A 122,953-nucleotide genomic window follows, 5' to 3' on the forward strand; every position below is an offset into this window, starting at 1 on the left:
TAGTTATTCCATAACTGAGGGCAATTGCTGAGGTACAGGGAGGGCAATGCCCTGGGGCATCACCTCCACGAGGGATGCTTGTGCTTGCCCATCATTTAGACCACAGCCTGGGTTTAGGCTGGACCACAGCCCAACAGCCACTTTCCTTCCCCACCTGCCTATTTCTTCCTTGAAGCCTGACTGACCTTAAACTATCTTGAAGACTCCTCTCCAGGAGCCTGACATTTAAAAGTGCACTGACAAAAAATAACTTCTTCTAAAAATATGTGTAACTTATTTACCAGCATGGGGAGAGAATTCAAATTACAACATACATATACATTGCGCTGCTGGATTGGGACTTTTGTGGTAGCACTGCTTTCTCCTCCAGCAAAGCTGCTCCCTGTGGGACTGTGGCATGCAAGGCTCTCCCCAATGTCCAAACCTGGGACTGGCCAAGCAGGAGCAGGGATAAGGAGAGAGGGGATCCCCATGTGTCCCCTCCTGGGGTGCAGGGAGAGCACAGGGCAAGGCTGCAGTCTTGGGGAACCCAAGGAGATGATTTAACATCTCTCAGCCACCAGCAGTCGATGGCAGGAAAAGACAAGCCACCATTTCCTGAGAAGACAGCGTGTGGATCATTCTTTGTCAGATTACATAAATGAATTGGGGGAAAAAAAGGAGGAAAAAAAGAAATCCAAGACTAAACACTGCACAAATCAGTGAACTCAGTACTCAGGAAACCGCTTGTATCTCCATGGGGAAAAGCCTCCTGCACCCCATGTCCTCCCAAGTGAGAGCAAACCCTGCCCAAACAGGCTTGTCACCCCCTTCCTCACTCAAAAGACAGCGTAGCCACAGGGCCATCTCCAGAACGTGAGGCATTCATGTATCTTTAATTATTGTTTCAGCCACACAAATCCATGCTGAATTAAAATTCATGATGGTTCTAGGGTACAAGTCCAAACAATTTGTTCAGTAAACTTTGCTCTAATTGGCATTCTGAAAATTTCCTGTTAATCAAGCCCCTTGGGCTCGCTTTACCAGTGTAGTTGTGCCTGCGAATGTCAGTGCTCAGAGGGTGCACGCATGTACGCCGATTTCAAGGGTCTTTATGAGATATTAACTCCTACACCTTGTCCTCATATTAATTTGCAAGTAATTTTTTAACAACCTTCTGTGGCCCTGTCTTTTATCTCACTGCTTCATTACTCAAGGCAAGCAAGCGAGCGGAAGAGCGTTTGTAAAACCCCAAACCAAATTGCACTCTAAGATCTTAACATGAAATGTCCCCATGGGCACCTGAAATTCCTCCCTGCAGGAGCCGCTCTTCCAGTGGCACTTGACTCCAATTTCCACTGAAATTAGAAGATATTCAGGCCCCCACAGTTAATGTCAGGCATGTGAACGGTGCCTCTGCATGGAGGCTCCAGCCAAACGCACCCAGAAACAGGGTGATGCTTTGGTCCTCATGAGCCGAGGATACGAACATCACCTGAAGAGTCAGGTATAAGCAGAGCTGCTGCTTCATACAATCATAGAATGGTTTGGGTTGGAAGGGACCTTAAAGATCATCTTCTTCAATCCAGTCTCCCCCAGCCTGTGTTTGTGCTTGGAGTTGCCCCGACCCATGGGCAGGACCTTGCTCTTTGACTTGTTGAACTCCATGAGGTTTGCACTGTCTCAATTCTGCAGCCTGTCCAGATCCCTCTGGATCCTAAACCTTCCCTCCAGTGTGTCATTCCACCTGCATGTACATGGAGAACATCAGAAATGACTGCAGGAGATGCCAAGGGCTGGGGGAGTCCTGCCACAGACCCCCTCTTCCCACATACTTTCCAACCTGGACCAATTGGCCAATTCTGGATCTTTTTTCCCCAAGCAACAGCTTCTCCACAGCAATGCCCAGTTAGTCCCACGTGGGACCACCTGGGACCACTGCCAGGAAGATTTTGGGAACTTTCAGTTTTGCAGCCTTATCAGGCTAGTCCTTAACTTACATCCCAAGGGATTTGGGAATAGGAGAAGCTATATATAACCCGAGTGTCTGTTTCCCATCAGCAGAGTAAGACGGAAGAATAGAACTAACAGAATAATGAGCATCTGACAGAGATCAGGGGAGCGGTGGAGAAGCTCAATTGGATGGAAATACACGGTAAGGAAACACATGAGAACTGGCAGTTCCCAGAAGACACCAAAGATGGTGCACAACAGCAAAGTGCTTCTCTGTGAAAGCAGATAAGAAGCATAATTAGATGGCATTACAGCAGCAGCAGGGTCTGGAAGCTGGAAAGAAGTTGTATGGCAAGTCGAAACGGGTACGTGCCTGGAGGGAGAAGAGAGGAACAATACAGGTTCACAGCGTGAGAGCAGCTACGTCTGCATGCACAAGGTTTCGGAGGCAACCAGAAAAGGTCTGCAAATAGATGTAAAATGAGAACAGCAAGATGTGTAGGGATGTAAGCATCTGTGGAAGGAGAACAGACTGAGTGCTCAAAGCAGGAATTTTGCCCTGTCACCCTTGTTTCAGTCTTAATAAAAAGGTTAACTGTGAATGAAACTTAATGAAACAGGCTTTGAAGGGAACTGTGGAGAAGAACCAGCATAAGGGATGAAGTTTAAAGCCACTGGGTTATGTCAAATGTATTCAAATTGAGAGGATCTGATGAAATGCACCTAAGAGCACTGAACCCTTGGTGGGTATCTTCAAGATTTATGAAGGTGTCAAGGTCCCTGGAGGTGAGAGAAGCACCTCTCATATAAGAGAATAGTTTAAAAAATTGAGTAATCAATCTCAATTCCCTGAAAAAGGCTGGAAGAAAGTCTTAAATGAACAACTTGTAAGATGTGATGATTAATAAAATCAAAGAACATGGGTTGTCAAGAACCAGTCATGTCAACCAAATGTGACTTTCTTCTTTGATAAAGCAACAGGCTAGTGGATGATAGGGAAAGCAGGAAACACATGAGTGAGGCGTTTTGGATTTTCCCACAGAGCAACCTCGAACAAGCTGAGAAAACACCCCCTAAAACCAATCAGAGCTCACCTGGCAGCACAACCAGTCCTGAAAAGAAGGAATGAGGGGAGAAGGTTTCTCCAGCCTCCAGTATGGCTCTAGAGGAGGTACTGTCAGCTTTCCTCTCCATACAGCCACTGAGCCACCTTTCTTCAATTTGGCAAACCACAGCTTTGCCCAAGGACAGCTCCTTTCCCAAGGGAAATTGAGACTAAACCTCTGTTACGCTGATTTCCAGCATCTCATGTTGGTTTATCCTTAATCTCCCCATGACATCAGCATCCCCATGCGTATTTAAGCAGAAACATTTTGGTGCAGCTTTATCCCATATTAACCTCAGATACTGGCATTGAGCCGAGAAGATGCTTTTGATGGAGCTTCAGTTTCTCCACCTGGTTTGGAAATGGTGCAGATCTGTACAACCAGCCTGTGAAGCCTGTGTGTGAGCGTGGAGGCTTTGCCTCTCTGCTCCCAGCCCTCCACATGGACGGATGGGCTGACGGATGGGGACCCTTGCAAGCTCCAGACAAGGGACTTTGCGAGCTGTAAGAACGGCTGCTGGAGGGATGCAGGAACAGAAGCTTTTGATACAGTTTCAAACAATGTGTAATTATCAGGTAGCTGAAAATTAGCCCATCTGTGCCTCGGGAAAAGACAATGAGAAGTTATGTGTTACTAATGGCTGAAAAGTGCTGGCAACACAAAACAGGGAATTTTCAGTAAACTTTTCTCTTAAGGTAATGTAATTACACGGTGTAATCCCCAAATCTCCTGACTTTTTGGTGGTTTTTGATAAAGCTTATGAGGTCTTCATCCTCCTTTCTTTTTCTTCTCCTCATTGCAGCAGCACTGTCTCTGGCATTTTGAGCTGTGCCAGCTGTCTGGCTGGGCCACCTAAAGCAGCAGATGTGGGGAACATAAACTGCCTTTACAACAGAATAGCTAACAACATGTATCAGGTTTTTTCTAAAGCAGATTGTAAATACCCACCCTGCCTTTGCCACAGCCTCGCTATCTGAATGCAAAGCACCCAAGCTTGTAATACTACTGGTAGAGTTGGCCAGCCAGAGCCCGGGTCTGTGATCCAGGTCAATGCACACGCAAGCAACAGTGTGGTTCAGATTTAGGAGCCCTTTTGTTTTCTCTGCTTTTGGTCCCTGCTGATCCAGCATGCTTTCTTTAAGTGCCCTGAGGATCCAGTGATAAGGTCTTTGGGCGTTGATGAAGCAAAACCGGAACAGCATAAACCTCATGCAAACAGTCCAGGCAGGGTAAATAGCTCCTGATTTTTTTATTCATACTTTTGTCTGTGGAATAACTGGGAGTAAATTGCTTTTTCCTTTCCCAGTCCAAATTATTCAGAGAATTTTTCTGCTGATTTTTGCTATTCTCCCTTTCGAGAGCGTTTGCTCTTCAAGACGGCCCGCTTAGCACTGAATGGAAAGCAAATGTTGCCTTCACCTTCAGTGAACTTTGAAGCAATTGATTTTCACCAGCAGAAAAGAAGAGCTGAGAAGTGACAGCTCGTGGGCTTTGCAGAGGATGAATTTTGCCATTTCACGACTGCCCGTGCAGGAGGATACAGGCGTCCCAGCAGAAAGATGACAGATGCTCTTTCAACTCATCACCATTCAGCCACCAGCCCTGTCCTCTTTCACACACGGGTTCCTTGGATCGCCAGCTTCTCTGCAGCCGCCCTGCAGATGCTTTAAGCAACCCATAATAGGGAGGGCTCCAAGGGAAATAATTCTTGCTAGCTTTTGTCTGGTAATCTGAGGTCAAGAAAACAAACTGCTTCCTCTCTGTTCTCTCCAGCGCTGTGGCAAGAAATTCAGCCAAGCTCCGGCACCGAGAACAAAAGCAGAGTTGGCACAAACACAGGAGGTTCTTAAATGAGTTTGCCACTAGCCGGAAGGGCTGCAAATTGAAGTGAAGATAAGCCCCTTAGCATTTCCCTTCTTTAATCCAAGCCTCATAAAAGCAGAGATGTGTTTCTAGTCAGTGGGCTTTTACACAGAGGCAGGTATTTCATTTACCCAAAAAACCCCTGGATCGGATAAATTATTAATGTTATTTATAAAGGCAATTCTGCCATTCAGCAACTTCTTTTGGATCCCTACTCTTAATCTCCCTGCTTAGCATAAGATACACTCCAGTTAAAAGGCAAAATCACATTCCCTTACAAGGCCTGCAAAATAATGGAGTGCTGAGGTGCCTGCAAAAAGGGTTGTAGTTTAAATTCCGCTATAAAGACTAATACATTTATCAGTGGAAAACATAAGCCTCTCTTGCTTGTTCCCTCCCTTCGTGCTGGATGGGGCCTCACTGACACGCATCAAGAGCCATCAAAGCTACTCAGCGAGAACGATGGAGATGCAGAACACGCTGCTGCTTACACAGCCTGTTAAGGATGTTTGGTAGATGGGGAAAGCAATATGGTGAGACAGCAAGTAACCCTGTCCTCTCCTATAATGTGTCCTGCTCTGGGACACCCACAGCCATGTAGGGCTTCTGCAGGCTGAGCCCTATGCCCACCCCATGGATCAAGGTATTATCAAGGGCAGCGACACCAGAAGAAATAACCAAGTGTCTCATGGAGGGGACATGTGGACTCCCATGGTCAGGCAATGGAGTCAGGATGCTCTCAGTCCCAAAACAGGTCCTCAGAGACACCAGGAGAGCTGCCACGATGGTGGCATTGCAGATCTCGACCACAGCAAAAACAGCATGGCATGTAATTACAAGGAGCAAGGGAATAAGGACAAGAAACTAACAGTCCTGGTGCACGGCCAGCATCGCCATTTCATAGAATCATGCAATCCAAGACTGGTTTGGGTTGAAGGGACCTTAAAGCTCATCCAGTTCCAAGCCCCTGCCACGGGCAGGGACACCTTCCACTAGAGCAGGTTGCTCCAAGCCCCTGTGTCCAACCTGGCCTTGAACACTGCCAGGGATGGGGCAGCCACAGCTTCTCTGGGCACCTGTGCCAGCGCCTCAGCACCCTCACAGGGAAGAGCTTCTGCCTCAGAGCTCATCTCAATCTCCCCTCTGGCAGGTTAAAGCCATTCCCCTTGGCCTGTCCCTACAGGCCCTTGTCCAAAGCCCCTCTCCAGGTTTCTGGTAGCCCCTTTAGGCACTGGAGCTGCTGTAAGGTCTCCCCTTCAGGAGCCTTCTCTTCTCCAGGGTGAACAATTGCAATTTCAATGCTACAGTGGACATGACGGACCAGCTCCCACAGTGGAGTGCCAGCACTAACAGGTAAAATAGCACCCTTTCTCTCACCAGGGTGGCAATGGGTATTTTGGGATTAAATACCCTCACTGAGGAAGAGGAGATCCAGCATCTCCCAAAACAGACATGCTCAAGCCTCTAGGAGGGGAACAATGGCTCTTTGCTCCCACATCAGGACTATATGTGGAATTAACTAAAACGTATACCCGCTGTGACCTATATACATACTGGTGGTCATCATAGCACAGGTATACACAGCCATAAGCCATCCTCCAAATTTGAGGGCAACACACATGTTGCATGCCAGGGAATGGCAGCACATGGGAACTGCAGGGAGGTTTGGACAGCTTCTCATGAAACGCTTCCTCCACGCAATACGCATGCGCCTTGAAATCCTGTTTCTCAGTGTTTTCCTCTCTAAAGCCTGCCCGACAAACTGCTTAATTGAGCAGCCAGCACCAGCTGATGTTTTGTTTCAGCATGATTTAAAGCAAGGCAAAGGATTTTTGTTTGCTAAACTCCCTCCACCTTTTCACAGTAGGGTTACGACAGCGACGTCTATTTTGCATAGACGGCGTCACCCCTCAGGAAGAAGCACTCGGGATGTTCAGGATCCGTTTTTTCTCCTGGGTTGGGTGCTGGGGATGAGCAGCAGCTCGTGGGTGGCAGCGTAGTTTGTCTTTGATCAGCCATAAGCAGGGAAAGCTCCTGCAGCTGCACTTGAAGCTGGAGATGTCTGAGCTACGGGCACCACCGAGAAGCACGCTTTTATGTCAAAACGACTTATAATAAGATTTTAAATTTGTTCGGGGAGCTGGAATGAAATATTTAAACACAGCATCATAGTAGCATTTTATTCTCAGGAAAATGCTGAAATGCCATTTGCAAATCAGCAATGTTTAAAATTTCGCTTTGAAACAGCAGCATCTTTATGCAACTGGTTTGTTTTTTTCTTTCCAGGAAGAAAGAAATGGAGGGAAAAACAGCTGAGAGATTGGCCATTTCCTCACAAATGAGACATCTGCTTTTCAGTCTGTTCTGGTGAGTCTGTTTGGAGCCATCATTCCCATTTGGAGCAAGAAGAATCAGCCTCCAGAGCAGCCTACGTTGTTGCATCCAGCATTCAAATTTCATTATCTTTGTTTCTTGCGCTGACAACGAGACATTTAGGTTGGAGAACTCCACTGGGTATTAGAGCTGCTCTGAAGGGTTTGCACGATTTGGAATAAATGTCATAAAAGAAATAGCAAGTTCTTGCATAAAAGCACGTCTGTCCTACTTTATTTCTTATTGGGGCAGTTTTTACTTTCTTTAGGTAGAGTTTATTCATTTGCAGTCCTCACTTTCCCTATGTATATATTGTATCTTGCTAAACACAAGAAGCCAGCTTACTTCAGTCCCTCCTCAACACTCTCATAGTTTCATATCAAGGCCAGGTTGGACGGGGCTTGGAGCAACCTGCTCTAGTGGAAGGTGTCCCTGCCCGTGGCAGGGGGTGGGAACTGGAGGAGCTTTAAGGTCCCTTCCAACCTAAACCAGTCTGGGATTCTATGATTCTAGATCCGAGTCCTTGCTGTTCCCAAGCAGCACACATCTCTGGGCACATAGCCCAGAGCCATCCAAGCCCTTTGGTGCCTTGGCCTGGGTGGCATTTGGGCCACACTGAAATTTCATCACTGTAAGTGCCTGAATTTGGAGAAGTGAATTAAACTATTTCCAATGGGAAAAGTAGTTCTTCTGGCATCTGAGAAACCTTAAAGAGTTATTCTATAATAGTGACCAAAATATACTTTAATTCAGTATCTTAGGAAGATCAAGAAGCCCCAAATCTCTTAAGATGATGTCTGATTAAAAAAAAAAAAAACAAAACACCAAACTTCTGATTTGTATACAGCTTGTTCATAGGGGGTTTTAACACAACATTCAAAGAACTGTAAGGATAAAGTGTTGGCAAGCAGCATAAAAAAACCTGCTTAAAAATAACACTGGAAGGTGTCAGAAGTACCTCATTTATCCCAGCCACTAAGGATCCAAAATAGCTGATAGGGTTGAAAAGAGGAGTAGAGTAGGCATAAGAAAAACCCTTTCACACTGAAGGCAGGTCTAACTGGAGAGTGTAGGCTGAAGCATGCCTTGGCCAGTTAAAAGCACAATGATAATGCCAGGCTAGTACAAGATTTTAAGGCACAAAAGGCAGCTTCCTCAGCAGCCAACATGGACAGGACAGAGCTGGGAATTTTCTAGTTCCCCGGCTCTAGGTGGGGCTGCAGTGGTCCTAGGGGTTTCTCTTTGGATCAAGCTGTCCTGTACATACCCAACATTTAGGAAGCCAGTAGATCTCCATCTTGCAAGCACTGTTCTTCTAAATCCTCCCTGAGAGTCGAGCCAGTCTCTCACAAGCTGCAGATGCACTGTGAAATAGGACAAAATCAGCCTCTTTTAGCAATACAGTAATCAGGAGCTCACACTGTCTCCAGCTGATCCCAATTTCTCCATTAGTTCACCAGCTCACTGATGTTTCAGGCCCTGCTTTCTTGCTGATGAAGCTCCCACAGCCATTTCCAGCACCCAAACTTGCATCAGCCTCTTTGCTTCTCTCAGAGCCCACCTGCACCCATGGATCTCCCAAGCGAGTAAATGTGGCTGTGATTTCTTGTGCCCTAAAAGCAGATCCTAATCAATGATGTTCCCATCACACAGCACTTAAATTGTAGCCATGCTTGGAAACCTGCACACAACTGCCAGCTGATGCTTTTGGCCCTGCGCCTGCCTTCCTCACCTGCTTCTTGCTGCTACAAACAGGGAGGCAAAACTCCTGTTATCATTGTGCAGGTGATTAGAGGAAATTGCATTGCTCAAGCACTCAGTGGCTGCAGCCATGCTTCAGCTCTTGACTTGCCTGCTGGGAAGCTGCCAGAGAGAGGGAAGTGTAGGCATAAAATGAATAGCAGAAGAGATTGCAGGTAATTATGTTTCTTAAGCTGTTAACAGGATTGGCCATTTGATAAATGAGAGGATTTGGGAATGTTTTGTCACTGACAAGCCATTGTAAGATCCGAGTGGAAACGGGAGAGTTTCTCTTCCGTAGGATGAACAAGAGGGAAATTCTCCCGGGATGATTACAGACCATGAAATTCATCTGAAACCTGGATGCCAGCACACAGAGGCAAGAGAACAGATACAGGACTGCTTCTGCTGAGAAAAATGAACCAGGTCACTTACACAGAAAATTGATTTGGTTTTGGTGCCCCTCCAGTGTCCCCACAGGCTTTGGTTCATTTATCTTGCCCCTCCAAGCCCTGCATATGCTTGTTGGTGCCACCAAGGCCCCTCAAATCCCTCCGTTTGCTTTTCAGTGCTTGGAATCCCTGGATCTCCCCTCTGGTTCCCCCAACCTCTTGGTTTGCTTTTGTGGTTTCCTAGCTAGCTGGAGATCTGAGAGGGAAACCAGCACTGCTGTTTGTCCCTCTCGAACAGTGCTTCTCAGGGTGGTTTTGGGTACCCCTAGAGCCCCTCTGTTTCTTTTCCAGTGCCCTCAAAGGCCTTGGGGTGCCTTTTGGGGTGCCCCAGAGCTTTCAGTCTGCTTTTTGGTGCTCCTGCCCTAGGAATCTGTGTACTTTGGTGCCCCCAGGAGCCTTCCATGTGCTCCCAGGACTATCAGTCCCACCACATAGCAGCGAGGCAAGGACAGGACCCATGATCTCACAGCCATCAGCATGGGGATGGGAAGCAGGGTCACATCTTTTTAAGCCATTCACCAATGAGTTAGTCTGAAGCTGAAGGGCAGGATGAAACTGGACCTGGTTGAGGGGAGGGCAAGCAGGACCCAGGGACGGGGCATGAGTCTGCTCTCGTGTGAAGGGTTTTGCTCTGCAGCAAGGAGAGGTGGTGTCAGCAAAGTGAATCGCAGAGTTTAGTGTTAAAAACCACCTCAGATGCCAGTGGCTCTCTGCCATGACCCTCTGGAGCCTACATCCTGCCTGGTACAGATCCTGCTGCCAGCCCAGCACTGGAGGTCAGAGAAAGTGGTAAGCAAAGAACAAATAAAACTCCCTTGTGCTGCTTTCAGGAGCTGCCTCCCCCAGTAAGGGATCAGAGCCCAAAGCAGACCCTGGTTGAGTGCAAGAGCAAAGGAGGAGGGAAAGGCTCTCCCAGGTTTCTATCACAGCTTTTCACTTCTTTGCTTTACCTGGATTTTAGCAGATAAAGCCAGGTTATTTGTATTGTTTTGGTTTCCCTGCAGTTATTAGCAAAGAAGGTTGCTGGGAAGAAGCTGGTAGCCCTCACATCTCATTTTCCCAGCTGGAGCTGTTTTTGCCGGGCCTTTCCTGAAATGGAGTAAAGAGCAAGCTGGGCTGAAGGGAATATCTGTGAAGGTAAAGAAACAGCCCCTTATGGCACTTACCCCCTGCAACGAAATGAAGAGTTGCCACACTGAGACAGCCCTTTTAGCTCCACCAGCACAGCAACAAGCCCTTTCTGATGCAGGAGCTGTGGGACAAGCTGAGAGTGAGGAGCAGGGCAAGGTCTGCTCCAGAGATCTGTTACTAGGCATTAAGTAAGCAATGCATTGAATAAACTGAAAGTCACCTTGTCTCAGTTGTGGCTTTGCTCCACTTTTTATTTCCAAGAGGAAAACCAGCCCAGTGTGATGCCAGCATGCTTGATTCCTGCTCAGCACTTGCTGTGGTGCAGCTCCTCAGCAAGGGCTGTGAGGAACTGGCAAACACAGGCCCTTTCCTCCTGTGGCAGCTCCTTAAGGAGTAAATGAAGACAAAATCTAGTTCCTGCTCCTTCAAACAGAGCCTCTGGAAAACAAGATCACTTACTTTTTGCGGTTCGAGATGAAGCCTAAAATGGTGGCCCCAAGCAGCTGATGGAGGGCGCGCAAAAGGTGAAATAGTTATTCTTAGCAATAAGCACTTAGGAAAACAGAGAAATAGCAGGAACAAAAAGTCCAGATGCTTTTCTCTACAGAAAATAGGTCTCAAACCCCTGCTTTCACCCAAGCAGGGTCACGCACATGGATATGTGCACTGGGTTTGTGCAGCAGCCTCCAGCCAAGCCCTGGGCTTCACTTCTCCACACCCAGCAGGAGCTAGAGCTCCAGCCACAGCTGGGCAAGGTAAAAGCTCTGCCAAAGCTCATCCAAAAGCACAGGGCAGCCACAGGAACACAAGTGTCACCTTGAGTGGGTTGCAGTTCGAGCACAGAGATGCTTGCTCGTGCCAGCACATTTAGGTAAGGAGGATGGTTTGCCAACCTGCTCCTGGGGCAGATAGATGAGAAAGACCTCCCAAAGGGCTGACCCACAGTGACAGCCTTTGCCATTTATAAACCCCTTTCCAGCCATGGGAACTAGAATGATCAGAAAAAGCTTTTATCTACAATGAAGAGCATCTGACAAGGGAAGGCTGAGCCGGCTGCACCTTCAGTCCCAGCCAGCCTTATAGGACATGCCCACAGGCAACCCCAGCACCACAAAGACGATCTCAGTCCAAAAGCCAACCACCACGCACTCCAAACAGCCTCAGCTCAGCAGATGACCCCCCCTCCCACAGCCCTCACACCCCTGTAGGTAAGCACCAGGTCTTCTGGGTGTTCCTCTCAAACTCTTCAGCTCAAATTTAACTGTGCTCCTACTTGTTTGACCCACATCAGCCCTTCCCATAGCGAGAGCACGGTCCAGCTCCCGCTTCTGCAGTCCAGCACTCTCTGCTTTCACAGCAGAGCCCCAAAAACAGCGCCAGCCGCCACCTCAGTCATGGGGAGCCCTGCAGAACCACCTGGGATCACTATGCCTCTGGCTAGCAGCAAAGGATCCTCTCCAGGACCCCCTGCCTAGACCTTCTGGGCACAACCAACCCACCAGGACTGGGGTACCCAGATGCCAAAGCCTCCCTGGGGCTTAGCTTTGGTCACTCACCACTCATCCAACATCTCCTCCCAGGCACACATCCTTCCTTGGTCCCCATAGCATGAGGGCTGTGCTCCTTGCCTGGGACTTCTGATGTTTTACTACGGCAAAACAGTATCATCTCTGCTGAAAGAAAAGCTCCTGGCGAGTAAATGAGGGTACAATCAGACCAACATGAGTCTCCAACAGCCCAGATCAGTCTCCTGCCCTGCAAACTCCAACTTAAATGCTGTTAGGGAACTGCTGAGGAAGAGCCCAATTCCCAGCAGCTTCCCAAAATGCCCTACCTGACAGGGAATAGCATGCACCATGTCCCATCTCACAGCACACCTCTTGTGCCCTGCACAGAGCTGCCTGCCCGACATGCACCCTGCCCCACAGACCCAAGGGGCAGGGATCCCAAATCATCCCCACACCGTGACAAGAACAGCATGTACTTTCTGCTCTTCCTCCAGAAGCCATGCTCAGGGAGGCTTTTCATGCAGGGTCACTCCAAGCCCCTGTGTCCAACCTGGCCTTGAACACTGCCAGGGATGGGGCAGCCACAGCTTCTCTGGGCACCCTGTGCCAGCGCCTCAGCACCCTCACAGGGAAGAGCTTCTGCCTCAGAGCTCATCTCAATCTCCCCTCTGGCAGGTTAAAGCCATTCCCCTTGTCCTGTCCCTACAGGCCCTTGTCCAAAGCTCCTCTCCAGGTTTCCTGGAGCCCCTTTAGGCACTGGAGCTGCTCTAAGAGACCTTAGAGGAGACCCCTTCAGGAGCCTTCTCTTCTCCAGGTTCAACAAGTCCAACTCTCTTATCCCGACAGCCCAGGGGAAGAGCTTGTGCCAAGGCAGGGGGATGTCTGCTCCTGGGAATAGAGAAACTGCTCCAGCTCCAAGGGGAGATACTTAAAATTACTGCAGTTTCCAGAGACAGAAAGAAAGAGACCAGCACAGCCACCTGATGTTGTACCTGCTCCGGAGGGGCAGTGAGAACTCAGGGTAGGGCATCGATTGATGTGAGAATAGAAGCAAGGAGGCAAGGCCTTAGAGGTGAGATAGTGCAATGTTAGTGGTTCATTCTTTACAGAGGAGGAGAAGGCAATACAATAAACCTTACTTCTAACAACACATGAAAAGAAATACAAGGACTTCAAAGGCTGCAGGACAGACTTACAGACATCCGTGCTGTTCATTAGTCTGTGCTCTTTCCCTTCAGAAGATTGTTCCCAAAAAAGAAGGTAAAGCACTCACCTGTACTCCCCCTCCAGCTCCAGAGGCACAGCAGCCCTGGCACAACCACAGCAACAAACTGCTCCAGGATGTGGCTGCTGCCTCCAGCCCTCCACTGTGTCCTTCGCCTCCCCTCAACCACAGCATCGCCGGCTCCATCCTGCTGGATAAATCATGTGCTCACTTTCTACTCTTTTATGGCAAAGCAGCTGTAGCATAAAAATGAGCTGAAATTGAAAACCCCCTCTTTTCCCCCCCTCCACATGTAGAGCACCTCAATCAACCTAGTTTGGTCCTGGCAACCTCCAGTCTCTTTCAACTATCCTTGTGGTCCTGTTTAAATATGTGAGTTCCTTTGCTTGGGAAGGGGTTATTCAAGAGTTGCCTTAGTGTCTTTCCGTAGGAAGACCTGTGAGTAACCTTACTAATCTATCTCTATTTTTTTTAAGCTGCTGTCCAGGTTAAGCTCCATGTAGCTATCAGAACCAGACACTAAGATGAAGGAAGGACTGTGTTTCTGCATGCTCACAAAAAGAAAAGGGAGTCATTTATAGTATTTCTTAAATTTCAAATTCCCTTTGGTGCCCCTGAAGCCTTCATGTGGTTTTCAGTACTAACCAGAGCCCTCTGTTTGGCTGTCAGTGCCAAACCCCAGAGGCTTCTGTGTTCATTACCATAGAATCACAGACCAGTTGGGCTGGAAGGCACCTTAAAGCTCCTCCAGTTCCAAGCCCCTGCCACGGGCAGGGACACCTTCCACTAGAGCAGGTTGCTCCAAGCCCCTGTGTCCAACCTGGCCTTGAACACTGCCAGGGATGGGGCAGCCACAGCTTCTCTGGGCACCCTGTGCCAGCGCCTCAGCACCCTCACAGGGAAGAGCTTCTGCCTCAGAGCTCATCTCAATCTCCCCTCTGGCAGGTTAAAGCCATTCCCCTTGTCCTGTCCCTACAGGCCCTTGCCCAAAGCCCCTCTCCAGGTTTCTTGTGGTTTCTAAAACCTGTATCTGAATTTTTCTGAATATTTATGCCCCATGGAAAATGCTGTATTCAGACACGGGGAGGCTCTGTAGGTACCTAGACCAATATCTGGAGTGTTTAATCTCCCCTGACCATATCACAGCAGTATCACACAGAGACGCTTATGGGCACAGCACAGATCAGCCTAGTCAAAATGTCTAACTCTTCCCTCTGTTCTCTCTATTCTGGATTTTGCATATTCTCACTCCTCCATCATAACGATGTGTGCCCATCTGCAAAAAGTGTCTTAAGGCTCCATTGCTTGCGAGCAACCAGAACCCTTGGATGACAGATGAACCAGAAAGCAATAAGGAGGTTTTACATGCCCCAGCAATCGGTGCTGGAAGTAAGAGCAAAGGCTCCCTGCTGGAGGGAGGCTCAGCAAAGGCAGCATGCCTAGTACAGCATCCCTCTTCCAAACACCAGCCCCACTCCTCAGCCAAGACTGGAAAGGACAGGATGGCCAGTATCTTCAGTACCCCAGCACCTGATGGAATAACTGAGACTTCCAAGTTAATCTAGTGGAAAGAGTTTTGAAACAACTTGAAGGAAGCAACATGAATATGCAGCAAATACAGTTGAAACCCGCTGTCTATTGAAATGGCTCATTAATACTGCACAGACAAAGCAAATGACTGATGCTTACTGCAGAGTTACCAGTGAACATATCTGTGCTTGGATTATCGAAGCAGTGCAGAATATGTCACCCCATATGGTTTGCCTGAAGAGGCTGTTTCAGATAATGGTTCTCGTGTTGTTTCCATGGAATTTCAATATTCCCCAGAAGACACTCGCTGGAGCACTCCAGAGCAACCTTGTGTCATTTGGTACTGCATGAACTAGCAGAATGCTGGGTACGTACAATTAAAAGTGGATTACAGAAAAATAATAATGAAGTTCAGACTTGAAAAAAGGAAGCATGCAATGTTTTCACTGGAATCAGGGAAGTAAAACCTAATTCCAACGTCATTCCTTAATGGAAAGTGTCCCTCACAAAATAATTTTATGTACATGGATAAAATTAATTAAAATCATTGGAAGAAAAGCAGCACAAGATTAAGTATCCACAAAATCTGCCGAGGCACCAGGGATCTCTTGGCAGAAAGGATGGAAGGAAAGAACTGGGACTCGTGCTCCATCTGCTAATAATGAAAATGAAGAGATACAGTGGTGCGAGTACAAGAGAAAGGTTCACTAAGGAAAAGCCCTTCAGATTGAAGTGCTGTAACTATAGTTAGAAGAAAAGAAAGCCACTGGGCTTTAAGGTACAAAGAACACCAAAGCCGTCCTATTCAGACAAATCAAAGTGCCATGGACTCTCTCTGCTCACATCTTGTGACCTGTAGTGGGTGCTATGGGAAAACTTTACAGCATAAAATAAATATATATTCTTTTCCTGGATAAATTTCTGGATTGTCAGTTACTAGCCTGTGGTCACTGAAATTTACAGTCCAAAGCAAACACAAGTGAACAGAGGGAGAGAATACAGCACTACAGCAGGGCTTCCCTAGTCCATGTAGGAGTAGCTGCACACATGTATCACTACATGCATGTATTCTGCATGTTTCCCTGCCCATATACTCCGCCCAGGGACAGCACAGTGGTGTGAGGAGGCTGGTGGGAGCAAGAGAGAACAGCTTTGACAAAGAAATGAGGACCTCTGACATACAGTGATGAAGCACAAGGTATACAAGAGTCTGGGGAGCATGGATAGCTTTGGAAAGAGAGAGCAGATTTGCCACCTGAACTTCAGTGATCATGCCCTCTTGTAAGCCCTGTTCTACTGCCTTACCTCCAGCCCTGCTGATGCTGAATCAGGATGCCTCTCCAGATAGAGGGAGCACAGGTAGCCCTGCCAGGACAGAGCTCTTCCTCAGATACCACTGCTGAAGAAGACAGCATTCTGGTATCCTCATCCCCTTCTGTGCCTGGTACCAACAAACTGGTTACTGGTAACAACAGGATGTTGTCATCCTTTATAAAGACCTCAAGTAGACTGGGTTTGAACGCACACACTGTGCTGGTGGTTTCATGTAATACATGCTGCTGCCAGACCTGCACAGGAGGCACCGCGTGGTCCTGGGCTCCATTCCATGTTCTTAACAGATAACACACTTGAATGAGCACCGATCTTTCCACCTCTATCCTCTAGACCTTCCCTGGCCCCACCTGTGCCTGGCCAGCTATTTTTGCTTCTCTTCCTCCCTTCCTTTTAAGCCCTCCCACCTGCCCTGCTTCTGAGGTCTGTCTGCGTGTACCGGCTCCTCTGCTGTGCACTGCAGGTAAAATCTTGCACATGCCTGAAGCCAGGAGTGGTGCTTGTTGTTGGACAAGGTCTCTGTGGAATACATAGCTGAACGCTGGCAAGCCTTAGCTGAACATACATAGATTGAGATGGTGAGAGGCTCAGAACATGTCAGATTTCAAAGGAAAAGAAAAAAATGCACGTCTTTCACCAGGGTTAGTCCTTTCCTAAATTTCAAGCCCTTCATTCAAATATTAAGACTCTAGCTTGTCAAAAGTGGACTATAAGGCATTCCTATTGGGGGTTTTATATAAAAAAATACATATTAATCATTAAACATATACCACAAATATATATGCATTTAAAACATTGCGAAAATGGTATCTTCTCCCTAATCCCTTTGCCATTTTACCTGACACTAAAGAATGTGGAAAATGTCAGACTGAGTCGGACACTCACCATGAAATCTTAAAGCAATTGACTGGCATGGTTGAAGTTTGGTGGTGATATCAGCAAAGAACAACAAAGACAAAAATGTCAAACACTAGTACTACATATAACTAGTTGCAAATCAATAGCCAGGAAAACTCCTGACCTACAAGAACCACGAGCCACAAAGCAAAGCAGCCTCAGAATAAAATCCATGGCTGACAGAGCTTAGCACAAGAAAGTTGTGTTTGCAAAAGAAATCCCAGCCCCGGTGTGGGGTCACTGCTCCGTGCAGACAGGAGAATTGTGAAGGATTACGCAGAAAATGCAGAAGTGTTCAAACAGCCTTTTAGTATTTGGAAAGAAGGATGATTTGCTTTTCATTGCTTGAAGATGATGAAATACTTTCCAGTCTATTAGTAACTGAGAGAGATGTTAGAATCTATCAGCAATGAACATTTTTAAATCGGCAGGCTCAGAAGCTCCAGCATAGTTGACAGAGAAGCTCTCGGGTCCACTAACATTGAATGTTAATAGCAGCAGGTCTGTAAATGCCCAACTTATAGAAATCTATTAAATGAGAAGGGAAGCAAAGGGAATCAATGAACCATCAGAGGAAAGAGCAACTCTGGGTCAAAGCAAGGGAGGGCTTTTTTCCATCTCATCTATCGTTAGGAGAGTCAAGGGTAACATGGAGTCTGCTTCTCTTAACAAACTGGAGGCACCATCTTTCCCAGGCTCATTTAACCTGATGGCTCTGAGGTTCAGAGTTGTCACTCTTTCTTCTTGGTAAGAAAACTTTGACTTCTGTTTTAGCTTGAAACCTTCTGCTGGAATTGAAAATCAAATGCAAAAGGATAAAGAGACATGGACTCAAGCCCTGTTCTCTGTTACTGCCCACATTCAAAGTCAGGCAGTTTTTGAACCAGGACATAGTTATTTGTGCAGCTTTTCCTTAGGTATGTACTTCCCCCAGCAACTGTGCCTGAGAAGCGGCTGACTTGTGGCTGTGAAATGGCCCAAATGGGCACACAGAAGCTCAGGGAGCAGCACTCGGCAGCGCAGGAGCTCTACCTCTCCCAAACCACACAGGCATCCACACCTTTGCTGGCTTCAACTGCCAGCAGGAGATCTACTTTAAACACGCTTGACTCCCTCTTCTTTGTAACAAGTTGCAGTTAGAAGTGAAGTGAATTAAATCTGTGTATACTTTGCATCACTATGTAAGCTAATTCAAACAACTGAATGGGGCTAGAAAGCATTATCAGGTACTAGAAGCCATTACTGCTTCAGAATACTACCAAACCATGTTATACACGCCCAGCTGTGCACAAAACCACGTCTTCAGAACTTACTGATGTTTTCAACCTGCAAAAAAGTGATGCACTAAACAAACCAGCACATAGTGGAAGTTGTAATACACTCTGTTTGATCTCCCATTTAATGTAATGAGGCTTCACTGAAAATAGAAGAGCAAAAAAAAAGATTAATCAAAATCCTATGTGAATTTATTTATGGATCACAAAAAATGTTTCTAGAATATCCAAGACATGGTCGAGGGATAAAGTTAGATGAAGTTAGGATTTATCTCGATTACCTAACCTGGCATTAAAATCCTTTCCACTGATCAGCAAACAGAGGGATAAAAAGATTTCAGAGACATTATGTAGGTCTGGAATAATTCCCAGTACGAGTTCCTATAAGAAGAGGAATTGTGGGAGGAATACAAATATTAATCAGAAGAAAAGGTTCTAAATTGGGAAACTGCTCTGGCAATGAGACAAAAGTCTAAGTCATTAGTGTAACAACCTCTAATCCCTACCAGAGCAGCCGGTCTCATGACAGAGATGGACGTGAAATGGCTTTCTCCATAAATATTTCAGTTTTGATTAATTCTAACATTCTATGTCTGGACGTAACAAATATGTTGTGAAACATATCATGAAAAAACAGACATTTGCCAGAACAATCCAAAACCGTGTAGAAAACTCATTTTCTACGAAATGCAGAAACACATTTTAAAGCTGTTTTCTTCTTAACTCAATGCAGAAAATTCCCCAGTGTCCAACTCTTTAACTTCTCCCCCAAAAAGCAGCCTATCTAATTAAGTGCAGAACCATGCTACCATTTTGACCCTGATTTTCACTGGCAACTCCCTGACAGGCACAAAAACACCTTGTTACATTTTTCCAGGGATAGCAGTTCTGATTTATTAAAAAATAAGTAAATATTTTGTAGGTCAGAGAAGGCAAGAAATGCTAGCAACAGTCCTGCGATCACAGGATTCAAATGCAGCATCAGGCTGTAAGCTCAAAGTCCTGCTGTGGTGACAAGCACTCATGTAAAGCAGATCATCCTATCCAGAGACTGAAGAACATACATATGCATACCAAAGCCCTGAGATTACTCAGAGCACTCTCTTTTTTGCCTGTAATTACAAATCTTTTCCTTTCAGAGGCTGTGCCAGTATAAGAAGCTCCTGTGACAGCCCCACGGTTGCGACAGTACAACTGTGTCGGGGCTACGCACAGAAGTGGCTCAAAGTGGATCCTAGGTAAGAACAGCCCTAGGTTTGGGGAATGCATTTTTTTAGGCAGCCCATTCTCTGCCCCAGTTCCTGGGCAGACTCATCATGATCATGGCCTTTGGTTTTGGTGCTTAATAAAGCAGGAATTTCCTGTAGGAGTGGGATGCTGCTACCATGGACATGAGGCTCAGGCCTTTGGTTTGCTCTGGGAGAGGATGGTACTTCCTCCATCAGCAACAGCAATTCCCACCAGAACTACCATGATTCTTACAGTAAGTTTCACTTGGAGCTAATGAACAGTTCCCAACTTAAAAAAATACATAAATATATCCCCAAAGTACTAATGGATTCTACTGTGCTGCAGCTCAGCATGCTTTACAATAAAAGATGCAAAAGTTGCCATCAGATTTACCCTCATTTAAAGGATTCCACTTCTGATGTTACTATTATTTCTGATGTAATACTGAAGTGTATTTTAAAGACAGCTGCATTAGATTCCAATTCTGCTTTGAAGTAGTGCTACCAATCTCATTAAATCATCATTCTCTGAGTTTGCATGCTGCAGATGAGCAGTATCGCTTTCCAGAGCACTCTGAGTCCTTCTGAGGTCTGTGGAGCCAAATTCATGGCTGCCAAAGCATACAGAAAATACCTGCAACCATTTCAGAGCCAGGTGGAAACACCCTGGGGACAGCCAGCAGAGTAACACACAACAGAAACAAGTATTTTCCTAAAGCACAGAATGAATGATGAAAACACATCCAAACAAAATGGAAAATGAAAACAGGATTGAAAGTGGAAAATTTGGGACCACTATACACAGCTTTATACTACACTATACTTACCTACAGTGGTAGCTACGTTCATAACTCAGTTCTTCCCCATACTGAAGAGCTGGAGATGTTCTCCGGCCTTACTCTCCACAGCCCTGCGTAGCTGCTCCTCTGAGACAACCCATCCAAACTGTCCATGTTTGGGTCGTTACTGAGCATTCAGGTTCCCATCTGCAACCTCAGTAACAACTCAGTAAAGCCAGGGAGTTTGGACAGAACTGGGCTGAATGTGGTTGTTAGCAATTTAAGTCTTCAAAAACCACTAGAGCATTGCTCTAGTAAAGCCTAGAGTTAGCAAGTGAATTCTAGGATGCACATTTCAAGCCGAGGCAGGAGTGTAACCAGCCTGGGAACAGCTGTATTGCTGGTGGCTTCTAGGGTTTTTGTCATTCAGTCACCTCTGAGGTGCTGAAGATCACGAGCTACAAACGCTCCTCCTTATTTCCATGTTGTGGGCATTACTTATGCAAACAGCTACTGTTTTACGGCTATCACCAGTCTCCCTCATTCTCTCTCCTTCCCCCAGAGTCTATGTTGGAATAAACCACACTTTCCGCTCCCAATATCCCAGTTGTGCTTCTCTCTTCATGGTGGCTCAGTGACTGCAAGAAGAGCACCCCACTGGTGGAGTGCACACCAGTTTCTCACTCATGGTCTCCGTTCTGGCCTAGAAATTATCTGTATTGTCCTACTTAGCTGCCTTGGAGTCCTTCCACTGTACTTCTGCCTGGCTCTTGACAGCTGAACGAGCCTTCGTAATATTGTTTGGCAGGACACTGACTTCCCATCAGCCTTCCAGAAATTCTTTATTCCTTTATGCTTTTGACCTAGACAATAGCCTCTGGCTATAAGTTCTACAATTTAATAAGAAGTTCCATGAGAATGTATGACTTTCTGGTTTAGACCTCATGCTTCATAATTTCATGGGGTATCTTAACCTTTCCTGTTCTTAAAAATAATAGCCATCCCCTCTTCATTGTCTCCTAGCTAGCTAGGAGATCTCAAGACCTCTGTCCCATGCCTATCTTTTCTGTCCTGATACGAAAACCATTCTGTTCTCATCCACTTCCTCTGGGTGGAATTCAGATTAAAAAGCTTTGATTTAGTGTTGGAGTTTAGATATCTACCTCACAGATTGACACCTACAGGCAGAAACCTAAATTTAGATGTCTGAGCCAAAAAACTCCCACCCATTCTTTTTAGTTCTATTTTATTCTTTCTGAAGACAGGATGAACAGAACTGCATGTATTAATCAATACGTGGGTTTGCCAAACATTTATACAGTGACATAATCACATAATCATGTTTTTCCTTTTTTCCCTTTCCTCAAAATTTCTCTCATTCGGTTTGAATTTCGTATTGCTATGGTCACTGCATCAGTGTTTTCACAGAGTTATCCTACAGCAACTCTATTTCTGAGTGATAATACTGTAATATTCAAGCTGTAACTGAGTAAGTATAAGATATAATTGAATATGTATATTTGCAGACAAGCTAATTTGCATTTATTAGCATTGACTTTCACATGCCATTTCTGACACAGTCCCTCACTGCCACAAGAACCATCTGCCTCTCTTCTCAGGGTCAGATTTGATACTCTCAGTTAATTTGGTGTCATCCACAAACCTTGTCACTGCAATATTTACCCCCCTTTCCACATCATTTATAAGGATATCAAATAGCACAGGTCTTAAGCCGAACAGTTGCATGACTAAGCTGTAGAGCTCCTTTCACTGGGAAAACTGATCTTTTTTCCTTTTTCTCCCGCTTTTTGTCCCATTTTGTCTCCATCTTATTTACTTACACAGGGACATCTTATTATCTCAGCTTAACTACTTTAAGAGTCTTTGCAGAAAGACTTACTGACATTTGTTTGGAAGTCCGAACACACTTTATGAACTAGATCAGCCTTACCTACAAGCTTGTTGACACCTTCAAAGAATTCAAATAGATTTATGAGACATGGTCTCCTTCTGCAAGAATTGTAATAACTTTTTCCAAATAAATCACATTTATGAAATTGTCTACTGGTTCTCTGCTTTATTATTGTAGTTTTTGCCCACTTATTCAGTTTGGAAGTGAGATTTACTGATCTGTGGGTTTACACATTTGTCCTGGAGTCCTTTTTCTCAAGGCTGAAGACACATTTGCCACTTTCTATCCCTCTTGCAGTGTGGTCAACTTAAATGACACTTTTCATGCTACATTTAGCTTTCTCTTAATCTAGTGTTTGAAGTCTTTCAGAACTCTTGATTGAGTATCGTCTTATCTTGCTGCTTTCTTACTATTCATTTTATTGATTTGTTCCAAAATGTCCTCTGCTGAAACTTCATTTAGGGACAATTCCTCATACTCTCCACTGCTTCACCACTAATGTAGCCCTTCCCAGCCTTCCTCTATAATTTGTTCCCTATTATTACCATTTCCCACCCTTCTGCCAAGTTTCTGAGGCATTTATTATGTCAATAACTTCCTTTAAAATCAGACAGTCTAGTTCACCTCTTTTAGGCTTCAGAGTTGCAGCATTTGTATAGATATATTTCTACAGTTTTTATTGATCTCGTTGCCCATTTTTCACAGGGCCTGCTTAGCTGGGACTTTCATTGCCGAGACCATTCTTTGCTATTTCCTTCCTCAATGTTATTGATTTCAGTTCCTTCCATTTTTCTAAATTACAAGAATTTTCTTATTTCTCTTGAACCATGTGCTGTTGCTTATTTGGTGAGTTTGGAGAGTGAACTATAAAAATACCTCATCGCTTTTGAATGTTAAAACCTAGTTTGCAATCTAGTCTCACATTGATTTATAAAGCTTATCTCTCTTGCAAAAACTAGTTCACTAAGAATCTGCTAGTCTGGTACTGTGACAATTTATAGCACTGTGATGCCACTCTCAAAATGCCTTTCCTACTCATTCCTCTGTGGTCAGTACCCACATCATTCACACCACCAGCTCCCTCTAGCACCAGGAGTGGACACAAAAGCCCAGCAAAGGTCTCAACAGCACTGCAGAAAATGAGATTTCCTCCCATGTTTAATAATACATTTCATTAACACCTCCCAGTATGAGACTTTTGTGATTGCTCATTCATGTTTAATTTTTTATTTTCTCTAATTCCCATATCTTTTTCCTGGCATGCTCCAGGCAGTCAGTTATACCTATTTTTATATTTTGGTATTTGCTGCCTCTTTCATAAATGTGACACACAGCACTTGGTTCTTTCTATTTTATGCTGTTGATTCCTGGATCATTTTCTCCAGTTTCTCAAGATCATCACAATTCTGATCCTGACCTTCCAAGTGCATCTTGGTTTATCTACATATTTTATGTGTGAGTTCTTTGTTAAATCATATAGGTCATTAACCAAAAAACTGAATAGAACTGGGCCCAGGACATACACCAGCAGGACTCCAGTCAAAATAACCTCCTAGTCTGACCATGCACCATTGCCACGCACATTACAGCGATATCATGTACCTTCTAAATGATGAACGTCAAGCTATGAACTGCACAGGGCCTGCCACGACAAGAAATTTGCCTGTGGTCTCCCTCACTGCTTTCTGGATCCAGACTAGAGTCCACAGGGAGGAGGGCTGCCCGCTTGATGGGCTATTTTGAGAACACTGTGGGCCATCTTTGCTGAGAGCACACTTGGTGCCTCTGATCATGGCAGTATATGATCCTGTCTGCACATATGCAATAAATCTCATTGCCCCAGGAAGCACTGGCTTTTCTATGCTTACACAATGCAGTTATGCATTAGAGGAAGGGCTGCAACAGATGGTCTCTCCCTTATACAGAAACAAGGTAAGTATCTCACCCAGCCAGAAATACTGGGCACACTGATCTAGACCATATTTCTTTAGTCTGCTTCTGAGAGAATCATGTGGAACAGTTTCAAAAGCTTTCCTAAAGCAAAATATGTCCCATCTGCTGCCTCCTCTTCATCTACTAGACATTATTTTCTCAAAGAAGGAAATTAGAGTAAGACTGCATGATTAATTCTTGGTAAATCTATGTATTTTTTTTTTTTCTTCTTTTTTCCTTTTTATCTTCTATTTGCTATAAATTGATCATGGTGGGGGGGTTCAGACTTATGGCTGGAAGAGTGGCTTCTAATTCCCCAATTTGTGTTTTTCAAAAAAGTAAATTGTGTTTGCCTTTCTATAATACTTAGTGATCTCACCTGCCTTCTGAGAGTTTCCAGAATAGTCACTAATGCTTCAGTAATTGCTTCAGCTACTGTCTTCATTGCACACATGGCTCTCACAGCACATACCCAGAGCAGGCTGAGGCCAGAGCTTCTAATCTGAAGGAACAAAGAGCGAACAAATATAAGGCACATAAACAGTGTAAAAGGACACAAGGGACCAGACCAAGCTCAGACTGCTTGCTCTCCTGTCACCTCCGAGGAGACTCAGTCTCCTCTCACAGTGGATAGTTCAGCATAGCACAGCATACCATTAACATGGCGAGAAGCTGCCTTACAGCTGAGGAAAAGCAAGCTGACAACTCCAGGAAGGCCATATCTGAAAATACATTTTCAGTTGAGAACTTTTGGTCTACTGTGCTGATGGGAATTTAAATACCAGGAGCACACCGGCAGCCACACAAGTGATGACAGATTTGCTGACTTAAAGGCAGAATATGAAGGGGTCTTTCATAAGACACCTAGGTGGGTGCTCGAAAGTGCAGGGGAGGAGCATGAGGTCCTACTGCATGTCACAGATTTTAAAGGGAAATGCAAGTGAAGAATCCTGGAAGGCAAAGTCAGACTGCTGGTTAAAAGATTTAGCCCCAGGGTACTGTTGACAGTTTCTCTGAAATCCTTCCAGTTATACACACAACTCTAATTAGGCAGAGGGGAAGAAGATGCTATCTGGAGGTGATGGTCTCCATCACAAGTCAAAAGTGAAATCAGACTTTTCACAAGGAAAACATATATGATGTGTTTAATTAAGTGGTAGCTGGGGGAAATCTGTCATGAGCTAAGGCAAACAGATTGCTAAGGGTTGGTAAAACAAAAACACTCTGTGTATCCAGCAAGTTCAGAGAAAAAGCTTAGAACAGCGATAGGAACATTTCAGGGGTGAAAACTTATTATATCAAAATGACATTGGACTAACAAGCTAAACAAAGATGCCCCTCAAATTAAGAGCTATAAATGCATGTATATAAAACTGGGGGTTTTTAATTAGAAAAAAGCTAGATGAAGTAAACCACAGGTAATAAAATCAGACCTTGCCATAGCAGAAAATAGTAAATCCCAGCGACAAACCCAACAGAACCAACAGTATACCATAATATGTGGCCACAAACTACAGAAAAGAGAGTATAAGTTATAGAAGTGAATGATTTTTTTTTTATATCAAAGAAAATGTTCTAAGGAAGCTAGTCAGACTCACATTCTTACTGGAAAAGACAACACACTGAACCTGTCTGGCAGCAAGAATGTAAATATATGAGGAGAGTTATCCCATCAGTCACCAGAGAAAGAAGACTGAGTGCTTCATGTTGAGAGGTGAAATACTAAACATGGGGACCTCTATTATTCATAAATAAATCGATATAATGGCACAAAGGAAAAAAAAGGTTAGGAACCAATTTATAGAAGCTAGTGTGGCTACTTTTCAGAAGTATTAGATCCTGAACATCAAAGAAGCGAGAGACTGCTCCCTACTTAATATTATACAACGTACAAGAGGAGTGAGTTCAAGAAGAGGCAGCCAGTGAACCAACGGAGAATATGGGCTCCTCTTACAGAACAGAAAACTCTATCTCGCAGTGCAATGGTTATGACTTCAGAGCTCTTAATGGGCAAGGAGCTCACCACATATGCTCAAGGTAAAAGTGTGATAAAACAGGGGAAGTGATTAGAAATAAGGAGTCCGCTCAACCTCTAGGTACAGCATCACTGAAACCACTACTATATCTGATTCTGATGTTCACATTTCAAGCTGTTGAAAGATTAGACTGGGGGCAGAAAAGAGCCATAAAATAGTATATGAGGAGAGAAGAACATGTAACTGGGAAACTTAAACAGCTCAATTGTGGGGCGATTCCATAAATGCGTTCACAAGGGGAAAATATCAACCAGCACTTTTTAATCTAGCAGAGACAGAAGAAAAACTAAGGGCTGAAAAATGAAAGTGATTCAAACCAGAAATGAAACACACATTTTTTAACAGCAGTGATGATTAAATTTGAGAACAAACTACCACCTGAAGTGATGGATTTTGCAACTCTTGACATCTGGAACATATGTTTCTGTGAAAAGTTCAAGTTTTCATAAATAAGAATTTTCCCTCTCCCTGAAAAACAATTTTGTCAGAAAACTCTTAGCCACTATTTGGGTTTCTTGTCTACTTTAAAAGGATAGAAGATGAGCCACAGAGAAATAAGCTTTGTACATTGAGAGTTAGTCAAAAAGATAATTAAAAGTATAACGGAATTCCTAGATAAGGAATATGATATGGTGGGAGCTAATTATCACAGTGTCTGTAATGAAAGTTGTGCATCGCTAATGTTTCAGAATCATTTGAACGTATCTTTATAATAATGATCAAAAGGGAACTGCTTGACATAATCTACTTGAACATTCAAAAGCCTTCTGACAGGCTTTTTCAGGCAGGGCCTATTCCTGAAGAATCCTGCATGGACAGATATTATGGATGCTACAGGAAGGCAAAGCACAGACCAACATGCAACGAGTCCACTAACAGCCAGAAAGCTGCCAATATCACAAACAGGTATTTACTACAAGCTTAGGCTTTTCTATGGAGGTGCAAAGTGGCATTATTCCAAGTATAATTTTTGTAATTGCAATCAAGGCACCAAGAACTGTTGCATAAGTGCTTTTAATACACTACCGGAATGAAATATGACAAGTAAGGCACTGACAACTTGTAGAGCATCATTAAACATACCACAATCATTAATAAATATGCCAAGGAAAGCCAGTACATCTGCACGTAATTCGAGCGGAGGACTTGGGCTCCACATTATTATCTTCTTTGAGTAAAACACTTGAGAAGGCTCCAGTTTATCCTGAGTCAATAGAATACGAAGCATCGCTGAGGAGAAAAAAAAACATCCTCTCGGGATTTTTCATCGGACTGAGAATTGTGGCACTCTTCCGTAAATGTCAGGCTTATCAGTGTTGTGAGTAAGCATCAGTTAGCTCTCAAACAAGCTGACTCCCTGCATTTTTCTCAGAACTGTATGTAATATTCTCCTGGCAAGGAACAGCTCTTTTAGGAGACTGCAACACCAATTTGTAAAAGAAGCTTGCCTCAGCTCTGACTCAAAAACTGAAAGAGATCAGGAATAGATTAGATGGCTGTAGGAAGATCTGCTTTTTGACTACAAACCCTGGCTTATTTGGAGTTACAGTGATAGAGGAAATACACATTTCTCCTTTTCAGATCAGAACAGATGCACTAATTGTAAGAAAACTTTCTTCTTCCTACTTGTTTACCTACTTCAAATTACATTAGTAGCTTCAAGTATATTTTTGACTTGCGACTGGTTAATGACATCAATATTTGCAATACATTTTCATCCCTTTCTAAAGATCCTTTCTTTATTTCCACCATCCAGCTTTTCTTTTTATATTCCTAGCTGAGCCCCAGCAGCACCGTGGTGAGATCTTCATTAGCATTCAAATAAAAATTCATTGTTTGCTTGTAGAGTGAGGAGATGAGTTCAACGTTCACTATTCAGTGTTCACCGCTACCATCAAAAGTGTTTACATTCATACCCATGTTTCATTTGCTTTTGACAGCACATAACTAAGCACATGAACTGCACTGGGTCAGATCAAAGGTTCCTTTACTGCAGCATCTGGTTTTCAATACAGATGCCTGGGGAAGGAGTTTAAGAATATACCAGGTATGCAGTGGTTCCTTCCTGGAATATTATTCTGTTTTCTAACAATATGTGTCTTGGGACTTTTTGAGTCACGATCATTGGTTTTACTATTTAACAGGTTATGCTTTAACTTCTCTCCATTAACTTCTCCTGTTACCCCAGAGCACAAGTAAACTTTGAGCATCCGTAATATCCTATGGCAACGGATTTTACAGTTCAATTACAAGTTTTGTAAAGAACCATCAACCAAATTAAATTGATTTCTAGTTGTTGCTTTCGAAGAGACACTAAAGGGGCTTCTCAATTCAGAGAGAAGGCAGTGAGGGGGATATGAGTGAGACTTATAAAATCATGGCCACAGCAACAATAGGTGGACAATGCAGGCTGAAGGACCACTGGGCTCACCCACTGGAGTCTTTCTTACGTTGTTATGACTAGGTCATCCTAGTTGCATCTTCAAGACTGTTTCAAGAGCTCCATCATATTTGTGAAATGTGGTTTCTCACTAGAAAAACTCTCTGATATAGAATCATAGAATCATTTAGGTTGGAAAAGACCTCTAAGATCATCGAGTCCAACCATTAACCCAGCACTGCCAAGCCCACCACTAACCCATGTCACTAAGGGCCTCATCTACACATTTTGTAAATACCTCCAGGGATGGTGACTTCACCACTTCCCTGGGCACCCTGTTCCAATGCTTGACAACCCTTTTAGTGAAGACATTTTCCTAGAATCCAGTCTAAAACGTTGGGGTTTATCCATCCATCATTATTTTCTTACAATTTCTCCTCACTTGCTGAGGACAGACTGCAGTTCTCCACTTCGCTCCTGGGGACCTTCTGTGGGATTGTTATCATATTTACCATCTTCCCTCCCTCCTGCAGGGAGACTGATTTAAGTGACAGGTTACACACTATAGTAGTTCCATAATTGCATATTTGTTTTCCTCCAGAGCTCTTGAATGATTACCATATGGTCTTGGCAATTTCTGACTCTTCATCTTACCAATTAGTCCTAAAATGCATTTTATTGTCATTTAATTTGAGAGAGTTCCTTACACTTGTCCCCATAAGTTTGGCTCTCATGGGAGAATAACCTACCTCAACCACAGTGAGCACCAACACAAAGCTTCAGTTTACTTTCCCACAGCAGTTTCCTCTCTTACAAAAATCCTTGTAGAGACTGGTCATCTGTTGATCAAACCTCTGCAAAAAGTACCTCATTCTGGCAACTCTGAAAACATTTTTACTAGTATTTTTACTATCCTTTTAGTGATTTTGCACCTTAAAATCTTCCCTTACCTGTCCTACAGATTCAGCTTCACAGTTAATGCTTTTTTCCTTTCTTTTTTTTTTTTATTTAAATAGTTTCTTTATTTGCTCAGAAATCCCTAATTTTGAATACTCTCTTCCACTCTGCGGTTAGAATATTGCCTTTTGCTCCCTTGTAGAATTATTTCACTCAGTGATATATTGCTCTGAGATTCAGATAGGGTGTTCTTATCCAGTTTCTCATCTTCTGCCTCCTTATAGCAGCTGCTTTTAATTTCCTTTTAAGAAGCTCACGTACTTCTGAATAGGTCCCATTTTTAAGGTAGGTATTACTGTGAATAGTTGTGGGGGAAAATCAAATACTCTTAAGATACTCTGCCACAAAACTGTCTGAAAAAATATAGGTATTCACCAAGGTGTTTCCAAGCAAGGGAGGCTTTGGAGGGAAGAGTCCATTTAACACCTCCAGCTTGAAGGGGAAGGATAGGGAGGCCCCTGCCACAGCAGTGGATGCTGGGTGAGGTACCACCAAGCTTTCAAAAGGGTCTGTGAGGAGGCTGTAGCAGGTAAAAGACAGGTAGGGAATGTGGAGAAGCAACTCCCAAAGGAGGATTCACATTCAAAAGCAAGAACGTACCTGTGTCAGCAGAATGATGTGAACTAACTCGTTCAGAGAAGGCAACTGGAAAGATCTTGTGTTATTACAGGCTCTCCACACTCACACAGGCGGTGCAGAGCTGTCATATGTGGCCTTTCAGCATGCCAGATCTTTCTGCTGCTAGGCAGGCTCTGGGGATACCATGGGGAGCTTGGGGTGAAAGCCCGCATGCATTTCCCTACACACGGCTCCCACCTCTGCTGCAGTGCTCAGTATCCTTGTGGCTTACAGGAATTAATGACTCATGGATGATGGAGAAGCTGTGTTGCTTTTCTGGGTGGCTGGCATCCAGCTCACCTGGAAAAAAAGCATCTCACCTGAAGAAAAGAGAGACCAGCTCCCATGGGATGCAGCGTAGGCCAAGCACCTCTCTGCCAGGGCAAGCATGCAGGCAGGACAGCTCTCTGGGTGCTATGACACTGGCTGGTGTCACCCCACACTTGGATGTGACAAAGGTTGGTCAACCCCACGACATTTAGGATGCTGGTCCTTGTTAGGACACTGGTCTGTCCAGGCAGCTTTTTGCTCACAGATGTAGGTCTCCCAGCAGAGCAGCACCCTGTCCATGGGGACAGGCTCCCTCCTCACACAGACAAGGTTTACAAGATGAAATACAAACAGAATCTAAAGCAGGCAGCTGGCAGAACCCAGGCAGGCCTGCAGATCCACGACTCACAGAAACAAATCTACCAGATGTTTCAGCCTCACAAGGGAGCCACATGCCTGTCCTACTGCAGGAACTGTGTTTTGCCTCCTGTTGTGTTGGCTTCCTGCAAGAAAGCTGGAAAATGGTGGTGGTTTGAGAGTTACTTTCCCTTCCAAAAAATTGGTGCTCCCATAAGTTTGTGTAGTTAGTGAATATCAACAAGAAATAAATCAGAGCTTGGAGAAATGCTGTTTTCCACTCTTCCTCCAGCGTGGCTTGTTTACACTGCTGAGCTGCAATCTGAAAAATGCCATCTATAATGAATACTAAATAGTGGGAGTCTTTTTCTCAGCAACGTGTTACTAAACCTTATTGCTGTGCAGTAGAATATGCTGGGAGAGAGCGGGGGCTTGGCTGTGTTTCTCTGTTTCATGCAGTCATAGAAACTGTCAAGCTTAGGTGCCTCTGTGATCTCCAAGCAGCATGTCTCCCTACACCCTTTCCTAGCTACCCATTTATTTTTAAAATGTTCCATTGTTACTGTAGCTCAGGCTTTTTCAGCCAATTTTAATGTCATTATTATTTCTGTCTGTTTAAAATGTAGCTACTTACGCAATTTTAATCTTCCCCCCCCACAAATTCATAGTAATACGTTAACAGCTGCCTTGTGGTGGAAGTCACCTAGAGTTAATACTCAAAACTCCTCACTATTAAGAAATGACTCACTGGGTGTTATAAAATCTGTACTGCACTGCCTGGCACCCCATCTTCAGCACACTCACACGTGTCTCTGCTTCATCACCACGAACATTTCGTCCCCTGCCTGTACATGCAAAAACAAAGGATAGCAGAAAGCAAGAATGCTTCCACACACAAATGACTTCTAGAGTAGCTCTACAGCTCCTGAAGCATAAAGGACCAGGAAGTAGAAGGGGATCTATACTGCAGAAGATGGTGATAAAAAGGGATGAAAGAAGGAAGAGTCATAACAGGGCCCCTGCTCACACTTAAAAATTGCTGCAGCCAGCATGGAATAACACATCTGTCTCTATTTAGGACATTTCTGAGTTCACTTATTTGCCAGCAGTTCCATCCTCAATCAGTTCAAGGCACGACCATGACAATAATTCCACATAACAAAATGCACAGTGGAAGTAGTACTGACCCAAAGGCTTGTTAACACACAGCATAGGTAAGAGTGGTATATTTTTGCCCTTTAGAATACTGAATTGAGGGAAAATTTAGGACAGAGGTTTGAGCAACCTGCTCTAGTGGAAGGTGTCCCTGCCCATAACAGGGGGTTGGAACTGGATGAGCTTTAAGGTCCCTTCCAACCCAAACCAGGCTGGGATTCTGTGAAATCAAGGTTTCTGAAAAACAGCAATGCACATTCTTTTTTCCTTGCTTCACACACTGGAGTGTTTGTATAAATATACGTACACTTCCTATACACACAGTATCAAACACTCAGCAGAAGGGCTACAAGACAAAGTCTAATACCTTGTTTTGGCAAGATCAGCCTCACAGTCACACGGGCACAGTGAACAGGAGATACTAAAACTTATCATTCACGCACTTCTCATTGAGCTGTGCAAAGGTCATTCTGTTCTGTGAATAAGCCCGTGTCAACAGTGAGCATATATTAGAGTTCAGAAAACCCTTTGCTGAGGAGATCCAGGCACTCTGGGTTAAAAGGTTATGAAATTTAGTCTAATCTCTATTTCTATTTTCTTAAATGTTCACTACCAATCTATTATGAAGTCAGTGTAGCCCAAAATTAAGGTTTCCCCAACTTCTTTCACATGACCCTGGCCACATTTCTACAAGACTGCTCAGACTTGTAGTTCAAACTGTTCAGAATTCTCTCAAGCTGGCCTGAAATCTCATTTTTAAATTCAGCTGATTTGCATCCTAAGTTCTCAGACTGAAATAAAAGCATTTCTTTTTGTTAAAACATTCCTTCCACCACTCTCCTGAGAACCTGTTGTGTCTCTGTGCTTTATCGCAGGAGTGTCGCGTTTGGTCCAGGGTTTCTGCTGGGGAAAGGTTTGTATCTGTTGCCTTCACAACTGTCCACAAAGTTCTTACACTTCCAAACAACTGGAACCACCAGCAGTCATTTTCAAGCCCAACAGAATAATGAAGATACCGAAAGATTTAACACCCAGGAAAAGAAAAACACCAGAAGAACATGAATGATTTCTAAGCACATAGAAACTAAAGAAATGAGTACTTGTCAACATGAATTCCTCATGAACAAAACAAGCTGACTTAATCTAATTTTGCTCTCCAATGGATGACACTTTGTGGATAAAGCAGCAGCAGCAGATATCACATACCTCAATACCACTGAGGCCCACACAACATTGATGAGTGTAAGAATGCCCTGGCTGAAGTCATGACACAAATCGGGCTGGAATCCACACTCGGAGAGTAGTTTCCAATGGTTCACTGTGAAATGTAAAGGACAAATTGCATGGTTACTCAGCTGTTCGTAAGTTCCATTCAATATTTTATTGATAGCCTGGATGAAGGAATGGTCTGTGTATTTATTAAATCTGCCAAGATTAAATCTGCAAAGAGTGGCTACAAATACATTCAGGATAGCAGTATTACAAATTTTTGACAACTTGGACAAGCTGTCTATAAATACAGGAGTCATCTCAATTGTACAAAGCATAGTGTTTTAACTTAGGCAGGAGTGAAGTGCACAAATAGAGGACAGAAAGCAGGGCAGAAAGCAATCTGGGAAAAAAAATAGATCTGAAGGTTCTGATAGATCAGAAGCTGAACAGGGGTTATTGTCCCGAGCAAAGAGAAAACACTACACAGATGTATTAACAGAAGAATTACCTGCAAGACATCTTGCAGGTCCTTTTGCTGTACTTAGTATTAGTAACGCCTCAGTGCAGAGGAACATCCAGTCTTTGGTACTGCTCCTCAAGAAAGGCTGACAGGCTAAGCAGCAAGAAAAACAATAAATAACAGTTAGAGGCCTGGAAAACATGTCCTGAATCAAGAGACTGAGACCAGGAGGTGCTCAAAAGAGAAGACCATGGAGAGATGCAGTAGCAGGCCTGACAGAGTCGGGATCGGTGTAATAACAGTCCTGGAGCAGATAAAAGTCTGCAACAAAAATGGAAGAGAAAGAAGCCAAGAATGTCATGAGCAGATCTGATTCCGTTATGGAAGAAGGAGATGGAACAAGTGATTACCTGAGATTTCTTCCAGTTTCACTTTGTAATGATTCTGTGCTGATTAGAGTTTGTCTGTACTCAATTTGTCCTGATGTACCCCAGTGACTTCATACAGTAATTGCTCATGCACATTTACATCATTTCTGCATTAACATCATCATTAAGGTTAGTGTTCTACGTTCATCGCGCCATCTTAAGACTATCTGTCTTGCAAATACCTTATCAAAATGCTATTTGCCAAACCAGCTCGACTCACAACTCATTAATCAAAAGCCATTTTAATAATTAGTCCTCAAACAGTAATTCAGTAAAATCTTTGTATCTTGATTTTCTTTTCTAACCGGCGCGATGGGCAAAAGGGTTTCTAATCATCTGGCACCACCACTCTGAGACTCAAGTCTAGATTAGAGCTGCTGGTGCCAGAGTCACCCATTCCACTGCCATAGAAACCACTACAATTTTAGAGAAAATTGTATATATCTTGGACCTCTCAGTTCCAGATCCTTATAGAAGATGGCAGATCACTGATGCTGCCGTTAGCACCCAGTCCAAGCCCTGGCACAAAAGCAGGACCAGCACTACCCACATCCTTTCCAATGTTGGAAGAGATGTACTTAAAACCTTTTCCAGATTATTCATTTCAGTGATTATCCATCATCTTCCCAACATCTCTGTTAGTGCAGTTCAGCCTGTTATCTCCAGCCATCTCTCCAGCAGGCACTGAAAACAGTTTAAGATGCATTGGCCAGGCAGGGCAGCTGGCTAGCATGACTGCTTCTTAGTGAGAACTACTTCTCAGGGTGCCAAGGGAAAGCAGTGAGGCCTTTTCAAATAATTATAATCAATTACCAATATTGATCAGAACCAGCTATAGCTGAGCTTCTGACAGGATCCATCAAATTAAATGGCTGTGCTTCCAGTATTGCTGGAAGGAGAACAAAGATCCTTGTGAAGTCGTGCAGATGTATGAAAATACAGCTCAATTCCACTGGCATACAATCAGATAAATCAACGTTATATAAACCCAGAAATAATATAAGTCACACACCTTGTTAGCTCTGTAGACCCTTACACCATTGTTAAACTCGGTTGTGTAAGAGAGTGGAAACCCAAAAGATTCCAGATTTATCACCTTAATCCATTACATTTCTTCTCAAGAATTCACACTGCTGTCATTTTCTCTCCCATTCTGATTACCTTCTTTGTAACATATTGGCTTTCTTACTTTTACTGAATAATTCCTGGTCTATTATATCTATAATTATACTAATAATTAAGCATGCCTTTTCATCAGCTAGCAGCTAATTACTTCTGTTCCTACCCAGCCTGCTCAGAAAACAGTCAATTCATCTGCATCCATATCACTCTCCCTGTTGCTAAGCAGTCAATGCTAGGCAGCAGTTGCACTGTAGCCAGCATCGTTTGGTTCGCCCTGGCTTTACAGGTACTTTCAGCTACCAAAACAGGCTCTACTAACTGCGGTCTTAGTCCTTTTTTGGTCAGACCTTATCCAAGATTTTGTTATATGCAGACTGAAGTGATGAAGTAGTCAAAGCGCTCGATTCTCTAGCATTATCACTGAGAGGAAATACTTGCATTCACATACTGTCCTGATGGATTTCGTGGTACACTGGATCAATCCTGCATCCATTAATGTGGGAACTGGACACTGTCACTGTGACTCTGCTTTCTCACTCTGGTTCCCACCAGCACAGTGCAGATGGGCTCTGCCCCAATTCACTCCAGCTAGTTAGCACCAAACTGCAGTGATGCAGTGACAAATCAGCCCAGATTGCTTTATTTTCCAATTACCTGTCATTTTCTCTGTTGTCGGTTGGACAAAGCAGCTGATGTTCCAGGGCAGGAATTCCCACTATCTCCAGCCCTGGCAAAGCCACTTCCTTCCCTTTTTCTCTGTTAATGAAATTAGTGACATTAACATCAGCGAAAAGTTAATGGTGAGTCTCTCCAGGCTTCCTAGAGACTGGGCTAGGCCCAAACCCTTAATCCTTTTATCTGATTCATGACTGCATACTCTGAAATGAAGAAATGTTGGCAAATGCAGTGGTTGTGCTTGATTCCAGAGAAAGGGAATTCGAAAATGAGGAAATTTGTTGAAAAAAAAAAAACCCACTCAGAGTGGCAGCCAGAAAGGTAAAATGTTTTCAGATGGCAGGTAGACTATTTTAGGATTCTATATTGGAGGCTCAAAGCAAATGCATATAACCTGTCAAAAAAGACTTGAGAGAAAAACAAAAAGCATAAAACAGCAGAATCAGGGAGGCTGTTGGAAGTTAAAACGTATGCTGCAAAAAGCTAAAGTTGCGTCTGAAAAAGGAAAACTAAAAAGAACATAAATCCTGGCAGACTAAATGTAAAAGCACAATAACATAGACTGAGGAAAGAATTTAGAAGCTATTCGCTAAAGAAATAAAAAAGAAAGGAAGAAATCCTTCTTGAACACATCAAGAGCATGAAGGTTGCAAGAGCTAGGTATGAGAGAAGCACTCAGGAAAGATAATGCCATCGCAAAAGATCCCAAACTCTTCTTTTTACATCTCTGTTCACCTGGAGAACCTCAGAGAAACTCTGAGGCCAGGACCCTGTTTATAAGGCATTCACAACAGGCTTGTCTTAATTTAAGGTTGTTAAGTGTAGATTACAACCAGACAAAATGAATAACAACGTATCAGTGGATGAGATTCATGCAAGATCTTTACAGAATGTTAAATATGAATCATCTGAGCTAATCCCCTTAGTACGTAACCTTTTGCTGAAAATTGCTGTGATTATCAAAGGGCTGGAAGGTAACTAATAACAAATCAGCTTTTAAAAAGAAATCCAGTGGTGATTCAAGAACCCACAGACCACTAAGTCTAATGTCCATATTGGTTGTATTGGCTGAAGCTCTAGTAAAGAACAGAATTACTGAATACATGAATAAAAGCAACATATTAAGGAAAAGTAAATATGACTTTTGTAAAAGGAATCTGAGCCTCCTGAATCTGCTGGAATTCTCTGAAGGAGTCAAAAGCACGTAAATAACAGAGATCCAGCTGAGAAATTTCCCTTGCATTTCCAGCTCACGCCAAGCTTCCAGAAACTTCAGACACTGGAGGTCTCATCAAAGGCTTTTAAATAAACTAAAAAGCCAGGGACTGCAGGTAAGGACCTCACAGAGTTAAATAATACTGGAAAAAGAAGATTAGACTGTAGGATGAGTTTTCACAGTGGAGGATGATCATCAGTGGAGTCCCATGGGGATTAAGGTCCATGGTGTTCAATGTGTTCAGAAATGACCTGGAAAGTAGGTGGAACAGTGAAGAGTTCTGAGAAAACATCAATTAATTAGGATAATACTTACTACAAAACCTTAAAGATCTCATGACACTGAGTAAGCCTCATGATAAGGTGGAAGATAAATTTCAGCCCTGACAGCTATAATCTACCTATCCACGAAAAGCAACACCAACTTTACACACAGAATGATGGGCTCTGAACTGGTTTGCACAATTTAGAAAATGCATCCTGACATTCTAATAGCTAGTTCTATGAATATATCACCTCAGTGCTCAACAGCAGTCAGAAAAAGAAAAGCAAAAGTTCAGAATTCTTAGGAGAGAGAAGTATGACTTTGCCACTCTATGAATTCATGGTGCATCTGCTTCTCGAATACCAAGTGTAGCTCTGGTACTCTCACCTTATAAAGAAAAGGAACTGTAACAGGGAAAAGAAAAAATACATGGCAGAATGACAAATGTAGTGAGCACAAAACTGCTTCCATGTGAAAAACAAAATTAGCTTGCAGAAGTTGAATAGGAAGCAATCACTTGCCATTTGTCTTTGCCAATTGTACTGAGCAGGCCAGGTGCCAGAAAGGGGAGACGGACACCATACAAGAGCTCTGTCGCGTGCCTTTTTGTTCAGCTGCTGCAGCCTTCATATTCTGTCAGACAGGAATTTCAAGGGATGTGTGAGAATTGTGACAACTAGGTTTCATACACAACCCCAGCATGTTCTCAGGAAAAGAAAAAAATATAAGGGGAAAAAGCAAGAATAAAAGACTGCTGTACTTGCAGTACTTTTTGTGCCCATTACTTGCAAATCAGCATTTATTAGAGGTCTCTGCATCCTTCCCCATCTGCCCTTCCCACACTGCAATTTCAATAAATAAAACCCCACTTAGGCAGCATTCACTAACGTCTGACTACAGCAACCCAGCCATGTTGCTTTGCTGGCTTCCACAGGGCTGCATTTAACACAGTTCCTCTCACCTGTCCATGTTCCTTTCATTTTTCAAACTCCTCCGAGCACTGTGGGTTCAGGTTGTTAACTCAGCTCCTTCAAGGACAGCACTACTCTTCATTCAGCTGTGCACTGGCCAGCACCAATTGGTCCCATACCTGATAACAGCCTTAAACTACTGGCAAGCTATTAATAATACACAAGCAATGATTTTAATTGCAACCGGGTGTCTAGAATTTAGGAGTTGTACGAAGAGTTCCTTCTATCTAAAATATTATTGTCCCATTGTGCATTTTGGAGTTTAGCTCTCATTAAAAGTAATAGAGGGAAATAGTGTGTAGCAAACCGAATGTGTTTGTTTTCACAGTTCACCTCCTGCTCCTCTACACTAAACCACACTCTCACTCAGTGACAAGACCACAGCTGTTGCCATGTTTTACTTACCTGCTGAGTGCAATATTTAGCTTGAGGGACACTGAAGTTTTCTGTTTGTTAGTTATCAGGTCAATAACTCTCACCTTATCACTTCAGTTTCCATTCTGTTGATAAAACCTGTCAGCCTTCCTTGAGTGGTTCCTGGCCCTCAGAAGAAATCACATTAAATTGGCACAACCAAGTAAATCTGTAAGGGATGTGCTCCTGATTTACCAAAGGGAAGGGGGAAGGGCTTGAATTTCTCTCCCTCTTCCTTCTTGCCTGGCTCCAATGTCCGAGCGCTTCGAGCTGTGTTGAAAACCTCCCTACGGATTCAGCAGTTGGAGTCAGCTCAGGTCTTTGAATGTGGCCCAGAGGAGATGTCTGTGGAGCCAAAATTGATATGTTTAAGTGCAAGAGACAATAATCATTTCTTCAAGTATAAGCTAAAAATACCCAGAAGAAAGTGGAATTCATAATGGAGATTTTAAAGATCTGTGACATACCAGAGCCTGCACAAGGGTTTTAATGAGAGAGAAGCCAATTTAATTGGTCAGTGTGAGCAGATGTTTTGCTGGGTAAGTGGGCTACCATGTCTCCCATTCCCACTTAATGCCAGGAGCATCACTGCTGTGCTTAATATGGCCACGACAAGCCCATGTCAGAGGAGTGCACTGTCAGAGTCAGGAAGAACCTTGATAATCAACGTCTCCGTGTTGCCAGATCACAGAACTGAGCCACGAGGAGAAAGCACTAAAAAGAGGAAGCAAAGGAACATTTCTAAAGGTAATTGCTTGAGTGACCATCTCTGGTTGTCGTCTGGTTCATTACTATGCTTGGCATGAAGCTAAAGCAGCCCATTAAGTTTTGAAGTCTGTTAATGCTGAATTAACAAGGAGTTGCTGAGTACCACGGTTAAAATCTGCAGCCTCCCCTGTGCAAACACTTCTGGAGTGCATGTCACCACTCATAGGAACCCCAGAAATAACTTCCATGGACCATTCAATTATAGGCAATCACCACTCAGCGCTCCCTCTACTTGTGGCATGGCTCATCAATCAGGTTTTCTGTCACCATGTCTCTTCTCATAGCAGTCACCAGAAGGCCCTGAGCTCCCTCTGAATTCATGTGACATTTACTGTCAGGGGCTGTCAACACCAAGAGATTCTCCCAGGGCCTTTGAGTTCATCGCAAAGCAACAAGATATATCCCCAAAACACACTCCCAGTTCCAGATCTGGATTACATTGACTGACTGAGGGGCTTTGCAGCAGCCAGGGGAGAGTGAAAGGGCGGCTCAAGCTACAGCTTATGCCCAAATACCTTTTTTTTCTTGTTAGAAAAATACAACCCCATTAAGACAGGGTTTAGGCCTATGATTAATTAAGGCTTCTTCAAAAATGCCCCTTATGAACTTATGAAGAGAAATTATGAGATTGCTTACTTGGAAATTTAACCTTCCCATCTTTAGCATTGATCCTGCATTCGATGCCTGTTTCCCAATACAGTGACCTAGTGGAAAAAAATGTATAAAACTTAATAAATTGCAGTTGGCAGTATTGACAAAGTGTGTATATGCACATTTGGGTTTGTATGAACGTATTATAAGAAATCTAATAAAGTAAAACAAACACATTTTCTTTCGTCTGCGAGCTGTGAAACTGGATCATCTGTAATTACAAGTGTTTCAAGTCTACTTCGTCAAAGTCGTACACTGAGTTTTGTAGCCATAAATTCCTGGCTTTAGAAAAAACCTGATGTGTGTCAAAGCTTTCAGGTTCCACTAAGTTACTTTGCTCAAGACACAGAAAATCACAGATGAAAACCCAAGTTACCAAAAGACCACTATGAGACAAGAGGCAACAGCTCCAGCACCCAGGGAACAAAGTTCCAGGGGCTGTTGTGCCTCAAAGCAATAATTAAGAACTTGGAGATACGTTGACTTTGTCTGGACTTTCAGGGGGAATGGCATTAATGGGTGTTTAAACCAGTGAGTAGAAGAGTGCCTTCCACTGCAAGGTTTTTCAGAGCTCTAGAAGGTTACATACATTCTGAAGCCAGTTATGGTTTTTTATAACTTGCTTTCTACAACCAGTCTGGTTTTCTCTTTCCACCAAATAAATGTATTTCTTAAGGAGCACAGTATTTATTTCCCTAAGGCACAAAGTATTTATTTTCCTAAAATTATTGTGTGATAACAGAGTTTCCTCAGCCTCTTCTTACACATTCTGTATGCCAGCCCACTGATCACCATCATCTGAGCCCAACAATCCAGGCAATTTTCCATCCAATTTATAGTCCATTTACCCAATCCATACCCCCCCAGTTTAGTGAGGTGATACTATAGGAGACCATGTCAAAGGCCTTGCTAACAACAAGGTAAACATCACCCACTGCTCTCCCCTTGTTCTCTGAGCCAGTCTCATCACAGAAGGCAATCAGGCTGGTTAGGGATGATTGCCCTTGTCAAATCCACTCTGGCTCTTCCCAATTGCCTTCTTGTCCTTCACACACTTAAAAGTTTCCAGGGGAAGATGTGCCACCACCTCCCAGAGACACAGGCTAAACAGAGTGTTTCAGAGTTGTCCAGTCCTTCTTCTTACCCTTGAGTAATGAATGAGTGCGTGAGGTTTGACACCTTTCAGTCATCACCATCCTCTCCTGATTACTGCAACCTTCCAAAGTGGAGCTGCAATGTCATCAGCCACTTCCCCAGCACCCTTGGGTGCACAGAGCAAAATCCCAACAACAACAGTCATGGACTTACAGAATCATAGAACAGTTTAGGTTGGAAGGGACCTTAAAGCTCATTCAGATCCAACCCCTGCCACGAGCAGGGACACCTTCCACTAGAACAGGTTGCTCCAAGCCCCTGTGTCCAACCTGGCCTTGAACACTGCCAGGGATGGGGCAGCCACAGCTTCTCTGGGCACCCTGTGCCAGCACCTCAGCACCCTCACAGGGAAGGATTTTTCTCCTCAGGGCTGCTCTCAACCCAGTCTCTGCCTGGTCAGAAAAGCTGTAGCAAGGCACTCTGCACCTCAGCAACTCCCCATGGCTTATCGCCTCTTCCTTCTCAATGTCCTTTCCACCCTCTGACTGCAAGCTGCTAGGACACAAACTAGCCAAGCTGGAAAGCCACAAGAAGCAGCCCTTATGCAGAACTTGCTGTCCTCCTGCCTGCACAGCGCAAGTAATTTCTCTCTGTAACATGTACTCCTTCAGTCACATTACTCCATGGCAGCCTAGATCCACGACAAAGATCTCTGATCTTTGCTATCTCAATTTGTCTTGCTCTGGACTATCCTCTTCCCTGTGTCTCAGAGTCCCCCTCCCATCTCATCTGCATTTGGTTCTTCTCCTTCTCCAAAGTAAAAAGACACAAATGTGCAGCAATGGTTCAACAGATGTTGCCCAACTCCTGTGCCATCCTCACAATATGAATCAAACCAGATTATCTCTGCTATTGACTTGCCAGTTGCAGAAAACACAAGAGTTTCACACACCAAACGGCTGGGGACCTGGAAGGAAATTAAGACTAAACAGCATTAAAAATACAGTGATTAGCTGAGAAGATCTTGGATGAACCAATACCAACAAATGCAGTGTTAGTTTTTTGAGCATTAATTACTGATATCAACTTGATGAGCAAGAAAATTAAGGCAAGATTATAGAGTGGAGATGCTGATATTTCTATTTTGCATGTCATTTTCATCACCAAACAAACTGTAGTAGCTTAGCAAATACCAGCCTACTAACACGAGACAATTACAGACACATTTACTAAAAGAGACAACTAAATGACTTTGTAATTAAGGTATTAAGCCAAATCTGGGGTGAAAAGGATAAAGGATTTGTGTCCCATATGACACTACAAAAAAATAAAAGCTATGGGAAACCAAAAGAAATCTGGCAGTTTGAAGCAAGTGCTCAGCCTGATGAAAGAGAACGATTACATATCTCCCGGAAAGCCACACTTGGAGCCAAACTTGCAGCCATTCAAGCATAAAACATGGATAATACTGAACTAGAACTACGAGTTCATAACAGGAATTACCAGCAAAGAGAACACCATATTCTGGAAAGAGAAACCAACTGCCGGAATGACCAAGAATCTCTGTGCTGGTGGAACGAAGAAATGAACAAGCAAGCACATTGTTCAGCTGGAATGAGCACAGGGCCGGCAATAGTCATACTTCTGAAGGAAACCACCAGGGAATGGAGAATATAAAGTCCATCCTTTTCTCATGCTGGCATGCCATGCTCTCGGTTGGGAACTCTGCCATCTCCTGTTGCAACACGGCTGAAACACACAGGCATACAGCAGATAGGAGCCAAGGGAGGCCTCAGTGAGCACGGGCAGTCACAGAGTCAGACCGACCACCACTGAGGAGTGGTGCAGGTTCATGCAGAGCCCAAACTGCAACTGCATCTTAATGCCTATTTTACACATTCCCGTTCACAAATGTTTCCCACTTATACCGATTTCCCAAATGTAATTAATCACATCAGCGATTACAGGAAGATTAACTGACTGAATTCCTGATAAAACCTAAAATTACTTTCTTGCTGTAAGGAATTTGCAGTACACGATTTCTTTTTGTCTAAGTCATAGAATCCCAGACTGGTTTGGGTTGGAAGGGACCTTAAAGCTCATCCAGTTCCAGCCCCCTGTCACGGGCAGGGACACCTTCCACTAGAGCAGGTTGCTCCAAGCCCCTGTGTCCAACCTGGCCTTGAACACTGCCAGGGATGGGGCAGCCACAGCTTCTCTGGGAAAAGTCTGTGCCAGCGCCTCAGCACCCTCACAGGGAAGAACTTCTGCCTAAGAGCTCATCTCAATCTCCCCTCTGGCAGGTTAAAGCCATTCCCCTTGGCCTGTCCCTACAGGCCCTTGTCCAAAGCCCCTCTCCAGGTTTCCTGGAGCCCCTTTAGGCCCTGGAGCTGCTCTAAGGTCTCCCCTTCAGGAGCCTTCTCTTCTCCAGGCTGCCCCAGCCCAGCTCTCTCAGCCTGGCTCCAGAGCAGAGCTGCTCCAGCCCTCGCAGCAGCTCCGGGGCCTCCTCTGGCCTCGCTCCAGCAGCTCCACGTCCCTCTTGTGCTGTTGCCCCAGAGCTGGATCAGGACTGCAGGGGGGTCTCCCCAGAGCACAGCAGAGGGGCAGAATCCCCCCGCCGACCTGCTGCTCATGCTCTGGGGGTGCAGCCCAGCACACGGCGGGGTTCTGGGCTCAAGCACACACTGAAGCCGGGTCATGGGGAGCTTCACTGACCAACACCCTGAGTCCTTCTCCTCAATCCATCACCCGTATCCACCCACTCCGCTGCTGAAAGCTGCTCTGCGGCAGGAAAACGCACCGTTTATCCGGTATTCCCAGGCTCGGGCACACTCCCGCACTCCCCAGCACTGTCTTGGCCCCACGCTGTCAGTCCTCACCCCGGGGCTCTCCTCGGGGCTCCGGACCTGCAGCACAACCGGGTGCCACCCCGCTCCTGCCTTCCAATGGGGACTGATCCCCCCGAGCTACAGGGGCCCCTCCCCAGGACACCCGGACCGGGCGCACCGGGGACCCCGACACACCGGGGCGCCCCCGGCCCCTGCTCGGCCCGCCCGGCGCGCAGGGGCCGCCGCACCGTTCCCGCGCTCCGCCGGGCGCCGCTCTAGCTCGCCTCCACGATGCGGCGCCGCTCTATCCCCACCCGCCGGCCGGGCTGGGGCCGCCGAAGCCGCTCCTCGGCGCTTTGCCCGTGCGGCCCCGCTCGGCCCCGCTGCCCGGTGTTGCGCTGCCCGGTGTTGGGCCGTCGCTGCCCCGCCGGAACGAGCCGATACCCTCATTAGCTCCGTCCTCTCTATGGCCCAAGCCGCTGTCGCTCGGCAACGCGCCCTCTCTATGATCCCGCGGGCGGGATGTGGCGGCTGCTGCTGGGCCGCGGCCTGAGCCGCTCCTGGCCGCCCCCCGCCCGCCCCGCCTGCGCCGCGCCCCCGCCCGACGGCCCCGGCCCGGCCACCGAGCGGTGAGTGCGGCCGGGCCGGACCGCGGCCTTGCCCGCGGCGCGGGCTGCAGCGAGAGCGGGGCGACCCCTGCCCGCAGCGCAGCCGCGGCCTTCACCGTGTCGGTGTTTCCCCGTTGTTGTAGGGCGCCCGGCTGTGAGGATGGACGGCCTCGGGATGGCCGGGAGCGAGGAGGAGGGCGGCAGACCCTGCCCCGCCTGGTGCCCCGCTACTCCGTGCTGGAGGCAGTCACCTGGGTGAGGAGCGGCGGCCCCGGCCGGTGTCCCGGGCTGGGGTGTGAGAGGGGTGGGAGCAGCGGGCACTCCGAAACACAGACAGGCTGCCGAATGGAAACGGGGCAGAGGGAGGGAACGGGGATGTTGTCCTTGACTTGTGTCTGCTTTTCCTCAGGGAGCACTCGGTGCGCTGCTTCTGCAGCTGGTCAGACAGATCTCCTGGCTGAGGTCCCTGCCGGACGCCAGGGGAGGGCGCAGGGCTCTGCGGCTCTCTTCGCTGCCCTCGCAGCGGGCAGGTTAGCAGCTCTCGTGCGAGAAGGGGTTGTGGGAGGGCCCTGCTGCTGGGCAGGGTTTCTGCCTGGTGATACATTAGCTAAGGTTGGAAGAGAAGCTGATAACCAGCTTTCAAGCTCTCAGGGGGGAAGGAATGAGGGCTGGTGTCTGTCAGGGGAATCTCACTATTTCTTAACAATTTGATTCAATCCCAGTTTGATTGAACAATTTGATTCAATCCTGCATGCCCTTACTTTTATTTTCTCTTCTGAGCCTGCTCCATGAAGTTCCCTCCTGCTTGGCTTTGTCATCAAAGCAGAGAAGGATGCTAGGTAGATGATCCATAGTTCAGTGTTGTCTCCTAAAACAGACAATGCTTTTGTGTTCTGTCTTACAGTGGGGACTGAAGCCTCAACCAGCTGTTCCACTGAGCAGCTGGCGTCCTGCTTCCTGCAGAAAGCAAGTCCACAGGTTGTACCAGAGAATGCATCCTCAGGCATCCCCTCAGGGCAAGGAGAGAGCCAGCCCTGGGCAGAAGTAGGTATGTGCAGTGTGCTGCAGGGCAGGATGCTTGTGGCAGAAGGACTTCTGAGTTTTGAGATTTCCCAAGGCAAAGCTAGGAGCCAAAAGGTATATGGCCATTTATTGACACTTGAGGACATAGGTTAGAGTGGAAAGACAGAACTTCAGAGACATGAATCAGGAGTCCAGAGACAGGAGGAAAAAAAGGCAGGGAGGAGTGTGCTGTAACTGCAGGTGACATCAGCTTTACCAGTACTGCTCTGCCTGAGCGACCTGATTACAGCATCCAGCTGCCGTTCTTTTATTATGGACAGATGTCTGCAGCCAGAAGGATTCAGGAGAATACTGCACCATTGATCTGGGAGACCTTGCACGTGATGTGAAACTAGAGGAATTATTCTCTTCCTGGAAGATGAGGATGTATTTCTGAGCGCTTATGCTGTAGATAAGACAGTGGAAGGAGATATCAAAGACGTTCTTCTTAAAATGAGTTTTATAAAAATAGAAAGGTATTCTCAAAAAAAAAAAAAAAAAGAAGTCTTACCCAGGAAAGCAAGTCCTACATATTAAATTTAAAGTCCTATCAAGGAACCACAGATGAGGCCTACAACAGGGCTACTCACTAAGTGAAGAAACACTAATAATGGCTTCGGGAAAACTGTCAGAAGCAGTAAGCCTGCTGGAGCCAGTAGAAAGGGGGACAATATATGATCGTGGTGTAAATGAGGCACATAAAAGAGCCAGCCCACAGATGTTGGCTACATAATGTAAGATGCTGCAGAAGAGGTCAGAGGGGTTCCCCATTCTTGGCTTTCTTCCAGCACTTTGGCTTGCTTCTGTGGTGATTTAAGCTACTGCCCACCACTGCTTATCGAATCCATCGCCTGCCAGAGGTTACCATTCCCATCAGTTGGCAAATGGAGCATTTTGTTTCCATGTTTCCTAATTAGCTCCAGGAAAACAGCCAGGTTAATTTACCTAAACTGCCAATTAGACAGTTTAACCCATCTGCTTTTGCCTGGAGCATATTAAGAAGCACTCAAACACACTGTCTCACTGGCAGATTACTGGACATGGACTTCTGGGAGAAGTGGTGGGGAATAAGTGGAGACGGTGATGCCTTTGGTTGGCACAGCTGAACATTCAGGAGTGAATGTGTGTCTGTCTGACAAACAGTTTCCTACTGAGAGTCAATAGGAAGAGCTTTTAGGCAAACTGATAAATTGAACAGTGACAAGTCACTAAGGCCATGTGCTCTTTGTTCAGATGTTCTTCAGAAGCTGTGAAATCATTGAGCCTCTAATGATGATATGTAATCCAGTGTTTAAATCTGCTATATGGCCAGAAGAATGAACACTGACAAATTGGACACTGGCTTTTAAAAAGGGGGGGTTGTTTGAGGCACAGAACTGCAAAAAAGGTAATTCTAAGTTGATAGAAACTGTGTTGTAGAATAGAAATGTCAGATACCTGGATGAGCGTGCTATATCAAAGAATCAAAGGTCTTGGAAGGATTTAGGAAGCCATTTCTCAGGCCTTCTTGCTCCATTGCAGAGACTTAAGAGAGCTGTAAATCGATTATGAGTTCTTTGAAGAAGTCAAGAGGAATGTGGATCAAGATTAGCCAGCTTTTAGCTTTCCAAAAATCTTTCAGCCAGGACCTAAAATCAAGCTATCTGGAGAAATAAAGCTGATGTGAGGGAAGACGGGGTGGGGGGGCTACGCTTGGGCTAGTAACTACAAGAAATAGTTTTCACAATGGAGAACCGTAACTGGAACAGAACTGGTGAGACCTGTTCTGTTCAGCAGTCCACAGTGATTTGGAAAAAAGGTGGTGAATGAGGTGACAGAAGGAGCAAATGGTATAAAATTATTCAGGACAGTCAAATCTGAAAGGCAGAGCAAAAAATTGCACGAGAACTAAACCCAGGCTAATCCCAAGGTAGGTTAAATTAGGATACGCAGGGGAGTGTAGCTCTAAATACACATATAGAATGAGGAGTGTCAAGTTAATAATTATATTGCAGAGGGAACATTTAAAGACACCATGGATACATTTTTGATAAGGTTAAGTCAATGCTCAGCAGCAGTGAGGCCAATTAAATGTTAATTATGGTAAAGAAAGGAACTGAGGAAAGACAGTATTGTAGGTTTGTGTGAGTCTGTGATGCAGCCACATCTTGAATGCTTAAGGAAAAGACAGTGTCTTATAAACAGTAGCAACAATGGCATAGAAAATGATGACAAGGAGACAATGACATACAAATAGAGTCAGACTCTTCTTAAAAAAGAAGTGCCAGAGGGTGTGCTAGTGCTCTGTGAAACTAAAAGTGTTGAGGGAAGGTGAAATAGGGGCAATATTTTTCATATTACACATATTAATAGGTAACACGGAAACAGTCATCTGGCAAGTCTGAAAAGAGGCAAAAAACAGCACACGTTTGGCCGGTGCACACGTAAATTGTGGAACTCATTGCTCCAGGCCAGAAGTGTAAATGGGTTCCAAGAAATGATTAGGTAAAATTACAGATTCCTATTAGATTTAATTGGTCCAGCCAAAACCTCCTGCTCAGAAGATTGCAGAACAGCTGATTGCTGGAAAGTTCTGCCAGGAGGAGCATGACTTTATAATCCCTGTTCCTTACCCTTTCTGCCCAAGCATCTACAGCTGTCAGTTGTCAAGAGATACTATATGTCAGAAATAATTTGGTTTTGCTCAATACGTAAGTCCTCAGGTTACATTCTCACATTATTCTGTGCATCTATTTGGTGGGAATTTACTGAGGAAAGTCGGGGTGAAGAGATTCAGTAATGTTCACTGAAGATCCTGAAAAAATCCATGGTTGTGAAATGTGAGAAGTGTTGGGAATCTTCCCATGGAAAGTTTTAAAGGGAAGCTTTAAAGTGAAGTCCTTTCTCTCACAGTGTGTTTTGATTTCTGCAGAAAAAGCTGCCTAAGATTTAGGATTTCTTTTTCCTGGTGTTTAGCAACCGAAAGAGAATGAGGCTGGCTAAATCAGAATGCAGCAAGAAGCTGGGGTGAGCAGAAGGGAGGGAAGGACAGACACCTGGCAGATGATGCAGGGGAATCAGCTAGCAAAGTCTTGCCACTAGAGAACAGACCTCCAGAACTGGGAGTGGAGCAGGATGTACCTTTCACTTCTCCAGTTTGCTGTTGCCAGCAATGGCAAAAGGACCTTCTGGAGAGAATTCCGTGTCCTCACCCTTTCTTTCAGTGTTTCAGTTAATTTCCAGGCTTGCTTGTGCGGGTCTACATATACAGTGACAATCTGCTGTTGCTGTCAGCTACTTCATTACCTCAAGTGGCAAAGATCTTTGTGATGGATCCAAACATCCCATCATTGCAGATGAGCTGTTCCAGTTTTAACATAACACAATATGATAGAATCTATTACTTTTAGTGTGAAAAAAAGAGCAAACTTTAGGAAATTCATCTAAAAGTTGCTTTAAATAGCATCCTGGATATGACTATCAGCAAGTCCTTGTCTGTATGAGCATATCCTATTTTATCGATGCAATTCCTGCCTCTCTCAAAGCTTTTTTGCCAGAAGTTAAAGGCACGTAGTGAGCAAACAGGTGATTACAGCCAGTCTCGGTGTTACAGCAGCTGAATGCTGCCCTGGGGAGTTGTATTTTACCCCTGGCAGAACTGTAAAATTCATTATTTCAATTCTGAGATTACAGACATTGCACAAGTGTGTTTTCATTTCAAAGCACAATGAAAACCAATTGGAAACACTAAAATTTTCCGTGAGGCAGAAATCCTGGATTTTGGCCAGCTCTTGTTGTGAATTCCTTCTTGTGAAGTGTTCGGATGTTTTGGGATGAGCAATCTAGACTGGCTATGAGAAGATTATTAATTCCTCATTTGGAGCTAGCTTTGAGCAACATTTGATTAATACAGGATGAACAGTGGGGAAATACAAAATACTAGCTGCTGAATATGTGAGCGTTGGGCATCCAGTACACTGAAAGCTGCAAGATTGCATGGAAGAAAGGATGTGTAGTCATGTGAGATCCTAGCATGTGTTTGAAGAAGTAGAAAGAAAGTTGCACTGAAAATTCCAACTGTGGCATTCCCAGCCTTTGTGTGCTTTGAACATACAGCATTAAGAGTAATTTAATGTGGTCCTGGGGTTGCAATATAGCCATGAATTTGTGCAAGGACTAGTTCCTATGAAGTTATGTTGAAGCTTGAGCATCCCTGGCAGTGTTCAAGGCCAGGTTGGACACAGGGGCTTGGAGCAACCTGCTCTAGTGGAAGGTGTCCCTGCCCGTGGCAGGGGGCTGGAACTGGATGAGCTTTTAGGTCCCTTCCAACCCAAACGAGTCTGGCCTTAGAAGGTGATTCTGTAATCTAAGCTGGTTGTTGCACTCTGCTGAAGTGAGATGAGATTCTTTGCTGTTGGGGAGGGTGGTTTTATTTCTCTTTCCTTCTGAAGGAACCTAAGCATTGTGTTTAGATTGTGTGTCTGGTATTGAGGCAGCTGCTCTGAAATAAGCAAGTGTTAAAGATCACAATATCCATGACGAGGTTTGATTTGAGGCTTGCCCACCCTCAAAGGTGAGTTCTGAGAGAATTCACCAATCTACTCCTTCAGGAGGTGGGACTGGGTGCCAGGATCAGTTGGTCCCTGTGTTTTCTTTTAAATGACTTCATGCTCTTCAGGAGTGGTAACTCTTAATCTGGGGAGATTACTGGGATTAGAGTGAGGAGGAGGTTCCACTGGTAGAGGGACATGAGACAGTTCCACAGGCTGATAGAATTCAGAATTAATTTCTGTTTATTTTTCATGGGGTTTGTCCAAATTACAGCATGTGTTCTCAGTAACTGAGGAATCTCTGATTTAGGAGTAGGTGTCTGTGCCAAAAGTGAAGTTTCTTGAAAGCATGAATGTGCTAATGTTGTTGAAACAAATTCGTGGAATTTGCTATTGTACCTATGGCAAAAGAACACGAATTACATCATGAGGGAGATACCTGAACAAGAGATAATCTTCCAGTGAGAAAGAGCAGATAATTTTATGCCTGGTCTGAAAATAAATGTAAAGCATAACTAATAAATTCACAGATTATATTACTTTTGGTGGAATGCTGAATAGAAATCATGCTTGCCATAGCGACCTTGCTTGTTGGGTGAGTGGGGCTTGTTCAGATAACATACATTTTAATACAGCCAAAGAGGAATTGTTTATCTGGGAATAATGAGGCTGCAGCTGGAACATAGGTCACAGCTTCATGTGCATTGTAAGAGGGTACAGGCACTGCAAGAAGCAACCCTGCCTGTTGCACACTCATTTCTGCCAGCACAAGTGTTTGTGTAGCCACTTAGTGCCAGGAATCAAGGAGTCAGGCCCCTGAAAGGACTGATGGTGTTTTTCTACTCATATTAGCTCCCTGCTCTACAGCCACACAGTTTGAGAGGGAGACATGGGGAGGGCATAGCTGCTTGTGTTAGCAGCACTGGCTTGAAGTGATCCAGGCTTCAGCATCTGGTGTTAGGTACCTGGTGGGATCCAGCTGCTTATGGTGATTCAGGTTAAAAATAATTGGCCTCAGTCAGCCCTCGCCTGTTCGTCCTCTTTGTTGGAGGTCACCATCCTCTTAGAGAAGCTGGTGTAAATGCCTGTGTAATCACTTCCAGCCCAATTCTGTTAAGAGCAAGGTGGCTTAGCTCTTGCTGGAGATGTTTTTGTTAGATAATTCTGGCTCAAATGGGTCAGATAGTGGCTGCACACGTGGTTGTGCCACCATATCTGGGAGGGCAGCGATGAGCGAGTGGGGAACATTGGGGTGATAACCCAGGCCTGCATCCAATGCAGCCAGAATCTGATTATCTCCTTGCAGAAGCAGAACTGTACCTTGGAAGGAAATTACCTGGCAAAGGAGCTAGGGAGGCAAGCACCTACGGGTGTGATGCCCTGGGCAATGGGAATGGGAGCGCAGTTCTGGTAGATGCAGATTAAGCAGGTATGAACGTGAATAAGGAGGTGATTTTACCCTTCCTATGACACTGGGGAGAGGGTCCACACTTCAGTAACAATGTCAAAAATTAAGGAGTAGTGGCAGAAAGTCATAAAATTCATCAACTTGGGCAGAAAGGTACTTCAGTTGAAAGACATGAACAGGGCAGGGTCTGTTTAGAATCCCAGAAAGAATCAAGAGGGATTGATTAGTCATATCAGGGCTTTCAAAAGCAGGATGGGCTTTTTAGTAAAGAGGCAAAAAAAGCCTCGAAAAGCCAGTGCCTGGTAGCAGAAACCAGTTGTATTTTAATTTGAAATGAAGCACGGAGCTTTAAGCAGCGATTACAAGTTGCTGGAATAATCTTTGTGAGGAAGCAGGAGATTTTCTACCTTTTGGTGGCTTCAAATCAAGACGGGGGCCTTCCTGGAGGAGGTGTATTAGCCAGCTGCAGAGTACAGGACTTTAATCATGTGGCACGTGGTTGCTTTGGTACAAAGGTCAAATAGGTTGGTGCTGCTTCTGTTCTTAGTGCCCCTGACTGAGTGGGCGATCAGTCCTCCAGGAAAGAGCTATGGAACAGAGAGGATGGGAAGAGGAGGAAGAGGCAAAGATACAGCATTGCTTAACCCTGCTTTTTTTGTTCTTTTTGTTTGTTTGTCTGTGTTTTAATGTAGGAGAGTTCCACATCCCTGAGAGCTCCAGTTTGGGGCCAGTTCTCCACAGTGCAAAGGTATACTGTCACTTTTCACCCCCTCTGTCTGTACCTGAGGCCCCTTCCCTCCAGGAAGCCATGTCAGTGTGATCCCCAGCACAGCCTGAGCAATCCAAAACACACTTGTGCAATTTTCTGCCTTGTGCAGCTGGAAGCCAGGAGAAAGGGGGATGTGATATGCTGCCTTCTGCTTTAGCCAGAGCAAAGTTCCAGGAACTACAAACTGGCATCCCCATCCTTTAAGTTGTCTGTGTAACAGGGCTGCTAGTAGAGAAAAGCTGAAAGAAAATGGAAAACCCCTTTCCAATAGCACCAGTCTGTTCTTGTGTATTTGCATTTTGATGCTGTCTTTCAGTAGGTGATTACATTTGTTTGCTATTTCAGTTTTTACCAGACAACCCATGACTGGAGAAGGTAGTGTCACTCCGCCTAAAGCTGCAAATCAGGACTGGCTGTTGTCTGTTATAGAGAGGAAAACACTTGGGGCTTGAAGAGGGTGCACCAGCTTGAGAGTCACAAGGCCATAAATTATGTTATTGTTCCTGCTGTGATTAAACCCACTAATTCCTTGCAATTCACAGTCTTGGGTACAGACAATCCTTATTTTACAAATCAGTCAGCTGAGCGATTGCTCAAGGACACAGTGAAGAGAGCAGGGAGCAAATTCGGTATTTAACAGAGTGGCTTCCTCGCTTAGATGTGGCAGTGACTCTGCTCCCACCCCAGGAAGGCATTTGCTTGATATGCTGAGGGGGTGAGCACCGAGCTGCCCATCCTGGGAGGTGCCTCTTCTGCAGGGAAGAGTCTGTAGCTCACTCGTAGGTCGTGGGGCAGGTCTTAAGAGAGGAGGGGAGTTGGTCCGTGTCTTGTCCTCTTGTGAGCAGCTCTGAGTGCTGGGGGAGCAGTAAAGCTGTTGGGTGACAAGGGGCATTTGTGCTGCATGACTTCCCGAGCGTGGAGGCACCTCAGCTCGTGTGCAGTGTGCACTGCTGCCGCTCGATGGCACTGCCTTTGTACGCAAGCTGGGAAGCTAAAGCCAGGCTGATCCTCCTCTCACCTCCCGGAGCTGTGCTGAAGTAGAAAATACTATTCGTTACTGAGAAAGAAAAGACATTGTCTCTGCTGCGCAGGGTTTCATTAGGCATGGACAGTGGTTGGTAAGCTGACAGTGTGGGCTCAGCTTGAATTGTTTAAAGCATATACGGATACATCAGTGCTTGTTTGTGCTGTTGACGTGATGTGGGAGAGTGAACAAGGGTTAACATTATTTTTGAAGGGGGGAGTTAGGAGTGGTATCAGATATTTGCTAAATTCTGACAGGTCTGATGATGTCCAAGAGGCTAAGCCAAGCTCCCTGGCCGGAGCAGAGGTAAGCAGTGTCCATACAGCTTCCCTAACTAGATGGCTGTGTAGGACAGGGAGGGGTTTTTTGTGGACACATGACAGCAGATTACATCACCCTCTTGATAACTATAGTACAGCACCAACGTGTCTGACTGCTTGTTTCTAAGAAAGAATCTCCTACAGGGTTTGTATGGTTTTGCTGTCTTAACAGCTTGCTGCTTTAACTCCTCAGGGTGACCCAGCTCAGCGAGGGCATTTGGAGGAAGCTGCTTTCCAGTTGCAGCAGATTTTCCGGATTGACATTTCCATTGCGTTGAATATTCTCGGTAATGGGGACTTGGATTTGTTGTGTCCTTAAACCACACAGTTCTCTTTTTGGAGGACCTCCAGATTGTTGCAGGTCTTCTGTGAAGGCAGAGATGGCTTATACCCAAGCTGAAGCCTCCTTTCAGCAAAATCAACTGTGCTTTGAGAGATTTATTGCCCTTTGTTCCATCCTGCCACCTGATTTATGTCAGCATATTTAAATCCAGGCTTAGTTGAAGCCTGCACTGTTGTCCTAACATCTGTAGTTGGAAATTAAGCCATCTCTGTCTTTCTTGCAACACAAGATGTCACCTCCTTGTATCCTTTTTTATTGTCTGAGGTCTCAGTCTTCCTGGCAAGCTGAAAAAGCTGTTGCAGAATTGCAACTCTTAAGGAGAGATGAAGGAAGATGCAGTGACCTAAGAAAAAAGGCCCTGCCCTATGTACACATCACTAGCAGCAGCAGTAAAAAGTGAGCTGCTACTGTGCAAGCCATACGTTGTGTTAGCCCGTTATCCTCCTTTGCAGTGAGCTAGAAATATTCCTGAAAAGAAGTGTTGCCATTTTCCTTATGGAAACTTTGGTCCTGTGGTGTGAGGGTTGCTGAGCCAGCTGGACATGGCCAGGAGCGCTTGGCATGGGCAAAGGAAGACCCAGGAGCTGTGGGGGAGGTTGCTGCATGTGAGGCTTCATTCTGTCCATGTTCTTTTCCCCTGTTTTTACATGGTGTTCTTCTCAGGGATTGAAAGCATGAGAGCTGGCCATTCCAGGATAGCCTATACCTGCTTCAAACTGGCAGCAGATCGAGGCTACAGCAAAGCCCAGTTCAATGTGGGCCTGTGTTACGAGCATGGCAGAGGCACGGAAAAGGACTTGGAAAAGGTATCCATGGCTTGTAGGGTTGTGTATGTGTGGCACAGACCAGGAGAGTGGTCTTTGTTGGGTACACAGGCACTTTTCTGCTTCTGCATGGGTGTGACAGCCTCTGAAGTCCATTAGAAAATGCTGGAAATAATAGACTGCAGGTTTGCAGTGCTGGCTTCAGCATCACAGATCCCCTCAGAGATATGCTCCTGAAATCTTTCTCATAGCTGCTGAGGTCTTCTCATAGGTACACAGCCTATGTCACTAACACCCAGAAGAGTATCAAGGAAAAACCTGTCATGTTACTGTATTTAAAACACCACTCCACATCTGAGGGCTTTTTACATCTCGAGCCTTCATGTTTGGGTACCTTAACTACAGCCTGCCACCTAGTGCATGCTGGCTGTAGTCAGCATCTTCTGTAACTGGAAAGATCTGCAAAGGAGGCTTGTTTCAAGTAATTGTGCAGATCCCCCTTGGCACACAGTAAGCTTGAGTATTGTTGACCCAGTGCCAGCCCCTTCAACGCAGGCAGTTTTGACTAGAGAAGGCAGGGTGGTTAGAGGGCTCTCAGATAGTTGCAGTCCACTGTCTCACTTGAACAATCTCATGCTCCTCAGCAGGGAAGTGTGGGAGAGCTGCTGGGGTAAGCGTGTCCGCCTTATGATAGATCTAGACAGAGAGGTTAAGCTTGTCCTGGCCAGAGGGGAGTCATGTCATGTTTGAGGGCATGTATTACCTGAATCACACAAGTGTGTTTATCTTTTTCCAGGCAGCTTTATATTACTACCACGCAGCCAGCAGCCGTCACCCCATGGCACAGTACCGCTACGCGAGATACCTCTTACGCCACAGACCTGAAAATGAGTGGGACAGGCATCAGAAGGCAGTGACTTTCCTGGAGCAAGCAGCAATGGCTGGTGTTACAGAGGTTAGTGTCTACAGCATGGGAGTTCATAGGAGAGAGCCCTGTTTAAAGGATTTGAACAAGACATCCTAGAAAGCAGCATCTGTGGGAATACAAGCAAAATCCTTCCAATGCATTTATACTACTGGCAGTGTATGAGAGACAGCCCTACCTGCACATGGGGAGCAGCTAGGTACCCACTGTGACTGTGTTGGTTGTCTGTTTTGCTGTTGGGCTTTTTAATGGGGCTCTTAGATCAGACACCTAGACCAGACCACTGCCTTAGGAAGACTGACCTACAGTTGCAAATGTAGCTCTGTGTTTTACCTCCTCTCAATTCCAAGAGTACAGGTTGCTTGGGTGGAGGAACTTCCATGCGATGCTTGAAATAAGAACAGATCCTCATTTTGTATCTGTGACTTGTCAAGATGATTCATCTGCATGGATCTGTGTACCCTGCCCTCCTTTCCCACTCTTTAGGAGATGCATTTAGGCATGTGCCATCTTGTGTGGCGAATGCCAGTCGTTCTGGCAGTGACTGTACCTCATGTAGCACACTGTTCCAGGAAGTGCATCTGCTGTCTCTTACGGACAGCTCACGAGTAGGAGCTGTTCTCTGGCTCTGACTTCCACAGTACAGTTTGAAATCAGATTGTGGGTCTTAAGGTGTGAGTGTGGTGATGTTAACTGCACCTATAGTGCAGTTCTATAGATCCAATGTGATTTTTTGTGTTTACCATGTCAGACTTCCTAGGACAGCCCCCTTTTCTCTCACCAGGCTCTGCAGCAAGCAGGGTACTTGGCACACTCATTTTGCCACAGTAACCCAGCATTTGAGCAACTTGCAAAATCAGTAAAAGGAAATTAAAGGGGGAAATCCTGGCTGATTTGTACCGTGTGGCTTTGTTGCAGGCACAGGCTTACCTTGGAGTGTTCTACATGAGGGGGCTGCAACCTAAGGAAAAGAGAGGTCTGAAGTACCTGCTGCTGGCAGCGAGGAATGGTGTAAGTAATCCCTCTACAAGTTATGATTGTTCTCAGTTTCGGATCATTGCAGGTTACAGATGGCAGATTTCAGGGCTTCTTGGAAATGGGAGCGAGTGTCAGGATCTTACTGCACAGTCTGAAAAGACAGCGTGGAGCCTTGGTGCATCTTGGAGAAGAAAGAGGCCCTGGGGCGCAGACCCTACAAAACATGAATGTAGGAACAGCCCTGCTGGGCTGGAGTACATTACAGCACCAGTGCTTGTATTCATCCAGCATAATTTTACAAGTTTCCCATTATGGAGCATCTACACCCTCTTCAGTCACATTCTTGCACTACTGTATCATTTTGGGAACTTTGCTGTGTCTATCTCAAATGTGTTCTTCAAAATTGGCCCGTTATTTCTTGCCTTCTACAGAGAAGATGAAAAGACTATTGCTTTTTCTTTGCAGGAAGCTTTAACATACTTGAGTCTCTATTCAGCCTTCCCTCATTGCTGCAGTTTCTCTTCACGCCTCATGTTGTCGAGATCCCACATCATTTTCTTGCTTGCACTTTTCCCTAGTGGCTTGTTTTTTTGATGGGCAGTGCCACAGTCTTGGCATAATCCTGCTCCTGAACCCTCACCAGCACTTAAGGGAGCAGCAGAATGACATCCCACGTCTTGCAGCCAGGTTTCTGCATCCCATAGTTCTGTTTCTTTACAGCTCTGCAACATTGTTCGCTCATTTTCAGCTTGCACTGCATTGTAATAGCTAGTTTTTTCTGAAGAATTGGTCATTTTAACTTCAGTTCTCACAGCTTTTGTGCAATGGAAAATAATGAATAGCTGTTCCTTCTTCTGGCTAATACTTGTGATTCTGCCGCCCTTTAGTATGTTCTCTCCCAGTCATTTCTTCTGCAGGCTGCAGAGTGCTAGTTTAGTTTGTCTCGCCATGTAGTTAAGCTGTTCTATTGTGCTTGTCAGTCTGTCTATTTTTTCTTTGGTCTTCTTTGACAATTTTAAGATGCTTGGACTAAAGCTGGACTCAGAATGGAGGTATGCCAGGGATCTGGCATAATGAGATCCTCTGCTTTGTTCTCTATAAGCCTTCTGATGATTCCTAATATTTTTGGCCCTCTTGCCTGCCACTGAGCAGTGATTTGGTGGTTTCAGGGAACTGTCACAGTGACTCACAGATTTCTTTGTATAAGCACTACTTGGCATTTGTCAACAGTAAGTTTCCTCTGTGATTGTGTTGTCCACTCTTAAGTCTTGTGAGATCTTCTCTGGTTAATTCTTGACGCTAAGTTTGACGACTCTGAGTGACATTACATCACTTGCAAACTTTGCCACGTCAGTTTTCACCCACTTTTCAGAATGCAGACACTGTCAGATCACTGGTGGGACTAGACCTGACTAGCCACAGCAGCTCAGATATCATGGTACAGGATTTAATTCCAAGTCTGCTAAAGATCTCTCATAATCTGCATCATCGATGCCTGTCTTCCAGCCTGACCTCAAATGTGGATGCTGCTCAATCTAACAATAATTGTCATTTATGAAGGCCTTGTAAGCCCTTAACAACAGAAAATCTAGCAGGTAACTGCAGGGCCCAGGGGTGCCCCTCAGTAGGTCAGTGTTTCAGTCACTGCCATGATGGTTCTCAGAACCTGGTTGTCTTTCCCTGCCTCTGCTTCCCAATGGATGCTGGCTGCAGATGTACCACAGCCTCATCTTTGGTGACAGGCTTGTGCATCAGCCCCCTGGGACATAACCCCACACATTCTGCTGGGAGCATAGTCCGTGAGTACGTTCTTTTCCTGTTACCCTGAAGTAGGAATTTATGTTTAGTTGGATAAAAAAACACTGGATATGGGTGAAGCAAGGACAGCACCATTCAGCTAGAACTCCAGAAAGGGAAAACGAGCACATGAAGTCATGGGTTCAGTGTTTCTCTTTCAGGTTGTTGTTCTCAGAGCTGAGAACTCTGACAAGTGTTCCTCCAAACACAACAGCACTTCAGAGAGCTGCGTTCTACTTTGCTTACCACTTTTTATCCTCCCTTATTCTATGTGTGCAACCATAGAATATAAAAAACCATATTAAAAAGGGTTGTAGAACTGAGTCTGACCTTCAGATGTCAAAGGATATCACAGTCACTTATGCCATGCTAATTTGGGGATCTCTTCTCCTTGTGGTCTTGTCTTAGAGGTGTTCATCATCTGAGAGACGGCTACTGGAATGCTTCTTATTTCACCCTGTCTCTTGTCACATCTGAAGTGCCAATCCTTCAACGTGTTTATCTCATCTCTGAAGAAGTTTATTGCTGTCATAAGCTGAGACTTGCAACATTTTGCAGAGCACCCACTCACTGAGTTCTCCACTTGCCTCTACCAACTCCATCCCAGACAGCAACACTTGCAATATGTTCATTTCTCGTGGCTTTATTAAAACTTGTTACTTACTTCTTTTTTTTTTCCCTTCTTTATTTGCAAGGCCTGGCTTAGATCATGCTTCTGGCAGTCATACACTTCAAGTTATGTTGCTGGCTTTTTGCTGGAAAAGGTCTGTGTGACCACTAGCCCATGCTGCCTTTTCAATGTCTTCAGGACCATCATCTTGCTTTCTTGCTATCTGAGATCCTTTTCCACCCACTGGATCTCAAAGATAAAGTGCACAGCCAGCATGTAAACATATCACAGGTTTGGGTTTGGCTTCACTGACACATTTGCAGTGACATCCTCTACTTTCTAGTTCATTCTTAGCAGTTACATGTATCTTAAGTAGTTTTAGGTGCTTTTTCTCTAGCACTTATTCACTTGACTTCATTTCTGCTCCTGGAGATTTCTTCTGGAATATAATCAGGTGGGGCTGAGCAAGACTGTAATGCACTATTGTGCACTCAGGGCCTGCTGCTACCAAGGGGAATCTTTCAACCCTTGGCAGCAAGTACCTCTGTGGCATTTGTTATGTTTGCACAAGACTTCAGTGTGAACTGTAGTTGGGCAGTCCGCAGGGTGTGCTCAGAGTTTGGGTGTGATCAGGATGTGGGTGCAGTCAAGGTTGCCCATGTCCCCTTAGCTCTGACCCCTGAGACAATCGGGATGCTCTGCGGAGGCAGCTGTTCCTTTGTTCCCGTGACACAGACCTGGCTGTTGAAGGGAAATCAGTGAATCCCATTGGGAAGGAATAAAAAGGAGTGGAGTCAGAGAGAGCTGGTAAGAAATTCAGCTTCACTGTGGGCTTAGAGAAGGGACTAAATTACTGAAGATATGGTCTGAGGGATAGAGGAGTAAACTTTAAAGTAGGTGTTGAAGACTCTCTGTTCTCCTTTCATGTGCTGTCATCACTTCTCCATCGTGTGGGGCTGATTGCTGTGCTATCTCTGTGGCTAGGATGCCCAAAGCAGGTACCACGTGGGTGTTTGCTATGAGAAGGGCCTTGGAGTGCAGCAGAACCTGGCGGAAGCAATGAGACACTACCAACAGTCAGCTGCTGCGGGGAACAGGAACGCTCGGGAGAGACTGCGAGTGTTACAAGAGGAGGTGGAAGGTACCAGGGGCAGCAGGGGACGAGGGTGTGCGGGACTGCATGGGGAAGTGACCCCATAAAAGTGGGGCCCGTACTGCCAGAGGAAGGGGAGCAGAGGACCATGGCAAAAAAAGAGTCCTCTGCTGAAGGGAAGGGAGCAGTTTCAGTTCTTTCCTCTTCTTACCAGCTATTTCCAAGCTGAGCTGAAGTGGAGTGCGCTGGGACATCTAGTCTAGGTGATGCTTTGCCTAGAAGGGTTGGACCAGATGATCCTTGAGGTCCCTTGCAACCTGATATTCTATGATTCTATGGAGAAACCATTCCCATAGTATGATATGTCATTAGTATCTTGGTTTAATGTACTTTCAGATGTGCGAACAAAGCATCCATTCCCTTCTGGAATGAGAGCCTCTTCCTCTAGCCCCAGTTTCTGGGCTATTGAGCCTGTACCTGTAGGCCACCAGACCACCCAGCCAAGACAATCCACCCTAACCCTGCCCCACTCATGGAGCGCAGACGGACTCCACATGATGATGCTCAGTGGTGCAGGATGGAGCCATGCCCTCGGAAACAGGACAAGGCCACTGGAACTGCAGTGCTTGGAGCCCCACCACTGCTGTTACTAGTTTAGTCGGTAAGTGAAACAAGCAGGCAGAAGAGAAGGCAACCCTTCTTAGTCTGTGTGGAGCTGGAAGCAGGCCAGCAGTGAGTGGAAAGAGAAGGCTGTTGATGGAACAGGAGGCATTTTTAAATAACAGGGTTTTGAGAATAAACCTTGTGATATCCTTACTCCAAGGTGTTGTCTCTCTACCTTCCAATACAAGGACACTTTTTATGCTCCTACACTGCTGTATAGAGCTCCACCATCTCACAGTGATGTGGTCTAGGGCTGTCATTCCAGTAGCCTTGTGCATATTGCACATAGTCCCCCAGTGAGGTTTACAAGCCACCATATGGTGTTGCTGGCAGCTAACTTTGTGATGGGCCTGGCCTGCACCCTCTGAGGCAATTTGATCTCACTTCAAGGCTAGCTATTCCCATAGTCTGGGTTTCTCTCTATATTGCCATTGTGGCAGTTAAATCTCCTTTCAAACCCGTGCAAGCAACAGAGTGAATTATTAGGACACAGGTTTTTGTGGGATATGGCTTATGGATCTACCTGTACTGGTGAGAATACTGGCTTTCCTCAGCCATCCTGCACCATTTTCAGCGTCCTTTGGTCCCCAGTTCTTATTCCTTCAGCTCTGGCAGTGAGCTGCTCCCATGGTACACCCCTTTGAGTCACAACAAGCAAGGTTTGCTTCAGAATTTATATTGTGTGTGTTTGCTAAGCACGCCAGCTCATTTTCACTGAAGTGGATAAGGGATGCTCCCAGCGGGCAGCCACCACTGTCAGGCAGACAGTGGCAAGCAGCTGGTATGATAATTCCTTCCACTGGGGCAGTTGAATCCGGAAAAAGACACTTGTCCACACCAGTTTAAACTGGTTCAAGGGCATCTGTACAAACTGTCCAGCTTCCTGTAGCCACAGTGCTCTGGTGCTTTGTGTAGATCAGGCTCTGAAAAACAAAGGCAATGGCCCCGTCCTGAACTTGCTGCGGTCTCCATTCAGCAAAGGGAGGGGCCCAGCCAGAGCTCAGCACATCTGATTGTTCTTCTGGTCTGGTATCTCTTTCTGCTCAGACCGAACTTTCTTAGACCATTTCCTTTATCAAGCAGGATACAATTAGCAGGAAATTCCTCGGGTGGATTTCCTATTCTGTGATAATCCACAGCATGCTTACGCATTGGTCAGGACAGGGTAAGGGTTGTGAGGGGGTTGAAAATAGTTTGCAGAAGCAGGAAATTGAACCAAGAGAGGAATTTGTCTCCTTTTTAGTCTGCTTATTATAGTGTATTTTTATGTATAGATTGTCCTTTAACAGGCACATCAAAGTAAATTTCCAGAGGAAGATGTGAGGTTGTGCGATGTGTTTGTCCTCTGTATGTGTTCCCAAGATGCAGAGGAATCCCGCAGGGCTCCAGCTCCTCACAGTCACAGATATGCCTCCCTTGTGGTTTGCACAGCTGCATCTCAGTTAGAATTCGGCTCACTCATTGTTTTGGTGCAAGAGTCTGTTTTGTTTGTGAGACAGAACAGTAAGATACTTCTGTTAGCAGCGCAGCAGTATAAGCAGGCTGGGGCAAACCCATCAGTGTTAGTTTATTGCCAGAGATGGGGTGATCTGTAAAACACTTTGGAGTCTCTAAATACAACAGTGGGTATTTGGGATATTAAAAGAGTCTACCCGGGGGAATCTTACTCTGTTGCTTTTGTCATTTGGTCCCAAGAGCAACAGAAAGAGATAACTTTCTCATTTCCTCTTCTCTAAATTATCTGTGTGGTTTGCTGCTGTGGCTTGTGTGTGTCCACACTAAAAGAAGGGGACTGTCACCTCTAGCTGCATGGAAAGGAACACAGGTAGGACACTTGACATGCTCCAGGGTCATGTCTGTTGGGTCGTGCTGCCTGTTCTTTTTAAACTTAACAGGACAACAAAAGCCCAAAATACCACCCAAAGACACCTGATGTAGCAGGCCCACCACGAGCAGATTAGCTTTGGAGAAACCTGTGTTGTGAACTGCAGTATCTGTGGAGAAGCCAGGGCAGTATTTTCAATGTAAAGGTGGTGAAGGAGAGCGAGCAGTGTGTGTACAGCACTGCTGACCCTGGCTGTGGCAGGGGAGAGCTCTTCTCAGCCTCGCTTTTGTAGTCACTCTGCAAGCAATGCTGTTGTGTGCTGCTGCCATGGCTTACCCTCATTGCGGTAGCTTGACTCTCCTCTCACTTGTACAGCTGCTTGGCCAGCGCACCCCAAATGTGTTCTGGTGGTTTGTATCCTAGTTGGAAGGCACAGACTGTGGTATAGAAGAGGGTGCCGTGTGTGCACAATCCAGAGGCACTTACCTGCCATCCATGCACTGCTGTGTAAGCCTGCAGATGCACTCCAGATGCTTATGTTGTCTTTCTGTCCTCTGCAAGTGCAAATCCCCATGGTTAACAAGACCTGCGTGCTCCTTCGTTTGTTACTAATGCCTGTATCTTAGTTTTCCTACACATGCTATTACCCTAAATCTGTCTTGTTGCTCACGTACACACAGATCAAAGTGAAAACCTATAATATGGTTGAAACTTGTGACTTGACTATTCCAAAGCAGTGTTTTCATGCTTCCCTTTTCCCAGATTACCTTTGACAGACTCCAGCCATCTGTTGTCTGCTTCTGGGTAAGGACTACACTCCAAAATCCAGTGGCTTTGAAAGAGAGCATGGAGAAGGAAGCTGTAGGCACCTTGTGCAGCCATAGGAGAGATGCCAGTGCTGATTTTGGGGCATTTTACAAAACGCCAAGTTCACAGTTGTAGAACCACAAAAGCAGAAAGCATCAGTGGGAGACAACAGGCACATCTCTTTCTGAGGTGCCGTTTCAGGCTTCCTGCAGATAGATGTCAGATATACTGCACCTTGTTCCAGAGATGGTAGTGTTTAGAAAACAACAATTTTATTTAAATAAGAACTGAGATCCTAGAGCCCAACTCTGCAGCATGTTGCAGAGTCCATGACTGCAATATTTCATCGTCCGTGGTGCACAATCTGTGAGCACATGGATGTAGCTGACTGGGTTGTGCTTGTGGTTAAACTGACAAGCCCATCTCCTCAGTCAGCCTGCCCTGGGAGGAAAGGGTCTTCCTGCTGTTGTGTGACTTGAGTGTGATGGTAAGTAAGGTGTAAAATGAGGGTGGAAGGGGAAGAAAGCTGGGAATGCCAGAATGGGCAGGTAGAAGGGAACTAAACAAGGTGAGATCAGTTAAAGAGAAATTTGATGGGGTGAGGCAAAGGAAGAAATATGCCTGTTGTGGTCAGTGTAGACACAGGTAATACAGTGACCCTGTCAAAGCCCATGTGTGCACCCCAGATGCAGAAAGAAGTCTGACTCCTATCTCCTTATCACAGCCACCAAGCTGCCTACAGAACAGGAGCATCATCTTCCAGTCCAAGGCTCTTCCCACGTGCTGACAGCTGCCGCAGAAGCCCCGAGCCTGTTTCATTGTGGACTTGGACCTTCTGGGACAAAATCATTTCAAAGAGGGTGCTCATTTCTGAAAGAAAAGTGCTGGCCAGCCTTGTCCCAGCAGCATTCGAGTCAGCCCCAGCGCCTTTGCCAAAGGTCTCAAAGGTCCTTGGTTTCTCCTGCCTTGCAGCTTCCTCATCCTGAGGTGAATGCAGAGAGCCAGGGGAGACGACGTTGTCCTTGTAGCTGCTGGTGAGTGGCAAGGAGAGCCGAGCCACCCATGCTGGGTCAGCAGCCGTCAGCCTCTTGAGGGCCAGCTCTGCAGGGAGTGAGAACAAGAACTGCTGGTGAGACGTGGAGTAGAGACCATGGGAGAGAAGGAGGGGGTGGGAATAATACTGCAAAATGAGGAGACTTCCTGAAATCAGCTGTGGGAAGACTGATTGTGAACAGGTCTAGATTTAAGCTACCAATAGCATCATTCAAACCAGCAGCTTAAAAGAACCCAAACAAACCAGAACTGGTTTCTATCCACTGGAGTTTTGTTTTTTAAATATGATAACTGTTAGGCTTACTTTGCTTTCTCATCTGTTAGAGCCTCAAGTGGCACTTCACTAGATTGTTAGCAGCATGAGGGTTTGGGACTGGCTAAAGGGGAGACAACAATGGAAAGCTTTCAAGGGGGAAGTATTGTCCAGAAAGAAGGTCAGTCGTGGACTTCCCTGAAGGGCCACTCTAGGGTGGGAATTTGCTGTTAAGCAGGCATGCTGAGGCTGAAAAGAAAAGGGTTATTGTGAAAACAATAACAGAAGTAGAATGAAATTCTGGATTATAAAATGCACAGCTGGATGGTTGAAGACTAGGAACAAAAAACCGAGCTATAAAGTAGTTGTTCATCAATTGGAAACAGATGAGGAGCAGTGGGAACTGGTGTGGGTGGTGGCTGCAGGCTCATCAGTGTACCAGTAATGTGATTCGGCCCCAAAGTGGGCAAACAAAATCATACAGTGAGTTGGTCAAGGTATTCCCTATTGGCATGAAGACACAGCCCTGGTATTGTTACTATGTCTGGCGAGACCTGATTAGGAGTATTACATAGAAATCTGATTATCCGTCCTGAGAAAGAAGGATCTGCAATGACAGAAGTGCAGAGAACAGTGTTGAGATGAAAACAGGAGTGAGCCCAGGCTTACGTGTTGGAGACCACAAGAAGTAGGGGTTGCTTATCCTAAGGAAGCAAATGCTCACCAGGGACCTGACTGCAACCTGTCAGTATTTTGAGGAGTTAAACACCAACAAAGGAAATCTTTATGCTTAAAATAGTGTTGGCAAAAAAAAGAAGTGATTATTACTGTCCATTAATAAACATATACTGGGAAATTAAAGGAAGGACCCCATAGCAGGCTGAGCTTGGAATAGCTTCCTCATCAGACAGGGGAGGAAATGGGGGTTCTTGTTTTTTAAGGCAGAGCTTTGCAGTTGGTAAACAAGACTCCGTGACGCAGTGCACAGATGCTGCCTTCCAACCCCACGCTGCTGCATTTCCAGCGTTTAACCTGGAACCCCTGGGAGGTTTGAAGTGACCACCAGGCCTGTGAGACACTGTGAGTCAGCAGCAAAACAAGCCACTGGTGTCTGCTCACAAAGCACAACAGTCCCAATCAGATGGTGTCATGGTAATAATTACATGGCTCTGACTTACAAAGTGACCTCTGAAAGGAGGGTTCCCATCCTGAGGCACTTGTCATGCTGCTTCCAGAAGATAATCAATACCTTCCACAGCCTAGGACGTGTGGTCCTCAGTCCTGGTCTACTCAATCACTGAGACAAGTCTCCTTCCTCAGCCAACTAAGTGATTAGTCCTTTGTCTCTGAAAAACAACTGTGTCCTGAGGCGGGATGGGGCTGGGAGCTGGGATTCAGACCCAGGAAGGAGAGATGCATCGGTCAGATTGTGTTTCAGCTGAAGCCCTAAGATTCTTTTGTGTTGCTTAACTCCAGGATTTCTTTCTGCAATCTCAGTATTTTCTTTCAGTTGCAGTGACTGTTCCTTAGGAGATCTCCCAAGCTGAATTCCCATGGTTTTCCTCTAAAACATCCTCAGTTCTCTCAGTCTGCAAGAAGCCACCGAGTTCCCTGAATATTTTGATGCAGGGCACAGCAGTACACTGCTCACTGCGGGGAGAACCAGGACTCATGGTCCTGCGACCATGAAACCTTGTCATTAGGTACGTTAAGACCAATAACTCTTTACTGCCTTACTTTAATGGTGTTTTGTGAGCAGGGGTTGTTTTTATAATCAATAAAGTTCTCTCTCTCATCTGCTGCTGTGAACACTGTTTCACTGGTTGCGGATAGGTGGTAATAGATGGTGCTGAGTGCTGAGAGTTCACCCCACAGCACGATGCTTTGCAGCATAAACAAGCCAAGAGCTGGCTGGGACAGATGACTCGTGCAGTTCCCCCCATTGAGAATAGCACAAAGGCCCAGACAGCCTCAGCCAGCTGCACTGGTCCTCCAGAGCACAAGCAGTGTTTCCTTCCTCCCTCTCTCAGGATGCAAGTCCACTTCTCTGTTTATGTTTGGGAGAGGAGGAAGGAATCCAGCAGCTCCGTCGTCTGCTCTGTTGCCTTTTTGGGAACATCTGGGCTCATGGTTAAGGTTCTTCACCACTGAACCAGGGCTTCTGTCATGTCCAGCACTGCTGCACAGGCAGGAAGCCACAGGGCACAGCCTCAGCACTGGTGGTCAGTGAAATTCCAGTAATTTGGCAAAAGGGTTTTTTCCCCATCAAATCCAAGAAGCATGGGAGATGCCACTTCATGGATATGCCCCCCTGGAGCACAGATTTTCTAGGATGCTGCCTGTCTGGGCAGGACTGGATCTGGCCAGATCTTCTGAGCAGGTCCACCAGTCCCTTTAGTGGGACTGGTGCCTGTCAATACACCCATGGGATGGAGCAGGGCAGCTGTTTGCTCCCTGCTTTTGCCTTCGGGACCTTTAAATCTGAGGAAGCTTGTAGCTCTTCTTTGACCCAGCCATTCCTTCATTTGCTCCTTACTAGAATAAAAGAGCAGGAAGGCAAACAGGGAGCAGCAGCGTGGTTCTCCCATTCAAGAGCACAGAAAATGCCCAGCTCTGGCATCAAAACAACCACAGCAGCAAAGCTCAATGAGCTCCTCTTGCTGTGGAGGAGCACAGAGGCTCCACAATGAAATTTCTGCTACAGGACATGAGTCAGCCCAACTCTTTCAAATTGAAATGCCAGTGGAAGAGATTTTTAGAACAAATCAATAAAAGGAACATGTAGAAAATGTCAGGCCCAGATGGTATTCACCCCGGAGTGCCAGAGGAACTCAGATATGAAATTGCTTGCTTTATTAGCTGCTGTTGGTTAACTACTGCTTCAGATGAATACGGTATCAGAGGAAGGGAAGGTAGAAACTGTGACAGGAGCTTTTAAGTGCGTGAAGGTGAATCTAGTGCAGGCAGAATCACAGCAATCATTACATGCAAGACTCAGCAGATAGCTGAGTGCTGTTCAGACAAGAGCTGACGTGACATTTGCAAGGTGGGGAAGTTGCAAATTTGTTGGCATCTTTGGAAGAGGTGGATGAAGAGTCCTGGTTGACAGAGGACACCTGAGCTTGCACCAGGCAGGCTCACAGGGATCTGAGCTGTCTGCATTAACAGCCAGCTTCTGTTAGAGACTGATATGTGTTAAAAGCAAGGGTAGGAATAAATCTTCCCCACAAAGGGAGGTCATTAGTGGAGTACCAGAGTATCCATTCAACACAATGATAAATGATGTGGAGAAGTGGATGGCATTGGTGTTGACTCCACTAAAACACCCAATGCCACTAGAACACCCAATGTCATAAAAGCAGAGGGTTGCTGAAGGAGCTAATAATACTGAGTGCCCTGAGCAAAAAGTAGCTGGTGGGTTTCTGCACCACCAAGTGTTGGATAATTGTCACAGGGAACAGCACAACATGTGTTGATGACTCTCCCACCATGCAGAAGAGGGATTTGGGAGTTACCATGAACAGTTTGGTAACAACATGGGGCTCAAGCAGGACAGGAATGAAGAAGGAACTAGAAGACCTCCTTATACCACCAGTGTAGATGTATCCTGAACACTGTGCACAGTTCTGGTCACCACATCTCTATAAATCAGTAACAGGCCAGTCACAGGAGACAAGCCTGGACTAGTTCAGCCTGGTAGGAAACAGGAGTCTGATGAGGCTCAAAGGGCATATAACAGCTTGAGGGGCTTGACGAGGGCAATTTCGCCTTTCTCACCCTGCATGGACTAGGAGACCATGAAACAAAGGGGTTCAGGTCAGCCTGGGAAGCAGTTCACATGGTGTCTAAACTGGACTTGAGCCCTTTGCAAGAGATCAGCCTCACAAATGAGCTGAACAACAGCAGATACATCCACAGGGGGAAACATCTACCAAAAGTCATTAAACTCATGAAAAAATCCAATGTGAAGCTCAGCAAGTGCCTTTGCTGTAAACTGCCTGGTACCGAGAGCGTAAAATGATTCATAGAATCATAGAATGGCTTGGGTGTGAAGGAGCCTTAAAGCTCCTCCAGCTCCAACCCCCTGCCACGGGCAGGGACACCTTTCACTAGAGCAGGTTGCTCCAAGCCCCTGTGTCCAACCTGGCCTTGAACACTGCCAGGGATGGGGCAGCCACAGCTTCTCTGGGCACCCTGTGCCAGCACCTCAGCACCCTCACAGGGAACAACCGCCTAAGAGCTCATCTCACTCTCCCCTCTGGCAGGTTAAAGCCATCACCCTTTGTCCTATCACTCCAGCCCCTGATGAAGAGTCCCTCCCCAGCATCCTTGTAGCCCCCTTCAGACACTGGAAGCTGCTCTGAGGTCTCCACGCAGCTTCTCTTCTCCAGGCTGAACAGCCCCAGTTTTCTCAGCCTGTCTCCATACATGTCCCAAGCACCTGCACTGCCAGAACCACCCCGCGAGATGAGCTGTCCCCTGGCTCGCTGCAGCCAGTTCCACCTTCTGCATGGGGTTAGCGTGTTACTGAGCAGAACCCCCCCAGCCCTGGCGAGGCCGCCTCACCCGCCTGCGGCTCCAGCAGCGTCTCCAGCTCCTCTCCCACCAGCTGCTGCACCGAGAGCTCGAAGCCGCTCTCGGAGTCGCGGTCCTCGGCCTCACTCTCGCCGTGCCCGCTGTCCTTCGTGCTCAGGCAGTCAGCATCCAGCCCCGCCGCCCTGCAGGGACACAGCCTCGCGTCACACCCCAACCCTCGGCGCTGCCCCAGTGGTTACTTTGGAGGTGGTTGTCTTTATCCCCCATAAAGCAACCCAGAGGGCATCCTCTCAGTGCATCGTTCACATAGAAGGAATGATCGGTTCAGTCCCCACCAATTAATGAGTTTGGGGTTGTTTGGTTTGGGATTATGGGGTTTTTTAAGAAACAAACACATGAACAAAAGCACTGGGGTCAGGAGTGCCACGGACCCTCTGAAAACTGGGTTCTGGATGGGTGCTGGGTGCTACACATGGAGCTGCTTCATGTGTCTTGTCCCAGAGGGGTTTTATCCTTCTGCAGGGATATCCTGAGCAAACAGGGAGCTGCTGGCTCTTCCCTGTGAGCTCAGAAGAGCTGAATTCAGGCTCCAGACAAAGAGCATCACAACCCAGCCCCAGCAGCCCCAGAGCTGCTCTCCCTTCCTCTCCATGCTCAGCAGATGGAGGTGGTGATGAGAAAAGGTGGAAAAGCTGTGTCTGCCCATGTGCTGGGCATGTGGGGACAGGAGCAACATGACAAGTCAGTGAAAGGCCTGGCATGATCAAGAGCATTCATCCAGAGATGTCAACAGCATAATTTAATGGGAATGCCATAGTTTGTCTTTGGGAACATCTTCAGCACACAGCTGGCGTATCTCAGTCCTTCCCATCCCTTCTAGCAGTGTCTTCCTCACTAGCCTCCTGGCCTTGAGACAAATGCCCTGATCTCATGTCAACAGGCAACGGCATGTCTAAGAAAGTACCCAGAACAATGAGAATACTCATCGTTTTGGTGCTGCCTCCAAAGACGGGACCCCTGTGCTCATGAGTGTACCTTTCCATCACGCTTGAACGCAACAGCGCTCCCCTAGCAAGGATGGGCAGATGGTTTGTGGTCATGGAGGAGCTCAGGTGAGTAATGAAGGAGCTATCAAAGGTGCCTCAGGAAGAAAGCAAAGAGCAGCTCTGAGTACCAACAGGGAGCCAGGACCAGAGGAACACTTCAGGTTCATCCCCTGAAGGATGACCTCTCCTGTCTCTGGTCGGCAAAACCAGGGTGAGGTTTTGCCCTGTGTATCTGCTGCCTCAGGAGGCTGTTGGGAGCAGCAGGACTGAAGTAGAGGCAGCAGAACCACAGGGAATGGGGCATGGAGACGTGAAGGGCTGAGCACAGCCTTACCTGCTGCCGTTCTTGGCCGTGTACTTGTTTCCCCGGTGGTTGGTTTTGGGCTGGAACTGGCCCTGGTGCAGCAGGGACAGCAGCTGGGAGATTTGCTGCAAGGCAGGAAAAGCCTGTTGAGCCCCAGTGGTGGCCACTCAAGCTGCTTCCTGCCAGGATGTCCCCTCCAACACCCCCCCCGGGCTTTTTATAGCGTTTCCTCCTCCTGCAGATGGCTCCGCATCCCCACACAGGGACAAACAAGGGGCCGGGCAGCCCACCTGCCCCAGCGCTTCCCCACGCTGCCCGTCCTGCCCTGGGGAGATGGGTGAGGGATGGTCTCCCCCTCACAGCCACCCTCCACCCCAGCCCCCAGGGTGTGGGGAGACCCTGCCCATGGTGGGGTGGTCATTCACCCTGCCCAGCACCACTGCTGGGAGAAGAGACCCCAACCAAAGACCATCGCACTGCATGTTCCATGCCTCATCCCCGACAGTGTTCAAGGCCAGGTTGGACAGAGCCTTGGGTGACATGGTCTAACACGAGGTGTCCCTGCCCATGGCGGGGGGGTGGAACTGGATGATCTTAAGGTCCTTTCCAACCCAAACCACTCTGTGATTCTGTGTTCCCACCACCCCAGGGTGCGCGAGACCTGGGCAAGGAAGGATTTGGGGTGTGGGGGGGAATCAACAGCAACACATGGGGCAGCTCCTACCTGCACCGGGGGTGACTCCATCGCGAACTCCCCATTGGGGCTCTGCTCTGCCAGTGCCACCAGCGACAGCCGGACCAGGCTCCTGAGGATGTGCTGGTGGGGCTGGGGCTGCCCGGGTGCCACAGCACCCATGGGCTCGCTGGGTGGAAGCGGGGCCTCTCCCATGGACCCCTGCAGTGGCTTCACCAAGCTCTTGCCATGTGGAGGTGCCTCCTCTTTCACTGCAGCTTTCTGCCTGTGGGGCTGGCAGGGCCGGCGCTGCAGGATGGGCAGGTCAAAGGTCTCCTGCTGCTCATCCAAGTCTTTTTGAGTCCTCTGATTCCTCAGGGTCCTGTAGAGAGTGGGGGTGAGGTGGAGGGGAGCCCCCGGTGCTGGGGAGGCTGCGCCAGGCAAATCCTCCTGGCAGGGCCGGGGGGACTCAGCACCCTGAGGCCGGCCCCGGAGCAGTGGGACGAGGTGGATGTCTGTCTTCTGGATCTGCCTGTGCGGCTTCTTGAGGTGCTGCTGCCTGCGCGCATCCTCCGCCTCCCGGCAGTTGTAGGCCATGCCGTCCTTCTTCTCCTTCTTACGAAAAGACAGGGTCAAAGCCAAAAGGAGAAGGCACCCGCCCAGGAGAGCGGCCAGGCAGATCACCACCACCACGGGTGGGCTCGACCAGCCGGGATCCTGGGCTGAGATCTTGGAGAAAGCTCCATGATTCCGGAAAACCAAGCGGAGATGGGCCATGGTGTGCAGGGGAATGTCCCCCTCATCACTCACCCGCACCAGCAGCTCCCGCTCGCTGCCAGCGAGGCTGCTGGCATTGCTGGTGTTGAGGAAGAGCTGCCCCAAGCGAGGGTCCAGGATGAAGAGCCCCGCATCATCTCCCCCCACCAGCTCATACCGGAGAGCCCCATTGATGCCTGAGTCCATATCCCTGGCCACGATGGTGAAGAGGAGAGGAGCGCCAGCACATGACACCAGGGTTTCATTGATCACTGCTGCAGTCCCTTGGGTGCTGCCGTTCCCAGGGACCACCCGGAGGCACCCTGTGTCTGCATTCACCAGCACAGAGAGCGTGGCTGCGCCTCCCGCCAGCGCTGGTGTGGTGATGATGGGTGCATTGTCGTTCCGGTCAAGCACAGCCAGCCTGATGGAGGTGCTGGACGCCAGCTTGGGGTGACCACCATCCTCTGCAGTCACCAGGAACTCCAGGCTCTTCACCTGCTCGTAATCAAAAGCTTGGCGGGCAAAAACATCCCCAGTGGTGGGGTCGATTGAGACCAGACTGGAAGCAGAGGAGTCCAGGATGCTGTAGGTGATTTTCCCATTGAAACCCAGGTCGGGGTCAGTGGCATGGACAGTGAGCAAGAAGGTGGGTGCTTCACTGTTCTCAGCAACAGCAACCTTGTAGGTGGGCTTGTCAAAGGAGGGAGCATTGTCGTTGACATCGCTGATGCAGATAGTGAGGTGCTTCAGCACAGCCAAGGAGAGCTCACCCTGGTCTCGCACCACCAGCGTCAGGTTGTACTCGGCACGCAGCTCCCGGTCCAGCGTGGCGTTGGTCATCAGCACGTAGCTGTGGCTGTTGGTCCTCTTCAACCTGAAGTGCTCGTACCCCTGGCTGAGGGAGCAATGCACTTGCCCGTTGTTCCCCGAATCGGGGTCGCTGGCTGTCACCAGAGCCACGAAGCTGTCCTTGGGGAGGGCTTCGGAGAGCACAGGCGCCCGCGCGGCCCAGGTGACATGGACATCGGGAGCATTGTCATTGACATCCAGGACTTTGACCAGGATCTTGCAGTGGGCTGGGATGGGGTTGGCACCCAGGTCCCGGGCTTGCACATCCAGCTCATAGGCCTGGGTTTCCTCATAGTCCAGTGGGTGCCTCAGGATGATGCTGCCCATGCGGGCATCGATGCTGAAGGCGCTGAGCACCTCCGGGGGTGCATGCTTGCTGAGGCTGTACTCGATCTCCCCGTTGGGACCCTGGTCGGGGTCAGTAGCTGTGACTGTCACAAGGAGGGTCCCAGGCAGAGCATCCTCCCGAACCTCGACCGTCAAAGAGCTCTCTGCAAAGACAGGGCTGTTATCATTGGAGTCGAGGACAATGACTTTGATTAAAGCAGTACCTGATTTTGGTGGCTCCCCATGATCAGCAGCCGTCAGCACGAGGTCGAAGGAGGAGTGCAGCTCCCGGTCCACCTCTTTAACCACAACGAGCTCCGCATGCTTTGTCCCATCAGAGCTGGAGACAACCTCCAGAGCAAAGTGCTCGCTGGGGGAGAGCGTGTAGGAGCAGCGCGCGTTGGGGCCAGCATCAGCATCCAGAGCTCGATCCAGCGGGATGCGCGTCCGCAGGGATGCGCTCTCCGACATCTCCAGCTCCAGCTGGGGCGTGGGGAACCGCGGCGCGTTGTCGTTGATGTCCAGCACTTGAACCTCCACGTGGACCAGCGCCAGGTTGCGGGGGGCCAGGACGTCGAACGAGACCCAGCAGGGATCGCTGTGCCGGCACAGCAGCTCCCTGTCCACCCGCCCGGCCGTGCTGAGCGCCCCGTCCCCGCTCCCCACGAGCAGCGGGAACCCCCCGGGGGTCTCCATCAGCTGGAAGATGTCCGCTGCATCGCCGCTCTCACCCCCCTCAAAGTGCTCGGCCAATGTCCCTATCACGGTCCCCGGCGGCACCTCTTCGAACACCCGGTACTGCACCGTGAACGTGGCCACCTCCTGGGCATCGGCGCAGAGGACGAGGTACCACCACAGCGCCGGGAGCTGCAGGGCGCAGCGGCTCAGCAGGAGCATGCTGCTGGCCAAGCGCAGTGCCCCGCTGCGCCGCCCCGCCGCCCGCCGCATACCCCGACGGTCCTTAGGGCGACCGCGAGTCCTCAGCATCCTCTCCCGTCTCCACGTCCCGCAGGCGCCAGCCACCGGTTGCAAAGGAGGAGAAATCATGAGCGAGTCCAGCGCTTGTCCCCCACCCCGCCATCACCGGGGGACAGCCGAGAGCCAGCGGCTCCCCGGGCTGAACGGCTCAGCCCGGAGCAGAGGGACCAGCGCTGCCGCAGCTCCAGCCCGGAGCAGCGTCCGGCCGGGCCGGGGCCGGGCCGTGGACCCGCCGTGTTTCCTATGGAAACCCCACCTACAGGAAAAGGGAGGACCGGGCTGGTACAATGCCTGGTGGGGTGGGGGCTCCCCAGCTAGGAGAGGGCTGTGAAATTGCCCTCAGCTTCCAACCTGCAGGGACCACCACCACTGCCTGCTGTCACCTGCAAAGTGCACTTTATAGAAGGTACAGTTCCTGCAGAGAGCCCCTATCCCATCTGCAAAGCTTCATGTGTGGTTCAGGAAGATGCCTGCAAGGACCAGTGATGCTGAACTTCTGCTTCTGCATTAACCCAAAGACTTGTTCCCCATGCTGTTAGATTTCTGATCTCATAGGGCTTGGAGCAACCTGCTCTAGTGGAAGGTGTCTCTGCCTGTGGCAGGTGGTTGGAATTGGATGAGCTTTAAGGCTCCTTCCAACTCAAACCGTTCCAGGATTCTATGAAATAAGGCAAAGGAGGATTTGGTGGTGCAAAATCAGTGCTGGGTGAGGAGTGACAGTGGGGAAATCAACACAGAGCCAATCTGTGGATAGAGCATGCTAGGATGGGGAGAGCTGGCCGGGACAGAGGGAAGGGGAGAGGCCTGACAGGACACAGCTCACATCTGCCAGCAGCTGCTTTCTTCCCTTGTGCCTGCCTGTGTTTGATGTGGCAATATTCCCAGTGACTCATGAGCTCATCTTGGTGGGTCCAGATGAAAACGAAGCAGTGACATAATCAAAAGCCACATGTTGGAAAAGGTGACATAGGCACATTGCCCTCAAAACTGACAGCAAAAGGCAGAGCAAGGAGCAGGGATTACACAGCAGATTTGGACATGAAATAGAAGAAAGAAGGCCCTGGAGAGACCTTATAACAATCCTCCAATACCTAAAGGGGCTACAGGAAACCTGGAGAGGGGCTTTGGACAAGGGCCTGTAGGGACAGGACAAGGGGAATGGCTTTAACCTGCCAGAGGGGAGATTGAGATGAGCTCTGAGTTCTTCCCTGTGAGGGTGCTGAGGCGCTGGCACAGGGTGCCCAGAGAAGCTGTGGCTGCCCCATCCCTGGCAGTGTTCAAGGCCAGGTTGGACACAGGGGCTTGGAGCAACCTGCTCTAGTGGAAGGTGTCCCTGCCTGTGGCAGGGGTTGGAACTGGATGAGCTGTAAGGTCCCTTCCAACACAAACCAGTCTGGGATTCTGTGATCATATTCCCATCACTCCCTCCTCCTCTCACAGGCCTGATTTTCCCAGCTGAGACTCCCCACCTCCTGCACCACTTTTCTCTTCACTTTTCTTTATTACGATAAATTTTAACACCACAATGAACACCTAAAGCAGAACCACCACGGTGCCAACCAGCCCTTTTGCTGCAGGTGGGTCAATGCCACCACTCAGCACACAGGGAGGAAGAGATGATGCAGCTCAGCGATACCGGGAGGTTGCAGGAGACCTGGTGCTATTCCTGGGCTCGGCCCCAGCTCCAGGTGACCTTTGCCAAGTCATTTCCCTGCTTTGTGCTGTGGTTTCCTCCTCAGCGGAGCCAGGCCAGCACGGGCTCTCCCGCAGGGATGCGCTCCTGCTGCCCGCAGCACTGTGCGTGGAGAAGCGGATGTCTCCCGCCTGTGCCCTGCTCTCAGGACACTTCCTTCTGGGGGGAGGCTCATCCTCCCACCTCCGTTCTTCATGCCTTTCCTCAGGGATGGAGAGGAACTGAAGAACTGCACTGAACTACCACCACGGAAAGGAAACAAATCAGTGGGGGTTCCCCAAAGAGCCCTTCGAGACATCTCCTTCTCCTCATCGCCTCCCAAGCCACCTGCACAACAATCCAGCCTCACCAATTGCCCCATGTTTAACCCACCACTGGTGTAACAGGAGGTGTATTCCCCCATGGGTGCTGGACCCTGCTTGGTGCAGCCCCCACCCCGTCAGTAGGAGGGAGGATGTCCCTTTAAGCTGCTGCAGCCCCAAACTGCTCCTTTTTCTGCCCAAAGGCAGGGAGGCAGATGGGATTTTGAGCACAGGTTGCTCAGACACCGTAGGGAAAGGCTGATGTGACAGTCCTGGCACCGGGAGAAGTCACGGTCACCAGAATGAGGGCTGTGACCCCTTCTGAGCACTGTCCCCAGCCTGGCTGTGCAGATACCAGCACTCGTGGCAGGTCTGGACTGCCCAGAGGAAGAGGAGCTGACACATTAGTTATCGCAATGCTGCAGGAATAAGTCCCTGTAGACCAGACCTGCAACCCCAAGCCACGAGGACATCAGCAGTTTGCAGGGAGGATGGCTGCAGGGTGCTGCAAAAGCACCACTGAGCTGCAAACTGCACCAACTGCATCTGGGTGGGAGATGGACAAATGATGCTAACAATGAAAATAGAATAATGGGGTTGAGCTGAGGTTTGTCAGAAGCACAGACAGTAAAATGAAATCTGGTGCTAAAGCTGAACATGTCTCCTCCTGTTTCCTGTTCACACACAGGCAGGTTTCCAACATGCAAGTGCTTCAAGACCTCCGTAGACAATGTTGTGTCTGTGAAGATAAAATTCCCCCTCTGGGAGGTTGGCTGCACCTAAACCCTTTCATTTAAAGCTCAGAAAGAATCCCAGAGTGGTTTCTGTTGGAAGGGAGCTTAAAGCTCATCCAGCTCCAGCCCCCTGCCATGGGCAGGGACACCTTCCACTAGAGCAGGTTGCTCCAAGCCCCTGTGTCCAACCTGGCCTTGAACACTGCCAGGGATGGGGCAGCCACAGCTTCTCTGGGAAAAGTCTGTGCCAGTGCCTCAGCACCCTCACAGGGAAGAGCTTCTGCCTCAGAGCTCATCTCAATCTCCCCTCTGGCAAGTTAAAGCCATTCCCTCAGTCAGTTTAAGAGCATTGGTTATATTCAATTGTTGCAGCAGTATTCCTCAGCTTCTGCATGATGCCATTAGCACCCAAAGCAGATGTAACTGCTGTTTACCGGTGTGAAATCTGGCTCCTTGGAAGCTCAGCTGCTCTCCAGGCTCCAGAGCAACAGGGGCAGAAGGGACACCCCAACCTTGCAGGGGTGCAGAGCTGTTCTGGAGGCATCACACACTCCCCATCACAGGGCATGGAGCAGTCCCACCACATTATTTCAAGCTCTGCTGCACAGCTGGAGGTCTTCAAATACTGTTTGTCACTTTGGGTTGGCTTGGTGCTATCTGGGAGCAAGGACCTGTGCTGCACACCAGCACGAGGCAACATGAAAATGAGAAGAGAAAAGTTTATTAAAATCTAACAATGAAAAACCCACATCAAAAGGAGAAGAGTTCAAAATGAGCATGACTGAAGACACACCAAGATTTGGCCTCATCAGGGTGCTCAGGGCTTACCAGAGGAGCGGGACTTTGTCTCATTCTGCTCTACAGCTGCTCCATGGGGTGGGAAATGGCATTGGAGGGTCAGGACACAGAGATGGACAACAGGATGCTCCCTGAGGTGGATGCTCTCTCCCAGCTCTGTACCTCTGAGCACTATCCTTAGCAGGAGGATGGCTGCAAACCTACACAGAGCAAGGAAAAGCCTGGCTGCTTCTCCCCAGCCAGTGTTTTTACACCTGGGCTTATGCACAACTGTCCCAGTTTTCAGTCCTTTAAGCCAGGCATTGCTTCTCTAAGAGTGTCACTCCCTTTTCAGCAAGAAAAATCCTTTTCTTAACCCATCTCTGTGCAGCAGATGCTTCAGGAGCTGGGTGCAGATGCACAAGGTGGCCGAGAACCTGCCACATCTTCAGCTGCCTGCAGGGATTGGGGAGGCTTTGGGGGGACCTTTCTCAGGAGGAAGGAAGCTATTGACCCTCTCACAGCAATCAGTAAGTAGGCAAACCTGCAAGAGGGGGCCTTGGCTCTCCCTGTGCTCATCTCCTCCATACAACCAGAAAGTAACGCTGGCTGGAAGTGACTCCACATGCCACCCATTCCAACCTCCCACCCCAGCCAGGTCCCTTTTAGCTGGGTCGCTCAGCACCTCATCCTTTACCACAGCAGAGCTTTCTCTGTGTCTCTGTAATCTCCTCCAGCAATGCCCTACTTGCTCCGGGGAGCCCCAAACGAGCCACATCCCTCCAAACTAACCCCAAAGCTGGTGGGAGGCAGAGACATCACCCAGCTCGGTGCTGCTCAGCGTGCAGTTGGCTGCCTCCACCACCAGAGCCCACTGCTGCTCCACCACCGGCTCTCCGGTCCCATGGCAAGGACACCAAGGACTCAACCCCACCGAGAGGGTCTCTGACCACCCTCGCCCCAGTGCAGAGGTCCCAGTGGGGGTGCCAGCCCTGCAGGGAGGCGCTGGGTGATGCTGCAGCTCCCCTCCATCCTCACCTGATGCATCCCTCAATTCCAGGCAACCCTACAGCATCATGAGCATCCTGTAACCACAACTGCATCCCTGCTGAATGCCCTTGGGAGCTGTGTGCCTCTGCAGGGGATATATAGGTGCTGCCCTGCAGCAGGTGAACACCCTGATTAGAGACTTCATTGCTGCTGCTTCTGCTGCTGCTTTTAGAAGCTTCCCAAGGCAGCAAATCAGGCCTTGAGGAAAGCAACAACCTGCAAAGTCTGTGCCAGCTCCGTCTCGTTGTGTTACAGCACTCCCCTGTGCAGAGGGTGTGATAAGGAGGGTTATTGTTGCTCTGAGTTCATATAAAAAAGATTATTGTTAAGGAGAGGAAGAAAGTTACAAGTAAAATAAATTGGGATGAGCTCAGTGTTTGAATAGAGAGTAACACTGTTATGGTAATTTGCATGCACAGCCTCTGCCACTCGAGAGCCCAAATGTCTTCTCTGACAGCTGCAAAGAGCAATGCTATAAGCAGAGAGCAGCAGAGCTGGCCAGATATGAGAGGAGAGTCTGTAACAATGATGGCTTATTGTGTCGGAGGAAGCATGAGAAGCAGAGTTAAGGTATAACCTTTGGTGTTCTTCTGGAGGAGAAAGCTGCAAAAGACTGTCACTTGCTTATAGTAGCAAGTTTGCAAATGAAATACATGGAAAAATTCCTGAGGCCGGGACTTCAACACAAGATCTTTCCAGAAAAGGTCATATAGGAGAAGAGAAGCTGTGGCTGCCCCATCCCTGGCAGTGTTCAAGGCCAGGTTGGACACAGGGGCTTGGAGCAACCTGCTCTAGTGGAAGGTGTCCCTGCCCATTGCAGGGGTTGGAACTGGATGAGCTTTAAGGTCCCTTCAACCCAAACCATTCTATGAAGAAGGGGCCGCTGACAGCTCCTGGACTGGGCTGGAATGATCAGATCTGGGGGGAACTGAAGCCCCATCAGCACCACCGTTCACTGCCAGCTTTATTTGCTTCAGTTTAACAGTCCCTGAGCGATGGCAAAGCGTTCTGCACCAGTGGGGTTTCCCCAGCTCCCTCTCTGTGTAAGTGATAGATCTAGGGCGCAGCATGCTGCAGCATAAATCAGACCATTATGACTCCCCAGCGGCTGTAAATCAATGAGTTCTACTAATAATCACCCATTTTATCTTTCTCATTATTAATATTTAGACGTTTTTAATCTTTCCTTTGCAAACACGATGTTTCCCTGCTGTGCTTGTCCTTCAGCTGCTGTGCAAGCTCCTGCTTCCGCAAGCAAAGGCTTTGTCTTGAACCAACCTGCTCTGAGATCTGAAACACCACAACCACAAGAGCCGGGTGATGACTCCAGAAGTTCCCCCTGGTGGGTGACACCAGGTCAGGGGACAGGCAGTGTCCCCGAGACAAGGTGTAGCCAGTCTGGGTACCACAGTGAAGAGCGCGTGAGGGGGTTTCTTAAGCTCTTAGACTGAGCCCCCACCCTTGGTGTGAGGGAGCAGCTGGGTTATCACAACCTGGATTATCACACTGAGCTGTGTGGTGCAGTCACACTCTGGAGGGAAGGGATGGGATCCGGAGGGACCTGGACAGGCTGCAGAGGTGGGACCATGTGAACCTCATGGAGTTCAACAAGGCCGAGTGCAAGGTACTGCACATGGGTCAGGGCAATCTCCAGCACAGCTACAAGCTGGGGGAGACTGGATGGAGCAGCCTGAGGAGAAGGACATGGGGCATTGGTCAATGAGAAGCTCCCCATGACCCGGCTTCAGTGTGCGCTTGAGCCCAGAACCCCCCCGTGTGCTGGGCTGCACCCCCAGAGCGGGAGCAGCAGGTCAAGGGAGGGGATTCTGCCCCTCTGCTGCGCTCTGGGGAGACCCCCCCTGCAGTCCTGATCCAGCTCTGGGGCAACAGCACAAGAGGGACGTGGAGCTGCTGGAGCGAGGCCAGAGGAGGCCCCGGAGCTGCTGCGAGGGCTGGAGCAGCTCTGCTCTGGAGCCAGGCTGAGAGAGCTGGGCTGGGGCAGCCTGGAGAAGAGAAGGCTCCTGAAGGGGACACCTTAGAGCAGCTCCAGTGCCTAAAGGGGCTCCAGGAAACCTGGAGAGGGGCTTTGGACAAGGGTCTGTAGGGACAGGACAAGGGGAATGGCTTTAACCTGCCAGAGGGGAGACTGAGACGAGCTCTTAGGCAGAAGCTCTTCCCTGTGAGGGTGCTGAGGCGCTGGCACAGACTTTTCCCAGAGAAGCTGTGGCTGCCCCATCCCTGGCAGTGTTCAAGGCCAGGTTGGACACAGGGGCTTGGAGCAACCTGCTCTAGTGGAAGGTGTCCCTGCCCGTGGCAGGGAGCTGGAACTGGATGAGCTTTAAGGTCCCTTCCAACAAAAACCAGGCTGGGATTCTGTGGACCTACAGGTGTCATTTAGAGATGTCCCTGGAAGGTGTTCAGCTCTTCAGGTGGTGCTTGCTTATCAGGGAGGCATACATTAAAAAATAAGCCCTGTGTTGACATGCAGAGGGAGGCGGGACACTGTGATTTCCAATGGAAATGACACACCTTATTTCCCCTAACACAGGCGGGGAAAGCTGATGATGCACTGTCACCTCTGGGAAACAAAAGGGAAAAAATCAAAACAGAAAACAATCCCCCAGAATTAATATAAATTATGTTTATTGTAAACACCAGAATTTTCCAGCAAGTCCAGCTACTACTTGGCTTTAAAGTATGTGAGAGGAAGGAGGCTGGAGCAGCTGCTGTGTCAGAAATACCTCCAGTTTTTGGAGGAACAGGTAAATGACCTCGTTTCTTGCCCAGCAGTGCACAGAGAGATCTGCGCCAGGGATGCAACTTATGACAACATGGATCTGGCTTTTCTGGCCATGCCAGCCCCACCATCGTTCCCTCCTCAGCTGGGATGTGCCCTGCTGCTTCCAACACTGAATCCGGTCCCCAGGTCCCTGAACAAAGCTTCCCTTGGCACAGGGACAGCACACAGTGAAGGGGACAATGAAGATGACCACAGTGAAGATTAGCTAAGGCCTCCCCACCCCTGCCATTGTGCACAGAGATGCTGCAGGCTCTGCCCAGAGATGCACGTGTTCCTCCACCAGTGCCAACCCCTCCAGATGTTCAGCCAGCTGCAAGGGATGGCTGATGCGCTGTCACCTCCTCTCTTGCCTCTCTGGTGTCTCCTCTTCTCTCACCCACCTCCATGGGGGACCAGACACATTGTCCTCTGCTGCTGGCTCCACTGTGGAGACACCATCACGGGTTCAGGAGCTGCCTCCTCTGTCATGAGGGGCTGAGCCAGTTGCTGGGGCTGGCAGAAGAGAGGACAGAGTTTCACCCCTCTGACAGAGGGAAAGGGGCTGTGGCAGGGAGAAAAAGAGGGGCTGGAGGCTTTCCTATGCCATAGAAATGGCATAACGAGGACACTGTGCATGTGGAAACATCTTTAAGCTGGAAAACAATCCCAAGCTGATGTAACTTCCAGCTCCTGCCAAGGGGATGAGCACAGGCCCAGAGCTCCCCAGCCGGGACAAGGACCAAGACAGCTCTCCTGGCCACTCCCAGGCAGCGTGGGACAGGTAAAACCAGGGCAAGAAAAACCAGAAGAGATGTTAATGCTGTCCCATGTGGGCTAACCCAGCCCCAGAGCCTGGGCTGGGGACCCAGGTCCTGCCTGGAGGCAGCAGCACCTGCCGGGCTGGACTTGTGGGGGCTGATGATGGGTCACCACAGTGACACTCAACCTTGTGGACACAGTCCTGGGGAGCAGGAACCGGTGGGTCTCAGGCTAAGATAACATCGCAGTCACTGTTCATCCAGAGCGACATGGTCCCTCCAGTCCTGCCCAGGTGGCCCATCACAGGTACGTGATCTCGATGACATTGGGCTCAGCGCTCCCGCAGGTAAGGTGGTGCTTGCAGGAGCACTGGCAGCCTTCAGCAGCCAGGTCCCACTGGCAGGTCTGGGCAGGTAGCTTCTTCTGGGAGCCCAGCTTCCTCCAGTCCGTGAGGTGCACGCCGCCGTCCATGTCCTGCGGCATGGGCTCGTGGTACAGGGTGATCTGCACAGTGCGGAGGTGGGGGCCGTAGTGCACCACGATGATGATGAAGACGGCCAAGAGGACGAAGATGAGGACGATCACCGAGATCATGGGCAGGGCGTCGGATTTCTTCGTCACGCTCCTGACGACGGTGATGGGGGTGAAGGCGGCCGCGTCCTGGGGCTCAGGCTGCCTCAGCTGGCTGCCGGGAGCGGAGGTGTTCATGGCTGAGCAGGCTGATCTGGGGCAGGGAAACAGGGTGGAAACGGGGTGAGCATCGAGCAGAGGCCAGCCGGTGCCCTGATGTCCTGCCCTCGAGCCGGCAGCTCCTGCCTGCACTCACAGCTGCCGGGGAATGGGGTGATGCTGTAAGTGCTTGTGGGATGGGAGCAGTTTATCTGGGCTTGTAGGATGCTGCCCTGGACACGTTGAGCTGGGGGTTGTGCTCTGCATCCCCTCATCCTGGACACCTTCAGTGGGGGCTCTTCCTTCTCCACAACCTCACGGAATCACAGAATCAGCTCGGTTGGAAAAGACCTTTAAGATCATCAAGTCCAACCATTGCCCCAGCACTGCCAACTCCACCACTACCCCATGTCACTAAGGGCCTCACCTACACTGTTTTTCACCCTCCACTCTTTGCCCCCAGCCCCATGATGCTAATCCAAATCCAACCCTCACAGGGACCTAACCCCACCAAAACACAAGGCATCCCCAGCCACAGAATCCCATGGGAGTCAGCACGGGTAGGAGGGAAAGGAGGGAGGGAGAGCCCTCCCCAGCCCCGCGGTGGTACCTTGGCGTCCCTGCTGCTCGGGAATCATCATCTCCAGCGGGAAGCTGACGGCAGCAGAGCCTCCGGGACGGTTCTGGGTTAGGTACAAGCAGACTCACCTCGGAAGCTGCCACGTCATGCCTCGGCCCCACACCCCCCGGGTGTCCCCGGTGCAGAGGAGGAAGCAGCTCATCCCGCGGGTGCTCCGTGTCACCCTGTCACCCAGCCCGGTGCCACATCAGCGCCGCGCCCCCTCCCACGGTGCGCACCTATGGCCGGGAAAACCCCTCCTCTCCCTGCTCCGAGACAAGGTCCCTTTTGTGTGGGCAGAAAGGCCCGGCCGCCGCAGGAAACCTCCCTCCTTCCATGTGTGAAATGCGGTGTGGGTTAGAACCCACAGCACCTTCCTGCACGTGAGCTCAGCACAGCCCCATGGAGTGCATTCACAGAGCACTGCAGGCTGGAAGGACCCTCGCACCAACGAATGGGGCAGCGCCAGGGTTGATTCTCTCTGCCGGGGGGTCCCACTGCTGCTGAAGGACCATTCCAGCAGTGGGGTGAGCCCATGGTGCAGCTCTGGATGCTGGGACCTGCTCAGGGTCACGGGCAGGAGCCAGTGCCAGGGCAGTGCTCACATATCTGTCCATGCACATGAGCTTGCAGGGATGCCCTTGAGCCTGGCAGCATTTATCCTTGCACCCAGGCAGGTACCATCCTGCTGGTCCAGGGATGCTGTGCCTGGTCCAGGCCCTCTGCCACTTGAGGTGACCCTGAGCACATCTCAGAGCAGAAAAGCTGGATCCTCGGGGCTTTCAGCCATTACAAAACATGTCTCCCCATCTTTCCATCCCCAAACAACACTGCTCTTACCTGGAGGCTCTCAGCAGACAAGCCGGGGTGAATATATGGGCTTTGTCTTCCCTGCCCATGGGGAGGATGGGGTGGGAAATGCCTCTTCCCCCATCCAGACGGGCACCCAGAAGAGATTTGCCCACACGTTAGAGCTTCTGGGAATTTGCACTCATTTCAGGATTCAGTAAAACCTTAATCTACGGCATAATCTCTGAGCATCACATCTGTGCCAGGGAGAGGAAAAACGATGGGGGAGGCTGCTGATAGAGGTTTTGTAAAGGCAAACCTGCTGTGGGATGCTGCCTTCTTTTGGCCTGATGGTTTGCTTGGGGATTTGGAGGTGCTTGAGGAGACCCACTGAAAAACAAGGAGCTGCACAACACATGGCAGATCTCTCCCTTCATTCCTGCTGCCTTCTCCCGGCCATGGAAAGCAAGGACATTGCCCCCAGCATAAATCAATCCCCTGATGCACTGCATGCAGTAGAGGAGCAGCTCCATTGCCCTCCGCTGAGGCTCTGCAGCTTTCCAGGGGCTGGACCAGCCCCTCAAGCCAGGAGACACAATGCTGTGGATTTGCATCCTGAACACCCACACAGGCCCTCTGAGACAGGCGGACACAGGAGCCTTTCCCACATGGGGACACCAACACCCTTCTCCTCCCCGCAGACACCCATTTACATCCAACCTGGGACAACTCGTTACCCTTGAAGTTCAACCTATGCCAGCACAGGACAAACAGACAGGACGTGCACAGATTAAGTGCATTGCAGGGTTGGGGACAAGAAATCACATGCCGAGAACCCCTTTAAGCTGGATGGGGGGCAGAACCGGCCCAGTTTCCCAGATCCTCCTCTTGACAAGGAACTGGGGTTAGGATAAGCCAAAGCCTGCTGTGTGCTGCATGTCCTGCAGGAAGGATGCTGCTGCTACCTGAAAAACAGCATCCCAGAGCCAGCGTCCCAAACCCAGCACATCCTGGTGCCCAGACTCACTGGAGCTGCACAGGGAGGTGCAGGGCATGGAGCAGCAAACAAAGCAACTCCCAAAAACCCCAAGCACCGTAAAGCAGCTGCCGAGGCCCAAGCCAGGCCAGGCTCACTGTGCCACTGCTCTCCCCCGCTACAAGAGCTGAATCCCCCCACCAACTGATGGCGAGGTTTCCTTTGCATCGGCAAGCGATGTCTCACATCCTCTCCGACCATAATGGGCTAAAAAACACAGTTCCCCTGTGGATTCAGCCCGTTTCCTTCTATTCTTTAACAGGAAGCTCTGTGAGAGTCAGCCCAGGCAGGCAAATCGCTCCTCACCCTCTTGTCCCTCCCGGGATGGACAGAGCCTCAGCAGGGCTGCACAGCCACAAGCCACCGAGAAGATGCTGGCTCCATCCATCCATCCGCTCCTCTGGCTGTTCGGCTGTGTGCTGTTCCGAGGTGAGGTGCTCCTCAGGGGCTGCATGGGTGGGTTTGGGGTGCTCGGCTTCATGGGGGCACCAAAGGGAAGCGGTGAGAGGTTTGAACGTGTAGTAGCTGCTATGGGAAAGCTCAGCCTTTAGATTCAGGGGTGGCAGGGGTCAGGTTGATGGGAAAAGTGTGGCTGTAGCAGGTTTACAGGGTTATTTGGCAGCAATAAAATGAAATAACTTGTTCCCTGGTTAACAAAAGGAGTGTTTCTGCTGAGTTTTGTGATGCTGAGGCATTTTGTAGTAAGCGACTTTACCCTTATTTGACAAAAGTTAGAACATTTAAATGTACAAGATATTGTTTTCTTCAAAAATCTCTTTTTCCTTGACCCATTTTAACTTTTCCTCTCATCAATATAAATACACAGACCACGAGCAGGACTCACACAGAACATGCCTCATCCTTATTGTAATAATCCTGCTCCTTTGTGGTAACTGTGCTTTAACTTCTCTTTCCCACGTGAGTCGTGGTGTGGGATGACGGAACCGGTTTCCTGCTCTGAAGGGTGACAGGTTGTTTTTTCCTGCATCATCAGGCACCTCTTGCTTTGCTGACAGCTGTCGTAGCTGGGAGCTGAAACACATTCAAAGGAATAGAGGCTGCAACAGCATCATTGATTCTAATAGACAAGCACTTAACAAATAATGTGTCTGCAATCCAAAGTTTTTATCATTAAACCACACAAGTTGGCTATGGATTACAGCTGCTGTGCTGGTAATAATGGGAGTTTTAAAAGACAGAGAATGTAGAAACCAATTCAGTTGGTTTCAGTCAGTAGCTGTGTAATTCTGAGGGGTAACAGCACATGGATTGGAAAATTCCTCTCTTCATTAGAGGGCAATACTGCTGGCTTCAGCAGAGGGGTGAACTGTGCCTGGTATCAGACAAAGGGCTTTGAGGCCCCTTGGCCATACTGTGGCACTCCTTAATGCCTGCCCTGAATGCTATTTTGCCTCTTGAAGTTAATTGGGATGGTTGGCGTGGGGCAGGAATGCCCAGAGGTGGTCAGGCACCTTCTCTGCATTAGGCTGAGATCCAGCCCCCTGCCCAGTGCAGGACCCTGGCTGCTGCAGCACCAGGTGGAAGAGATGCCACCATCCAACCTGAGGGCATCACTTTGTCCTCTGCATTCTGCCTAAACTCCTGGGCCAGAGGCTGTTCTCACCAAGTGTGTGCCTGGCAGCCAGCGCTGGACCCCAGCAGCATCCTACAGATGATAACAACACAGTCCTGGTGCTCACTGAGCATCCATTGATGCTGCAGTTGCACCTCTCTGGCTTCAATCACCACCATCCTTCCCCCTCATCACATATGCTGTCTCACTTGGGTTTTTGCATTGATCCAACAGTTCTGCAATGGCTTTTTTAACTGTATTTGTAACTTTATATGAAAGGCACTAAGGGGGTGTAGTAGTTGGGGGGGAAAGCTGCTGCACAAGGCAAGGCTTAGCAAACAGGGCAGTGGTAGGGCCAGTGATGCTACTGGATCCCCGACACATGGGCAGCTGGAGAAGGGAATGAGGGACCTCAGAAGGAGGACACCCCAAGGAGACTGCAGGAAGAGACAGGATTTACTTTGGCTGGAAACTAATACCTGCCTGTTCCCACACAGACCTTTTGTTGTTTGGGGTTTTTTCCCTTAACTTTGTTCAAGTTCATTAATTTATTAATGAATTTATTAGCACTTAATTTCAATTTCTAAGCTCTCACAGAACCAAAGGGAGGTTCAAATACTGTTGCCATGAAATTGCCCAAGTGGGAAGGTTTGGAACATTCCCAACCTGGTTTTCCTCCCCCATAAACACTTAACAGTAATTTTGTCCAAACAAACCTCTTCCCATGAATCGTTTCTATTACAATGGGCAGGCATTTTCCAGACAAAAGAATTCCACTGAAAAATTCCTTGTGCAAGCTCATGAGAATCCAGCAGGGTTTTCCAACTGCTCTCCTTACCTGCGCCACAGCCAGTGAATGGATAATGCCATGAGAAGCACAGTGTATCAAAACCACATATATATTCCAATATATATATTTGATCTAATCAAAAAGGGGTGCAGCTAGAGGACAGACCTTCAGCTCCCAGAAGAGCTTCCAGATAAGAGTACTCACATCCTTTAATCAGGGAATCAAGTGCATCCTGAAGCTGATTCCTTGGCCAAAGGAGAGGCCAACGCAACCCTGACGTGCTGAACAAGGAAGGGAAAGCAGGAGGTGGTTAGGAGAAATGTTTGTTCACAAAACAAACTGCTCCCTTCTAGTAACACAAAACCCTGCAGATGACTCTGCAAATCTGACTGAAGGGGCCGGGGATGGTTTCCAGGAATTATATCCCATTTACAATATGTGAGTCAACACCAGGTGTCCTTGGAGGGGATGGTGCTGGTAACCCAATGCCAGGAATGCCAGGAACTACTGGGAAAACCAAGGTGTGGGCTTAAGCCCAAGACTGGAAAAGAGATCTGTATCCCGTGCAGCACCTCAGCTAGGTGGTCTCACTACTTCACTTCCCAGAGTAGCCCACTCAGCACGATCCAACCACCACCACAAGGAGGAACCCTCCTTTGGAGTTTCTCCTAGATTTATGGGCTTTGGGGGGCTGGTTTTGCCTTTCAACTGAATCACCCCAGCACAGCAGAAAGGAGCAAAGTCCCCTCCAGCGCCTCTGGCTGAGGTGGTGTTGGAGATACGAAAGGTTCCAGGAGACTTTGCCCCTAATGCTGGTAGCTCATGAAAGTTGCTACAAACCTGAAAACCCCACGATGCGGTTCAATGGCACTGCCTTGCTAGCAGGTGGATGTCACAGGTTAGGGAGAACCTTCTTACCCATTGCTGGTAAGAAACCACTGCCTTGGGCACCAGTACCTGAGATTGAGGGTTTGCTGGTCTGGGGCACAGGGGTGGGAGAGGGCCACAGAGCTGCTGCGAGGGCTGGAGCAGCTCTGCTCTGGAGCCAGGCCGAGAGAGCTGGGCTGGGGCAGCCTGGAGAAGAGAAGGCTCCTTAAGGGGAGACATTAGAGCAACTCCCAGTGCTTTCACTGGCACAGGGTGCCCAGAGAAGCTGTGGCTGCCCCATCCCTGGCATTGTTCAAGGCCAGGTTGGACACAGGGGCTTGGAGCAACCTGCTCTAGTGGAAGGTGTCCCTGCCCGAGGCAGGGGGTTGGAACTGGGTGAGCTTTAAGGTCCCTTCACACCCAAACCATTCTAGGATTCTATGGAGTGATTTCCCCCTCCAAAACCCCATACCCAGTGTCAAACCCAAGGAGCAGCATAGGCAGAAGGGCAGGACCCACATCACCAGCACTACAAAGAGCAGCAGCAAACCCAGAGCTCTAAAACAAGCAGGTCACAGAGGAAACTGGAACCATTAAGTAGCTGGGAGGGTGCAGCAGCCCAACAGAGCCAGTGTTCACTCTCCAAACACCATGGAGCAGTGATGGTGTAGCCAGGAGAAAAACCATGCTGCTTTGCTCTTCCATAAGCAACCACTTTTCATGGCGAAACCAGACCTCACCACACACAATATGGTGGCAGAGCCCACTCCATGCACGCAGTTCCCCACGTTGTTTCTCTCCTGGCTTGTTTTCTACGTTCAAGTGGTTTTTAATTGACTTCCTCTAAGACCTGCTCCAGCACAGCTCACCAGAGGAGAACACAGAATGTGATGCTCCCAGAGGATGCCCAGGCCTGGGCGCTGCCCTTAAGGAAGAACACAGGAAGGCTGAGATTGATTTTAATTGCTGATGAGATCCGGATTTCATTCCTGGCTCTCTAAACTTTCCGTAACGCTTTGGCCAAGTCATTACAATTCAGAACCACTTGGCAGCAAGCTGCCAACACCCCCATGTTACTTGGGAATTAGACTCTTAAATACCTCTGCGGATCTGGGACCTGACTGCAGCTGTCGGTTATCCAGCCTGCATTACAACACTTTTCCTCTCTCCCTCACAATTCCCACCTTATCTGCTGCATGACCCTGAAGGCAGAGGCAGCTTTTTTAGGCACTTCATAAAATGGGACGTAGGCTTTTGCAGAGCTCTCCGCTTGTCAGGTTTCCTAAGACAGCGTTCTTTTTTCCATGTGAAAGTCCTAAGAATTGGGTGTTGCTGCTCTCTGCTGCTTCCACAGCTGCTGTGTTTCACCCAAGAAACAGCTCTGCTTGTGTTAAGAGGTTGGTGTGTTTCTGTCATGGGTCATTTGACAGAAGTGAGTTGAAAAGTCTAATTTTAGGTTGCTGGGTCTCTGTTCCGAAAGCGTGTGTTCATGTAACCTGCAAGCAGAGGTTGGTACAGGAAGGCATCTGCAGGTCCCTGCCATGCAATGTAGAACATCACCACAGCTCCCCCCAGCACTGCCAGGGAACACTAGAGCAATACAAGTCCAGGGTTACACACCATTGAGGCGGATGGTTCCTGTCCATCACCAGTTCTGAGAGGACAGGACCAGTCCCAGGTCCTGCATCTTCATACTCCTCCCAGAGATTCCCCTGCTGTGGCTCCATCCCTCTATGAGCACAGACTGGACAGCACAAGCCCTCCTGAAGCTGGACCCAAACCTGCTGAAGCATTCCCAAGAGCTGGCCCGGGTCTCTGTTACAGCAGTGCTGCTATACAGAGGCTCTGACAGAGTTTGGGGCTTTTAAATGTCAGTGCCTCTCTTTGGTCTGCCTCTTAAAGCGTGGAGAAACCATGCTTTAAATGTCTATGATTGCCAAAAATAACACCAAAGCAGAACTACCTAAAATTCACCTTTCTGTTGGTTTACATCAATCTCTTTTTGTGCTGAGGAGCCAGTGGGGTGAGCTCTGGGAACATCACTGTGAGAGAAGGCCCCATGGAAAGACCTCTCTGCTCTAACACTCACATCTGATTTCACAGAACTACTGCATGTAACAGAAATCCAACATTCCCCTGCTCATCCTCTGGAAAAATTAACCCAAAAGCAGCTAGCACCGAGTTGGAGCTGAAATGCACCTGCAGCTCCGACGCGCTCCTCTGCAGCCCTGTGGGTAATCAGGAGCTTCCCATTCCAGCAAGAGCAGAAAGCTGTGCTTCCCATCATAAATCCCTCTGCAAACTCCCCGTCTCCACCTAGAACTGCACAACCCAGCTATAAATCACTTGCACCCAAACAAGCAACAAATATCTTGGCGGTGCTTACACTCAGTGGCGAGTCCTTTGAATGGTTTTGATGTTTATTGCAATTCCAGCTGCGCTGGCTGCATCCCGGTTATTATTGTTAGCTGTTTATACAGCCAGGGCCCTCCGTGGATGGGAGCAGGGGCCGTGCTGGCAGCAGCACTGGGAGGAAATAGTTTCCAGCCCCATTTGCACGAGAGTCCCCAGGGGATGTCTGCAGGGAGCCACGACACGTGGCACGGTTTTGTTGGTACCCATCCTGCTGCCCAGCCCCACCACGTGGCTCGGGTCTCTTCCTGTTTGCACGTCTGTCCCGCTCCCATGTTATTCCACCAGGATGCTAAGCACCTTCCCCAAAAGAAAACACCTAATAGAACAGGGCTTTTGATTATTTGAGTTGGCAAGGAAGGCATAACAAACAGCAGTGGCCAGAAGTCAGAGCCAGACCTGCTCCACTTTGAAATAACAGTGGTTGTGATTAGAGAAGCCAAGGCCATTTATTCCCAAGTGCTAAAAGGGGATCTCTACAATTCCATCCCTTGGCCTCTTCACAGCAAAGCTCAAATGTGGAAGACAATGGTGAGCACCTACTTGGCCAGGTGAACTTCAGGGACTGACCACTTGTAAAAACCTACTTTTTAATGTTATTTACAATAAGGCCCAGGTTTAGTTTTGCAAATGGAGAACTCCAATGAGCCAGGGCTCTGGTGTGACCTGCAGTGAAGGGCTGAGCTGTGGAGGAAGAAAGCACTGAGTATGATCCTCTTCTTTTGCTCTAGCGCCAGGGAAGCTGGAGCTAGCCCACCGGATGCCCCACCAGGGATAGCCATACAGGCCAATGTCATGTCCCTTGCCCTCAGCTTCTTCCCATCCCTAGAGGCTCTGTTCAAGCTCTCAGATTTCTCCTCAACGGCACCAAAAATAGTAGAATAAGCAGCCAGCCCAGCACCTTTATTCCCTTTTCCTTTGACAAAGACTAAGTGTAGACAATAGCTCTTTCTTCAGCAATTTTGGATGATTTCATGTGCCATGCACACTAAAAAAAGCACCTGTGATAATTTCAAGAAGAAAATGTGTTACAAGCAGCTACTTCTCCTCATGGGAAAACAAGACAATGGCTTCTGCAAGAGAATTTAGGAGAAAGAGGAGCTGTTGGAGTTTGGCAGCTGCTAGAGGATATTGGCTCCCATGATGATCTCCGCACGTTATGTTTTGTGCTGAATGTATAGAGTATCTTATGGCATTTGGAAACCAGCATCCAGAAATTGTGTTTTAAAGCTATTTAAGAAGAGGAAGCCCAGTGACAAAGAGAAACCTTGGCAAACTCTCAGGATCAATGGAAACACGCCCAAGTCATCACACGCTCTCCAAGGAGGCAGCTGGGCACTGGGGAGGCAGCAGTGCCCCACAGCCTCCCAGGCAACAGGGATGCATCCCTCTCCCTCAAAAGAAGCTTCTCTACCTCTTTAAGGGCAGCAACTTGTGCCCAAAAGATCTTTTTCTCCATTATATTAGTTGATTCAGTAAGTGAGGTTACATCTACCCATAGACCTGTCTATGTTACTAGGGTGATGCTCATTTAACCTGCCCTTCAAACCCTGCAGAGAAGGATATCCTACAATTCTCCTACACAATCACTCCCAGCAACTCACTATCCTTACTTTAAGGCAGTTTCCTATTGCCCAGCCTTCCTTTTCCTTGCTGCAGTTAAAAGTCCTTGTTTTCTGGGCCTGTTCCAAATGGATTTAGAAAACAAATCAGTCCCTTCCTTTCTCTGTAATTAAAGATTTGATCACATCTTGTCTCTCATCAACTAAACTAGACAGTTCTGCCTGGCCAGTAAGCTAGAAGAGAAAAGCGTGGGAAAGATCTGAAAAGTCAGGTCTGGTTTTCACAGCCAAATCCTATCTGGAAAAAGACCACGTTTTATTATGTATTCACTGTGGTTTACACACTGCTTTGGTTCCTATTTGGCTGGGATCATCGTCATAAAGCCTCAGACAAAAAAACAATTACAGCTCCAATGCAGTTCCATGAGAAGAATGAGATCAATCAGGAGCTCACTACACCCAGACAGTCCCAAGGGGTGAGCTCTGAGCCAAGCCCTGATAACCCACATATGCTGGATGCTAAAGATCTCATCCCAGATACACACCACTGTCAGGGCAGCCAAATGAGCTCTTTCAGACACCTACAGCACAGGGACCTACCACAAAGTTCATCACCCACATTGGATCCTGGTAAGAAATGGGATGTTGCAGGTGGTGAGGCACAGGCACAGGCTGCCCAGAGGGATGCCCCATCCCTGGCTCAGGGGGAGCAAACAACCCCTCTGATTTACATGGCCTTGCATTTCCCCCGTAGCAGAGGACATCTCCCTGCAGGGTCCTGCTCCACCTGGGGAGGGGGCATTTATCCTGGCTGAATAAACTGCAGTCCTACTTTCCTCAGAACCTCACAGTTTTGCACTGTTTGCTACTACTTCTTTGCTAATGCTTTGAGGGAAATCGTGTATTTCAAAGTCAATCCTACAGAAGATGAGGAAAACCCAAATCACACAACCAGAAAGAACACCAATGCATTAGTGACAGTCACAGATTAGCTCTGCTAATACTCTTATTCTTTCATTGCAGGTACTACAGCCTCCACAGACTCCTCTGTCCACGCTGTAATAGGTACCTCCCGGGTTGTGACCTGCTTATTTGGATGTGCTATTTGGATGTGGATGCATATGCCCATGTGGGGATGCAAATAGAGAGTCCATAAATGGGAACTCGATTCAGAACTCCCACCCACTGAAGAACCTTCTCCTGGGACCCTGCATTGCCCACCTCTGCCTGCCCCACTTGTCATCATCCACCCCAGATCTCCAGGGACCACAGAGGCCACTGTGCCTAGAGGTTGACCTTGCCTGGCTCCCCTTTTTGCCTGGGAGAGCAATGCCGTGCTCTGGGAAGCCCAGTGAAAGCAGGGGGGTCCTGCCTCATCTCTGCTCCCTGATTCCCCCAGCTGTTTCCTAGCAGTTAGCACACTCTCCTCCATGGATCCTCAGAGCCAAGGTCCCTTTATCCACATGTCCCTATAGCCACACCAGTGACAAGCCCTGTCCTTCACATCTCTTGTTCCCATCACCCTTTCAACTCTCACTGTCTACGATGCCCCTTTCTGGCCCATCCTTCAGCCCTCCCCATGCAGATCCCGTCAACAAGGAGCACACGTAGGAGGAGTCACCCCCATGTCTCTCTGCTTGTGTTACAGGTCAATCCCAATCAACAACGCACAGCCCTGAAGTAAAGAACCATACGTCAGGTAACACTCACCTGGAGACCTCAGAATGTGGCTCAGGGGCATCCTGGCTTGTAACTGGTCTGACCTTCAGGCCAGCTGGGCCATCCAGCAATAAATGGGGTTGCAGCAGCAGGTTAGATGAGAACAGTGGCGGGGAAGAAGGAAATTTTGTGGCATAAGGGCTTCTGATCCAGCCATCTCAGCCGAGAGGGATCAAGGCACAGGTATGAGCAAGAACAGGGGAAAAAATTCACTGAATCGAATAGGAGAAGCAGAGTCAGTAGGTGAACACTGCCTTAGCTCTAATTCATAGAATCATCATAGAATTACAGAGTGGTTTGGGTTGAAGGGACCTTAAAGCTCCTCCAGTTCCAACCCCCTGCCACGGGCAGGGACACCTTCCACTAGAGCAGGTTGCTCCAAGCCCCTGTGTCCAACCTGGCCTTGAACACTGCCAGGGATGGGGCAGCCACAGCTTCTCTGGGCACCCTGTGCCAGCATCTCAACACCCTCACAGGGAAAACAAAACAAAAGCAAACAAGCAAAAACCCTGCCCCCCCAAAAAACCAACTCTTTAAACCATTTTTACTCTTTTCTCATTTTTATTGGAAAGCCAAGAGAAGTCTAGACAAGGAATTTCCCTATAAATTCCAAGCTGGTGATCCATTCTTCCTTGCAAAGGGCTTACTGAAAGCTTTTTTCCCCCTGTATCTTGCTCTGGATCATGTTCTTGCTTGGAGCTTCGAGTAGCAGGTTGAGGAAGATGACAGCTTCCAGAGCACTGCAAGAGCTGAATTATCTGTGCTTAAGAGACTCTCCATGAAACGAAACAGAGGAGGTAGCATTTCAGATAACAAGCAAGCAAATACATCAGTGCCAGGCAGCCAGATAAAGTGTCCAGTCATAAAAATACTTTCATCTTCAAAGCAGGAAAAAAGCAGTGGCAAAATGGAAACCTTCTCCATGCCTCCTGAGCTGCCAGCTCAGCATCTCTGTACACTAAAAAAGCAAAAGCTAATGCCAAGGTACAACAGCCCCCTTAGTCTGAGCAGGACCAAGGCTATTTCCTTGTCTATGCATGCCCATGCTTTCCCTAGAAGATTATCCATAGCTCCCAAGGAGCTTGAGGACTCCTTGCAATAGCCATGTCCCCCTCCAATCTGTTTCTGAGCAGAGCTTGTGGCGAGCAGAACCCTTTAAAATAACACTATGCTTCCTCCACAGAGCCTTCAGTAAAATCAACACCACCAACTGACTTGAATCTCACCTCTGTGGGTCCAACTACTACAGCCAAGTCCTCTTCTGTTGCTACAACACTGCTAACATCAACTGTGCAAGGTAAGCATGGAAAGCTCTCAATTTTGCTCAGGTAGGACCTGTTTGTGCATCCCTGTTTATCCAAGCAAAACTGGAGGCATCAGAAAGACTGGGCTAGTCCATGCCATGCTACTTGTTCAGTAGCAGCAATTTTGAATCTCTCAAGTCTTTGCTAAAAGAGCAGCTCACTCCAGCTCCCCAAAACCATGGGGGTGGACAAGAGGGTGACTTAGATGTGGCAGCTGCTCAGCAAACCTATATCAGAAGAGCCAGATCATTCTTTACCTGGTAATGGTTTGTGGAGGAGCTACAGGCACCCCAGCAGACCTCTCCCAAGCTCACCTCTCATGTACACTCTCCAAACTGACTGCACAGCTCGCTAGCTGGACATACTGACACTTGTTTGGAAGGGAAGCTTCATGCAAACCAAGCTTTTTTTACCCCATGGAAACCCTACAGCTTTCCACAGCACAATCAGTAGCAGCTTCAAGAGTTAATTCTCCTTTCCCATGTTTTCTTTACCCAGATGAAAAGTCTACTGGAAGCAGAAGCACGGCAGGTTCACCATCTCAAGGTACTTTGTCCTTTTACAAAATAACAGTAAGTTTAGATCATTTCATGGCAATTAGCTTACATGATTCACGTGGTGCAGGTTATCTGAGCATTAGTCTAGCTTGGGGTTGAGCCATCAGTAACACCCAAAATCATGTCTGGCATCCCTACAAGCAGTGATAAAACAGAGGACCAAGTGCACTTAACATCCTTCATCTGAAGAATGAACTTGAACAGTTGGAAGACTGATCTATGTTTAGGAAATGGGAGCCCCTTTAACACCCTTTAAAAAAAGAATAGTTTTGATTTTGACATTTTGCTTAACCCAACCTGAAAGCAAAAAAAGATAGAGCATTCATGAGAGCTTTCTCAGAATAAGGGCAGAATCCAAGGGAGGGGGAAGATTGGAATCTGCCAACTGAGCTGATTCCCCATTAAGGATTCAGCCTCAAAAACCTGCGGTGGTCAAGACAAAGCGCTCTGCCTTCCCAAGCACTCCCAGATCTTCTCCAACACAAGCAAGGTTAAAAACCCGTGGTCAGCTCTGCCTGCACAGATGTCCAAGCAGCATGCCTGTGCACAGCCAAGCCAAGAGCCCCTTGCATCAGAGCAGACTGCTATTAATTATAACCCTGCTTTACAACTGAGAAGCTCCATACATCTTTGACTATAGAGATGTTGCTGATGCTTCCAAAAGTGAGATCTCCTGTTGTGTGAGACCCACCATTTCCCAGGGACGGGGTATCCATGCCAGGCTCAGCAAACCACAGCTTCTGCCCATCACCCGTGGCTAGAAGAACAATTCCAGAGTGAAACACAGGGATTGATGAGTGGTGAGAAAATTGTACAGCAGCAGCCCCTGCTTCTCAGGGCTGTTGTGCTCCACGTGGTTTCTGAGCCAGTTAGATGTGTTACTGTATACCCTTTCCCCTTTACATAGCTCTTCCCCTTTTCCTTCTGATTTTTGGCAAAGTTGCATTCCAAAACAGTGAGGTTTTGTGCCAGCCAGGAACCCCAGGTCAGCTGCACACCCTGCGCCCAGTGCAGTGCCAGGAGCTGCCTCACACTTCTCCAGGCAGCACATACTTTTGGCCAATGCTCCTATTGAGAAATGGGGACAGGAAAGGAGGAAAGAAGATCTACTTGACCCACAGATGATCTTCTGAAACATTCAACTATCATCTTTAGTCTCCTGACAGGGCCTGTAGCTGTTGAATAAGGTCCATGCAGATAATCTGGCAGCTCCACACACATCCAGGAAGCAACAAGGACTTTTTTCTCTCTGTAGAAGTGAGACACACATTCTAGCTTTAAATTTGCTTGCAGAGGCATTGGAAGCAGCTGGCACAAACCAAACAGCTTCGTATAAGCCAGTTTATCCCACTGAGAACTGGAGTCCTTGCTCAAACCAACCTCTACGCTGCCACAGATGGTGCACCAACTCCAACTAGCTTCATTACTTCCAGATAACACAGGACAGCATATCCACTAATTCCAAGCCCAAGGGCAAGATGAACAGCCAACTCACACCCATCTTCTGCAGAATTTCTTCCCCAAAGTCTCCATGTTCATGAGCAATAGCAAATCTATAACCTTCCCAGTTCACTCTCCCAGTATTCTATTGCTCTCTCTGCCCCACAACTGCACCAGGGACCACAGAACCTGAGAGGTTTATACAAGGGTATTTGAATTTTGGTTCCCTCAGTTTCTATTTAGACATGGAAAATAGTACAAAGTATGTTTGGTGGGAAGGTTGTAGCCTGAGTATGAACTCCATGTATTCCCAGATATTGCCAGCATTACCATGAATCCATTCTCCTCTCCAGCATGCCCATTAATTCTGTTAGTTTTTAGGTGATGCTCAAGGACAAGACTCACATTCTGTGCTTCTCTATGCAGGTCAAGAGCCCACGAGAAGTGAGAGTACCACAACATCAGTAACTCAAGGTGCTTCCTCCACTCTCTCAGAGAGAGGTGATTACTCCTAGATATTTCATAGCCCTTTACATAGCCAACAGCAAGCCCATCATACTATGTTCAGGGCAGCATGGTGAACAGCCAGTGAGTACCTGAGGGATGCTCTCCATCCCATTTAGCCCTTGAAAAACCTGCAAAGCTCCACAGAAGCAGCATTTTAGGGCAACCTGTTGAGCCTGGGAACAGTGGTTGTGATTCACATCAGGAAAGGTGCCCTATGGCAAAAGGCTTTAACAGGAGGGAGATGGGACAAACTCTCCACACAAACACATGCTCAGGTTCCTGAAGGGCATAGGAACTAGATGACCTTTAAAGATGCCTTCCAACCAATACTATTCCACGATTCCTTACTGGGAACCCTGCAGAAAACCCTGTGGAGGTTCTCAGTTTGTCAACAAAAGGGGCCACACCAAGGCAACCTGATTTCCACCCAGGTCTTGGTCACTTTGCTGTTAACATGGATAGGGCTGGCCAGGATCCATCATTATTCTTTTCAAGCACGAGTTAGGTCCTCTAGCAGTGCTAGGAATCCTCTTCCCAGTCATGAAGACAGACTTCTACATAAAGCTACCTTTTTCCCCCTCTCTTGCAGGTACCTCAAATCCAGTCACCCCAACACCACCATCTTCTGGCTACCTGCCTGTGCCCACTCCAACAGATGATAAATCACCACTGACAGTGGCAGCTTTTGGTAAGGTCTTGTGCAACCTGGGCAGTGGAGAGGGGTCTCTTTCACCAGGCCACGCTGGTTTGGACACCCAGCTTCAAAGGTGCTTCCCTGGAGATGACTCCACGGTTATGCCTGATCCTGGAGCTTTCAGGGTGCAGCCCTCAACAAAGACTTTTACCAGCAGGCAATAAAGCACCTGCTCCCAGCCAGACCCAGTATACAAGGGGCAGACAACTTGAAAGTCCATCACAGCTACACCCGAGCTTGAGATCTTGCTCCCACCACTAGTGTTTGCCCCAGCTCCCTGTTAGGACAAGACTTGGGCACAAATCATCCCTTGGGTTCCCTGACAGGGTCTAGATTAAATACATTACCTGTCTAGAAGCTTAGATACTATTTTTACCCTGCATTCCCACCCTGCCTTCCTGCTTTCCCCTGTGTATCTGCACCCTGCTTGGCAGGAAGCAGCCAAGTCCTCCGCATCCTTCAGACTGTGGAAGGATGGAACAAGAGATGTCATATCTTAACCTGGCAATAGATTTGAAGATAGGCACAGGGTAGATTTAAGAGACCCATTCTGCCTTGGGCTATACTGTCCCCCTCCTCCATAAAGATGAGCAAAAAAGCCAATTAACTCATTTATATCATACTACAGGAAAAGAAGTGTTATTTCAGAAGGATTTTAATAGTCAAGTGTTGACTTCAGAAGTATCATTTGCTTATATCTTCCAAGGGAAGCCACAAGAGGTCCTGAAGCAGTCTTAACAGCACAAGACTCACATGCAAAGATAAGCTTGATTTATTGAGGCCTGACATCAGAATCAGATCTGGACGTGGCCATTAGTTTATGAGACAAATAACATTGTTCACAGTCTTTAGCTTGTCTCTCCCTGTTACATTACATATTTATCTGACTTTATACACCTTTAGGATAAGATTTACCAACTGCAGTAGGGATATATTGACTCCAGTCGATCCCCAGTGTAATCAGCTGCCTTCTGCCCTCCTGGCACTGCCCTACCAATTCAGTAATCAGAAGCCCTTTGAGGCTATAACACGAGAGGATAAAGCCATTTGCTCTAGTGACTATTTACTTCTCTATTAACTACCATTGCTCATTTTAGTAACAACATTGATTCCCTACCTGAGTTTTGGTGACAGTCAAAGCCTCTCTGCTACTCAGAAACCAACGACAGGCACGTTGTGATATCAATCACAGTCAGTTCTTTCTCCATCCCCAGGTGTCATCAGCTTCATTGTTATCCTGATAGTGGTTGTGATCATCCTGGTGAGTGTGGTCAGCCTGAGGTTCAAGTGCAACCGCTCAAAGGACTCAGAAGGTATTTCCCTGGGGTGATCTGTCTTTCCCTAATAACAAAAGCCATCAGTTTCCATGTGGATTTGGCAATTCCTAAAAGATGCTTTCAAAAAGCTTACGCAGTGAGGAGGTTTTGAAGCCAAACTGGAACATAGCTTCAGCAGTTAGGAATGTGGTGTGACCACCTCTTTCGAGTCCCAGCCCAACCCAATCCGCACAAGGGAACAGTCTGAAGTTTGCTGCAGTTAAACGTGCAGATTTCCAGAGGTGGGCAGCTCTTCCAGCCAAACTCATAGAGTTTGACTCTGCTTTTCCCTAGAAATTCCATTTCTCACTAAGCAGTGCCCACTAGAGGGCAAGGCTGCTCCACAGCAAGGCCGATAACTGCCAAAGACCGAAGGGTACTCGACAGGCTGCAAGACTTTCAGTCCTGCCTGTATGTCACATTAGTTGAATTCTCTCTAACCAACTCTCAAGCATCCCCCATAGTGTCTCTAATCTCATCTGGATTTCATTTATAACCCTGTACAATGCGATTCTGAGCATAACTGACTTATTTTATTGCTTAGCTGTGATGTTTTCTCACCTGTACATCACCAACCATTTTTCTCTCTCCAGACAAACAGAAACCAGGAACCTCCATGGTATCGGAGAGGTAAGGCTGCTCACACTATTCACATCCTATTGAAAGCGCCTATTTTATTCTAGAACTAATTTTAGCACAGAAAAGTGTCTGCTTTGGTTATTTCAGGTGGAAAGAAGCATTTCAAGACATCTTTGAGACAGGTAAAAAAACCCTAAATCAGCTTTGATAGCACCTCATCCTCTGCCTGGTGGAATCCAAGGTAGAAGTTAAAGATTTAGGGGCCTCATTTCAAAGCTGCACCATTATCTGTGAAGACTCATCACCTTCCAAAAGCAGTTTGCTTGTCTGTCTTTGCCTAGATACAGACTTACAGTCTAAAGTTGGGTTTCTGGATCTAAAAGCAGCCTCAGCGAGATGAAATCAGGTCCCCAAAAATATCTTCCAAGACACCTATTACTGTCATCTAGCAAGTGCAGGATAAGGGGCCCCCAATCCAGAGACCTTTGGAAGAGAAGTATCAAGTGGAGGACGGTCCATCTGAACCCCATGGTCCATCCCTGCTACCAAAGAAGAGGCTGCTCGTGGGAAAGGAGCAGGGAACAAGAGCTGGAAGGGATTAAAACATGTTGCTCCTACTTTTCCATTTGACAGTTTCCCAACAACGTAATAAACCCTGCTTTGGGAAGAGGCAAGGGACACAGGGAGCAAAGTCCTGAAGCATTTGGGTGCCAAATTTGCATCAACAGCTCCCAAGTACCCTTAATGATTGTGATCTACGTGATCTGAAGCCAGAGGTAGGATATATCAGAGGACTATGCTCCCAAGGGCACCCTGATCCCCAAAGTCATCCAGTCTTCACTGCACTAAACACATATCCCAGCCCTAAGGGTAGGGAAAAAGAAGAATTCCACCTTCCTAGCATTTGTAAAGAGAGATGCTGCAATCCATGAGCAGCAGATGTAAAAATACCCAGGGCTCCCCCTGAATGACAAATAAGGGTGTAGGACAGAGGGATTCAGTGATGTTTCCTTTCGTTCCACTTCTGGCAATGGCTGAGGCACTGACTACCAGATCCAAACGGCTGAACTGATTCTGCCTCCAAGCGGTGACACAGGTGACAATGGAGCTTTCTGCAGGGCAAGCCAGCACCACAACCAGATTTGCCTCAATGCACTGCTTGTTTCCCCGGAGATCTCCAAACCTGTGTTCAGATGGGGATAGGGAATGTGGCACTAAGGATGGGCCTGACTCAGGAGAGCAGCTTAAAGGCAAGGGCAAGTCAGCCCGGGTCCCATACACCAGGCCTGCTTGCCTCCAGCTGGGCATAAAGAAGCTTCCCCCCCCTCATTTTCCAGAGTGGTTAATGCTGCCTTCTCTTCTTCACAGCTGCTCAGCAGGCACAAGCCAGAAGGATAACAGCATCACCCTGATCTCCATGAAGAACATCAACATGAACAACAGTATGAGTTACCCACCGTCAGAAAAGGTTTCCCTTCTAAGCCTTGCTTTCTAAAGAGTTAGCTAAGGATTATTTCTCTTGCTAGACAAGAACATGCCGTAGAGGTATTCCTTTGTTCTCTTATTCCTTCAGAAAGATAATAAAAACCAGCTACCATCAAACTCCTAAAGATCCAAACTGGTTCCAGTGAGTTGGTGAAAAGTTTGGGTGCCCATTCCAGGTTTATTCAAGCTGCCTGAACTCAAGGCATAAAGTATACCTCACAGATACAGGTGCCATCCCCTAGAGCCAGCCACCAAAGGCAGAGGGATCTGCTGTTAAATGAAGAGGTAACTAAGCTAGCCTTTGGGAAATCAAGGTCTCACTCTCTAAGTCCAAGCTGACCCACTCCTCCCCCACAGGAGATGCTGAAGCACAGCCCCATCAGTACCCTCAGACTCATCCCACACAAGTCATTCACATCATTTTCAGTCATTTTAAAGCTGGGATTGAGTTTGAGAGAACAAACTGCTTAACTTCTTTTGCCAGCCCAAACAGGCTGCTGATGCACTGTGTTCTGTTCTTTTTGCAGGTGCTATGAAGCCAAGAGCCCCGAACTTGAAGCTGACACGACCAGTGGTGACTTTCTAGGTTCTTTTATTATGGGTTTTTTTTTTTTCCTTTGGGAAAGAGCAAGAGTGGACTTATATATAAATTATTATGTCCTTTCTGATCAATACATGTACAGTAGCATCCCACATAGCTTTCCCACCTGGGTCTAAGGGCTTTCTCCGGTTACAGCCACCATGCTCAGTGGTTGATATCTATTTTTTTATACGCCTTCAAAGACTCGGATTATTCCAGCAGCAAGAACCACCAAGGCATCATTTACTTTACTAATAAACCTCTGCCTTAGATTAATGGCCTTTGCAAGCCAGTCACAGGCTCCTTCATCAGTCCAGCCCCACACTGAGTCAAACCCCTGCACCAGAATAGCATGATCTGAAGCTGGAGGCCTAATGGGACTTAAATGACCAAGTGCTGGGTCAAATCCCAGCTCAAGCCCCTTATCCTCAGTGTCCTCATCATCCCCACAGCGGTGGGGATGACCATATCCACCTAACTCACAGGGTTGTTGTGAGACTATGTTAATCAATGTCTGTAAAGCATTTGGAGAGCCACGAATTAAAGGTGCTGCTGAAATGCAAACTGCCATCTGAAACACTTTATTATTAATAACTGAGCTGCAGGCAGGCAGATTGCTATCTTCCCACAGGTTCAACATGCTCAAAGAAGACTTAACAGTAAAGAACAAAGTCTCTGCATAGACAAGGTTTTATCTGAGTGTAAGAAGGAGTGGCTGCAAGCAAAATACTGAGCTACCTCAGCTCCCGAACTCTGGTACCCCATGTTTTTTGGGAGAGCTTCCATCTTCTGTACCATTGCCCTCACAGAGCTTCCTGCTAGAGTAGAAAAGCAGCATCCACCTTACCACAGCACCAAGAGCCACTAGTGCACCCCCAAATCACTGTGATCACAAGAACAGTCCTTTGTCACAGTGCAAGAGCCTGCATTTGGAGCCAGCTGATTCACAGCCCGAGCTGGCTCAGACCCAGCTGCCAGCCACTCACCACCTACAGCAAAATACTTATAAGCTGAGCAAGGGAGAACGATGGAAACATCAATACCCAACCTCCACATGGCCACAAGAGAAACGTGCTGGTGGGTATTTCTAGAGGTCTCAGCTGCCTTATTCGGCAGCGTAACATACTAAAGCACTAATTCTGCAACTACTTTTGCTTCTGCCCATCTTCACCATGAGTTCTGCTTGCAAGCTTCACCACCTACATAGTACCTCGTCTATCTGGCAGTGGCACACTGAGATACTGTCTTCTCATAGAATCCCAGAGTGGTTTAGGTTGGAAGGGACCTTAAAGCTCCTCCAGCTCCAGCCCCCTGCCACGGGCAGGGACACCTTCCACTAGAGCAGGTTGCTCCAAGCCCCTGTGTCCAACCTGGCCTTGAACACTGCCAGGGATGGGGCAGCCACAGCTTCTCTGGGCACCCTGTGCCAGCGCCTCAGCACCCTCACAGGGAAGAGCTTCTGCCTCAGAGCTCATCTCAATCTCCCCTCTGGCAGGTTAAAGCCATTCCCCTTGGCCTGTCCCTACAGGCCCTTGTAAAAAGTCAGTCTCCAGATTTCTTGAAATCTCCAGACTTCTAACATGAGCAGCAACATCCATCAACCCTGAAGGTAAACTGTGAAGTCATGGAAAAAAAGACCTAGTCAAGCACTCATAATAGGCATCACTGCACACACTCCCCTGCACAGCTCGATGAAACATCATAATTTAGCCTGATTTCATTTTATAGGATGGGTAAGAGATGTTCACTGGGACGTGCACTGCTAGAGGTAACTGTGCTTTGCAGCTGGCAATGAAGCGTTCAGCAAAATAAATGCAACATCTACACAACTCCTACCAGGATCCAACTCACTTTCTATTTTTAACACATGCACCAGATAATTTGATGAGCTATTTTTAAATAAATGAAGCTTTTCTGGTAAAATTCCTGCACAGTAAGATGGCATCACTCAGCCAGCCTCCACCAGACAGGTGAATGCGCTTAAAACCCAGATCCCGGGAGATTCCAGGTGCATCCACATAGCTCCGAACCAGAGACCTGTGACAGTGCATGGAACATCATGAGTAAGTTTTTAGGCCAGGAAGACACGACAAAGGCAGCGGGTGAGTACCTGTAATACCAGACACGTTGGTAAGCATCCAGCTTTAACTAACATCCCCTCCTGCAGACAAGGGGACAAATCTCACCAGACCTCTCAAGACTGCCCTGTAGGACCTCACCGCTGCTTCAGTTTTCCTTTCTTTGACCTGCTTCTTCCCACAAATAACCCGAACCTGCTCCATTTTAAAACCAACCCACATCCAAAACAAAGTCCCAGTTCAAAAGAAAGACTGAATACAAAAAAATACACAACAGAGGTGACGTGACCCCCAACTTCCAGCTGCTGCTCATGTAAGAGGTGTCCCCTGCACTGCTGTGCTCCCACAAAGCACACTGGTGGAGGACATGAGCTCCCTCACACCGCAACTCTACTTCTAAGGAGCATTAGCCCAACTCATTAGCTTCATTAGCCCGGATTTAATAGCCACATGGATGATGGAACAATCAGCAGCCCATCGATGGAAAGAGCCACAGGACAAGCGCACCAAAAGCTTGGCCAGGAAGCACTGGGGCGCTCCTTTGGGCTCCTTCCAGCCTTAACACAACAGCTTATGACCATCTACCACAGCCCTGCCAGCGCAGCAAGGCGGCTTTAGCACTGATGTAGCGACACCGTTCCCCGCAGCCTCTGCCCCAGCGCCGAGCCCGCCGCGGGACACGCTGCACAGGGTGTCCCAGCGCGCCCCCAGCGCCATGCCCGCGGCACCCCGCTGCTGCAGTCCCCATGGCGCCTCCCCTACCCACAGGCCCCCGCGCCGCCACCGCCTCCGCGCACAACATGGCGGCGCGGGCGGGCCGGGCCGCCGGGCTGTGAGGGAGGGTCGGAGGGGCGGGCGGGCTGCCCCCGGGCCCGCCGCGGCCACCATGACCTACACGGCGGAGCAGCTGGACGGCGTGCGGCGGTGAGGGGGCCGGGGCGGCGGGAGGGGAGCGGCGGGGGCCGGTCATGGCGGGCGGTGGTGGTGGTGGCTGTGGGGAGAGGCCGGTGAGGGTAACCCTGTGTGCTCTTCCAGAATAAAGCGGTGTCGGAACTACTATGAGATCCTGGGGGTGGAGAGGGATGCCAGCGAGGAGGACCTGAAGAGAGCGTACCGCAAACTAGCCCTCAAATTCCACCCTGACAAGAACCGTGCCCCCGGAGCGACGGAGGCGTTCAAAGGTGAGGGTGGGCTGGCCCCGGTCCTGGAGCCGTGGAGCAAGAGGAGAAGGAGGGCAGGCTCCCCACACCTACACTTCTGCACCTTATGTAAAGGCATCGTGCAGGCCCACAGAGCTTGGTGATGGTATGGGCAGATCAGCACATCTCCACAAAATCCTGCTGCTGCTCGGCAAGGTTTGCCTTTTAAGCCTCAAAATAGAGATTTCTGTTGGAAGCAAAGGGGAGTGTATCCCAAATTTCATTCTTAGATACTGCTAAAGACTCAGAACAATGCTTGGAAATGCTGCTGGCCATGCAGGAGAGCGTGGTGTTGTGTAATCAATAACTGCTCTGTGTCATAAATAAACTCTTTATGTATACACACATATATATGCGAGCATGTGAATTGGGAATCCAGTGTTCTGTGTCTGGACTTTTCAGTAACATTGCAGTCTAAACCTGTGTCAACAATGTTACAGCATCTAAACTGACATCATTTGCCCTCTTGGTGCTGTGTTGCAGCTGTCTGCAACAGCACTGCAAGGCAGCATGAGGAAAGTAAGAGATCCATTCATAGGCTATTAGAAGAAGGAGTTTCTGAAGGGCTTTTCTTTATGGTTCTGTGTTAGGGTTGTATTTCGCTATGAACTTGTTTACAGCCATGTTCTGGGAAGGGCAAGGAAGATGATGAACCAAATACTTGGGGTGGTTTGACGTGAAGTGTGGAATAGATCTGCTGTACAGCTTCACCAGGCACAAAAACTTGGAATGGGGTTCTGCATTTTAATTAGCCTCTGGAGTTATTAACTTTGTATTAACTGTATATGGAGGCGTGCTTCTGTATCAGTGCTTAGTTTGATCTGATAGCATGTTACCTCCTCACTCAGGCTCTTGGCTGAAGTGGATTCTCTCACCTCAGTTTTACAAATACTTCAGCTTTCTCCATATACTTTAACACTTTTGTGTTTCTCCTGGTATCGGTGATAGCAGAGAATAAATTCCACCGCAGGTAATGCCGGTGTTGTAACACTTGTTTTACTCTCTTAAAAGTAACTCAATCTTTGGTCAAGCACAAATTTTCTGTGCCTGTGTGGGCCTTATTGATACTCTGCTTATAAAAGTCTGAGATCTGGAAATAGTGCATCATACACCTGTGTAACACTTCTTTTAATTCCCTCTCCAGCAATAGGAAATGCTTTTGCAGTTCTGAGCAACCCTGAAAAACGATTACGATACGATGAATTCGGAAGTGACCAGGAGCATGTCAGCACTGGCCAGCCCAGGCACTACAATTACTACACAGAATTTGAAGCAGATATTACACCAGAAGAAATATTCAATGTGTTTTTTGGTGGGCACTTTCCGACAGGTCAGTATCTGCAGTGTTTTTGAAATGCAATGAACTGCCCCGAGGCCATAAAGGAAGTTCAGCTGCTATTGGTGCTGCTCAGGGAGTTGATTTTACATCTGAAAAGAGCAAAAACCTTTTGGGATTTACTAATTTCTTTCTTCCTAGGTGTTTATGCCTGGAAAAGCTCCTTTAACGTAGAGTTTAAACTTAAGATTTTAGCAGCTCTGTTCCCCAAAAAGTGTTGTCAAAGCCCAGTGTTGCTGTGCAGGAATTCTAGCACAGAGAGCTGCCAACACAGTAATGGCTGTTGCTGCTGGGGCAAGTTCCAAACCTCCCAGCCTCTCGAAAATTTCTGGCAGTACATTAGGGGTAAGAGCATTTTAGTCTGGCAAGGGGTTAGGCTGTGTGATTCTTCACTAGGCAGCATTTTAATACCAGCTGCAGCTGAAGACCCTTCTTTTTGTTGTTGCTTTTATTCCCTCTGTTGTCAGAAGCCAGCAATGGTATGAGGTAAAATAAGGTGTGACTGGGAAGGGATCATACATGTCTTTGCTGATGGTGCTGTACTTGAGACACCTTTCTGTGTTCCAGTATGCATGGCAGCAGCTCCTGGTGTGGTGGTCTCAGCACCCCTGCAACTAGGAAAACACAGGAGTTCATCTGGCTTGCAGCAGCTTGCATACTGTAAAGAAATGAAAACCTCCTAGCTGAGAAAGTGATGCCTGCCAGGAAAGGCTGGCTGTTACTGGATATGCAGGATCCAGTAACTGAAGAGTAGATCCATACCTGCAGTAACTCCATGCATGTCTCAGTCCAGCCTCAGCTTTTGTGTTTGTAGTACAAATACAAAGATACTGGCAGATCAGTGGAATACAGGTTTGAATTAAAAGTGAATCTGAAAGGTGTGGTGAGCTCAGGAGCTTCCTGGCAGCAAAATGCTTTAGCACTCTTGTAAATTTTTTCACCTTTTAGACTTATTACAATGGATAGAGGCTGCAAGTTGAACTTCTCATAAAAAATAAATGCACATGAAAGGAAAGAAACTGCTGGCAGGAGTTCTTTGAGAAACTTGGAATTTGGGAAAATGTTTTTCCTAGGCTCCCTGCAGGAGCCATTCTTCTCCTCCCACACTTGCTTCTGTTTTTTCACAGCTTGATAAAATACTGTCTGAGCAGGGTTGTATGACAAGAAACAAACTTTCTTGTCAAGAAAGACACATTCCTTCTTGTAGCCCCCTGTGTTCGTGTCTCTGTTGGAGCACTGCCTGCGAACGTGCCAGGCCCCTTAGACAAATCTTTGAACAAGCAAGGAAACAGATGCTTTGACACAATAGCAAAGGTCACTTCCGACAGGTTTCTTGCAGAATTCTTTGGGAAACGAAAAGAAAGGACAGTATAAGAGTATAAAATAACGTGACATCTTTCCCAAGGCTTAAAAATAGATTTGCATTTCTGTTGTTGTGATAAGGCCATAAATTTCCATTCTCTAAATACAAAAACATTCTGAAATGCAAAAGGGGAGAGCACAGCCATTATTAAGACATTCATATGGTGATAAAGTCAAGTTCAAGCCTCAAATCGAAACAGCAGATGCAATTCTTCCCTCACTTTAGAATTCTTACAAATAAATCAACTGCATTCAGTGTGCAAGAAAGGAAATCCTGAATTGTTCTCCTTTGTTACTCAAAAGGCTATTTTTTAAATCTCTTTCCTTAATATAAAATCATTAACTGAAACTATGAATAGCTTGAAGGAAGAATAAGTAGAAAAGAGTGTAGAAGACCATAGCGAGTAATTACGGGAAGCCATAATTCATGCCCTGAGCCTGGTAAAGCAAATTACTGTTCCTGCTTACAGCCTGGGGATGCAACACAAGCTACAGCCTTGCAAGTGAATGTGACCAACCCAATATTAAAATATGAGATAGAGTAACAAAAAACGTGGCATGTTTCTGCAGTTCGATTTAAATTAACATGGACTGGGGGCAAACTTTGCAATTTCTCTGGTACAATTTTTGGAACAACATATTCTTTTGACATTTAGATCTAAGGTGTGTTTGTGCTTTTTAATCTAAGGTCTCACAACTGTAATTGAGGCTGCGTAGTATAAACCTGGATAATCAACTAGATGCTGAGAAATAAGGGTGAGTACCAGCAACTGGCTGAACATCATGGCTCTCTCTTGGTTTCTGTTAACAGGAAATATCCACATGTTCTCAAATGTAGCCAGAGACACGCACTATTATCCACGGAGGCACCGAAATGAAAGAGCGTGGACACAGGAACAAGAGGAGGAGGAAACTAGGCCACAGGTAGCCAGGAGGAGGGATCTCTTGGGCTTAAATACTTCACCAGGGTAGAGGGGTCAACTTGCACATGTGAAACCAGGACAGATCTTCCCATGCCTAAACACTCAGTGTTTGTCCTCCAGCACTGCAGCCAAAATGGATGTTTTCAACAGTAACTAGGTGGTCTTTTATTAATCACTACTTAAAAAATACATTGAATTGATAGGATTACAGACCCAGGGGTTTCTGTCACTGGGTCTTTTGCTGGTGCTTGCTTTTTGCAGGCTCTAATGGTTTGGTAATCCAGCAACAATTAGTCCAAATGTGGACAGCTAATGCACACAGAAGTACTGGATGTCCTCACTGCATATTTAATCCTTTAGTAAATTAGCTCACAACTTCTGTGCAGGTGCTGCATAGGCTTCTTCCAGCCCAGGGCAGGATGGGTCTGGGATACACAGAATGGTTTGTGTTGGAAGGGACCTTACAGTTCATCCAGTTCCAACCCCTGCCACGGGCAGGGACACCTTCCACTAGAGCAGGTTGCTCCAAGCCCCTGTGTCCAACCTGGCCTTGAACACTGCCAGGGATGGGGCAGCCACAGCTTCTCTCGGCACCCTGTGCCAGCGCCTCAGCACCTTCACAGGGAAGAGCTTCTGCCTCAGAGCTCATCTCAGTCTCCCCTCTGGCAGGTTAAAGCCATTCCCCTTGTCCTGTCCCTACAGGCCCTTGTCCAAAGCCCCTCTCCAGGTTTCCTGGAGCCCCTTTAGGCCCTGGAGCTGCTGTAAGGTCTCCCCTTCAGGAGCCTTCTCTTCTCCAGGCTGCCCCAGCCCAGCTCTCTCAGCCTGGCTCCAGAGCAGAGCTGCTCCAGCCCTCGCAGCAGCTCCGGGGCCTCCTCTGGCCTCGCTCCAGCAGCTCCACGTCCCTCTGGTGCTGTTGCCCCAGAGCTGGATCAGGACTGCAGGGGGGGTCTCCCCAGAGCGCAGCAGAGGGGCAGAATCCCCCCCCCCGACCTGCTGCTCACGCTCTGGGGGTGCAGCCCAGCACACGGGGGGGTTCTGGGCTCAAGCACACACTGAAGCTGGGTCATGGGGAGCTTCTCATTGACCAATGCCCCATGTCCTTCTCCTCAGGCTGCTCCATCCAGTCTCCCCCAGCCTGTAGCTGTGCTGGGGTTTGCCCTGACCCATGTGCAGGACCTTGCACTTGGCCTTGTTGAACTCCATGAGGTTCACATGGTCCCACCTCTGCAGCCTGCCCAGGTCCCTCCGGATCCCATCCCTTCCCTTCAGCGTGTCAACTGCGCCACACAGCTCAGTGTTGGCAAAGTTCCTGAGGGTGCTCAATCCCACTGCCCAGAAAGAACAGTCCCAGTACTGACCCCTGGGGTACACCACTCCTCACTGTTCTCCACTGCCTCCCAATGAGGCAAATAAGGTGTCATTTGTTGCTAGCACACATACACAAATGCCACCTGCCTTGCAGAAATCTGCCTCCAGAGGCAGCCTTTAACCTAATGAGATCATTCCCCAAGGAAGATTAATTTTTCCTTTTGAGTTCCTCTTATTGTCAGGCTCTGAAAAAGCCCTGATAGAGCCCAAGGGCAGCTCTGCTAGGGCAAAGGAATCCACTTACTGCTATGTCAGGTATCTTTGTTGCTTTCTCAGGGCAGAGAGCAAAGCCTAAATTGCTGCATGTTATATTTTGCTCCTGATAAGAAAAGGCATTTTAGAAGCTTGCCTAGAAGTTAAATGAAGAGCAGGAGATCTGCATTTTATCTTTGATATTTTATTACGACTCTGTTCAAAATTCACTCGGACAAAACCCCAAGTGCATCCTGTCCCACGTTACGCCACCTACAGTCTCTTAACCCTTTACCTTTCAGCCATTTTATCCATGAAACTGAAATTGGGGTTTTTAGAATGCATGTAGCAAACTTCAGAAGATGCCCAGTGGGAATTGCAGAGTGTTCCTTTAGTTTGGATTGTCAGCTGGTTACTGCGCTGTGGGCGGCTGTTGCCTTCTGAAGGGAGCTGTAGATGAAGGGTATGTCATGAAAATATAATTGAAACAAAATGGCTTGAAAGAGTTTGCTGAGATTATTAATTAAGGTTATTTTGAAATTAAAATGTCATCCCTCAAAATTCAGAAGTACTTTCTGTTCAGTTTACATGTAATACACTGTTGGTCTGTGCTGGATAGCCTGGTTTCTGTGGACAGATGCAGCCTTTCCCATCTCTATCTTTTTTTAACTACTAATTATTGTTGTTCTTTTCAGAATTCATATTCTGCATTTATCCAGTTGATGCCAGTTTTCATCATCATAATAGTGTCAGTTATAACTCAGCTGATGGCCACGAACCCACCCTACAGCTTGTTCTACAAATCGTAAGTCATTCCAAACCACACTGTTCTGCTTTTTGGTCTTCGAGATAAGGGAAGTTGGACTTGAGAGCAAAATGCATGTTAGTGCTCTGTTCTTTCTGGAAAGCACTATCAATTTGTAAATATGGGAACACCAAGCAGCTCTATGGACAAATTCTCTTAAGCATTATCGCTGTGAAGTTAGTTATGGTGAGCTTTATTGTACTGTGTGCTGAAGAAACAGAGGCACTGAGCCAGAAAGCTTTCTCAACTGGCCTGAAATGGTTTTGCACAGTGATAGAGTAGCAGGAATGTAGGTGTAGCTCGGCTGCAGTGCTGCTCAGCCTCTGCTCTGCCCAGCCCCAGGGGTCTATGGGCCACCACCAAGATTCCTATGGAGAGCAGTAAAAAAAGGAAGCATAAATCTAAATGTGCTCTGGAGCCTGAATTCCACTGCAAGAATTGTCAAGCTCCACAAATCATTAAAGCCTTGTAATGGCCAGGTTTAACATCTGTAACAAAGAAGGACCCCAGGGTTGCAGAGGGCACGCAACTGCTCAGCTCAGGAAGCAGAAGGAACACTGGACCTGCTGGAATCTGAGTTTGGGAGGCAGAGGAAAAGCCACTCACTCCTCTCAGCATCCAGTGTTGGGAGCAGAGAAGGAAGCTCTCTGGTGGGCCGGAGCTCACTTCAGTCACCTTCACCAGCTCTTGCTGACATAGGAGTAGGGACCCAGTGGATTTTGGAGATCCTGCTGCACACAGCAGTAGCAAAGTGCTCCAAACACTCCCCTTGCTCCCTTCTAGGAGTATAACTACTTGGGTTTAGGCCCATATTCTCTCCACTGTCATAGTAACCCAACACCCTGTATCGTTGTTTACCACAAGATGTCAGTGTGTAGATCCAGCGTGAGAACAGGAGGGTGGTTGTTTTCTGGCTGGTTTGGGTTTGGGTTTTTTTCAGCGAGTGTTTTTGCTATCTGCCAGTGCCATGTGAACCCTCCCACACTGTCCCTGAGCAGCTAATCAATCCTGCTTTCCTTCCCAGCCTCCCCTCTGCCTGTTGATTTGAGATAGCCAGGCCTGAGCCTGGCACACACACTGCTTCTCTAAATCGTATCCTTGAAAAACCTAACAGCCTAAAAACTGATAGAAATTGGTTATATATATGCGTGTGTATATATATATACATATATATATATATAAAGAGAGCATACACCTGTGAGACATGACAAGAGGGAAGTCCAGGAAATGGAAGGGGCAAACTGGATTCCATCAAGTAGAGTGTAACCTTTGTGTTTTGGCTGCCCGCCTCTTTCTCTGGGCAGTGATTTGAAAGAATGCCTGGGTGTCTTTGCTTAAATAAGGAAGTTCAGGATACAAGTGCACTTCAATCCAGTGGCTGTGTCAGAGTGGGGAATTCTAGCCACTTTGGGATATTGCATGCCCCACTTCACTTACTAATGATTATAAAACCCTATAAAAACCCAACTAGATTCTCCTCTGCTAACTTTTATTTCTACTAAAGGAGCCAGAAATTGAGAAGATCCAGATCCAGCTGCATTGTGCCCTAAGCAGTTCAAGGGCTATATGCCTTTCTGTAATCTCTACATTTGGTACCAATTCCCATGGATTTCTGGACCTGGCTTAACAGAAATTACCAGCAAACAGAGGAAAGTGTGTGGAGCTTCTGTTCACGGATAAAATTTGCTCTGATGTTTTGGAAGTGTCTTGACTGAGCTGTTGAGATCACAGACAGTACGTGCAAAGAACAGCGTCAGCTCAGAGTCACTTCTTTGTAGAGATCACCAAATGTTCGATGTTTTCCTGTGGTTTGTAGCAGGGGTGACTTCTGTTTGTAGTGCACAGCTTGGTGCACCTGAGACTTGTAATTTCCTTATTGGATGGCTGAGGGAGCTGTAGTGCTGCAGAAAGTAAGTGGAAAGAAGTTGCTGTGAACACTGTCCTCTGGAAATGCTGATTTGGAGAAACATCTCTTGATTTCTTTATATTTAAACTGCTAACCCCCCTGTTTTCTCCATGTTTTCATAGATCCATAGGCCATGTGATTAGCAGAGAAACCGAGAACTTGCAGGTGCCTTACTACGTGGATAAAAACTTTGAGAGGAATTATCAAGGAGCAGAACTTCAAGAGCTAGAGAAAACCGTTGAAAAAGATTACATAGACTACATCCAGACCAGCTGCTGGAAGGAGAAACAGCAAAGTAAGTTCCTTTTGTTACGGAGGTGTGCCTACAACCCCTGAGTAGTTGGGTGATGGCTGTGCTTCACCAAGCACTGCTGGGTTTAGCCTCATTTTCCGATGCTTTTAACATCTTTGCACTGGTATTACTCACATCTGCTCTTGCTATTCTTGAGAGTCTGTCAAAATTCATTTTAGGTGATTCTGAGAGACAAGTGGAAAGTAGCTCTCACCCTTTGAGATATCTTTTTCCACTCAGTTTTTATGCCTGAATAACTCTTAGCGATGATGTTTTAAACGTATAATCTTCCAAATTTATCTTGCTCTGACACTGTTAGGGCTAGAAAAGATATTAAGACATCACCTGTTCCACATTTCCTTTGCTGAAGCAGAATCATTTTTGCTTCCACTGGCTCCACAAGAAGATGATCTAACTTTTTCTTCAACACTTCCCCAGATGAGAGCCCACAGCCTATTCAGGTACTTGTGGTAATCCTGCAGCGGACTGTGGTACTGGTATCAGTTTTCAAAGAGCATGCTTTCATGCTGCTTTTGTGTGCTTATTTGCATTTTCTATCTTTAGATGAGTTTAAGAGCATGTTTTTCTCCATAGTCAAAATTGTCTTTTAGAAACAAGAATGCTGAAAGGGAGAACACAAAACGTGAGCATTTAAAATCGTTATTCTCACGTCAGTCCTAAGTCGATTGATGATCTGTGTTTTATTTAACCTCATACTGTATTACTTGTTAACTACTACTCATCTAGTTCATGGAGCAAATCCCTGCTCCTTTTGGAACTGTACAAAATAACATAAATCAAATACAAGGACTAGCTGAGGTTGGGATGTTGCAACTGATGAACCCACCACACAAACTACCACTGTCCATAAAGGAAGCTGGAAGAAGCTGTTTCTGTGTAAATGTTTAGTAGTAGCAGGTGAGCAGCTTCCACACACTAGTAGGGCTTTCTAAATTGCTCCATGTAAAGCAGTCCTTGGCACACTACTAAGAAGTCTCCTTGCACTTGTTTACAGTTTCTTTGCCCATTGCATCATTATGGAAGCGTACACTTTGTCTAAACAAGCCTTGTTGTGCTAGAGGGAACAGTAAGTGCTTCTGACTCCAAACTGTTCCCACGTTTGTGATGGGAAGAGTTGTTTTGTTTTCATCCAGAGACGAGTTTATTTTACATAAAATTTATCCATCTTGATTTTCAAGAGACACATACAGATGTAGGCTCGGAAGTTAAGGAGAAGAGAACCTAATATAAGACCATAAAAATCCCAAACAATCCCTTAGTTTTTGGTGTGCTTGACTTGTGATTTTGAGCATCTGTGGCTGGCAGTAGCAGCCTCTAGGTATATGTGGCTGTTAATAACTGCAACTGTAGGCTTCGTGTGTAGGCTTGCTGTAGAGAGAGAATTGATTTCTTACAGAAAAATCCTCCTTGTGCAACTGAAAGTCGCCAAATTGTCTCTTTCACATAGACCTTGAGCTAAGGAGTGCTGTCCCCCAAGACGGGCAACGGGGTTTGCAAGTCCAAGAGAGCCTAAGTCAGAGAGGGTGGGGTGACCCAGCACTGAATGCTAAGTCATGGCTGCAAAACAGTGCTCCTCTGGAGCAATTTGCACATCGAGGCTTTATTAGTCACACATCTGCAGATATATTTACAGCATCCACAATTGCAGTAGCCCCAGGACACCACTATAGTTGGAAAAAGAACATAAACCATTTTCAGAGTGATTATCATTTAGGCCAGCGAGCAGGTAACGAGCACAGCTGAGGCTCTGCTAACTTTAGTACAGCCAAGCGTGTAAAAATAAACCGTGAGTAAACTGTGAGTACATGATGGACTGCTGGGGAGGAGTTCTCTGAGATGTTGAGACAGTTCTTAGTCAACTGTTGCTTCATAACTTGGGTCTGTTAATCCTTGTTGAAGTGTTTAACTTCACATGGGCAACTCTTGTCAGTTGAATGTCTATTAATAGGACATTTGTTTTGGGTTTTTTACTGAAGCTGCATTTCTCTCTAGCACCAGCAGAATGAAAATAGATTAGTTATATAGGGAACAGTTTGATTTTTAAAGTCCTTGACTTTAAGACTTGTAAAGCATTACCCTGCTGTCCAACAACCTTAATGAGAACTGCAAAAGTAACTGAAGCACAGGTCTCTTGTTCAGCTTGGTCACTTTAATTCTGCTGTATTAGACAGTGTTCCTCCCTTCACAGAATAGTGTGTACAAGCTGGTAATGCTGTGGGGTTTGGTCTTCTGAAATCCTTGATAGAGTACAAACAGCACATCCCAGGTTTTACAGGAGGTTGTTCAGCTGTGGTAGCACAATTGTAATGTAAGATAGCAAAGAGCTCCAAGCTGTAGAAATTAGAGAGAGGCAACCGAAAACAGAGAGGATAAGACCATGTGGTTGGAATTGGGTGTTTTAGGGCTTCCTGTAAGAAGTTCAAAGGAACAAGTCTCTGTAGAAGATTGAAAAACACAAGAAACAGATGTGCCAGGGTGAATGCTGTCAGAAGTGCAGCCATTTGCAGTGAATAATTTTGCCCGATAAGATCCTTCGCTGCAGAACTCCAGGGACTCTGCACTAGGAGACAATTACCCAAGTCTGGCTGTGCTGAAGGCTTGTCATGTGCCCAGCACTACTTGAGTGGCATTTAAGTTATAAAACCTGAAAATTGATTCCTGATCTCCAATGAAATGGTCGTGCCTGTCAGTTTGTAAAGCTTCTCAATAAATAGGTGGAGGCTTAAATGGCTTTAGATTTCTGTGGGACAGGGGCAGAGAACGTAAGGAGTGAAAGGACCTATTGAAGTTCTTCCCACTCTGAATAGTTTTGTTAAATGAGGGACTTGAAGGTGTATAAAAGCTCTTTGAAAAATGGAACGTCATCAGGTAGCCAGTGCTTAGGGAAATTTTGACCTTTTCAGCAACAAATTACTGCTGTTCTCTTAGGTGCATCTAATGCTGGATCTGAATGATTCTTCAGGGAGAAAGCTATATTAAGATTTCCTTAGCTAATCAGCAAAAGAAATTCTCTGAATTACTGAGGGGGGGAAATAATTGAAAGAAGGGGATTATTGCAGCTGCATGTTACTTTTGAGAAGAAGGGGAAGAAATGTACAAAGTACCTTCAAGATTGTGTTGTTAATGAAAGGGCACAGGGGCCTTTCAGACAAGTCCCTCAGCTACTTCTTCACCTCCCTGTAATGAATACCATGGAGGGGGAAATTAAAACCATTTATACTGCTGTCTGGGCAAACCTCTTGCCAGGCAGTTTGGATTGTGAGAGTGCAACATCAAAAAGCCAATTACCTGTAGCATGAAGATTTGGATGGGTGCTCTGGGCCCTTGCAAATGGATCTGCCACAGGAGTGATGCTTCCCAGCTACAAGGACAGGGGCCTGTGTCCTGTAGGTCCTGCTTTACTTATTAGGCTGCAGGGCAGCGATGGGAAAGGTGGCTCGGAGTCTATCCATCCTTCTGGCTTGTCACTGAAACACCACTGGTTCGGAGTGACCCCCCCCCCGCATCCCTAAGGATCAGTGCGGGATGAGAGAGCTAATTCCAGTGTAAGTCATGGTATTGCCTAAGACAGGTGCTGTGAAGCCCCTTTTATGCCATTAGTTTAACAGTATCCAGGTATCTTAAAGCAGTCACCTATTCTTTAGATAATCAATATGATTTTAAACCTTACCTGACTTCTAAGCTATACTTTCATAGCGTGTGTTTTCTTCATGGACTAATAAGCAGTCTGGGGTTTTGTTTGGTTATTGTCCTGCTAGTGCACTGGTTAGAGAGGGTTGGTGAAGCTGTTTGAGTTTTCAAACAGTTATGAAAATACTCTTTTCTGAATTAAGTAGCTGGGTTAAACCTGATGGTGTCTCTTTAGAGCACGTTAACGTGCCCAGTCTCACTGAAACAGAGTGAATTAAAAAAGACCCCACACATGCCACAAGGATAACAAAGCACTGAGGAACAGTTACTGAAAGCAGGCTCACAGCTTCGTCCTAATATGTATCTTCTTTTTCATCTTTCAGAGTCTGATTTGTCAAATTTGGCCAAGCTGTACAGAGATGAGCGGTTAAAACAGAAAGCAGAATCACTGAAACTTGAGCACTGTGAGAAGCTCTCCAGTCTGATCGGAATGCACAAAGGGGGCTGACCAGGATGCACACGTTCTGTAGTTTTAATTTATTGCTGTTTTAACTTATGGTTTTATTTTCCTTTGTATAAAAAGGGAAGGAGTCTATTGTAAAAAGTGTGGATATTCGAATCCTTCTGCATAGAGTGCAGAGAGGGGCCAACACAAGCTGCAGAGCTGGTGTTTGCTGTAATATATACTGTACACTATATTGGTTCCAAGGACCAGTGGCACTTTGTAAATGAATCCCCTGGGAAAAGCTATTATTAGTTTGGAGCCCGTCCTCGTCGGTAGTTTGTCTGCCATCCAGACAGTGTGTGCTTCCCAGGAGGGCACACGAATGTCTTTGCTTTCTGTGTTTTACATGGGCCTGCAGCTCCCTCAGCACAGGAACGGCGTGCTCTGGGTGGTCAGTGCTCCAGCCTTCTCGCACAGGCACCGAGCGCGTGGCCCTGCTGCTGCAGTGGGCTCTCAGGAGAAGTTAGATGGAAGGTGGCGTGTTCCCTGTTGGGTTTCCTGTTCCAGTGGGATGTGCAGTGCTTCCTTCACAAGAGACTGGTACCTGCTTCAGGTGAGCTCCCAAGCACACTCCCTGCTCTGGGAGGGAGCTTGGGTTTGTCGGACAGGGGGCTGTGCCCATGCTGCTCCGTGGTGAGACAGCACCAAGATCCCAACAGCAACATCAAACAAGAAGATGGATTGCACCAATTCCAGTGTCTGCCGAGCTGCAGAGAAAGGACAACCCTATTTATTTTCTCAGATGTTTCCAGTGGCATATTTTTAAGCTGGCTGTTTAATTCTGGTTTTTACCCGCGAACTCTTCTCCAGCTGTTACAGGGGTCCTGCTTTTTCTGGTACAGTTTTGATGTAGCATATTTTTACTCTGTTGAGCAGTTATGAATGTTTCACTGTAGATATTAGTATTGCAAAGAAAAAAAGATCCATGTAGCAGTGTCCTGTTTCATTTCTTGATCCTCCATTACAAAACCAGGCATTTGAAGGCAGGCTGAGGGTGGGTTGTACCTGTAAGCAGCAGAGGACAGAGTGTTACTGCAGTGGAGCATCACCTGAGCCAGTTTCTCTGGTGGGATGCCATGGGTGCATGCCACCTGTGGAATGAGCTGTTCTCACAAAGGACATCTCCAAGCAGAACAGCAAAGGTGGTGCTCACCTCTCTGATGTGCAAGTACATGTCTGTTAGGACTGAGCAAGTCTCTCTTGTTGCTTCTCTTCCTAAAGCGTCTCCTTACAACAGCATTTCTGTGTTAATATTTGCTCCCTGTTGGAACGCTTGGGGAAGTTGAGCAGTTTGTCAGCCTCTGGGGACAGGGAGAGGCCAGTAAAACAGCGTTTGGAGGGGGCTGTTGTGAACCATGTTTGGTGTGAGAGTCTTTAAAGGCAAAAGTGTTTGATTATTCTAGATTAGGAACGTGGCTGGCAGTAGGACGGGCAGCCTTGATTCTGCTATTTCCCAGTGGGGAGCATGTAACATGAGTGTGTACAAAAAGACAAATTAATGTTGCTTTTTGTATAGGAAATAGTTTGTAGAATATATTTGAAATATTGAAGTGGTTGGGCTTTGTTCCAAGTTCGATATCGTCCCTGTTTGGCTCCCACAACTATAAAGTGACACAGGTGGGGAGAGCAATTCATGCATAGTGCTTTGCACGTAAAATCAATGACATCTTTCATCTAAAGATATCAAAGGAGGTGGGAGAAGCACAATAATTTTAGGAGTCTTCTCTGAGACTAGGAAAGAGGCCAGGGTGAAGGGGAAATATATGAGATGTATATTGCCTTTTGAAATACTTGGGACTGGAAAGTCTCCTATAAAAAGCAATCAGGTGCTCTTTGTGATCACAGCCAGGTTGTTACGGTTTCACGTGGTGTGCACTGTGAATAAGGGCATTTGGCTCTAAAATGTCTTCAGTGATAGACATGAGAACTTGGAATCAGAATGGTTTGGGTTGGAAGGGGCCTTAAAAATCGCCCAGTTCTTTTTTTTTGGTGAAGCACTGGTGTCCTGCTCTAGTGGAAGGTGTCCCTGCCCATAGCAGGGGGTTGGAACTGGATGAGCTTTAAGGTCCCTTCAACCCAAACCAGGCTGGGATTCTGTGATACTAAGGGGAAAAAAGGGAAATCATTATAACGTGCCCATGGCTGTTGTCATTTACCAGAGGTTACCTGTCCAGCGGCCGTGGACTGCTAATTATTTCTGAGGTCTCTGAAGGGACAAAGAGCTGCTCCAGGACAGACCCATATGCCTGGATCCGGCACCAGCGCTACTGGATGCGCCATGTCCATATCCATGTCTGTGTCAGTGGGTGCTGGTGCACGGGGGGATGCCCCCTCTTGGGGATACCAAGAACTTGCAGATGGGTCTGTGGAGACAGATATATATATATTATTATTTTTAACGGACAGACGTGACGTGCTGTGCCTGTCCGCACGGTGGTGAACCCCCCCGCCTCACACAATGGTGTCCTGTGGGAGCCTCTTCCATGCAAAATGGAGGCGCGGCACCATGGCGGGGAGGGGCAGGGAGACAACAGCCCGCCCGGGGGGAGCCGCGGCTCTCCCGGCGGCTCGGTGGAGGCTGAGCCCGGGACGGCCCCGGGGCTGGGGCGCGGCGGGCGCGGCCTCGGGGAGGGGGGGGCAGCCATGTCGCGGGCCCTTTAAATCTTGAGAGGGGAGCAGGACCGGGAGCCGGCGCGTTGCTAGGAGACCGGGAAGGCTCTGCGGCCGCCATTTGTCTCGGGAGTGCCGGAGATGGCGACGGGCGGTGAGGCCGTGGGGAGCCGGAGCCGGGAGCGGGGCCGGGGCTGGGGCTGCGACCGCGGCGGGCATCTCCCCTCCTCAGAGGGAGCGGGCGGGAGGAGAGGGGGGCTCGATGTGGGCACGGTGTGTGAGCAGTGCTGCGGGGCGGGATCAGCTCAGAGCACGCCCCCTGTCCCGGTGCGCGGGGTGCGCTCCTGTCCCCGCTGCGGGGAGCGGGCCCGGGCCGGGGCTGCCCATGGGCACGGCGGGACCGCGGCGCTGCGGGCCCCGCTCTGGGGCGGGCGCTTCGCCCCGGGCATCGCCCCTGCGCCGTGCCTGCAGCACGGTGCGTACCGCAGAGAGCCCAGGGCTCGGTCACTCATGGGCCCGAGCTGCTGGTGCCTGCCCCGGGCGCACACGTTCCACCCCTGGGTGCCGAAGGGGCTGACATACGGAGCTGCCGGCGTGTCCCGGATGGCCAGACCCCTCCCAAAACCCGCCGGCAACCTCTGCCAAGCAGGGCCGGTGTTTCCTGCTCCTCTGAGGCTGCGAAACGCAGCTCCAGCATGGGAGAGGCACGTCCTGCCTTCATCTTCCTCCTTGCTGCCTCCTTCAAGCTTCCCAGCCGCGGGAGGCGGGCACACACAGACCTGGCACAGGAGCCGAGTTAACAGGCAAATGCAGTAGTAAGTCCACAGGCAGCATCACGCTGGCTTAAACATAAATCGGTGTTTAATTGTTGTTCTGTAACGTGTTTGTGCCTCACAGGCTGCTCCCACACCCCACACCCCTCCTCCTTGAGCTGCTCTGGGGCGAGTTTACAGCCTTTCGACCTAAAGTGAGTGTGTTCTGGTCGGTGGGAGAACCGCTGCCATCTCCACCATGCCCTCCTCCCTCTTTCCTGCTTCGAAATCCCGACCCACACCGCACTGGGGGGGATGAACCCCATGAGCAGGCGCTGCAGCCTCCTGCTCTGTGCGTTGCTGAGCCAGGGCTGCCCAGCCGGTTCCCTCCCTGCTCCACCACCACACCCAGACAGGTTGTTCTGGCAGCCTTGGGGATGTTGGAAGAAACCTGCCAAGCCAGCAGCCTGTGCTGCAACTGGCCGTGCTTTTTTCCCTATGGAGCAGGGGTGTCCGGGGCCATCCCGTCACCGGCAGCGCTGGGAGCGGGTGCTGGGGAAGCGGATGAAGGGCTGAGCCTCCGGTGGTACTTTCCAGCCACCCTCGCAGCCTCCGGTTTGTCACAGCTGTTGACACCATTTCAGATCTGACTGGACTCTGGGTGTCGGAGTGAAAGATGCAGCAGCAACAGGGATTGTGCTGGGAAAGAGGCAGAGGAAGGTTTAAAACTGCTTCTTTACATGAGTTGTTGCCCTAAATCTGCCTCACACAGGACAGCAGGAGCTGTAGGCAGAGGTACGAGGCCCTTTCCCCATGTGCCCAGGGAGAGCTGCAGGGATCGTCCCACTGGGTTGATGGTTTTACCTTACCCAGAGCTTCACCAGCTCCCACAGCCCGTGTCCCCTTGTGCCTGCTCACCCCAGCAGTGGCACCCCAGATGTACCAACTGGACCGACCTCCCTTTCCCACCAAGTACCAGTGGCACTG

The 122,953-nt window shown here is 47.7% G+C and overlaps 5 protein-coding genes and 1 long non-coding RNA gene across 8 annotated transcripts in view; 4 read left to right on the forward strand and 2 right to left on the reverse strand.

The window, feature by feature from the left end:
* Positions 1–7,474, forward strand: part of LOC115615667 — a 14,948-nt gene extending 7,474 nt beyond the window's left edge. The window contains exon 4 of the long non-coding RNA XR_003994116.1: positions 7,188–7,474. This is a non-coding gene — a long non-coding RNA (uncharacterized LOC115615667). The remainder of the gene's footprint in view (positions 1–7,187) is intronic.
* A 36,938-nt stretch (positions 7,475–44,412) lies between these two features.
* On the forward strand, positions 44,413–66,724 carry DELE1 (DAP3 binding cell death enhancer 1). Of its 2 annotated transcripts, XM_030504105.1 has the most exons (12): positions 44,413–44,721; positions 44,844–44,955; positions 45,110–45,230; positions 45,605–45,748; positions 52,392–52,447; positions 54,006–54,099; positions 54,819–54,961; positions 55,716–55,874; positions 56,763–56,855; positions 60,214–60,370; positions 60,719–60,983; positions 64,342–66,724. In XM_030504105.1, the coding sequence occupies exons 1-11, from the start codon at positions 44,615–44,617 to the stop codon at positions 60,973–60,975; spliced, it is 1,443 nt and encodes a 480-aa protein (XP_030359965.1). In that variant the 5' UTR covers positions 44,413–44,614; the 3' UTR covers positions 60,976–60,983; positions 64,342–66,724. The 2 variants fall into 2 exon arrangements, with proteins under 2 accessions (XP_030359965.1, XP_030359966.1); XM_030504106.1 differs by lacking the exon at positions 64,342–66,724 and having other exon boundaries at positions 44,435–44,721; positions 60,719–61,138.
* On the reverse strand, positions 63,868–74,590 carry PCDH12 (protocadherin 12). The gene is made up of 4 exons (XM_030504103.1): positions 71,534–74,590; positions 70,840–70,934; positions 69,490–69,641; positions 63,868–64,718 (listed from the first exon to the last, which is right to left on the reverse strand). Exons 1-4 carry the CDS (start codon positions 74,462–74,464, stop codon positions 64,354–64,356), a joined length of 3,543 nt encoding a protein of 1,180 aa, XP_030359963.1. The 5' UTR covers positions 74,465–74,590; the 3' UTR covers positions 63,868–64,353.
* An 8,102-nt stretch (positions 74,591–82,692) lies between these two features.
* SMIM33 (small integral membrane protein 33) lies at positions 82,693–94,688 on the reverse strand. 2 transcript variants are annotated; one of them, XM_030504186.1, is made up of 2 exons: positions 94,517–94,688; positions 82,693–83,213 (listed from the first exon to the last, which is right to left on the reverse strand). In XM_030504186.1, exon 2 carries the CDS (start codon positions 83,195–83,197, stop codon positions 82,790–82,792), a length of 408 nt encoding a protein of 135 aa, XP_030360046.1. In that variant the 5' UTR covers positions 83,198–83,213; positions 94,517–94,688; the 3' UTR covers positions 82,693–82,789. The 2 variants fall into 2 exon arrangements, 1 of the variants encoding a protein (XP_030360046.1); XR_003994128.1 differs by lacking the exon at positions 82,693–83,213 and adding an exon at positions 85,497–86,634.
* On the forward strand, positions 85,927–103,555 carry ECSCR (endothelial cell surface expressed chemotaxis and apoptosis regulator). The gene is given in 12 exon segments (XM_030504184.1): positions 85,927–85,959; positions 85,962–86,031; positions 93,830–93,871; positions 94,455–94,505; positions 95,709–95,822; positions 96,328–96,375; positions 98,253–98,327; positions 98,923–99,021; positions 100,242–100,340; positions 100,937–100,973; positions 102,291–102,390; positions 102,935–103,555. Coding segments are annotated over 12 exon segments (777 nt in total). The 3' UTR covers positions 102,944–103,555.
* A 2,268-nt stretch (positions 103,556–105,823) lies between these two features.
* On the forward strand, positions 105,824–119,534 carry DNAJC18 (DnaJ heat shock protein family (Hsp40) member C18). Its single transcript, XM_030504183.2, has 7 exons — positions 105,824–105,989; positions 106,101–106,246; positions 107,409–107,594; positions 109,774–109,886; positions 112,141–112,250; positions 114,279–114,451; positions 118,483–119,534. The coding sequence occupies exons 1-7, from the start codon at positions 105,952–105,954 to the stop codon at positions 118,605–118,607; spliced, it is 891 nt and encodes a 296-aa protein (XP_030360043.1). The 5' UTR covers positions 105,824–105,951; the 3' UTR covers positions 118,608–119,534.
* Positions 119,535–122,953: the final 3,419 nt, after the last annotated feature.

This window comes from Strigops habroptila, chromosome 12, assembly GCF_004027225.2.
Source record: "Strigops habroptila isolate Jane chromosome 12, bStrHab1.2.pri, whole genome shotgun sequence".
Classification (NCBI taxonomy): Eukaryota; Metazoa; Chordata; class Aves; order Psittaciformes; family Psittacidae; genus Strigops; species Strigops habroptila.

What these genes read in the sequence shown, in the direction of transcription:
- DELE1 (XM_030504105.1), top strand. Translation starts at nt 44,615, where the DNA reads ATGTGGCGGCTGCTGCTGGGCCGCGGCCTGAGCCGCTCCTGGCCGCCC. An exon ending in CCAGCCCTGGGCAGAAGTAG is followed by an intron (nt 45,749 to 52,391) that starts GTATGTGCAGTG and finishes GTTTTAATGTAG; the next exon opens with GAGAGTTCCACATCCCTGAG. An exon ending in GTTACAAGAGGAGGTGGAAG is followed by an intron (nt 60,371 to 60,718) that starts GTACCAGGGGCA and finishes ATGTACTTTCAG; the next exon opens with ATGTGCGAACAAAGCATCCA.
- PCDH12 (XM_030504103.1), bottom strand. Translation starts at nt 74,464, where the DNA reads ATGATTTCTCCTCCTTTGCAACCGGTGGCTGGCGCCTGCGGGACGTGG. An exon ending in TGGAGTCACCCCCGGTGCAG is followed by an intron (nt 70,935 to 71,533) that starts GTAGGAGCTGCC and finishes CCTGCCTTGCAG; the next exon opens with CAAATCTCCCAGCTGCTGTC. An exon ending in GCTGCTGGAGCCGCAGGCGG is followed by an intron (nt 64,719 to 69,489) that starts GTGAGGCGGCCT and finishes CACTCCCTGCAG; the next exon opens with AGCTGGCCCTCAAGAGGCTG.
- SMIM33 (XM_030504186.1), bottom strand. Translation starts at nt 83,197, where the DNA reads ATGAACACCTCCGCTCCCGGCAGCCAGCTGAGGCAGCCTGAGCCCCAG.
- DNAJC18 (XM_030504183.2), top strand. Translation starts at nt 105,952, where the DNA reads ATGACCTACACGGCGGAGCAGCTGGACGGCGTGCGGCG. An exon ending in CAGCTGGACGGCGTGCGGCG is followed by an intron (nt 105,990 to 106,100) that starts GTGAGGGGGCCG and finishes GTGCTCTTCCAG; the next exon opens with AATAAAGCGGTGTCGGAACT. An exon ending in TGGTGGGCACTTTCCGACAG is followed by an intron (nt 107,595 to 109,773) that starts GTCAGTATCTGC and finishes TTCTGTTAACAG; the next exon opens with GAAATATCCACATGTTCTCA.